The sequence below is a fragment of the Mobula birostris genome, chromosome 5, assembly GCF_030028105.1.
Source record: "Mobula birostris isolate sMobBir1 chromosome 5, sMobBir1.hap1, whole genome shotgun sequence".
Taxonomy (NCBI): Eukaryota; Metazoa; Chordata; class Chondrichthyes; order Myliobatiformes; family Myliobatidae; genus Mobula; species Mobula birostris.
Genome location: NC_092374.1, coordinates 63,796,936 through 63,941,114, shown reverse-complemented (window position 1 = coordinate 63,941,114; position 144,179 = coordinate 63,796,936). Strand labels below are relative to the sequence as shown.

The following is a 144,179-nucleotide window of genomic DNA, read 5'->3' as shown; positions in this document are numbered from 1 at the left end:
ACCACCACGGTGGGCTTCACAGCTGAACAGGTGAGAAGACAGCTGAAACATCTCAACCCAAGCAAGGCTGCAGGACCGGATGGTGTCAGTACCAGGGTGCTCAAAGCCTGTGCCCCTCAGCTATGTGGAGTACTTCACCATGTCTTCAACCTGAGCCTGAGGCCCCGGAGGGTTCCTGTGCTGTGGAAGACGTCCTGTTTCGTCCCTGTGCCGAAGACGCCGTGCCCCAGCGGCCTCAATGACTACAGACTGGTAGCATTGACCTCCCACATCATGAAGACCCTGGAGAGATTTGTTCTGGAGCTGCTCCGGCCTATGGTCAGGCCACACTTAGATCCCCTCCAGTTTGCCTACCAGCCCCGACTAGGAGTTGAGGATGCCATCGTCTACCTGCTGAACCGTGTCTACGCCCACCTGGACAAGCCAGCAAACACTGTGAGGGTCATGTTTTTTGACTTCTCCAGTGCGTTCAACACCATCCGCCCGGCTCTGCTGGGGGAGAAGCTGACAGCGATGCAGGTGGATGCTTTCCTGGTGTCATGGATTCTTGATTACATGACTGGCAGACCACAGTACGTGTGCTTGCAACACTGTGTGTCTGACAGAGTGATCAGCAGCACTGGGGCTCCACAGGGGACTGTCTTGTCTCCCTTTCTCTTCACCATTTACACATCGGACTTCAACTACTGCACAGAGTCTGGTCATCTTCAGAAGTTTTCGGATGACTCTGCCATAGTTGGATGCATCAGCAAGGGTGATGAGGCTGAGTACAGGGCTACTGTAGGAAACTTTGTCACACGGTGTGAGCAGAATTATCTGCAGCTTAATGTGAAAAAGACTAAGGAGCTGGTGGTAGACCTGAGGAGAGCTAAGGTACCGGTGACCCCTGTTTCCATCCGGGGGTCAGTGTGGACATGGTGGAGGATTACAAATACCTGGGGATACAAATTGACAATAAACTGGACTGGTTAAAGAACACTGAGGCTGTCTACAAGAAGGGTCAGAGCCGTCTCTATTTCCTGAGGAGACTGAGGTCCTTTAACATCTGCCGGATGGTGCTGAGGATGTTCTACGAGTCTGTGGTGGCCAGTGTGAGTGCGATCATGTTTGCTGTTATGTGCTGGGGCAGCAGGCTGAGGGTAGCAGACACCAGCAGAATCAACAAATTCATTCGTAAGGCCAGTGATGTTGTGGAGATGGAACTGGACTCTCTCACAGTGGTGTCTGAAAAGAGGATGCTATCCAAGTTGCATGCCATCTTGGACAATGTCTCCCATCCGCTACATAATGTACTGGTTGGGCACAGGAGTACATTCAGCCAGAGACTCATTCCACCGAGATGCAACACAGAGCATCATAGAAAGTCATTCCTGCCTGTGGCCATCAAACTTTACAACTCCTCCCTTGGAGGGTCAGACACCTTGAGCCAATAGGCTGGCCCTGGACTTATTTCCTGGCATAATTTACATATTACTATTTAATTATTTATGGTTTTATTACTATTTAATTATTTATGGTGCAACTGTAACGAAAACCAATTTCCCCCGGGATCAATAAAGTATGACTATGACTATAAAATGAGAATTGGATAAGTATTTGAAAGGAAACACTTCACAAGTAATGGAAAAAGAACAGTGCACAGACTTGATTGAACATTTTTCAGACAAAAGGCACAGAAAGGCCTTCTATTGTGGCTCAGGATACGGTGTTCTGCACAATAATGGAGTTTGTCTCAGTCTGTAATCACCTCGATTGAGATTTTATCAATAATCCTGTTAGTGCTTAGAAACTCGTCCCTAACCATCAGTTGAGAACGGGCCTGGTTGAAATTTCCTTCCTAATCACCAGTTTCCTCATGCTAACATCCTGATCGTGATTGAAACAAGCTAGTGTGTGACTCAGTAGTTTCCTCAATTATAGGTTCTTGTACCACATTAAAGCTGTCCAGTGGTGTGGCATCTGGACCAGACCTCAAGGCAAGTTGTCCCGGTTTGGAATCCAGCCGGCTTTCCATCCATGCTGGATTGAGCGTTGAGCTAGTGACTCAGCTTTGTAAAAAAACAGTCAAGGTTGTCGCCCGATGTGCCTCAATGCTTGGAGAGGAACTTACTTACTGTACCCCACTACGAGCTTCAGCTATTCCATAAAACACCAAGCTCCCAAACTTACTGAAGTAGAACCTCAGCCCGAAATGTCAACTGTTTGTTCATTTCCATAGGTGCTGCAGGAACTGCTGACTTCCTCCAGGACTTTGTGTGAGTTGCTTAAGATCCCAAACTCGATGCTTTAGCTTCGTCACCTCCCCCATCAGATTTCTGAATGGTCTGTAAACCCATGAACACAACCTCGTTATTCCTCTTTTACACAATGTACCTATTTGTATTACTTACATGAATTTTTAATGCCTTGTGCTGTACTGTCTCCACAAAACAATGAATTACACAACATACTTCCATGATAATAAACCTGATTCAGATTCTTAGTCATTCAAACAAAAATCATATGTGTATGTTAACGTGTAATGATGGCTGTAAACCAGTCTGCCATTTTATCAGCTGCATTTCTTTAACTACAATATTCACAATTCTGAAAAAAAGTATCTCACTGCCTTGGGATACTTTGAGTCTTCGCTGCTACCATCATAAAGGAGGTACAGTACAGGAACCTGATTCAGGAACAGCATCTTCCCCTCTGCCATCCGATTTCTGAGTGGACATTTAACCTATGATCACTGCTTTTTTAATTTTAATTTTTGCACTACTTATTTAACTATTTAACATACATATATATTGTAATTTGTCTATTTTATATATTCAGTTTTTTCTCTATAGTTACATATTGCAATGCACTGCTGCCGCAAACACAACATATGTCGGATGATATTAAACCTGATTCTGATTCACAAATAGTGCTGTATAAAAGTAGAAAAATCGCTCATTAATAAACAATTCCACAAATAAACTTCCAATTTAGGATTTATGTATTGAGTATTACCCATTCTGTGCTGAGAAGAGCTCGTCCTCCAATACTTCTACATACCTAATTCCCTCACTGCTTCCCAATCAGATTATTGTTTTGTAAGTATGTTGATTTTACTATCTGACAGAGAGTGTGAATCATTACTGTTTCTCTCTGTTTGCTCCGCTTACATTAAAAGTGGTTTGTTGTTCAGATCTGAAGTTGGAAGTGTAGTTTCAGTGGAAGTATATGCAAGTCAGCAGTTCAAGGGGAATACATTAACTTGCTCTGGTTAATTATGTTCATAGCGCCAATCATTTTCTGCAATCAAATTGTGTTTACAGTCAGTAGAGATAGCATTTGGCAAAGACTGTTGGTGTTTCTGGAAAAGAGAATCACTTGGGGAACTCCCACGTCAACCACAGAAATTTGACTTGTCAGCTTTGACAATAAACGTTCAAATTCTGATGCATTTTTTCCTTGCACAATGTACTTTGTGGTGCTTAAATCAGCAGGGAACCATTTCCATTGTTCAAACGCTGTTTCAAGATGTGATTGTCCGTGCATAAGTTCAAATTACGCCCCAGATGTTTGAACATAATAACCTACACCAATGTTGCTGTGCAGTGAAGATGGAGGTGCCACCTTCCAGGGTGAGATATTAAATGGAGGCCCTGACAGTCTAGCAGGATGATGTAAAAGATTCCATGGTAATATTCAGAAATGAGCATATGGTGGTCTCTCAGAATTGTAATCAATATTTACACTACAAACTAAAACAGATTATTTAGTCAGCTTTATCAACTGAGTCATAGGGAATACTATGAAAGGGATTTCAAAAAAGTTCCACGATCGGAAGCACACCCAAAAGAAATCAGTGAGGTGTCTGAAGCTCACATAACTGGATTTCAATTAAAATAAATTCAAAATATATATATTTATTATCAAAGTATGTATACAGAACACATCTCCAAGACAACTCCTCCTGCAGGCAGCCATGAAACAAAGAAACACCATGGAACCCGTTCAAGAAAACATCAAACACCCAACACACAAAAAGAAAAGAACGAATTGCACAAAAGGCAAAAACTGAGCAAACAACACATAGATTATCAAACATCAAAGCAGGAGACCAGTTGCGTTCTGTTTTGTTCAGCTCAGCACTGTGCTGCCAGCTCCCTGTAGGCTGCAGGTTCAGTCTTCGCCAAAGTGACTCAGTCCACATCGATCGCCCTAGAAACATAGGAACATAGAAAACCTACAGCACGATGCAGGCCCTTTGGCCCACAAAGCTGTGTCGAACATGTACTTACTTAGAAATTACCTAAGGGTACCCATAGCCCTCTATTTTTCTAAACTCCGTGTACCTATCCAGGAGTCTCTTAAAAGACCCTATCGTTCCCACCTCTACCACCGCCGCCAGCAGCCCATTCCATGCACTCACCATTCTCTGTGTAAAGAACTTACCCCTGACATCTCCTCTGTACCTGCTTCCAAGCACCTTAAAACTATGCCCTCCCGTGCTAGCCATTTCAGTCTCTGACTATTCACACGATCAATGCCTCTCATCATCTTACACACCTCTATCAGGTCATCTCTCATCCTCAATCGCTCCAAGAAGAAAAGGCCAAGTTCACTAATCCTAGTCCTGTAAGGCATGCTCCCCAGTCCAGGCAAGCTCCTTGTAAATCTCCTCTGCACCCTTTCTACAGTTTCCACATCCTTCCTGTAGTGAGGTGACCAGAACTGAGCACAGTACTCCAAGTGGGGTCTGACCAGGGTCCTATATAGCTGCAACAGTACCTCTCGGCTTTTGAACTCAATCCCACGGTTGATGACGGCCATTGCACCTCTTAACTGCACAGTCAACCTGTGCAGCAGCTTTGAGTGTCCGATGAACATGGACCCCAGGATCCCTCTGATCTTCCACACTGCCAAGGCTTTTGCCATCGTACTTCACCTACCAAAATGAACCGCCTTACACTTATCTGGGTGAACTCCATCTGCCACTTCTCAGCCCAGTTTTACATCCTACCGATGTCCTGGTGTAATCCACAGCCCTCCACACTATCCACATACCCCCAACCTTTGTGTCATCAGCAAATTTACTAACCCATCCCTCCACTTCTTCATGAAGGTCATTTATAAAAATCACGAGACAAGGGGTCCCAGAACAGATCCCTGAGGCACACCACTGGTGACCGACCTCCATGCAGAATATGACCCGTCTACAACCACACTTTGTCTTCTGTGGGCAAGCCAGTTCTGGATCCACAAAGCAAAGTCTCGTTGGATCCCATGCCTTCTTACTTTCTCAATAAGACTTGCATGGGGTACCTTGTCAAGTGTCTTGCTGAAATCCATATACACTATATCTACCACTCTAACTTCGTCAATGTGTTTAATCACAGCCTCAAAAAATTCAATCAGGCTCGTAGGGCATGATCTGCCTTTGACAAAGCCATGCTGACTATTCCTAATCATATTATGGCTCTCCAAATGTTCATAAATCCTGCCTCTCCGGATGTTCTCCATCTACTTAGCAACCACTGAAGCAAGACTCACTGGCCTATAATTTTCTGGGCTATCTCAAGAGAACAACATCCGCAACCCTCCAATCCTCCAGAGCCTCTCCCGTCCCCATTGATGATGCAATGTTTATCGCCAGTGGCTCAGAAATCTCCTCCCTCCCCACCCACTGTAGCCTGGGGTATATCTCGTCTGGTCCTGGAGACTAATCCAACTTGATGCTTTCCAAAACTCCAGCATAGGTACGTTCCTAACTTCCACCTACAGAGACTCCGTAGACAACCCCTCCATGACTTTCTCCCTTTCTGCAGCCATGACACTATCTCTGATCAGCAATGCCACATGCCACCTCTTTTGCCTCCCTCCCTATCCTTTCTGAAACATCTAACACCTGGCAGTCTAAGTAGCCATTCCTGCCCCTGACCCATTCAAGTCTCTGTAATGGCCACAACATCATAGCTTCAAGTACTGATCCACATCCTAAGCTCATCCGCTTTGTTCATGATACTCCTTCATTAAAATAGACACATCTCAAACCATCAGTCTGAGCGTATCCCTTCTCTATCACCTGCCTATCCTCCCTCTCACACTGTCTACAAGCTTTCTCTATTTGTGAGCCAACCGCCTCTTCCTCCGTCTCTTCAGTTTGGTTCCCCCCGCGCAGTGGTTCTAGTTTAATCTCTCCCCAATCGCCTTAGCAAACCCCCCTGCCAAGATATTGGTCCCTCTTGGATTCAAGTACAACCTATCCTTTTTGTACAAGTCACTCCTGCCCAAAAGAGGTCGTAATGATCCAGAAATCTGAATCCCTGCCCCTCCTGCTCCAATCCTTCAGCCACACATTTATCCTCCATCTCACTCTATTCCTATATTCACTGTCACGTGGCACAGACAATAATCCTGAGATTACTACCTTTGAGGTCTTGCTTCTCTACTTCCTTCCTAAGTCCTTGTAGTCTGTTTTCAGGACCTCCTTCCTTTTCCTACCTATGTCGTTGGTACCAATATGTACCATGACCTCTGGCTGTTCACCTTCCCATTTTAGGATATTATGGATGCGATCAGAAACATCCTAGACCTTTGCACCTGGATGCAAACTACCATCAGAGTTTCTTTCCTGCATCCACAGAATCACCTGTCTGACCCCCTAACTATAGAGTCCCCTATCACTACTGCCTTCCTCTTCCTTTCCCTACCTTCTGAGCCACAGGGCCAGACTCTGTGTCAGAGGCGCAACCACCGCTGCTTCCCCCAGGTAGGCTGTTTCCCCCCACCTCCCCAACAGTACTCAAGCAGCAGTACTTATTGTTAAGGGGGACAGCCACAGGGGTACCCTCTAGCATCTGACTCTTGCCCTTCCTTCTCCTGACTGTTACCCACTTATCTGTCTCTCAAGGCCTCAGTGTGACTACCTGCCTATAGTTTCTTTCTAACACCTCCTCACTCTCCCTGACCAGATGAAGGTCATTGATCTGCATCTCCAGTTCCCTAACGCGGTCCCTAATGAGCTGCAGCTTGATGCACCTGGCGCAGATGTGGCCGTCTGGGAGGCTGGGAGTCTCCCAAACATCGCACATCTGACATCCAGTACAGAACACCAGCCTCACAGCCATACTTCCTATTCCTATTCTTCACAAGTAACTTACCTCACCTCAACCCAGTTGTGTTGAAGCCCTGTTGAACCTCAGCCCTCCTACTCTGACTCCCTCTACTCTCTCACCCGCCCTGATCAAACTGCTCAGAAAAAGCAAAGAGTAACCAGTATCTAGTGTTACGTACCCTGTAAATGGGTTGCCAAACCAGCAGAAATGGATCACTCAGTTGGAGTCTGGATTACTAGAACTAAGAAAGTTTTATTAAAGAAACGAGCAACACAGTACTCTAATCAAAAGGATAATGAGTGCAACAGTTCAGCAATGATAAACATACATGTACACAGAATTTAGATAACAGGATCAATCAAGTTCTATCATTGTCTAGGGGTAAATGACCAGTTTCAAAGTGTCGCAAAGTTCAGTTCAGTTCAGTTCGCAGTAATCGCTGCCGTGGCGATGGACAGTGTGGGGAAGGAGAGAGAGAGCAAAACGAATGAATATTCAACACAGCTTCCACACAGACCTTCGCAGTCAGCTTTCGGACGAGTCTTTTGCGATGTCATCTGAGGTCACCCACCGTGACCCCTCCGTTTCCAGATACGATCGTTTCCCTGTGGTGAACCTGGCACCCAGGCAAGGGTGGACACACACCAGGTTCCCGCCGATCGTGCCTTTCCACCCTGTACGTTTATGGCCCGGTACTTCCCACCGACTTGTGAGAGACGCACCGCTTCCAGGGTCTTGTTACCTCGGGTGTCATGTGTGTGCTGCCTTAGCGAACCTGTCCCTTTTTATCCCCCTGCTGGGGTATCGCCTGTCCATCACTTCAAACAGTTCAGGATTCAAAGGGGGAGCCGCTCTTGACAGCTCTCCTTCCTTTATTAACATCTCTAAATGCTGCTCCATTGTTTTCCTTATCTCTCTCTCTCCTGAAGACAGGTGGCAGACCAACTGCTGACCCCACTGGTGCCAGCCCAGGCCAGCTACATCTTAATCTATGTGTATTCTTGTCACACTTCCCCGCTTTAAGGATTTTTACCGGGGGGTAAAAATTACAAACATGAATACATTAGTTGATACACACACAAATATACATCTTTATCAACTATTTGGCTAACACAGCGAGTTTGAAGTTGTCAACACTTGACAGGCAGTCAGCCATCACATTTTCTGTTCCTTTTATATGTGTTATTAATAATCCCTTAGACCAGGCTCCAACTTAGCAAACTTCATAGCGGCCAAAAACTCTGATGAATTGCGATCAATGTAACCTCTCATTTGGTTTTGTCCCGGATCACAATAACAAGGGTCGTCCCATTCCGACTTAGTTTTCTCTCGCAAGGGCTTAGTAGGAGGGGGAGGGGTAGTAACCGCAGAGTTATTGCAAAACTTCCTACAGTACCCTACCATCTCCAAGAGCCTTCTGAGGGCCCTCTTGTCTGTCGGGGTTGGGATGTCAGAGATAGCCGCACTTTAGCTTGCATCGCTGCCAGCTGCCCCTGTGTCACCACAATTCCCAGGCAAGTGACCTTCGTGTGGCCGAACTTATTTTTTTCAAGGTTCACTATCAAGCTGGCTTCAGACAGCCGTATTACATTGCCAATACACACCTCTGTGTTCGCCAGCCCTTTTGTCACTGAATTACTCATTCTATAGGGTTGTTGCTCACTAGGCTGACCTAGCGTGACAAACACCACCCAACGTCCCAGTTCTTGGCATCGCCTCGGGACAATCAAACACATGTGTGCGAGTCGTTTAATTACTTCTCCTAAAGAGTCACTTTGTTCGGGGATTAAGGGAGAGACCTTATCAGCAGAGCTGGCCGAAACAATAGCCTTCTCCCATCTGGTCGATACCATACTCATCTTTTCAAAATGGTTTTTTTCTCTTATCAGGGGGACCCTAGCTTCATTGATTTCCGCGCTACCACCGACTAGGTTTGTTAGCATATCAAAAGCCTGTGACCGTCTTAGTTCGCGTCAGCCATAATCAATAACATCCTCCCTCCTGGACAGCCGGTAAACCTCTTTCATGATTCCACCAAATGTTTCCTCCAGCACCGCAAAATGTCCACCGGGGGGTAGCTTGTGGGCCAGGTTAAAAATCTCATCCCCATAACTCTTTTGCACCACCCCCCATTCCTCATCTGCGGGTACTGTACTTGGTTTCCCTTTCTTCCTTAGCACTTCCTCTCCCTCACAATAGCCTACTAGTTCCCTTGCTAATTCTGTGTCAGAGAGAGCTGTCCCTGCCAAAACCATCAACCCCTCGTCTCGCTCTTGTGCCTGTATAAAGTTCTTTCTGGCTAATGCTAAGTCTGCTTCAGCCCCCTCACCTCCTCTTGTTCCACCACGCTCCTCCTTTTCACTTTCTACCCCCTCCTCGTACAAGGCTGGCAGAAACGTCTCAGCTAGCTGTATCTCAGCCTTTGCAGCCTTCCTCGACATCCGTCGAGTTATTGCGCAAACGGGGTAAACCTGCGAGTCCATGGGCAGGGCCTCAATGCTGGCAGGCTGACTTGTCAATCTCACGGCTGGGAACACGATTCCCCCGGCGAGGTCATTACTGAGCAAGACTTCCACGCCTTTCATCGGTAATTCAGACCTCACCCCAATCGTGACTAGTCCAGAGACCAGGTTACTTTGTAAGTGTATCTGGTGCAAAGGCACGGCTTCCGTCCCTTTTCCAATGCCTTTGATCATGCTGACCTCCCCAGTCTCGGTCTCTGAACTAAAGTCTAAAACACTCCTCAAGATCAGTGACTGACAAGCTCCCATGTCTCTCCAGATCCGTACTGGAACTGGGTTTAACCCCTCCTTCACTGACACCAATCCGGCCGAGATAAACCTCTCGCGCCCTTCCTGAACCTTATCCGACCTCCCCTCTCCTGGAGGTTGGTTTGCCAGCTCAATACAGCCAGTCGGAACCCCCGTTTTTCTTTTCCCGTATCCTTCTTTGGGGCAAAGCACCTGGACTCAAAGTGTCCGACTTTCCCACAATTATAACAGACGACCCCAGGAGACTTCCTACCAGACTGCTCCCGGTCTACCTTATCCTTCTCACTAGTCCCCGGCTTACTTACTGACTTTTCTGGCGGACTCTCCCCGCCGTCCTGACGTCCCTTCTGGTAGCCTTTACTCGGGGCAAACTTCATTTTATGCGTCAACGCATACTCATCCGCTAACTTAGCAGATGCAGTTAACGTGGCTGCCTCTTTCTCATCTAGGTAGGGTCTCATACCCTCAGGGACACAACCTTTAAACTGCTCAATCAGGATCAGCTGTAGCAGTCTATCATAATCCCCCTCTACCCCCTTCGAGGCGCACCAATGCTCACAATATGTCTGCATCTCACGGGCAAACTCTAAATACGTGCAGTCCCACTGCTTCCTCGCATTCCGGAACCTCTGCCGGTATGCCTCCGGGACCAACTCATAAATCCTGAGGATGGCCTCTTTCACCACCTCATACCTCTGGGCATCTTCCGCGGACAAAGCTGAGTAAGCTTCTTGGGCTTTCCCTTTCAGTACACGCTGAAGCAAAACAGCCCACTTATCCCTCGGCCAGTCCTGACTTACAGCCACTTTTTCAAAATGGAGAAAGTACTGATCCACGTCGGTATCGTCAAATGGGGGAACCAGCCTAACCTCCTGGGTCGCTCGGAACCCTCCACCTTGGTTCGGCACGGGCCCCTGCTCTGCCCTTATCTTTAACTTCTCCAGCTCGAATTCCCTTTCCCTCTGTTTCTCCTCTTGCTCCAGCTGTCTCTCTTTCTCTCTCTCTTGCCTTTCTAACTCTCTCTCCTTCTCTTCTCGCTCCAACTGCCATACCCGGAACTCGTGCTCGAGTCTCAGTTTTTCAAGCTGCACCTGTACCGCGTCTCTGGCAGGTTTTTCAATAAACACCACCTCCAGCTTGCCTTGGGGAAACACACCTTTAGATACATAGTGCTCTACGATAGCTCTGTGTATCTCCTCTCTCCTCATTGTCGACTTCCCCTTAGCAAGATTCAACCGTTTGGCCACAGCTACCAATTCCGATTTCCTGGCATCCTTTAATGCCTCCAAGGTCGGCGCCTTTATAATTTCCTCAGCCTCCATTTCTGCTGTTTGTCTTTTCTTTCTTTCGGGAATTTTGACCCAATCAATTTACTCCGTCCCAAATTTAGCGTTCAAAATCCCGGACGAGCCCCCACTTATGTTACATACCCCGTAACTGGGTTGCCAAACCAGCAGAAACGGATCACTCAGTTGGAGTCTGGATTACTAGAACTAAGAAAGTTTTATTAAAGAAACAAGCAACACAGTACTCTAATCAAAAGGATAATGAATGCAACAGTTCAGCAATAATAAACATACATGTACACAGAATTTAGATAACAGGATCAATCAAGCTCTATCGTTGTCTAGGCGTAAATGACCAGTTTCAAAGTGACGCAAAGTTCAGTTCAATTTAGTTCAGTTCAGTTCGCAGTAATCGCTGCCGTGGCGATGGACAGTGGGAGCAAGGAGAGAGAGAGCAAAACAAATGAATATTCAACACAGCTTCCACACAAACCTTCGCCCCCCTGCTGGGGTATCGCCTGTCCGTCACTTCAAACAGTTCAGGGTTCAAAGGTGGAGCCGCTCTTGACAGCTCTCCTTCCTTCATTAACATCTCCAAATGCTGCTCCATTGTTTTCCTTATCTCTCTCTCTCCTGAAGACAGGTGGCAGACCAACTGCTGATTCCACTGGTGCCAGCACAGGACAGCTACATCTTAATCTATGTGTATTCTTGTCACACTAGGAACACATGTAATATGAACCTCAAAGTCACCCAAAATGAGTCCACAGCATTGCCTATCAATCTCCCATCTTCAATATTCAGACTGATTTTACAATATATTTTCACCCTCGTGTTGTAAAATTTATTGCAGCTGGGAAATTATCCCATAAAAAATAAAACTGAGGGTGACACAGTGGTACCAGTGAAACTAGTAAAAATTACTTCATTGCTCCACTGACCTGAGTTCAATCCGGAAGTCCTGTGCTGCCATTATGAACTTTGTTTGTTTTCCCTGTGGCCACTTGGGTTTCCTCCAGGTATGTACTTCGGTTTCCTCTCACACCCCAGAGGTGTTCACTTCACCAGGTTAGTTTGCCACAGCAAAATGCACCTAGCATCTATTGAGATAGGTAGAATCTGGAGGGAATTGCTAGGAATACGGGCAGAATAAAAAGCGTTCAACCTGGCTTTGGTTGATAGTGGACTTGATTTTAATAGGCTGAAGGATTTGTTCCTATGACTCGATGTCAAGATTGAGTGGATGTGGAGAGGATGTTTCCCATAGTGGGGGAGTCTAAGATCAGAGGGCACAGCCTCAGAATAGAGGGGCATCCCTTTAGAACAGAGATGAGGAAGAATTTCTTTAACCAGAGGGTGATGATTCTGTGGAATATTTCGCCACAGACAGCTGTGAAGGTCAAGTCACTAGATATATTTAAAGCGGAAGTTGATAGGTACTTGATTAGTAAGGGTATCAAAGGTTATAGTGAGAAGACAGGAGAATGGGGTTGAGAGGGCTAATAAATCAGCTATGATGGAACGGCAGAGCTGACTCAATGGGCTGAATGGCCTAATTCTGCTTCTATGTCCTATGGTCTTGAGGTCTTATGGACTCTCTTGCTAGTGAGTTATCTAGCAGCAAATCTTAAATGTAAGAGATTCTGCAAATGCTGGAAATCGAGAACAACACACAAAAAGTGCTGCAGAAACTCAGCAGGTCAGACAGCATCTATAGAAATGATTAAACAGTTGATGTTTCAGGCCAAGACCTTATGAAAGGTCTCAGCCAAAAACGTCATCTGTTTATTCATTTTCATATGTGTAGGTGCTACCTGACCAGCTGAGTTCCTCCAGCATTTTGTGTGTACTATCTGAGAGCAATATACCTATTAGTGATTTGTAATCTGTTAGCTCTTGTGAAGGAACAGATGTTGAGTAAGAAAATGCGTCACATTCTCCCTGTTGGTTCATTATACTAAGCCAGAACCAGAATAACTTAATGTCAATTAGACTTTATCGTATGGTCTGTCAAATTCCATTTCCCCCCTTTGATCTTAATCTTACAAAAGCCAAGATCTTTTTATTTCTTTTATCTCAGTCCGCATTCACCTTTCAAGTGAGTTGCGGTGGCTTTTCAGGTCCAAGGCAATACTGAGAAGAGCAGCCCGTTATTCCTGGAACCCTGAATCCTAGAAATACTTTAGTTAATAGTTAACATTTCTAAGCACATTAGACCACAGTTATAGAGCCATAGAACACGACAGCATAGAAAAAGACCTTTCAGTCCATCTAGTATGTGCTGAACCATTATTCAGACTAGTCCCATCAACCTACACCTGGACCATAACCTGCGATACCACTCTCGTCTATGGACCTATCCAAATTTCTCTTAAATGTTGAAATTGACCCTATATCTACCACTTGTGCTGGTACCTCAATCCACACTCTCACCACTGTCTGAGTGAAGAAGTTTCCCCTTATGTTCCCCTTAAACATTTCACCTTTCACCCTTAACCCATGACCACGAGTTGTACTGTTACCAAACCTCAGTGGAGAAAGTCTGCTGACGTTTGTCCTATCCATACCCCTCATAATTGTGTTTATCTCTAGCAAATCTCCCCTCAATCTTCTACATTCCAGGAAATAAAGTTCTAACCTATTCAGTCTTTCCTTATAACTCAAGTCTTCCAGTGCTGCCAACATCCTTGTAAATTTTCTTCACACTCTTTCAACCTTATTTATATCTTTTCTGAAGGTAGGTGATCACAACTGCACACAAAATTCCAAATTAGGCCTCACCAACATCTTATTGAATTTCTACATAACATCCCAACTCCTGTATTCCATACATTGATTTATGAAGGCAAATGTACCAAAAGCTTTCTTTACAACCCTGTCTACCTGTGATTCAAGGAATTATGGATCTGTATACCAAGATGCCTTTGTTCTACTACACTCATCAGTGACCTACCACTCACCATGTAAGACCATCCCTGGTTGGTCTTCCCAATGTGCACACTCCACACTTGTCTGCATTAAATTCTGCATAATGCAGAAGTAAGTGTCTGCATTAATCAATGAACAACAAACTGTGGAAATGCAAATATAATTATATTATTTATTGTTATTTATATTTGCATTTGTGCAGTTTATCAAGCAGTAGTAAATCAAGGCAACTGGATTTGCTGCGTTGTCTCAAAGGTGGATGGATAGGTGGTGGATAGTTTTCCCGTTGTGAGTTGTTTAAAGGTATAGCAATCACATGAGGGCCATTAAGAGTCATAGAGGTAATGAGAGGGTCATAAACACAAAATATTCTGCAGATGCTGGGGTCAAAGCTTTCAAAACATTTCTGAAACGCCGGTTCGCTGCCGCTGTTACTGGGCGATCGAGAATCTTCCGGAGGGAAGGCCCCAAAATCCCCCGCTTTGCCTGCTCCTGGCGACCAAGACTGAGGTCGAATTGTCTGGAGAGAGATGGTGCTCGGTATTTGGTGTCGGAGGGCTGATCAGAGGCTCGAAGCTTTCGGACGACTCAGAGTCAGACTGTGGTTGGGCATGGCAGGGAGAGTTTTCTTCCTTCTCCCATCTGCGTGAGATGTGGGACATTCGAGAGACTTTGAACTTTTTTACTGTGCCATGGCCTGTTCTTCATCAAGTTATGGTATTGTTGCACTGTTGTAACTATACGTTATAATTATGTGGTTTTGTTAGTTTTTTCAGTCTTGGTCTGCCTGTGTTTTGTGATATCACACCGGAGGAATATTGTATCATTTCTTAATGCCTGCATTACTAAATGACATTAAAAGAGGATTGCGTGTCCTCATAATCTAATCTAAAAGCAACACTCACAACATGCTGGAGGAAGTCAGCAGGTCGGGCAGCATCCATGGAAACGATCAGTCAATATTTCGGACCGGAATGAGAGGGTCATTAGTCTCTTTGCATGAACGGGGGTGTGAACTGTTGTGCAGACGCTAGGGCAAAGATGTTAGGTGTCTTAGAAAAAGGTCATTGTTAAACCTTAGTGTTTGCAATGGAGACTGTTGAACAATACTGTAAAGCAGTTTTATGAAAACATCTGATAAGTATAGGATTAATTTTGTGGAACTTTCTGAGGAACAATGGGAAGAATGATCTTTCTCTGTGCTGACTGAAGCTCTATGAACAAAATACAAGACACGGGATTGAAAGAAGAATCTTTCTTTAATACGTATCAGCCAGCTGAATACCATTCATTGCTTTGGAGAAGCGTGTGAGTATTAATTCACTCAGATGGAGAAGGATTATTCATTTACAACTATTTTTGCTCTCCAGTTTTGATCATATCATGGTTTGTTTCATGTCCTGCCAACAAATTCTGCTTTCTAGCTTTTGCATTGTATTGATTTGTAGCAAGATAATGTAATTAAATTTATCAAGGAAATTTTTGAAGTTTGGTACTTAAATACAATGGAAAAATATTTTAGTTTGGATATCTGCCACTCCCAATACTTAGGCATATTTTTAGAGCAAATCACTTATCAAGATGGGAATGGCATAAGACATCTTTTGTTTGCAAAAAGTTTAAATGAAATGAAAGTCACCTGTTTTGACAATGGCCTCACATACAATGGTGGTTTAATGAGATCATATCCTACATCATGGGGTTCAATACAGAATGTGGGCAGATTCACATTCGATTTTCGCTGAAGTAGAACGACGGGTAAAACCAAAATGTTGAAGCTTTGTACCACAATGAGTATTTATTTTTGTCTTTCTGTCTATGTGTCCTACTTTCACTGAGAATGAAAGCCACATTTTTTCCCTTGAGAATGGCATTGGCCAGAGATTGTGAATTAACACTGCTAATTTAGCACTGGTAGTAAAATCATTTGCAATAATGTTTGTTATGGTTCAGTGGTAGCATTCTCCTTTCTGAGGCTGCAGGTGCCAGGTGCCCAGACATGTAATCCAGCCTGACGCTCCCAGTGGAAGCCCTGAGGGAAAAAGTACGATCAAAGGCATCAAAGGAGACTTTAAGGACACAAGAGATTCTGCAGGTGCTGAGGATCCTGAGCAACACACACAAAATGCAAGCAGCATCTGTGGAGGGGAATAAACAGTCAATGTTTGGGCTGAGACCCTTCATCAGGACTTTAAACTGGCCTCACGTAGATATTTGGTTTTGAAAAGCAATGTAGTTCTCTCTGGGCAACATTATTTGACGTACAAATCTTGAGCAAAAAATCAGCTGCTGGAGGAACTCAGCAGTCAGGCAGCATCTATGGTGAGGGGAGGAATAAGCAGTCAATGCTTCAGGCTGAGACCCTTCAAAAGTACTGAATTAATTGTAACAGCTTTGAGTAATCTGTGGCTATGAAAACTGCTATATAAAAACACAGGACTTTCCATCTTAAGAGTAGAATAATACCCATTGGTTTCACATAATGCACTTCCTGCTATGTGTCTGGGCTCCACTGAAAATGTTACTTCATGGAAATTTTAAATTTCAATGTGGTTTCATGTTCTATATTCTGTGTTTTTCGCTCTATTTTGGTGTTATTTGTGTGATTTGTTCCTTGCGTAATGGGGGCTTAATGTTATTCTTTGAACAGATTCCAAGGTTTTCTTTGTTTCATGGCTGTCTAGAGGAAGACGACTGTCAAGCTTGTATACTGCATATATACATTGATAATAAATGTACTTTGAACCTTTAATATTGTGTGAGTTTGCCTCTGTATAATTTTCAAATGCTCAATTATTGTCCACTTATCCGTGCTCCCTGTTTATTATCCTTCACTACCACTGATGTTAAAAAGCACCCTCAGAATTGTCCTTGATCACAGAAGGGCCAGGATAGAAGGAGAGGGATATTGTGTGCTAATATCTAGGTTCACCCACTCCCGAGTACAGTACCTAGTTCTGTTCAGTGTACTACACCTCAGGAAGGGTGGACTCATCTTGGAAAGTTTGCAACACAGGAAGATTCAGTGAACAAATTGTATTGTTTACATTTTTTAAAAACTTGTAGATCCTGGAAATCTATCACAAAATAGTGGAAACACTCACCAGGTCAGGACGCATCAGTGGGAATAGAAGCAAAGCTAGTGTTTCAAGTCTCAGATCATTGTTTGACCAGTTGTGTAAACTGATTAAAAAATTTGATAACAGGGAAATTATTTCTGCGGGCAGGTGGATGAAGGTGAGGGCGTAGAAACAGGTGTCATTACCTTCTTACCACAGTCGTACATCCAGGGTGATGTCGGGTCACAGAAAGGCCAAAGGAGATGAGGAACTCACTGTCCCAAACAGATTTTAGGTGGTTAAGCTGAGGGTCAGATATGGATCAGAGCAATTGGAAAGCTGCATAGACTAGAGGGGCAAGGTGCAGCTCCAAGCTTCCAAAATTTAGGAATGTAAGTCTACAAAATGTTTTGAGTTTGTAAGTCACAGGAGCTGGTGATCCATATCCAAAATCAGCAGCTTGGTCAAGTGTGCTTTGCGAATGTTGAATGAGTGAGTCCTAACTGAAAAATCAGGAGAGAATTTTAAGATTAAAAATCTTAAAGATCAGCTTTACTCGTCGCATGTCTATTGAGGCATCAGAATGTACACTGAAACGCATTGTTTTGTGTTGATGACCAACACAGTCCGAGGATTGTGCTGGGACAGCCCGCAAGTGTTATCATGTGGAATATAGCTTACCCACAACTTATTAACCCTAACCTGTACATCTTTGGAACGTGGGAAGAAACTGGAGCACCCGGAGGAAATCCACAAGATCACGGGGAGAATGTACAAACTCCTAAAAGACGATGCCGGGAATTCAAACCCCTATCTAAGACCACTGGCACTGTAAACCAATTGCAGTGAGTGCTATGCTGCCGTGCCACGCTAAAGAGTGATTTTACCACCTGTGAATGTCTCTCTGGAAATCTATGCGGAAAGTTGCTGGATCACCTGTTGAAAGGGGAAGCTGGAGGATGGAAAGTGAGTACAACTATGTTGAATGGTGTTTTGGCAGGGAGGGGAAGGGGGAGGGACAGTAATGCAGAAAGAGAGGTGGACAGAGGTGAAGGGCCTTCCCACTATGGCATGAGGTGGGGAAATGTAAATCTACTGAAAAGTGAGCGACTGAGAATGGTCTGGAAACTATTGGCAGCTGGAGCTAAGCTCACGTCCAGGTTAACCAGGAACTTCATGTATGATATAACAAATGTGACCGGCCAGGTGGCCTATTCCTGCTCCATTTCCTTATGTTCTTATGTTTCTCCCTCCATTAGTGAGCATCAGACTTCCACCAGTCGTCTCAGGGTGCAAACATTTTTTTCTTATCTCTCCTCTCCCTCTTCCATGCCTTTTTTAAATAATCCTTCCACTTCCTCCAAACTAAAGGTGTAGCTATAGGCACCCGTATGGTCCTAGCTATGCCTGCCTTTTTGTTGGCTTTGTGGAACAACCTATGTTCCAAACCTGTTCTGGTATCTGTCGCCCACTTTTCTTTCGCTACATCGAGCAGGCCAGGCAGCATCTCTAGGAAGAGGTACAGTTGACGTTTCGGGCCGAGACCCTTCGTCAGGACTAACTGAAAGAAGAGATAGTAAGAGATTTGAAAGTAGGATGGGGAGGGGGAGATCCAAAATGATAGGAGAAGACAGGAGGGGGAGGGATGGAGCCAAGAGCTCGACAGTTGATTGGCAAAAGGGATACAAGGCTGGAGAAAGGAGAGGATCATGGGACGGGAGGCCTAAGGAGAAAGAAAGGGGGAGGGGAGCATTAGAGGAAGATATAGTGAGAGGGACAGAGAGAGAAAAAAAAAGAGAAAGAAAGGGGAATTCATAAATAAATAAGGGATGGGGTAAGAAGGGGAGGAGGGGCATTAACAGAAGTTAGGGGAATCAATGTTCATGCCATCAGGTTGGAGGCTACCCAAACAGAATATAAGGTGTTGTTCCTCCAACCTGAGTGTGGCTTCATCTTGACAGTAGAGGAGACCGTGGATAGACATGTCAGAATGGGAATGGGATGTGGAATTAAAATGTGTGGCCCCTTGGAGATCCTGCTTTCTCTGGCGGACAGAGCGTAGGTGTTCAGCGAAACGGTCTCCCAGTCTGCGTCGGGTCTCACCAATATATAGAAGGCCACATCAGGAGCACCGGACGCAGTACATCACCCCAGCCGACTCACAGGTGAAGTGTCGCCTCACCTGGAAGGACTGTCTGGAGCCCTGAATGGTGGTAACGGAGGAAGTGTAAGGGCATGTGTAGCACTTGTTCCGCTTACAAGGATAAGTGCCAGGAGGGAGATCGGTGGGAAAGGATGTGGGGGACGAATGGACAAGAGAGTCACGTAGGGACTCCCACCCCCGCCAATGACCCCTTCTCCCGTCTTCAATCCTCCTCCTCTTCATGGACGCCCCACTCTGGTCTTCTGCCTGCTCTGGATCTCTTTATTGCTAACTGCTGACCGGATGTCAACCGTCTCGACTTCACCGCACCTTGTTCCCATTCCAACCTCACTCTTTCCGAACGCTCTGCTCTCCACTCCCTCTGCTCCAATCCTAACCTTACTATAAAACTCGCCGATAAGGGGGGTTGCTGTCGTAGTCTGGCATACTGACCTCTACCTTGCCGAGGCACAGCGACAACTCGCTGATACCTCCTCTTATTTACCCCTCGATCATGACCCCACTAAGGAGCACCAGGCCATTGCCTCTCACACTATCACCAACCTTATCAGTTCTGGGGATCTCCCATCCACTGCCACTAACCTTATAATTCCCACACCCCGCAGTTCCCGTTTCTACCTTCTACCCAAGATCAACAAACCTGCCTGTCCAGGTAGACCCATTGTTTCAGCTTGCTCCTGCCCGAGTGTTTGCTGCAGTGTTCAGTGAACCTCCTTAACCTAAGGAACTAAAGGGCAGCTAGTCAGTGACTTTGACAACATGTGGGAATCAGGCTGATATTGACCAGCAAAATCTTGACCCCCTCATGAAAACTTTACTGGGTATTATGCTGCTACAGTGTTAAAATAAGTGCTTGAACTTGGTAGGTTGAGCAGCAAAACTTATTTAGCGCATTGAAAACATCTCTCACTTTGAGTATTAGAAGACACGCACGACCTGCATGGGTTTGGTCAAGTAAAGTCATTGAGTTTGTTATCATGTGCTCAGTTATGGTGAGATACAAGTACAATTAAAATCTTTCTTGCAGCAGCATCAGTTACATGTAGGCACAGACTATACCCAGGTTTTATTCAGTTCTTCGGCAGCAGTTCTGTGAGACCTTCTCTTACTTCTACCCTTCTATGATTTCTGCTGCTCTTCAACCACACTCTCACTCAGACTCCACTCGCCTTCTCCGCCTTTCAGTCCAGATGGAGGGTCCCGACCCAAAGCAAGGATTGTTCATCTCCCTCTATAGAAGATGCCCCACTCGCTGAGTTTCTCCAGCATCTTCAGTCAAGTTAGAAAATGATCTTAAAAAGAATATTTGAAAATTGTATCACCCCAACTGAAGTAGAAATCCCTGGCCCATGACTGCTCAAAATTGTGCAGCATCGGGAAAGTACTTGAGAAATTTGTTACTATAATAGGAGCATGTAGAAGCCAAGTGAAAATGGTAGCAGGAGCAACCCACCTGACCTCCACCTATCAAGAACATCTTGCCCCACCTATGGCTCAAATTGTAGACCTTGCATGAAAGGGATTTTGGAGTCCTTGTGCAGGATTCCCTAAAGGTTAACTTGTAGGTTGAGATAGTGGTAAAGAACGCAAATTTCCATTTCAAGAGAACTAGAATATAAAAGCAAGGATATTATACCAAGGCTTTATAAGGCATTGGTCAGACCACACTTGTATTGTGAGCAGTTTGGGCCCCTTACCCAAGAAAGGGTGCACTGGCACTGGAGAGGATCCAGTGGAGGTTCGGGAGAATAATCCCGAGAATGACAGAATTAATGTATGAGGAGCATTTGATGGCACTGGGTCCGAACTCACTAGAGGTTAGAAAAATGAGTTGGAGCTCATTGAAACCAATCAAATAATGATAGGCCTCGAGAGAGTGGAGGAGAGGATGTTTCCTACCGTGGGGGAGTCTAGGACCAGAGGGCACAGCCTCAGAATTGAGGGATGTCCACTTAGAACAGAGATGAGGAGGAATTTCTTTAGCCAGAGCATGGTGAATCTGTGGAATTTATTGCCACCAGTGGCTGTGGAAGCCAAGACATTTGGTGTATCTAAACAGAAGTTAATAGGTTCTTCATTAGTAAGGGTTTAAAGGTTACGGGGGGGGGGGGAAGGGAGGAGAATGGGATTGAGAGGGATAATAAACCAGCCATGATGGAATAGCAGAACAGACACAATGGGCCAAACGGCTCCTATTTTTTTTTGGTCATATGATCACCTCTGAGCTCAGAGAAGTGGAGTGCTGGCAAGTTATTGTCTACAGGAACTGCGCTCAAAGAAAAGAATTTCCAGGATTGCCTTGGGGTCTCTTAGTAGTGCAAGCACTCGAGTTAAATATAATATTCCCCTAATGGGTTGTCGATTGGCGGGTCCTCAGGTTGCTGTAGAGGCCAATTCAGGATCCACATCAGTGTGGCCAGAGTAAATGGTGGCAGTGGTTAGTGGTTGTTCAGTCTCTCCTTTCACAGCAGCCGCTTGATCTCTCTGGCACAGCGGGGGATGACCTCATGTAGCACAGCTCCTTCTTGAACAGATTTCCTCCAGATGTATCTATTAGGTTCAAAATCTTCCCAGGTTTTAGATGTAATGTTGAATTCCTTCGGACTGCTTTTCATGTTATCTTTGAAGTGTTTTGTTTTTTTGCCCACCAAGGGCTCACTGACCTCCCTTTAACTAGGAGCAAAGGATTTGTTTGGAGAAACGTGCGTTAGGCATCTGGATGGCATGACCTATAAATCGGAATTGGTGTTCATGTTGTTACAAGGATCTACCCCTTAGTAATAATGCTCAGAGAGGCACAGAGAGAATCTGTGATTACTGACAAGTACCTTTAGAGTCTCAATGGAAGAACACAGGAACTTACACAACTGAATACCTGTGTGCACACCAGTAAGTTTTCTTGACCCTCAATGAACAGTCAAAAAATAAGAAAGGTAATACCCGGGAAAGGAGTCTATGTGTGCCATGTTACCCTAATCTAATCTCCACGTGTGTGTGGGGTCCTCCACGTCCGCCATGGTTGGACTCTGGAGAGTTGTCACTACTTTGCATTCGAAGCTTCTGCTTTTATATTCATTCCTTACCAGTTCAAGCGCTGTATTTCTGTATTATCAGCTATGGGTCGTCTGACTGACCTATAACACCTTCTTACTGGCTCTGGTCCAAGCCTGCATCCATTTATTGCCCTACTTCCACACATGACAACTGGTAAATTATGGCTCTTTGTTCTAAATCAGTTACAAAACTATTAAGCACTTGAATCACTCAGGGCAGATGCAGACCCCAGCATTCACAATCCTGCATGTTATATCACAAATAACTTCTTATTTGAAAATTATCTCTAGTCCAGCAGATTACCTAGAGCATCATTGTGTCTACTTTAAAACAGTGGTTCAGCCGAGCAAAACCAGTTCACAAAATGGAGGATGCAGATCAATTTCACAAAATGGCAGCCTCCATTCCTTTGACCTCATGGCAAGGAGAAAGACAAACAAGAGAAAATCTGCAGAAACTGGAAATCCAAGAGAGAATAAAGACAATTGGCTTGTCTACTTCCACTGTCCCTGATTCATTTGAATTCACTGATTTGTAGACTGCAGTTCTTTCTGGCCAACATCTCCCTCCCCTTGATCCAAAGATATTTATCTTAGAATCATTATCCTCCCCTCATCAGTTGACTACTCATAGGATTACCTTGCATGCCAGCAAGTGTGCTACACATACATTATATAAGGATAAAGGTAACATTTACTTACTGAATTCATACGAGGTTTATACATCTTCCCTGTTTCATAAAAGCATCATCCTCTAATTTTTGTCAAAATCATTATCCTCTACCTTTTGTGTGATTTCAGCCTTCCACCTTCTGAGTTAATACCCACTAAACAATACAATTATCAGTGTACATAAAATTAATATTACAGCGGCATGCAATATTATCCTCACCCATGAATGTTTTTGAATATTCAATCCCCAATTCCAAAACTTACTCCAAAAGCTTGAGTTATGCAATATTTCATTATTCTTACCAGCGTGTGTTTTAATTGCTTTTGGATGTTTAGTCCATTGATGGATTATCTCCTTTGCCTCCTCCACAACACGTCTCCAGTCTGAAATACAACAAAATACGTTATTAATAATACTTTTTTCTGAAAAGATGATGGTAAACAATCACTGCAAGCAATGAAAAGACAAGCCAAGGTGAAGCTGACCCAAGGATCCAGGCATGTTCGAGGTGAAGTGGTCGGAGCGAGGTCAAGACATTTTTGAGGTGGAGTTGAGGCTCGTGAAGCAGAGAAAAGTTGGAGCAGAAGAGTTCTGGAGCCTGTCTACCTAAACTGAGAGTGAGATTGGATTGATCCAGGTCAATTTCGAAAGGTCAAGTACAGGCTGTAAAGGAGCAGCAAGGTCAGACCCAGAGAGTATCGACGTGATAGGGCACGGGTCTTAGAGTGAGGAATGATCCAATGTTTCAATGATTTAAACGCCGGGCCAGATGGATTGAAATGGCCAGGCGTTGGGACCAGAGGTGAGGTTCAGGCCAGTTCTGCTTGCTACTCCACAACATTTGCTCCGCTTTTCGCTGCACTGAGGCTGGGGCAGTGGGCCAGCTTCGGGCTTCGTGTCTTCAGGGTCCATGGCATTTTTGCTTCACTGTGTGATGAACTGAGGCTGAGGCTATGGGCCTGCTCCGGCTCCTCTGGGCTTCGTGTCTGTGGACTCACTTTCATACTGAATGCTGTTTGCTTGCTTTTATTGTTTACACGGTTTGTTGTTTTTCTCTCTCCACGTTGGGTGTTTGTTGGATTTTTTGTTATTGGTTTTTTTGGGGGTTTCTTATTTTGTGGCTGCCTGTAAGGAGACAAATCTCAGCATTGTATATAGTACACCCACTTTGATAATAAATTACCTTGAACTTTGCAGTCCAGTCAGGAATCGATACAACTTGGTAACAACATAGTCCTACAAGTATCATCCATATCAGTTCATTGGGTTATGATGTTCTGTTTTGTTACCATACCTACTGCTAGCTGAAACAAGGTTCATCCTTCAATAGTCAAGTCTAAAGTCATGTTCCCAATTGCAATATTATTACTTTCCAAAAGACGCAGTTTCTATCCCTTGGCATAACTCATGGCTGCTATTGCTATATAATATGTTTGTCACACACCAATTCATATTGCAAACAACTCATTATTTACAGGACAGTGAACAATTCTCATAAATACTGAAACCACAACTCAGCAGTTTGTCTTGTCGTCTCTTCTGGGAAAGCCCAGTGGTCTTCCCTTTGATGACATCTTCATAATTCTATCTCTTTTCCCGTACCATTCACAACAGCATATGTTAGTGGGTTACATAAGGCCATTCAAGTCTTCATGATATTTGTCCACATTGTGAACTCTTTTCAAAGGGTAGGTTAGATTATTTCCATGTTGGGGAAGATGGAATACTGCACCAACATAAAACCTTCCTTTACCATAATCACAGGTACCCCGTACTCTGTTTGTTATTGTAAGAGTTCTAATGTGATACAAGGGCAACTTTTCCCAAACCCATTCTTTTAGTTGCTCATCTGATACCCTTTTCAAATCTTTTGTTATTATTATCCAAAATTAACAAGAGAACATTGAAGTAGGCAACACTTACAATGTCTCAAGAAAAAAAAAACATTGTTTTAAAGATTGAAAAAATTTTGGTGACAAAAAAAAAAGAGGGAAAAAAACCCTACTAAAGCAAAAAAAGTGAGGAAAAAAACCCATTAGGTATTCAACCCCAGAGCCATGCATCATACAAAAAGCTTCTAAAGATAAACATCAAACTGCCAGCAAGAAAAAAAATGTACCAAAAATTTACAATTAGATTGTGGAGGAAATCTACCAATTAACTCAAATGATAGTAATGAATAAATGAACCCCATCTTTTCTCAAAATGAAACATAGGTTCAAAAGTTCGACTTCTAATTTTCTCCAAACTAAAACATAGCATCACTTGAGAGAACCATTGTGACAAAATGGGAGCCGACGTATCCTTCCACTTCAACAAAATGGCCCTCCTACCTATCAATGTAACAAATGCAATAACATGTTGGTCAGACAAAGAGATACTGCAGATATTTTGAGGAATTATTTCAAAAAGCACAGTTAATTTGTTAGTTTGTAAATTAATTTTAAGTGCTTTAGAAACTGTAGAAAAAACTGACTTCCAGAACTGTTCTAGTACAGAACAGGACCAAAACATGTGTATCAGTGTAGCTGTCTCAGTTTTACATCTATCGCAATAACTATCAACATTAGGAAACATTTTAGACAATCTCTCCTTCGTCAAATAGTAACAATGTACAATTTTAAATTGAATCAGTAAATGACTAGCACAGATCGAAGAAGAGTTAACCAACTTCAGAATCCACATCCAGTCCTCCGTCATAAAAGTCAAAGTTCTGCAATAACGACTGAGACATGCGCCATGGTGGGCGGGCAAGAATGACATTATCAAATTCGAAAGACAAACTCAGAGGCGCATGATCAGATATAGCAATAGCGTCATATTCACAATTCTTAACACTAGGCAAGAAACGAGGATCGATTATAATAATCGATCCTCGAATATTTTTTATGAACATGTGAAAAAAAAGAATATTCTTTGTCATCAGGGTGTAAATAGCTCCACAGTTCAATCGATCAAAAAGATCCTCGGAAATGTGGACACCAAGGAATTTGAAGGTTGATACACGCTCCACTACAGCTCCTTTGATGTAGATGGGGACGTGAGTGTTGTTCCTAGCATGCCTGAAGCCCACAATGATCTCCTTGGTCTTCTGAGTATTAAGGGCCAGGTTGTTGTCGGCACACCATGCGGCCAGGTGCTGGACCTCGTCCCTGTAGGCCGTCTCATCATCTCTTCTGATCAGGCCAACCACCGTTGTGTCAAAGTGAGGCCTATTTGGTCAATAATCAGATTCCTTGTATCTTGAAGTAGCTTCAGAAATTTAAGTGCATCCAGAGTTACCTGGGAAGCACTCCAACCAACTTAATTAGTCTGTATCTGGTTCCGATAATTTTCTCCACTAGTATCCTGTAACTTCTGCTGAAGGGACTATACCTAGTTTCGTAATTCTGCTATATCTAAGGTATTGACTGTGGCAACCCCGATCCATAACCTGCACCTGCTAATTCCAATTGTCCTCCCACCCTTCTATTTGTGAGCGGTTTAAACTCATTCCTGGTTAGTTGCCTGCCAAGAAGATGAGTAAATAACTGTCTTGTAGACAAGTACTATTATTTCAGTTAGATTTTTAAAAATTACCTGCACATGCTGGTATCTTGGGACAGTGTTGTGTTGTGCTGGGTCTCACTACATTTAGACTCCGGTGTAGTTTAAGTTACTTGGGTTGTGGAATGGTGAAATCCTAATAGTTTTTGAAAACCCTGAAAGGGTGTGGGTCCTGACAGAAACTCTTACCCGTGTCCCTTGGAGCTCTTTCCATTATACTCTTCCCTTGTACGAGATCCTCCAGCGGACAGTTTATAATGATGGAAGCAACCTTCGAGAAACTTTCTGACACTATCCTACCTATTTCAGGTTCTGACAAATCTAATCTTAGCAACTCCACCAACCCTTTCATGTCTCTTCTGCTCATGAGTTTATGGAGGGATGTAACCTGGTGATGATGCCACCATATTTCTTATTATCATCGGTACAAAAGGCAACACATTGCCCTGTTGTCCCATGCTGTTGCACCATTTTAGTGATCGATTCACCCTTTCCACAGTTACACTAGACTGTGGTCTATAGGGTATCTGAAATCTCTGCCTGATCCCTAAAAGTGCCATGGCATCCTGCATAATTTGGCTGTAAAATGCGTGCCTTGATCCGATTCTACACTCTGAGGTAATCCCCAGCAAGTGAATACCCTTTCAAATAAGATTTTTGCAGTGGTTTGGGCTGTGCTTGTCCTAGTTAGGAAAGCTTCCATCCACTTGGTGGAAATATCTACCACTACAAGAATATATTTGTACCCTCCTGGGGTGTGTGGCAAGGGTCCAACATAATCTATTTGGAAATTAGTCCAAGGCCCTTCCACCAGTCTGGTATGTTGGAGAGCTCCTTTCTTTACACTTCTATCAAGGTTATATTGTGCACATACCAAGCAATTCTTGGCTTAGATCTCCAAGTCATCCTTCATCCTAGGCCACCAACACACCTTCTTTATATTTTCCAGGGTGCTAGTGGCTCCCTGGTGTCCCCATGGACCATGGCACTAGTGGATCATCTGATTTCTTCTTCCCTCAGAGACCACAAACTTCCCTTCATACATGACTACATCTTTAACATGTATACCCTTGCGCTCTTTGTACTTTTCTGACCCTGCTCCTTCAATTAATTTTTTTTTAAAATCTCCTTATCTTTCTTCTGTTCCTCAGTTAAATCCATAACCTTAACCTGTTGTCCCTTCTGCCTTCCCATCTCCCCAATCTGTGGCTGCCATTCCGGCCCACAGAAAGCACCTTGCTTTGCTAACTCATTGGCCTTCTTATTCTCCTCAAGGGACAATTTTGAGTGGACTTTCAAATTTATGACTCAATATCCTTTCCTCTTTGCTTCATCAAATATATAAAGCAACAGAGCAGCAGATGGGAGGGAGTAATACACACACAGTGCTGGAGGAACTCAGCAGGCCAGGCAGCATCTATGGAAAAGAGTAAACAGTTGACATTTCGCGCTGAGTCCCTTCAGTCCTGATGAAGGGTCCCAGCCCAAAATGTCGACAGTTTACTCTTTTCCACAGATGGACCCTGGCCTACTGAGTTCCTCCATCACTGTGTGTGTATTGCTTTGAATTCTAATATCTGCAGATTTTCTCTTGTTTGTGAGCTGGTGTGAGGGGCTTTCCGTCATCTGAAACAAATCCTTTTGCAGAGAGGATTTCCTACAGAGACAAATGTTGTGAAAAGCTGTTACAAATGTACATACTATCAGAGTGTATGACTGACCTGGGTGGAAAACAGTCTGGGTGGCTAACCACATACTGTATGTCACGGCTGCTAATTCTGCCGCCTGTGCACTCATGCAGCTGGGTAACTTTAAAGCCATAGGGTACCTTTCCTGGCCATGTTCAGCCTCTAAATATATGTCGCACCTAGTTCTCCTCTCACCCATCTGCCTTGAAGAGGAGCCACCTAAAAAAAAAAAATAGGGTTTTTCCTTTGTTACAAACAAGAGAAAATCTGCACATGTTGGAAATCCAAGCAACCCCCACATAACATTGAAGGAACTCAGCAGGCCAGGCAGCATCTATGGAAAAGAGTACAGTTGATGTCTCAGGCTGAGACCCTTCAGCAGGACTGGAGAAAAAAGACAAGGAGACAGAGTTAGAAGAGAGAGAAGGAAGAAACACAAGGTGATAGGTGAAACCAGGAGGAGGAGGGGTGAAGTAGAGAGCTGGGAAGCTGATTGGTGAAAGAGATACAAGGGGGAGTCTGATAGAGGACAGAAGGCCATGTAAGAAAGAAAAAGGAGGGGAGGAGGACCAGAGGGAAGTGATGGGCAGGCAATGGGATATGGTGAGAGAAGGAAAAAGGGACAGGGAATAGAGGGGGGGGGGGCCGCGTATTACCAGAAGTTTGAGAAATCAACGTTCATGCCATCAGGTTGGAGGCTATCCAAATGGAATATAAGGTGTTGCTCCTCCAGCCTGAGTGTTGCCTCATTGTGACAGTGGAGGAGGCCATGGATGGACGTGTCGAAATGAGAATGGAAAATGGAATTTAAATTGGTGGCCACTGGGAGATGACGCTTTTTCTGGCAGACAGAGCACAGGTGCTTGGTGAACCTACTCCCAATCTGCATCAGGTCTCACTGATATACAAGAAGCTACACAGTGAGAACCGGACACAGTATATCACCCCGACAGACTCACAGGTGAAGTGTTGTCTCACCTGGAAGGACTGCTTGGGGCACTGAATGCTAGTGAGGGAGAAGGTGTAGGGGCAGGTGTAGCACTTGTTCTGCTTGCAAAGATAATTGCCAGGAGGAAGATCAGTAGGGAGGAATGAATGGACAAGGAGATCACATAGAGAACGATCTTTGTGAAAAGCTGAAAGTGGTGGGGGAGGAGTAGTGGAAGAGAAGATGTGTTTGGAGGTGGGATCCCGTTGGAAATAATGAGACTTACAAAGAATTATGTGCTGGTGGGGTGGTAGGTGAGGACAAGAGGGACGCTATCCCTGGTGTGGTGGTGGGAGTATGGGGTGAGGACAGGCACGCACAAAATGGAAGAGATGCAGATGAGGGCAACATTGATGGTGGAGGAAGGGAAGCCCCTTTCTTTGAAGAAGGAGGACACCTCATTCATTCTAGAATGAAAAGCCTCACCCTCAGAGCAGATGCGGCAGAGATGGAGGAATTGAGAGAAAAGGGATTGCATTTTTTCAAGTGACAGGGTGGGAAAAGGTATAGTCCAGATAGTTGTGAGAGTCAGTGGGTTTGTAATAGACATCAGTGGATAAGCTGTCTCCAGAGATGGAGACAAAGAGATCAAGAAAAGGGAGGGAGGTGTTGAAAATGGACCAGGTAAATCACTCCCTACATAGTCTTCTTCTTTCGATTGTTCTTTCTTTCCTCTCCTTTCTATAAGTGTATACCTCAGATAAATATTATGTGGAGATTTGTGACAAATATGATTATATGATATATATGTACAGTATCTGAAATACATCTCATGGAAATGTTTGTTTGATGATGAAATTCAATAAAAAATAAATTACAAAAAAAAGAAAATGGACCAGGTAAATTTGAGGGTAGGGTGGAAGCTAGGGGAAAAGTTGATGAAGTTGGCATGGGTGCAGGAAGCAGCACCAATGCAGTCTTCAATGTAGCATAGGAATCCGTTCCTTTCTTTGTCTCTTTGTTCTCGGGTATTGCTTTCTGATCTTCCACCTCCCCCTTATTATTTTTGATGCAAGTGGTCCCTTGGGATGATTTGCTGTCATATCCTGATAGCCATGTGGCCCTCCAGTACAATAAAGATTATCTGCAAGGAAGGTAGAAAGTTTAATATCCTTTACAGCTGCATCTCAAACCTGCAGTGCCAAGGCTGACTGACCAAAACAACAGTACATTCAGCAATAGCTGGATAAATGTGTACTTTAAGATAGCAATGCTGAAATGTTGTTTGGACCAGTCCAGTATTTAAGTAGATCTTCCATTTTCAATTTACATGACAAAATACTGATTGCTTCAAAACTATTTTCCAAGGAATATCAGAGTCAAAATCACTATGTCAAAAGTCTTGAGGAACATCTTTTATGTTCTGTAAAAGAAAGCAGTCCTGTTTGTAAAAGCAACTTTTGGGATTGCTCCACAAATATTGCAATTTTCTGAAAATGTTCTTTTTAGGTTCCAAATCAATGCGCATTTCTCCTGAATGCTTTCTGAATTTCTCTCTGAAGTGTGGCCATCTCATATCAGAGTTCCAGCTCCTTAACCTAGATTCCACATGGCCAGAGTGAAATCAGGGTCTCTCTAAAATCAATCCCTTGAAAAACAAAACAAAAACACAAACAAGACTGATCCAATTCTTGTTGCATGGATGTGGTGGTGGTACAAACCCAAGTGCTGAACACAGGCACGGAGGCCGAGTCGGGAGGCATTATGGTCGTAGCAAGCGTGGAATTGGTGTCCAGAGAGAGTCTTTAGCCAAAGTCTTGGTTTTAGTAGAGAATTCAGGAATAATGCTAGAATCAGAACTGATAGTCCTAAGAACCATGGAACAAGGCTACTCATACAAGAGTCAACCAACAAACTGGCAACTCCTTGTTGTGGTCACAGGGTCTTTATCCTGCAGTTTCTGATGGGAAGCAGGTGTGTGTAGATAGTGGAACCTGGGAATGATTGGAATTTAAATGAGGTGATTGAGGCCAAATTCCTGAGGTAAATAGCATGGTGGGGGATTGCCAGAAGGGACCATGACAGTACCCCACCCCCCAACAGGACCCTCCAGGCGATCCTCCAGGCCTGTCTGGATGGTCCCGATGAAAGTCCTGGATGAGGGAAGGGTCTAGGATGAAGGAGTGGGGGACCCAGGAATGCTCTTCTGGACCGTACCCTTCCCAGTCCACCAGGTATTGGAGACCCCTGCCTCGACGGCACACATCTAGTAGTCAGACGGTGTATGCCGGATGGTTGTCAATGATACGGGCAGGTGGGGGAGTCTTGGCAGGGGGACACAAGGGGCTGACGGAAACTGGCTTTAACTGAGACACATGAAAGGTTGGGTGGATGCGTATGGATCTAGGCAGCTTTACACGGACCGCTGTGGGATTGATAACCCTTTCAATCTTGAATGGTCCCAGGAAGCGAGGGGCGAGTTTCCTATATTCGATCTTGACCAGGATGTCCTTGGAGGAAAGCCACACCATCTGCCCAGGTTGGTACTCCAGCGCCGGGATGCGGTGTCGGTCAGCTGTCTTCTTATTTCGATTTGTTGATCTGAGTAGGGCCGTGCGCATCTCCTCCCAAATCTTACGGCACCGATCAATATGGTCCTGAACCGATGGTACTGCAATCTCTCCTCTTGCGCCAGGAACAGTGGGGGTTGGTACCCAAGGCAGCACTCAAACGGAGACCTTCCAATGGCAGAGCTCACCAGAGAGTTGTGGGCGTACTCAACCCATGGGAGGTGGTCGCTCCAGGTCGATGGGTTGTTTGCCATTACACAACATAGCGTCGCCTCCAGGTCTTGGTTGACCCGTTCATCTGGATGTGGAAGCCAGATGACGGGCTGACCGATGCGCCTAAGGCTTGACAGAAGGCGTTCCACACCTGTGAGACGAACTGGGGACCTCGATTGGAGACGGTGTCCTCAGGGATTCCGTGGAGGCGGAGATGTGGTGGACGAGAAGGTCTGCAGTTTCTTGAGAGGAAGGGAGTTTAGGGAGGGCCACAAAGTGCACCGCCTTGGAGAATCGGTCTACCATGGTGAGGACAGTGGTGTTTCCACGGGAAGGGGGTAGACCGGTGACGAAGTCTAAGGGGATGTGTGACCAGGGGCGACCAGGGACAGGTAGAGGACGAAGTAGTCCCGCAGGTGGCTGATGAGAGACCTTCTCCCGGGCACAAAGGGAACAAGCAGAGACATAAGAACGGGTGTCTGCCTCCATGGACGGCCACCAAAAGTGCTTCTTCAGGAGAGTCAGGGTCCGATCACTCCTGGGTTGGCAGGCAAACCAGGATGTGTACCCCCATTGGAGAACCTGGGACCTGACGGAGACAGGCACGTACAGGCGATCGCCGGGTCCATTGCCCAGGTCGGGGTCATCCCGCTGGGCTTCCTTTACTTTAGCCTCGATCTGCCAAGTGAGGGTGGCAACCATGCAGGATGGTGGGAGGATGGTCTCTGGACCGGAGGTGTCATCCTTGGAGTCGCATTGGCGGGAAAGCACATTCAGCTTCCCGTTCTTGGATCCTGGACAGTACATGAGGGTGAACTTGAACCGTCCAAAAAACAATGCCCAAGGGGCCTGGTGGGAGTTCAATCTCTTGGCAGTCTGAATATACCCCAGGTTCTTATGATTGGTCCATACCACAAACGGGTGTTCTGCCCCCTCCAACCAGTGCCTCCATTCTTCCAGCGCTAGTTTGACCGCCAGCAGATCCCAATTCCCCACGTCGTAATTCCGCTTGGCGGGGGACAGTTGATGAGAGTAGAAGGCACAGGGGTGAATTTTTTCATCCTAACTTGACCGTTGGGACAGGACTGCTCCTATCCCGGAGTCAGAGGCGTCTACCTCAATGATGAATTGGCGTGATGGGTCCGGATGGACCAGGATGGGAATGGTGGTGAAATGCCTCTTCAGGTCGGTGAAAGCAGAGTCCGCTTCGGAGTCCCAGCAGAATGGTGTGGTAGGCGAGGTAAGCCGGGTAAGGGGGGGCCGCCACTCGACTGTAGTGTCTGATAAATCTACGATAGAAGTTTGCAAACCCCAGGAATCGTTGAAGTTGTTTGTGTGTCATGGGTCTAGGCCATTCTTCCACTGCCCGGATCTTCTCGGGGTCTGCTTTTACCTGCCCGCTTTCAATGATATAGCCTAGGAAGCTGATCAAAGGAACGTGGAACTCGCATTTCTCCGCCTTTGCAAATAATTGGTTTTCCCATAGTCACTGGAGGACTTGACGGACATGGTGTACGCGTTCTTGGGGCTCCTAGAAAATATCAGGATATCATCAAGGTAAACAAATACGAACCGATTGATAAAGTCCCTCAGCATGTCATTGATCAGGGTTTGGAAAACGGCGGGAGCATTGGTGAAGCCAAATGGCATGACCAAATATTCAAGGTGACCCAGAGGTGTATTGAAAGCCGTCTTCCATTCATCCCCCTCCCTTATCCTGACTAAATGGTAGGCGTTGTGAAGGTCCAGCTTTGAGAAGATGGTGGCTCCATGCAGTGGTTCAAATGCCGAACTGATGAGTGGCAGAGGGTACTTATTCTTAACTGTTATATTATTTAAGCCTCGGTAGTCGATACAAGGGCGAAGCGTCCCGTCCTTCTTTTCTACGAAGAAGAAACCGGCACCTACCGGGGAGGATGAAGGCCTGATAATGCCCGCCGTGAGGGACTCGCTAATGTACTTCTCCATGGCCTCTCTCTCTGGTCGGGATAGGTTAAAAAGGCAACTGGTGGGTAGCGGGGTCCCGGGGAGAAGATCGATGGCACAATCATATGGGCGGTGCGGGAGCAGGGACAGGGCCCGTTGTTTACTGAACACCTGTCCCAGGTCATGGTACTCTGTGGGGATGTGGGACAAATCGAGGGGTTCCAAAAAAGGTGGGGTCGCAGTAGTTTCTCTGGGAGATGGGGCTGGCCGCAGACAGTAGGCATGGCAAAACGGGCTCCATTCGGCTATCCTCCTGGTAGACCAGTCTATACGGGGATTGTGTTGGGTCAGCCACGGGTACCCTAGAACTACCAGGGCTTGAGGTGAATGGATGAGACTGAATCTTACCTCCTCCCGATGGTTGCCGGATAGGATCAAGATCAGGGGCGAAGTATGGTGGGTCACCCCAGCCAGCAACTTTCTGTCGAGGGCTCGGGCCTCCAGGGGGGTGGTTAGCGGCCTGAGTGGCTATCTCTTCGTCCAGCAGATTGCCCTCAGCACTGGAATCCACCAAAGCGGATAGGGACAGGGACTGTTGTTGGTCATTCACGGTTGCCGGGATCTGCATCTGAGTCAGGGGTGCTGAAGGCAGTATCATTTAGTTCACCCGGACTTCCTTTCTCACTGGCGAGCCCTCCCTTTTGGGCCACTGAGGGCAGGTATCCCGGAAATGGCCTGGCCACAATAGCAGCAATCCCCAGCTCTCTACCTCCGAATTCGTTTGGCCGGGGCAGAAGCCACACTAGGAGCAACTGGGGAGGGAGTGCTGGCTGAGACCGGTAAGGTGGACTGTGGGCTTTCCCGAGAAGTGGGGCGACTGGTTCTCTCTGTCTCTGCCGCTCCTGAAATCGATAATCTAATTGAATGGCTAGCGATATCAATGAGTTCAGACCGTCTGTGTCGTCCCTTGTGGCCAACATCCTTTATCTTGTCAGAGAGGCCTTGTTGAAACACTTCCTGTAGGGCCGCGTCATTCCACACCGAGTCTGCGGCTAAGGTCCGGAACTCAATGGAATACTTGGGCACACTTCGCGAAGCTTGAAGAAGGGTAAGCAACCGTTTCGTGGCATCCTTACCACGAATGGACTGTTTGAATACTTTCCTCATTTTAGCGACAAAGGAGGAGTAGGAGGAACAAATCTCTGGTTGGTTATCCCATATCGCGGTTGCCCAAGCCAAGGCATCCCCTTGTAGCAGCCCCATGATGCACACGATCTTTGATTTATCGGAAGTGTAGGTACGTGTCTGCAGCTCAGAGACTAGGGAGCGTTGTAATCAGAAGCCCCAGAACCGACTTAGGTCCCCGGCGTAGGGTTCAGGCTTGGCTACATACGGCTCTCAAGGGGGTGGTGTTGCTGATCCCGGGGGTGAGGCCATCCTGAGCGGTGCGGTTTGGGTAGTCGGGGTTCTTGGAGGGGACAGAGGAACAGAAGCGGAGAACCGGTCCGCTTGTTCACTGACCTTCTGCACATTCATGGATAGTGTCCGAAGGTTTTCCATGATCTCCTGAAGTAGTTGGTCGTGGGCGCCTAATAGAGAACCCTGGCTGGCCAGGGCCTGTTGTACGGGATCCGTGTCCACTGGGTTCATTGTGGCCAGTTCGTTCTGTTGCAAGGACGTGGCGGTGGTACGAACCCAAGTGCTGAACACAGGCGCGGAGGCCGAGTCGGGAGGCATTATGGGCGTAGCGAGCGTGGAATTGGTGTCCAGAGAGTCTTTAGCCAAAGTCTTGGTTTTAGTAGAGAATTCAGGAACTGATAGTCCTAAGAACCATGGAACAAGGCTACTCATACAAGAGTCAACCAACAAACTGGCAACTCCTTGTTGTAGACAATAGACAATAGGTGCAGGAGTAGGCCATTTGGCCCTTCGAGCCAGCACCACCATTCACTGTGATCATAGCTGATCATCCACTGTCAGTATCCAGTTCCTACCTTATCCCCATAATCTTTGATTCCACTATCTTTAAGAGCTCTATCCATCTCTTTCTTGAAAGCATCCAGAGATTTGGCCTCCACAGCCTTCTGGGGCAGAGCATTCCATATATCCACCACTCTCTGGGTGAAAAAGTTTTTCATCAACTTCATTCTAAATGGCCTACCCCTAATTCTTAAACTGTGGCCTTTGGTTCTGGACTCACCTATCAGCAGGAACATGCTTCCTGCCTCCAGTGTGTCCAATCCCTTAATAATCTTATATGTTTCAATAAGGTCCCCTCTCAGCCTTCTAAATTCCAGTGTATACAAGCCCAGTCGCTCCAATCTTTCGACATATGACAGTCCCGCCATCCCGGGAATTAACCTACGCTGCACTCCCTCAATAGCAAGAATGTCCTTCTTCAAATTTGGAGACCAAAACTGCACATAGTACTCCAGGTGTGGTCTCACCAGGGCCCTGTACAGCTGCAGAAGGACCTCTTTGCTCTTATATTCAATTCCCATTGTTATGAAGGCCAGCATGCCATTAGCTTTCTTCACTGCCTGCTGTACTTGCATGCTTGCTTTCGGTAACTAATGTACAAGAACACCTAGATCTTGTGCTTCCCCTTTTCCTAACTTGACTCCATTTAGATAATAATCTGCCTTCCTGTTCTAACCACCAAAGTGGATAACCTCACATTTATCCACATTAAACTGTATCTGCCCTCTCACTCAGCCTGTCCAAGTCACCCTGCATTTCACACTGCCACCCAGCTTTGTGTCATCAGCAAATTTGCTAACATTACTTTTAATTCCCTCATCTAAATCATTAATATATATTGTGGTCACGGTCTTTATCCTGCAGATTCTGATGGGAAGCAGGTGTGTGTAGTTAGTGGCACCTGGGAATGATTGGAATTTAAATGAGGTGATTGAGGCCCAATTCCTGAGGTAAATGGCATGGTGGGAGATTGCCAGAAGGGACCATGTCAATTCTTGTATTGTTCTTCCTTCAGAACCCTGGTAAGTAACTGCAAAATGTATAATCAACAGTTAATTCTCACCGTGAGAAGCTTTCACACTTTTTTCAAAGAACCAAGGTGGGATAAACACTGTTGCATGCAGCTTCCTGACACATTAACACATTGATATAAACTCTTAAAGGCACAGTATCTTGAAAAAAAGAGCAAATTCTCTTCAGTTTTACAACTGAAGCACAGGATTAATTCAAACTTCATCCTTTGCACTCTCTCTCTCTCACTCAGACAGACATGCACACGCATGGTCGCTCTCAAGTGAACTCACATGTGGCCACACTTCACCCAGATAAATCATGTAAACCATTCACAGTTTAAACCTTTCCAGAAAATCCCTTGTTCGTAAGGGTTAAACTGTTACCAAAATATTCAGGTACAATCAGACAAAATTGAGGAAATGTGTTACTCTAAGACTTTAAAACAAAGAAACTTTGGAAGTTATTCATCATGCAGAGGGAAACATTTAGTGTGTTTAAAGCATAACATCTCCATATTAACCAAAAATTTCAACATATTCTGACCCTTCTATAACTAATCGCTGATCTATGTTGGTATTCAGATTTGAACTATTTGCTGTACGGTTCGGGGTGTAATGACACATTACCACAGCTGAAACTGCAGATTTGAGCTCTGTACTAGCATGTTTGATGATAACAGCTTCCCTGGTTGGGTGAGGTTATATTCCAGCACTGCGTTACCTCTCTTCTACAAGCTCTCTGCTGGTTTCTGTCCTGAACTGCATTTCATTACATGATACCCTTCTTAAAGGGAAGACACCTTAGCTGAAGTATTCCTAAAGTTAAAATGTAACCCCAGCACTTCCTTCTCCCGTGCTCTAATCATTTTCTTATGCACCCATGCCTCAGTATGTGTGGGTCACTGGCATCAAACAATTCCAACATCTTTCTAGATTTGTCAGTGCTACGAGACACTAATGTTCTTAAGTATCTATTTATTGGCTCTGGTTCTAAATGATCTTGATCTATTGTTAATCCATACACCCCTTGGAACACCATCCATAGATGGGATGCAAATGTAGTTGGGTGCTCTCCTTTCCTCTGGTGACATTTACGCAACTCGTCTGTTGGGCCCCCGTTGTTATTACCCATTAACAGTCAGTATTATATTCTTTAACTCCTCATTTGTTCCCCCAGCATGGTGCTGTGCATCCAGCAAAGTGGAGTGCACGTTCAGATTCAGGCTCCTTTCCTCGGCATCATCTAGACAGTCTATTACTCTCTGGTAACTAATTGCTCGGAACAGCTCCCTAAAATCATCCCCGGGTATATATGTCCCGATATCCTTAGCAATATCCTTCAGCTGCTGTATCCCAAATGGTGTAGTGTATGATATATTCTGGTTTTGATTTCCTGCCCTGGTTCCTCCCTCTCTGATAGCAATGGGAGCAGGGTGGGAGGCAATCAACGGTAACACAGGTTCTTTTTGATTGTATGTCAGTTGGAAGCCTGGGGGCTGTGGCGGGGAGGTGGAAGGTTCCTTGTCATAACTGTATCTGGTCACCTTATTTGCTAAATCATTCCAATCCAAGTCTCCGTATTCATCCTCCTCCCTTCTTTCGGATCCCAAAGCACATATTATTCCTCTCTGTGCAGCAAGTTGGTGCTTCAGCTTTCGAACACTTTGTATCTTCAGTGTTGCTTTTCTTTACATGTGCTGATTTCTGTGTCACATTCATAGCCAGCTTTAAATCACTACACTGTTTCCTCAATCGCTCCACTTTATTCTTAGCTACTTGGGCTGCTTCCTCCCATTTACACTTCTGTTTGAACAGCTTTTCACACTGTAAATGAAACTGGTACATTTATGTCAAATCCATACTTTTCTGCGCCTGTATATCAATAAGTTTCTCTTTAAGGATTTCTACCTCCTTTTGGAGCCTTTTGCTTTTCTCTTCTAATATACCTCACGTGGCACCTGCTTTGTGCTGACTTTATAAATCCTCAATTAGATAGTCAACTGCTACTGGCTTCTATAATCGTTTAAATTCCTTGTCCTACAATTTCCCCTGAGCAATCTTAAAAACAGCTTTGCCACTAGTTTTCCCTGGACTTGCAGACTTCCATGACTTCTTCATCCTGGGTTACTAACTGCTAATTATCCAGCCCCAGGTCTCTCTGCACCTCACCCATGTGGTCCGACTCCAGTCTCCTGCTGACTCAATGGAGAGATTTTTCTTCGAGCCCACCCAGGGATGCCATTTCTGTTATGAGGATTTACCCCTTAGTAATAATGACCAGAGAGGCACAGAGGGAATCTGTGATTACCAACAAGTACCTTTATTGCCTCAACAGAAGAGCATATGTATTTACACAACTGCACACCTATGTGCACACCTACTTTCAGATTTCAGACCACCCCCCCGATACCAAAAAACACATATGCTCAAGTCCCTTTATTTAACCTGTCTTACAGCACACCAACCCTATGCACATCCTCCCGTATACTTTAAATCATCTCTAGATTACTTATAATACCTAATACAATGTAAATGCTATGTAAATAATTGTTATACTGTATTGTTTAGGGAATAATGACAAGAAGCAATTTTATTTCCAACAAAAACATTCAATAAAACATAAAAATATACAGCTTCAAATGAACCAAATCAAACACACGGTAAATGACTTACTGGAGTAAATGTAGAATGTCACTGTTACTATAAAACTTCAGTAACTTGTCTTTCTGTTTATTTAAATCATATACAGTGGTAGTTCCAACACTATTTTCTTCAGTAAAATGCCTCATAGACACACCACGATCAAGCTTCTGCAATAACTCCACTTTCTGCATTATTGATAGAGAAGATTCCTTCTCTTTTTCTCATTGTACCAATAGGGGTATCTGCAGCTCTTTTTGACATTTTCACAGTGAAATTAAACACAAAGTCAACAGTGAACCAAGATATCAGCGAACAGCAAATGCACGTGTAACCAGTACCAGCGCTGAGCCACAACTGACGTCTGGCAGCCTCTGCCAGTGCTGCCACGTCACACCTGAGTGACGTCAGCTGTTGGCAAGAAAAACTTCGGTTTTCAGAGCTTTTTGGATTTCAGAATTTTGGATAAAGGAATGTGCACCTGTACTTAGTTTTGAAAAAAATATAAAAGATGTGTAATTAGGAATAGCAGAATATCTGCTGAACTTGTTTGAATTTTTGAGTTCTAAAGCCTGAAATATACCAGATGAAGGCAGCTTCTTGAGCTAGTATGAATGAAACTTCATTGTACGAGGCAGAGGACACAGGGTTCAGGGTGTGAGTGATGTGGAGAATTAAAGTAGCAGGTAGCTGGAAATTCAGTGTATTGCCTTCGGTTAGTCTCTCTCATATTGAGGGCATTGAACTATGAGCAGTGCATCGATTGGAAGTTGGATAAGTAATTCAATACTTTGCCCAAGAGGATCATCTGGAGCCCGGGACTGTGATTATCAGGGAAGATGAGAAACAAGATAATGAACAGGAAACAGCACCAATAAAGTCATCACAGTAGAAGGAAAGGACATGGAGGAGGACTTGTGCTGGACTGCAACAAAGAATGTTATGCATTTCCTCCAGAAACAATGCAGACATCTCTAGGACTCATGGGCCTCCAGGACCAAACCAAAATCTTTCATCTGGAGGAAGTGAGAGGAGTTAAAAGAAAAGGCATTGACATGAAAGGCCAAGGTAGTCAGCAACTCCCATAAACGTTTCTTTTTCTGTAAACTTTCCAACTGAATCATCTCAATACTGTATTATTATAGGCTGATGGATTCCCTTTTAACCTTAATAACAACTACACCTGCCAATCCCCCCTCTCTACAGGCCAGACTCGATCATGAATGTAGTCCTGCACTGCCATAGATGTGGCGGCTGGCTGTGGTGAAGATGGGACATTTTAGACCAGGAAACTGGAAATAGCTAAAGCGATGATGTGGGAAGAGTCATAGACAAAAAAGGAAAAGCAAAAAACTTTATCAAGTGGAAACCTGTAATCATTCAGAATTCCCTTTGGTAATGTTGTGGTTTCTTGTTTCTCACAAACGATAAGGAGACGCAGAAAACTTGTCAAGACGTTTTAAACTTTAATTTGCAAATCAAAACTGAGACAATCAGGAAGCTAGTAGCTGACTGCCCGTCGAGGCTTGTATACAGCATTTTTTATAGCAATTTTCCTATCTTAGCTACATTATCATATCCATCCGGCCCATGATTACATATCATCAATATATCCGCTCTCGACTTTCCACTATTGTTTTACTCCCCAACTACATTTTAGACCAGGTGTCCTCTCATCCCTAACCACAGTTATTTCTTAATTAGTCTTGTGTTGACATACTGCCACATGTTTCATCACCTTACTCACCACTGTTATCTTTCTACTTGGTTTCATTCCAGATCTCTTCATGAATTAGTAGTGAACAGGTCAAAAGTCATGGCTACATAGTGAATACCCTCTATTCAGCTAGCAGTGGTTACATAGTAAATATAGAAAATACAATGTGTGCATTTGAGTAAATACTGTAATACATAGAAAATACAATGCATACATTTGCATTTTCCAATAGTAAGTAACTTGAAATTTACTTTTCTATAAAACTGAGTCACGGTATCCCTCACAACAGGAAGTAAATAAAGATCAGTAATGATAATGTGCCGCCTTTTGCCATCTATGCTTCCATTAGGTTTATCTTTGCTTTCTTTATTACTCCCTTTATATTTACCAGCAGGCTTGCTTGCCACATTGTCTGACTGGCAACTGAAAGCCAATCCTGACAAGCAACTAAAGTTCCCTGACTTCATCAGATCATCATCATTGAAGGCTGACATGGTCATTTGTCAGAAACCTCGAAGCAGGAGATCATGGTAGAACTGTCAGTTCTTTGGGAAGACCAGATTGAGGAGGTGTTTGAGCGAAAGGAAGTCAAATACCAAGAGCTGGTGTAGCAGTGCCAGACACAGGGGTGGAGGGGACTTTGCAAGGCGATATAGGTGGGGGTAGAGATTCTGCTGGCTGCTCGCTCTGCAGAACCTACTCTGTCAGCATTATGGGGGCTGCAAAGAAAAGAGCCATTAAGACCTTCAGAGGCTACCAAGTGAGGCTCCAGATGGCTATGGATCAAGAGGTGTGACCGTGGACCAGTGCTGCTGGGACACAAGCTGGGATCACCCCTGGCTGGGTCACCTGGGCAAGACTGCCTGATGTTGAAAGACCCGAAACACCCGATGACTCCAGGTTACATCACTGATGATGTGTCCCAGCACATCTTTGGATGTATCTCAGCATCACTTCTCTCTGCATCTTTATAGTAGTGAAAGCTCACATGAATATTATCATTATTAATTGCAGAATGGTGATAGTATGAAAACAGACTCTTTAACCCATCAAATCCATGCCAGCCTTGTTGCCAATCTACTCTAATCCCATTTGGCTGAACTAGAACTACATCCTTTCAGGGCTTGCCTAGTTAAGTACCTGTCTGCCCAAAAGCCACCTAAATGTAATAATTGAATGTGATTCCAACATCTCTTTTGACAGAATATTCTAGACATCTATCATTCTTAGAGTAAAACCCTTAGATGTCCTTTAAAACTTCCTTTCCCCTGTTATTTTTATACCCCTAAAATGGGAAAAGGATGTTACCTATCTACATTATTTGTGCCTCTCAGAATTCTATAATTCAATCAGGTCATCCCTCAGACTCCTTCAGGAAAAAACAAGCTTAGTCTATTGAATTTCTTTCCATAACTGAAGTCCTCCAATCCAGGTAATATCCTGGTGAATCTCCTCTGCACTCTCTCCAATACACTCCTCTCATGTGGAAATTGGAACTATACCATACTCCACGTGTGAAGTATCGTTCTATTTCTTCTTTCACTATCCTGTCAATCCTTCTTGTTACTTTCAGCAAGTTGTAGTCTTGGACCCCTAAGTCTCAGGGTACTGTAAAACCTGGAATTCAGCTGATGTTCCATGAGCAAAACATGCTTTGAGGACATACACAATCATTACACCAGCTTCGGGATCACTGTGTGGTTCAGCCCAATGCATCACGAGTAAAGCCCTCCCAACCATTGAGTACATCTATATGAAATGCTTTCATAGGGAAGCAGCATCCATCATCAGAGATCCCCATTACCAAGGTCATGCTCGCTTCTCACTGCTGCCTTCAGGACTCACACCACCAGGTTCAAGGACAGTTACTACTTCTCGACCATCAGGCTCTCAAATAAAAGGGGATAAGTACATTCATCTTCACTTGCTCATCATTGAAATGTCCCCACAACCAATAATCACACTCCCATGTTATCTCATGTTCTCATTATTTATTGCTATTTATTTATATTTGCCTTTGCACAATTTGTTGTCTTCTGCACTCTGGTTGGTCTTTCATTGATCCTGTTATAGTTATTACACCACAGATTTGCTGAGTATGCTCACAAGAGAATGGATCTCAGGGGTGTATATGGTGACATATATGTACTTCAATAATAAAAGTTACTTTGAACTTTAAAGTAGACTTGTGAGAATCGTTAAGTTGCTGCCAATTTCACACAGTGATGTTGCTAACTACTGGTGTAGTTTTTGGCATTAGTATTATAAAATCTTAATGTGTACAGCACCACTCATCACTTTCTTTGGTACACTCATGGGTTTCTTTGCACTGAAAAAAAATTACAATTTACTGTGAAAGCCTCATCTTAAACATTATCCTTTAAATCTGCACTCCTGTACCAATGTTTTCATTGTACTGGCTTTAAAATGTATTGAAATCGTGCCAGTCATATTTGCCCTGACCATTCATTGATCCTGGAAAAGCTTGTGCAAGATAAAGGACATTTGAAGTTGGTGCTTATGTCAAGAGAATTGGGAGCACATTGACCCTTTATCTGAAATCTTAATTATATAGAGTAATAGAGCTGAACAGCATGGAAACAGTCTATACAGTCTAGCACATCTATGCCAACCAGTCAGCACCCATCCATGTTCATCCTACCACCCAGAACTTGTCCCAATCCTTTCAACTGCTCATCTACAGATTTCATGGATGTTGTTAGGAATCCTGCTTCCACCACTCTTTTGGCCATGCATTCCAAGTATTTAGCACACTATGAGTGAAAATGACCCTTTTGAACCTTCTGAATCCATCTTCTGAATCTCTTTCTGCTTCCTCTAAACTGGCCTCCACAGCAGCAAGTGGCAATAAATTCCACAAATTCACCACCCTTTGCCTAAAGAAATTTCTCCACATCTCTGTTTTGAAAGGGTGCCCCTCTATCTGGAGGCTGTGCCCTCTTGTCCTAGACTCCCCCACCATGGGAAACATCCTTTCCCATCTACTCTGTCTAGGCCTTTCAACATTCAAAAGGTTTCAATGAGGCTTCCCCCCCCCCCCCCCCACCCCAATCCTTCTGAATTCTAGCAAGTAGAGACCCAGAGCCATCAAACATTCCTTGTATGATAACCTTTTCATTCCTGGAATCATCCTTGTGAACCTCCTCTGGACCCTCTCCAATGCCAGCATATCTCTTCTAAGATGAGGGGCCCAGAAACTGTTCACAATACTCAAAGTGAGGCCACGCCAGTGCGTTATAAAGCCTCAGCATCACATCCTTGCTCTTGTATTCCAGACCTCTTAAAATGAATGATAACATGCATTTGCCTTCCTCACCACCGACTCAACCTGCCAGTTAACCTTCAGGGTCATTCTGCACAAGGACTCCCAAGTCCCTTTGCATCTCAGATTCCTGGATTTTCTCCCTGTTTAGAAAATATTCTGCACATTTATTTCTACTACCAAAGTACATGACCATGCATTCTCCAACATTGTATTTCATTTTTCACTTTCTTGCCCATTCTTCTAATCTGTCTTTCTGCATCCTACCTGCTTCCTCAACACTACCTGCCCCTCCACCACTCTTCGTATCATCTGCAAACTTGGCAAAAGAATGATCTACATCATCTAAAACATTTATATACAGGATAAAAAGAAGTGGTCCCAACACCGACCCCTGCGGAACACCACTAATCACTGGCAGTCAACCAGAAAAGAATCCTTTTATTCCCACTTGCTGCCTCCTACCAATCAGCCAATGCTCTAACCATGTTAGGAACTTTCCTGTAATACCATGGGCTCTTAATTTGGTAAGCAGCCTCATGTGTGGCACCTTGTCAAAGGCCTTCTGAAAGTCCAAATATACAATATCCACTGCATCCCCTTTATCTATACTACTTGTAATCTCCTCAAAGAATTCCAACAGGTCCCAGTACTGATCCTCATCGCTGGCACCCAATCACTAATAACATCGCCTGCTCTTTCTTATTGTCAACCAATTATGGGCCTAACATTTTTGACCAACCTCCCATGCGGTACCCCGTCAAAGGCCTTACTGAAGGTCATGTAAATCATATCTACTGCCCTGCCCTCATCAGTACACTTGGTTACCTCTTCAAAAAACAATTCAGTCAGATTGGTCAGACAGGATCAGGCTTTGACAAAGTCATGTTAGCTGTCTCTGATTAGGCCCCATCATTTCAACTGATCATTAGTCCTGTCCATCAGCATTTTAGACCATAAGACATAGGAGCAGAATTAGGCCATCTGGCCCATCGAGCCTGCTTCGCCATTCAATCATGGCTGATCCTTTTGTTTTTTTTTCTCCTCCTCAACCCCAGTTCCCGGCCTTCTCCCCATAACCTTTGATGCCATGTCCAATCAAGAACCTATCAATCTCTGCCTTAAATACACCCAACGACCTGGCCTCCACAGCAGCATGTGGCAACAAATTCCACAAATTCACCACCCTTTGCCTAAAGGAATTTCTCCACATCTCTGTTTTGAAAGGGCAACCCTCTATCCTGAGGCTGTGCCCTCTTGTCCTAGACTCTCCCACCATGGGAAACATCCTTTCCATGTCTACTGTTTAGGCCTTTCAACATTCAAAAGGTTTCAATGAGAACCCCCCTGATCCTTCTGAATTCCAGCGAGTACAGGCCCAGAGCCATCAAATGTTCCTCGTATGATAACGGTTTCATTCCTGGAATCATCCTTGTGAACCTCCTCTGTACCCTCTCCAATGCCAGCACATCTCTTCTAAGATGAGGGGCCTAAAACTGTTCACAATACTCAGGGTGAGGCCTCACCATTGCATTATAAAGCTTCAACATCACATCTTTGCTCTTGTATTCCAGACCTCTTGAAATAAGGTGTTGAATATTGCATTTGCCTTCGTCACTACCGACTCAACCTGCATGTTAACCTTCAGGGTGTTTTGCACAAGATGCAAGTCCCTCTGCATCTCAGATTCCTGGATTTTCTCCTCATTTAGAAAATAGTCCACACATTTATTTCTGCTACCAAAGTGCATGACCATGCATTTTCTCCAACATCTTCCCAACTACTGATGTTAGGTTTACAAGACTATAGTTACTAGGCTTTTCGCTGGTTCACTTTTTGAAAAGGGGGCCTCATTTACTGCCCTCCTGTGAGCAGGAGCCTTAGTTGTAGTCAGTGAGGTTTATAAAAAAACTGAGAAAATCTGCAGATGCAGGAAATCCAAGAAACACACACAAAATGCTGGAGGAACTCAGAAGAGCAGGCAACATCCATGAGGGTGTTGGTCCAAAATGTTGACTATACTCTTTGCTGCCTAGTCTTCTGAGTTCCTCCAGCATTTTGTGCGTGTTGCTTTTTTAAAAACTCTGTTGTCACACATACACAAGGCAAAAAAATGAATTCTGATGTTTAAAAGAACAGTCAATTTTTCAAGAAAGCTTTTCTTAATTACAGGGGAAGCAGTCAGGAAATTGAATATATGTGGTGCAGAATTAGGTCTGATATATGCGTAAGTATTCTCTGAAGGCGAACAAAATCGTGGATGTGATAAGCCATGCTTGTGGCTGTTTGAACTATTTCAGGATAACAACAGGGCAAGCTCCATGTAGACATAGGCAACCATTTGGAATCTATTTTGCAGATTGTAATTTAGTCCTAATAACAAACTTCTAATAATAGCTGAAAACCACTCCTTTGAACTTTCTGAGTTGCTTTTCTGTAAAACTAGTGATTTTTTTTGTGTTTACGGAAATATAAAATATAGAACTTTAAAACTGAGTCTCTTAAGTTCTGCTTTTTTTTAAAAGTTAAAATACTGCATCTGCTTCCTTGTAAAGCAGTGTATTCCTGATCAAAGAGTGGAAGTGGTTATCTGCAACTGAATGTGTAGTGGAAAAAAATTCACCCTTGGCCTTCAAAAAAGGATGGGAACTATTGAAGGGAAAATACCACTGGCAAAAGAGCCAGTGAGTGGAAACAACTCACTAGGAAGAAGAAGAATCCTAGTTCAAAGTTCAAAGTAAATTTATCCTCGAAGTATGTATAGTTATGTCACAATATACTACCCTGAGATTCATTTTCTTGCAGGCATTCAGAGTAGAACAGATAAATACATTAGAATCGATGAAAAGCTACTTGTAAACAAAGACTGACAAACAGCCAATGTGCAAAAGACAAATGTTTAAATACTTTAAAAATAAATAAGTGAATAAATAATACTGAGAACATGAGTTGTAGAGTGCTTGAAAATGAGTCCAGAGGTTATGGAATCAGTTCAGTGTTGAGGTGAGTGAAGTCGTCCATGCTGGCTCAAGGACCTGATGGTTCCTGAACCTGGTATCATGGGACCCACAGCTCCTGTACCTCCTGTCCGATGGTGGCAGTGAGAGAGAAATTGGACTGAATGGTGATGTCATGAGCCCTACAGGCTTCTGTGCCGAGGTGAAGAACATTGGGCGTCTAGATTTCTCAAGCACCTGCATTTACTAATTGTCTTAATGAGAGCCATTAAGCCTGGATGCTATCTGTTTAATCTTGTCACATTAATTGTGACTGGCACGGGTTTTCTGCTTCCTATGATTATTTAATGTGGACTCCCATTTAACACACATCGCCGAGTCCTTCTGTTGAGAATGATTTATCTTGCGGTGCTGCTGAGTCTTACCATTGATGCTCTGTTGGAGTTCCTATGTATCACCTCTTGTTTCAGTCTCTACGTGGGAGTTTACCATTCCTCCGCACCTGGGCTCGGTCATTGCCAGCGATCATCGTAACAGGCGAAGGTCCTGGATGATGGCTGCTGTTTTCCTGTGGTAGTGCTTCTCACAAAATGTGCTCAGTGGTGAGGAGGGCTTTGCCTGCAATAGACTAGGCCATTTCAACCACTTCTGTTGGCTTTTCCATTCTTGGGCACTTCGTTACCAGGCCATAAGGCCACCAGTCAGGATCCTCTCCACTGTGCATGTATAGAAGCTAGTCAAAGTTTTAGATGGCATGCTGAATTTGCCCAAACTTCTCAGAAAGTAACGGTGCTGCTGTGAAGATGCCGATGTGCTGGTTCTAGGACAGGTCCTCTGATGTGGAGATGCCAAGGAACTTAAAGTTACTGCTCCTCTCCACCTCCAGTTCCCTAATGTGCATGGCTCATAGATCTTTGGTTTCTTCCTCCTGTAGTCACAAATCAGCACTCTAGTTTTGCTGATGTTGAGTGAGAGGTTGTTGTTGTGGCACCACTCAGCCAGATTTTCAATCTCCCTCCAATATGCTGATTCGTCACCATCATTGATTTGGCCAAAATCTGCGGTGGTGTCAGCAAACTTAAATATGGCATTAGAGCTGTGCTTAGCTTCACAGTCATAAGTGTAAAGTGAGTAGAGCAGGGGGCTAAGCACACAGTCTTGTGGTGCACCTGTGCTGAAGGTGACTGTGGAGGAGATGGTGTTGCCAGTCTGAAATGACTGGGGTCTGCAACTGAGGAAATCAAAGACCTAATTGCACAAGGAGGTATCAAGGCCAAGGTCTTAGAGCGTAATGATTCGTTTAGAAGGGTTGATGGTGTTCAATCCTGATGAATGCATCCTCACTGTCCAGATGTTCCAGAGCTGAGTGAAGAGCCAATGAAATGCAATCTACTTTTCACTTGTTATGACGGTAGACAAATTCAAGTGGTTCCAAGTCATTCCTCAGGAGCTAATTTACTTCATATCCAATCTCCCAGAGCACTTCATTACAGTGGATGTCAGTGCTAATGGATGATAGTCATTGAGGAAGATTAGCATGTTCTTCTTGGGCACAGTATAATTGAAGCCTGCTTGAAGCAGGTGAGTACCATAGACTGCCAAAGTGAGAGCTCAGTAAACACTACAGCCAGTTGATCAGCCTAATTGATTTGAGTCACAAGAGTCCACAGAAAATTATGGAAAAAAAAGACTTGCTACTTAGAAAACTTCGCAATGAGTATCCATGTCATGACAAAAAGTAACTTAGAGAGGCCCTGAATGAATATGATTGTTCCTATCAGGAGGCCTTAGGAGCTTTGTAGGTGTTTGATAATCAAGATTCAGATGAAGTGCCATGTGTGCCAGTACATGAAAACATTAATGGAAAAGATGCCATCACAAATCTTTAAACACAGACAACAGAGATGTCAGCTCAGTTGAAACAAACTGGAACAAGAAAAGAATGGAATAACAAAAGTAAAAACCATGTTAAAGGAGAAAAAGGTAGCAGAATAATTCAGAGGGAAATTAGTGATTCTGAAGGTGTGGAATCCATTGCTTCTGGTGGTGAGAGCTCCCTTGATGAAGACTACAGTGGTGGAGTGAAGAGGCTGAAAATGAATATAGGGCTAAAATTGTCAACTTCCTGCAGGATGCCTCAGTGGATGAACTTAATCTTATTCATCAGTGTTCTTTGGAAAAAAAACTCAAAAGCTTATTGATCTCCAGCTACTTAGCAGTTGGGAGGCGTTGCTTAGAAGGTCTGACATGCCTTATGGTTTGTCCAAAGATCTGATATGGAACAGCAAAACAATAATCAACGAGCAGGAAGTGGCTCATCTACTTCTGACCAGGTATACAGTAATTTCCTGAAGATTAGAAAAGCAAGAGACAGAACTAACAGATGAGGAAAGTCATAGAACAATTGAACAGTCAGCAGCCAGATATCCTCAACGAAAGTATGGAGCTTTATACTTATCAATTAATTGGATTAAATTGTTTGACTTTGCTGAGTAGACACAGGGTGATTGGAATATTAGCAGATGAAATGAGCTTGAGGAAAAATGCAGGTCATATTATTCCTTGCTTACCTTTACCAAGGAGATAAAGGACCACATCCTATCATTGTACTGGCCACTACCCTAGATAAATGGATCCAAGAGTTTAAGCTGTCGTGCCCTGATCTATAGGTTCTTCTATTATTATTAGAAGACCAGAGAATTCTCCGATCTGATATCTTCCACAAACTTGTGAACTCCAGTGTAATAGTAAATATGTATAACTGTACAACAGGTAACACAAATTCTTGAATCTCTATTATGCAGCTTTAGATTATGAACACATGCTGAAGAGTTCAATTCATGACCAGCATCTCATCACACTTAATGCTAAATATTGCATGCTACTGACTGGGATGCCACTTCTTCGCAATCTTCTCAAATTGGTATAAATAGAATGGAGAGTTAGAACCTTTTTCCCAGGGAGACAATGGCTAATATCAGTGGACATCCATAACAGCATAAGATTACAGAAGCAGCACTAGCCAAACTGTTCCAGTACAGCTACAACATCGGCATCTACCTGGCAATGCAGAAAATTGCCCAGGTATGTCCTTTACACAAGAAACAGGACGTCCAACCCAGCCAATGACTGCCCTATCAGCCTACTCTCAATCACTAGCAAAGTAATGGAAGGGGTCATCAACAGCGTTATCACGCAGCATCTACTCGGCAATAACCTGCTCACGGATGCCCAGTTTGGGTTCCGTCAAGGCCTCTCAGCTCCTGACCTCATCACCTCCTTGGTCCAAACATGGAACAAAGAGCTAAATAGCAGAGGTGAGCTGAGAGTGATAGCCCTCGACATGAAGACAGCATTTGACCAAGTATGCCTTCAGGGTGGCCTAGCTAAAATGGAGTCAATGGGAATTAGGGGGGAAACCGTCCATTGGTTGGAATCATACCTGACACAAAGGAAGATGGTTGTGGTGGTTGGAGGTCAATCATCTCATCCTCAGGATATCACTGCAGGAGTTCCTCAGGGAAGTATCCTAGGATGAACCATCTCTAGCTGCTTCATTACCTTCCTTCCGTCATAAGGTGGGAAATGGGGATGTTCGCAGATGACTGCACAATGTTCTGCACCATCCATGACTTCTCAGATAGTAAAGCAATTCATACCCAAATGTAGCAGGACCTGGGCAATATCCAGGCTTGGGCTGGCAAGTGGCAAACAACATTCAAGCCAGACATTGACCATTTCCAAAAAGAGGGGTCCTAACCATCATCCCTTGACATTCAGAGGCATCACTGTCACTGAATCCCCTATTATCAACATCCTGAGGCTTACCATTGACAGGAAACTGAACTGGTCTAGCCATATAAACACCATGGCTACCACAGTAGGTCAAATGCTAGGAATCCTGTGGCGTGTATCTCACCTCCTCCTTTCCCAAAGCCTGTCCACCATCTACAAGGCTCAGGTCAGGAGTGTAAAGGAATATTCGACACTCACCTGGATGAGTGTAACTCCATCAATACTTAAGGAGCTTGGCACTTCCCGGTACAAGGCAGCCCACTTGATTGGTACCCCTTCCACAAACATCCAATCCCTCCACCATCGACGAACTGTTGCAGCAGTGTACACTACCTACAAGATGACCTGCAACAACACTCCAAAGTTCCTAAGGTAGCAGCTTCCAGACCCACAACCACCACCATGTAGAAGGATAACACCACCACTTGTAAGTCCCCCTCCAAATCACTTCCCATGCTGATTTAGAAATATATCACCATTCCTTCATTGTCGCTGGATCAAAATCATGGAATTCCCTCCCTGACAGCACTGTGGGTGTACCTACACTGCAGGGTCTGCATCGATTCAAGAAGGCAGCTCATCACCACCTTCTCAAGGGGAACTAGGGATGGGCAATAAATGCTGACTTAACTGGTGATGCCCACATACTGTAAATGAATATATAGGCCATTTGGCCCATCGAGTCTGTTCTGCCATTTCATCATAGCTGATCCAAATTTCCTCTCAGCCCCAGTCTCCTGCCTTCTCCCTGTATCCTTTCATGTCCCGACCAATCAAGAATCTATCAACCACTGCCATATATATATATACAGAAAGACTTGGCTTTCACAACTGCCTGTGGCAAAGAATTCCACAGATTCACCACTCTCCAGCTAAAGACATTCCTTCTCATCTCTGTTCTAAAAGGACACACCTCTATTCTGAGAATGTGTCCTTTGGTCTTAGACTCTCCCACCATAGGAAACATCCTCTCCACATCCACTCTATCAAGGACTTACACCATGCAATATGTTTCAATGAGGTGACCCCTCATTCTTCTGAATTCTAGTGAATACAGGCCCAGAGCTATCAAACATTCTTCATATGACAAGCCGTTCAAGCCTGGAATCATTTTTGTGAACCTCTTTGAACCCTCTCCCATTTCAGCACATCCTTTCAAAAATAAGGGACCTAAACCTGGTCACAATACTCCAAGTGAGGCCTCACCAGCACTTTATAAAGTCTCAATATTACACCTTTGCTTTTATGCTCTAGCCCTCTCAAAATGAATGATAACATCACATTTGCCTTCCTCACCACAGACCCAACCACCAAATTAACCCCTGGCAAATACTGCACAAGGACTCCCTAGTCCCTTTGTGCTTCGAATTTTTGTATCCTGTCTCCATTTAGAAAATAGTCAACCCTTTCATTTCTTCTACCAAAGTACATGACCGTACATGTCCCGACACTGTATTCCATCTTCCCTCCATTATGAAAAATAAAGGAAAGTTCAAGAGAGGTATCAGAGGTTTTTTTTTACACAGAAAGTGGTGGGTCTCCAGATTGCAGGTGGTAGTAGAGGCTGATACAATAGGGTCATTTTAGATGGGTACATACGTGTAAAAAAAAATGAAGGTCACAGGCTGTGTTGGAGGGAAGGGTTAAATTGATCATAGAGTGGGTTTATATAGGTCAGGACAATATCATGGGCCAAAGGTCCTATACAATTCTATGTAATAATCTCATCAATGCACCTTCTGTACAATAACAATTCTAGGTATGACTTCTCTAAGAGCACAATACATCCTGTATCTCCATTGCCATATTCTTAGGCACATCTATTTTCTCTCTCACTTTGATACTCTGTAGGAATCATTTTATCTCTCTTTAGGACCCACCTTTTATCTGACAGTTCATCATGGACAAGACCTTAAAATAGCTGCTAAATGTTTTTGCTGTCCTTAGGCTGTAAAAAATACTTCCCACATTCTTGTGCCAGCTCTCGTTTAAGCAAAAACATCACTTCAGTCTATTGTTACAGTATTCATTCAGTTTAACTGTAGTTCTTTGAAGTATCCATTTAATTAACAAACTGAGCAAAACAATTAATCTTCTAGACAAGCAAAAGCCCAAAGAGATCAGCAAATATCTATCCACCCCAGTCTAAGAGCACGCCCACACTAGACCGGATAAATCCGTAACTGAAGCTTTTTCTCTTCGTTTTGACCCTCAGTCCACATTGAAAAGGAGCTTTTCTAAAACGGTCTCCAGAGTGTTTAAATCTGAAAACGCCGGTTGGGCGTTGTAGTGTGTACGTGTGTGTCCGTATGTGTAGCTGTTGTAGTGGCTGTGAGGCTGGTACTGTGGCGGTGAAAAGTACTTGGAGGGAGCCATCATATTCCTCATCATTGCAAATCCCTCTACAACAGAGTTAGTCAGTTTTTCAATGTTCGTCGTCAGCCGGGTCATACTGTCCATGAACTCCCTGTCGGTTGCCTCCATACGCTCCAGTATTTGTTCTTTTAGTTTTAAGTCATCCTGCGCAAGAGCTAATAGCTGTCCGTCGTTTGGCAATTTCCTTTTAAGTTTTTCTAGTCTGTAACTGGACAAACGCGCACCAAGAATACCGTTTCCTCTTCGCTTGTCTTCTGTAGATGTGTCCTGCGCATGCTCAGTAGGAGGAGATTCGCCCAAATACCCGTTTTAATGTAGTGGAGGTATTTTCAAGAACGCCTGGTGTGGACTCCTATCGTTTTTACGCGAAACCGGCATTTTTAAAATTATCCGGTCTAGTGTGGATGTAGCCTAAGATGGAACAAATACTAATTTAAAAAGTCAGGGGGAAGATGGTGTGTTTTTTTTAAATTCAGCAACTCTTGAACACACCAACAAGGAGATGAAAGTAGATGTAATGGTAATGTTAGGATTAATATATAAAAAAGCAAATATTCTTGCAGGGCAGTGGAGTTAGAAGTAGTGGGGGGGGGTGCAGGAAGTGGATATGGATGAGAAGACATTGCATGTGTCAGAGGAGAAATGCTGGAAATCAGAACCAGGTTGAATATCACTGGGATATGTCATGAAGTTTGTTGTTATGCAGCAGCTGAATATTATGATATATAATAATAACAAATGTACAGTAAATATATATATAATATTAAACTAAATAAATAGTGCATAAAGAGGAAATTAAGCAGTGAGCTAGTGTTCATGGATTCAATGTCCATTCAGAAATTGGATGACAGAGGGGGAGAAGCTGTTCCCGAATCATTGAGTGTGTGCCTTCAGGCTCCTGTACCTCCTCCCTGATGGTAGCAATGAGAAGAGGGCATGTCCTGGGTGATAGGGGTCCTTAATGATGGATGCTGATTTTTTGAGGCATCGCTCCTTGAAAATGTCTTTGCTCCTGGGGGGCTGGTGCCATTGAAGGAACCAACTGAGTTTACAACTTTCTGCAGCTTCTTTTGATCCCGTCCCATTCCAGACAATGATGCAGCCAGTTAGATGGCCCTCCAAGGTACATCTGTAGAAATTTGCAATTGTCCTCGGTAATATACTGAATCTCCTCAAACCCTTAAGAGGACCAGTGTGTGTGCTCTTGTCTTACCCTTTCTGAACTTTTAGATGCAAGATTGTTGCTGTGACACCACTCAACCAGCTGATCAATCTCACACCCGTACACCTTCTCATCACCATCTGAAATTCTACCAACAATGGTTGTATCATCAGCAAATTTATAGATTTGAGCTGTGCCTAGCCACACAGTCATGAGTGTAGAGAGAGTAGATCAATAGACTAAGCACACATCCTCGAGGTGCCCCATTGTTGATGATCATTGAGGTGAGGTGTATTTCCTATCTGCACAGACTGTGGTCTTCCACACTGAGGAAGTCAAGGATCTAGTTGCAGGGGGAGGTACAGAGGCCCAGGTTTTGGAGCTTTTTGATCAGAACCGTAGGACAGATTATGTGAAACACTGAGCTGTGGTCAATAAACAGCAACTGACATAAGTACTAATATTAACACAGCAGGCCAGGCAGCATCTATGGAAAAGAGTCAACAACCAACGTTTCAGGCCGAGATCCTTCATTAGGAATGGAGAAGTAAAAGCGGAGGAGTCAGAGTAAGAAGGTGAAGGGAGGGGAGGGAGAAAAACAAGGTGATAGGTGAAACCAGGAGTGGAGGGAGGATGAAGTAATGGGCTAGGAAGTTAATTAGTGAATAAGATACAAGGCTAGACAAGGGAGAATCTAACAGGAGAGGACAGAAGGCCATGGAAGAAAGAAAAGGAGGAGGAGCACCAGAGGGAGGTGATGCACAGGCAAGGAGATAAGGTGAGAGGGAGAAATGGGAATGGTGACAGGGAAAGACGGAGGTGCATTACTGGAAGTTTGAGAAGTCAATGTTCATGCCATCAGGTTGGAGGCTACCCAGACGGAGTATAAGGTGTTGCTCCTCCAACCTGAGTTTGGTCTCATTGCGATAGTAGAAGAGGCTCTAGACTGACATGTTGGAGTGCGAATAGGAAGTAGAGTTAAAATGGATGACTACTGGGAGATCTCTCTCTTTCTGGTGGACGGAGCATATGTGCTCGGTGAAGCAGTCCCCCAATCTGTGTCAGGTCTCCCCGATACACAGGAGGCCACAGTGTAAGCAGCAGATACAGTAGAACCCACCTGGATAAGTGTCACCTCACCTGGAAAGATTGTTTGGGGCCCTGAATGGTCGTGAGGGAGAAGGTGTAGGGGCAGGTGTAGCACTTGTCCTGCTTGCAAGGATACGTGGCAGGAGGGAGATCAGTGGGGAGGGATGAATGGACAAGGGGTTCGCATAGGGAGTGATCCCTGGGGGAAGTGGAAAGTGAGGGGAAGAGAAAGATGTGCTTGGTGGTAGGATCCCATTGGAGGTGGCAGAAGTTACAGAGAATTTGTACTTATCCTTGCAAGTGGAACAAGTGCTACACCTGTCCCTACACCTCCTCCCTCACTACGAATCAGGGCTCCAAACAGTCCTTCCAGGTGAGGCAACACTTCTCCTGTGAGTCTGTTGGGGACATCTACTGTATTCGGTGCTCCTGGTTTGGCCTCCTGTATATCGGTGAGACACAGCATAGACTGGGGGACCACTTCGTTGAGCAGCTACGCTCCATCGCCAAAAAAAGTGGGATCTCTCAGTGGCCACCCATTTTAACTCTACTTTGACATCTCAGTCCAGGGCCTCCTCTACTATCGCGATAAGGCCACACTCAGGTTGGAGGAGCAACACCTTAGATTCCATCTTGATAGCCCCCAGCTTGATGGCATGAACATTGATTCCTCAAACTTCCAGTAATGCCCTCCCCACCTCCCCGTCACCTTTCCCCATTGCCATTTCCCTCTCTCATCTTATCTCCTTTCTTGCCCATTATCTCCCTCTGGTGCTCCTCCCCTTATTCTTTCTTCGATGGCCTTCTATCCTTTCCTATCAGATTCCCCCTTCTCCAGCCCTGTATTTCTTTCAGCAATCAACTTCCCAGTTCTTTACTTCATCCTCCCCCACTCCTGGTTTCATCTATCACTTTGTGCTTCTCCTTCCCCTCCCCCCACTTTCTTACTCTGACTCCTCAGCTTTTGTCTCCAGTCCTGATGAAGGGTCTTGACCCAAAATGTTGACTGTACTCTTTTCAATAGATGCTTCTTGGCCTGCTGAGTTCCTCCAGCATTTTGTGTGTTGCTTGGATTTCCAGCATCTGCAGATTTTCTCTTGTTTGTGATTACCTGTACTGTATTACTATTGTCCAGGTGATCCAAGGCCACCTGAAGAGCTACAGAGATCACCTTCACTGGCGACCTATTGTGGTGATAGGCAAATTGCAGTGGGTCCATGTCCTTACTTAGCAGGAGTTGATTCTAGCCGTACCCAACCTCTCGCAGTAGATGTGAGTGCTGCTGGATCATAGTCATTAACACAGCTCACCTAGCACTTCTAGGGCATTGGTATGATTATTGCCCTTTTGAAACAGGTGGGAACTTCCAGTTGTAGCAATGAGAGACTGAAAATGTTCTTGAACACACCTGCCATTTGGTTGGCACAGCCAAACAAATAATTGAACAGCTGATTATGAAACCTAAAATTAACGTGTTTGGCGGAATGCTTGCTTTACTTACATGGCGATCGAGTTCTGTGACTCAATCGTTTGCACAGTAACAATATCTGTCAAAGGAAAGTTTGCATGACAATTTATGCAAAAGCTTCCTCTTTGCCTTTTAATGACGACATCCGCCTATGATATAAAGTTTCACCGGCCTACCCTCTGACTTGCTGAAACTACGTCCACAGAAACCTCATGAGCAAGAGTATCTATGCAAACAAACAGAAAACACGCAAGCAAGTTTATTTGTATAGAACTCTTCAAACACAAGGCGGTTCAAAGTGCTTTACATGAAACAAGATATAAAAATCAAACATCAAATTTCAGACAATATATACAAGAATAAGTAGAAGTTACAGTGCAGGAGATTCTAATTAAAAGCAACAGCAAAAAGAAAAGTTTTAATTCTCGACTTAAAAGAGCTTATAGTTGTGGCAGACTTCAGATCCTCGAAGGTTTATTCCAGATATGCGGAGCATGGTAACTAAAAGTAACTTCACCACGTTTAGTTTTGACCCTGGAATGGTAAGCCTGCCCACTCCAGGTGACCAGAAGAGCTTGGAAAGGTTCATAATGCAGCAAGAGTTTGGAGATGTATTTTGACCCTGTACCATTCAGTGCTTTATAAACCAGCTGTAATATTTTAAAGTCAATCTGCTCCTGGACAGGAAGCCAGGGTTCTGAGAACTGGAGTGATGTGCTCTACTTTCTTGGTCTTAGTGAGGACTCTAGCAGCAGTGCTCTGAATGAGCTGCAGCTGTCCAAGGGATTTTCACCAAGACCTGTGAAAACACTATTACAGTAGTCAAGCCTACTAAAAATAAATGCATGGGCGAGTTTTTTAGATCTTGCTGCGACATAAGCCCTTTAACTCTCACTAAATTCTTAAGGTAAGCTGACTTTGTAATTGTCTTAATGTGGCTGTTAAAATTTAAGTCAGAGCCCATCTCAACATCAAGGCTTCTGGCTTGGTTGTGGTCTGTAACGACAGGGATTCTAAGTGAGCACCGGCTTTTGATCGTTCTTTTTTGGCACCAGAACAATTATTTCAGTTTTCTCTTTGTTTAAATAAAGGAAAATTTGGCACATCCAATCAATGATTTGTTCAGTACAGTTTTTTTAGTGGTAGTATGGGACCACAGTCACTTGATGATGCATATAAATCTGAGTGTCATCCACATAATTAAGGTAAGATATTTTGTTACTTTCCATGATTTGAACTAGAGGGAGTGTATACATTAAACTGAAGAGGTCCTATTATAGAACCTTGAGTCTTTCCGTTTGTCATTTTTGTTCAGTCAGATACACAGCCACCAATTGATACAAAATAGTCCCCATCCTGTAAATACAATTTAAACCATTTTAGGACTATACTGGAAAGTCCCACCCAGTATACTGGAAACTTTGGCCAGAACAGTCTCAGTGCTACGGTGTTGTCGAAATCCAGACTGGAAAACATCCATACAGTTGCTTAGGGCCAAAAAGCTATGAAGTTGCTGATAAACAATCTTTTCAATGATTGTACTGAAACATAACTAGGTTTGATATATGCCCGTAGTTATTAATTACTGAGGCATCTAGGTTATTCTTTTTTTTAAAAGAGGCTTAATAACTGTGGTTTTCAGGGCTTTTGGGAAGCAGCCTGATAGAAAGGAAGTGTTGAATGTTTGCAGAATATCTGGCGCCATGCAACTAAAGACATTTTTTGTATAAAGATTGTAGGTAAAATGTCAAGGGAACAGGATGAGGATTTCAAATGTAAAACAATTTCTCCTGGAGTTTTATAGTTAACAGGTTTGAATTGTGACATCTTAGTTCTAAGAGAGTGAAAGGATGGCACTGACTTCTGTCCTGATGCAGAGACCCTGACTGCATGTCTAATCTTCTGAATTTTGTCAGCAAAAAAGAATGCAAGGTCATGACGTGACTTTGTAGAGAGAAGTTCAGGTGCTACTGATACAAGAGGATGTCACACGTCCTATCAACTGTAACAAATAAGGCACTTGTAGTATTGCTGTTTGTGTTTATAATATCAGAGATGTCAGGCGTAAGTTTTTTACGCAGAGAGTGGTGAGTGCGTGGAATGGGCTGCCAGCAACGGTGATGGAGGCGGATATGATAGGGTCTTTTTAGAGACTCCTGGACAGGTATATGGAGCTCAGAAAAATAGAGGGCTATGGGTAACCCTAGGTAATTTCTAAGGTAAGGACACATTCGGCACAGCTTTGTATGCCGAAGTGCCTGTATTGTACCGTAGGTTTTCTATGTTCTATGCTCTCAGTACTGCCTTGCATGTCTCAACTCTAAATGATAGATGCGAAGGGTTTCTTTACAAATGCCGTAATGGGCCTGGAGTTTTATTTTCCGCCACCTGCGTTCAGCTTTTCAACGCTCTCTTTTTCAGAGTTTAACCAGCGGGGTGTTTCTCCATGGTGCTTTTTCTTTCCCAGAAACTACTTTTACTTTTGTGGGGGCAATTGCATCGATGACATCTGTAATTTTAGAGTTGAGATGATCTACAAGATCATTCACAGAGGCCGGAGAGAGGGCAGGTGTGGAAGAAAAGGCCTGCATGAATAATACTTGGTGTTTTCAGTGATAAACCAGTTTGTGGTTACCTTTGTTTGAGTGCTAGTGGATAGACACATAGGAGTGATCAGAAAGAGCAACATCCAGGGTGTGGCCCTTGGTGTGTGTGGGCACTGTCATTACTCAGTCAGTCCTAGGATGCAGGACAGTTCATTGGCACTATAGTGCTTGAGGTTATCAACACGAATATAAAAACTCAACAATGAGTCAGACTCAATGCAAACAATAGGCAATAGTTCAGTGAAGTCACTGAAAAAGATTGCACAATATTTTGGTGACCTGTATATAGTTAAAAATAAAGCACGACAGGAGGATTTCACTGAAGAGCAAGATCTTCAAAAGATGCAAAAGTTCCAGACGATATCAGCCTACACTGCTAAGAATTATTAAACAAAACGGCTATTCCTCCCCCTCGTTTCACTTATAAAACTGAAGTTAGGAGGAGCTGATTCGATAAAACTGCTGCACTGTTGTTTTGGCTGCGCCTGATAGGCAAGGCATTAATTAAAAGTGATTTGCCAACCAAAGACCCAATATTTAGTTAGGCTAGGTTTAATGCATTAAAAACATCTTCTGGATTTGACTTTGGCTGGCATGGGGCAGTTATCAAGGTTTGTACATTTACAGTGTGCGCCGAAGGCACTTCGTTGATGCTATTTCTTATTAAAACAGGAATGTTGGAGGTCACGGGAAAAATAGCGGATCCCGCTCCGCTACCAGAGGCGGTAAGGAATCCCGCTCCGCTACCAGAGGCGGTAAGGAATCCCGCTCCGCTACCAGAGGCGGTAAGGAATCCCGCTCCGCTACCAGAGGCGGTAAGGAATCCCGCTCCGCTACCAGAGGCGGTAAGGAATCCCGCTCCGCTACCAGAGGCGGTAAGGATCCCGCTCCGCTATCAGAGCAGTAAGGAACCCGCTCGGATCCCGCTCCGCTGTCAGAGCTTAGTCACGCAATATGTTAGCAGATAACATTTGAGAACCCAGTTGGGTTGGGCGGAGACCATCTTTTTTAAAGAATGCCGTGCGTTCCCAGAATAAATTAAAATTATCAATAAAACCGAAATTCTGTACTCTACATTGAGCCCTTCAATTGAAAAGCCTATTAAAGCGCCCTGAACCTCGACCTAAGAATGGAATGGGGTCAGAGATTTAAAAAAAAATGCCTTTACCACTGACTTTTAGGAATTCAAGAATACGGCAAAAAATCTAGTTTTAACAGCTCAGGTTTCTGCCGCACAGTGTCATTAGCGCCAACGTGAACAGCTCTTTTAACATGAGAATATTCAACGAGTCAGGTAGGTCAGGCATTACTAAGGAGACATTCGCACCGGGGCGGCAAATAGCCACAGACAACTTTGATTTGACATCTCTGATAATGGAGTCACCGATTATCGGCGTTATTGGGACAGGGGTGAAGACCAAGGTGTCGACGATGGAGCGATGCGGAGGTGCCTGTTGCCTGTCACCGGTCCGGAGTGGTGGGTAGTGCCTGCTGGAGAACGCCGCGCCTCACTTGGCTGCGGCCCGGGTGCAAAGGGACATGAGGAATGGGAGCGGCGGGCTTGATAACAGTGCAGAATCCTGTCGAAGATTACTTCTGAAGTATTCCGACTCCAGTGCAACAAGACTGCCAGTCGCCAGTAGTATGCTGCAGCTAGACTGTAGGTGAGGCTCTTTCGGTATTTGAGCTTGGTTGCCCATTTAGTTGTATTCTTTTGGATGGCTTGCACTGGCAAACTGTTCCTACCCCCTTTAAAGAGCAGCCATAAATTGTATTCAGAACATCAAGTTTTACTTCAGGGTCGGAATATCAAAGCTCAGCGTCATCTGCTTTATCTGGTGCAGCCTCCTGAACATTGCTGAGACTCAATGTAGATTGGAGGACCGTTTTGTCGAGCACCTTTCCTCTGTCCGCTACCTTAGACGGTTTTTTTTTCCTGGTGGCCACCTATTTTTATTCCTCTTCCCATTCCCATTCCGACATGTCAGTTCATGTCTTCCTCTACAGCTACAGTTTGAAGGAGCAACACCTCATAATTCAAACTGAGTAGCCTCCAAACTGACAGCATGAACATAGAAATCTTTAAATTTAGGTAATTTATTTCCACCCCAGCCCCCCCAACCTCTCCTTTCCATTCTTCAGTCTGGCTCCTTCTCACCCCTTCTCTTCATCAGTCCAACACCTTCCTCTGGTTCCCTTTCTCCCATGGTCCACTCTCCTCTCCTATCAGAATCTTTCTTCTTCAGCCCTCTACCTTTTCCACCCATCACCTCCCAGCTTCTCACTTCATTCCCCCCTTCCACCTACCTTCTCCCCTCACCTAGTTTCACTTATCTCCTGCCAGCTTGTACTCCTTCCCCTCCCCCCAACATTCTGACTTCTTCCTCCTTCCTTTCACGCCCTGGTGTAGGGCCTCAGCCCAAAACGTCATCAGTTCATTCCCCTCCACAGATGCTCCCTGACCTACTGTGTTCCTCCAGCATTTTCTGTTTGGATTTCTAGCACCTGGAGAATCTCGTGTTTAAGAAACATTTTAGCTGGGTGTCTTGATTGTTGTCAGTCATCAATGAAGCACTGAGCTTCTCTACCATCACATCCCCATCCTTGAAAAAGAAAACTGAACGGCAAAAGAGACTCAAGGGTCAAGATCTTTGATGATTCCAATATTCTTAATAATGTAGTTTAGGAGAGTGATGTGTCATCATATCTCAGAGAGCAACAAAGGACTTACCTGGACCTGACTTTACTCATCCCTCTGCCTATTTAAACATCACGTGGAGATGACTCGGATACAATTTGCCTACACTGAATATGCACCATTTACTCCAATCACTGAAATGTAAGGGCTGATTCCTCTAGCCTGTCTAAATCTTCAGATTTAGTGGATATACTGTTGTATGCAGCTATGATGTTCAGCACTGCCCACTTTAAAGGAATTTATGTAGAACTCATTCCTTTTGTTCTGTGGCTTGGGTTGAGGAAGTCTGCAGAACTTCCCACTTCCATCCACACTGTAGCTGCCACAGTTTCTTCAAAGCACCAGTCAGCTTGATGACATTTGAAAGATTCTCAAAATATCAGTGTAATAGGACTACAGCAAAGGTGGTCCTCAGAGTTTTTCTTACCTCTGCTTCAGCTATCACCACTGAGTAAATCATTGTATCTTTCAACAAGGGAGTGGAAGAGCAGGAATTCAATATGGACCCACTATTGCACTCGTGAGCTGTAGTAATAATCTAGTGATCACATGACCTGTTTTATCTTGTGCAGAAAGCAATATATTAGATAATATGTGTGGGCATGTGGCCAAGTGGTTAAGGCACTCGACTAGCGATCTGAAGGTCGTGAGTTCGAGCCCCAGCCGAGGCAGCGTGTTGTGTCCTTGAGCAAGGCACTTAACCACACATTGCTCTGCGGCGACACCGGTGTCAAGCTGTATGGGTCCTAATGCCCTCCCTTGGACAACATCAGTGGCATGGAGAGGGGAGACTTGCAGCATGGGCAACTGCCGGTCTTCCATACAACCTTGCCAAGGCCTGCGCCCTGGAGAATGAAGACTTTCCAGGCGCAGATCCATGGTCTTGCAAGGCTTACGGATGCCTTTAATTTAAATGTTCCTGCTCAACAATTAGGGAATGAAAGTCCAACATTCTGCTTGTCTTGGTGCATCTAACATAATAATGCAGTCAATTCTTACCGCAGGTTACGTTTATTGTCTGGAAAAGTACATAAAGCATATAAAGCAAGTATATAGATTCTATTTTCACTGACAATGTATTCCTCAAATCAGGACTCTTACATTATCAGAAGATACCTTTAGATTTGTTTGCTTGCCATCCATTTTTAGGATGAACAGGAACCTCCTCCAGATAATGGAAAGGCCAAAGTCATTGGCCTTGGACTCTGCTACAAATTTCATTCCTTGGCAAATGCCTGAAACTGAAAAAGTTGCTTTGCAACTTTGAAGTTATGTATTAGGCACCAAATTAAATTTCCACATCATCAATAAGGATGCCTACTTTCTCCTCCATTAATCAGATTAGATTCAGATTTATATATCACATATACATTGAAACATATAGTGAAATGTGTTATTTGCATTAGCAACCAACACACTCAAGGATGTGCTGGGGGTAGCCTTCAATTGTTGCCATACAATCCAGTGCTGACATAGCACGCCCACCATGCTTGGCAAAATAAACAGAACACAACAAAACAGACCATACCAAGTGACAGAACAAGAACAGCAAAGCAAGCTCCATTCCTCCCTCCCATGTGCACACATAGTCCTCTAACCTTTCATCTTCCCCAGTGGACCTGCATAGATTTGCACACTTGGGACTCCGGCCAATGGGCCTCACCTTCTGGACTTCGTACGACCTTCGGGCTTCTTTCTGGTCCTCCAATCAACCTTTAGGCTTCAATCTTCAGTATCTACCCAAGACTTACTGATGACAATGAATGAGAATCCGAACTCTGGAATCATCGCTGACCGCACCCTGAATTCCCATCTTGCCAATTCACATACCTAGAGGATCAACAGTTCTCGTGCCTCCTGCTCACATGGAATTCCGATCCCAAAACGTGATGAGAACTTGTTGACCTGAGGAAGCAAACGGTGTCACAGTGCGGTCCGTTGACTCCTCATTTCAGTTAATTTCCTTTTCCCCGTGTTCTACAGATCTCCTTGATTAGGGCACCTGATTTTCATCTGAACCAGCAGCATAAAAACGTCTGCTTACATCTACTCAGTGCTGGACCGTCACACCGCAGCCCGTGCGGCAATGCACATTCCGGGGCCGCCGAGAATGGACTCCTCAGCCCGTGCGGCAATGCATGTTCCAGGCCACCAAGAGTGGTGGATTCTAAGTGGCTTCGATGCCTGGGGTTGCTTCGGGAATTCTGTCTCTTCGTGTTCAGCTAAGTGATTGTCAGCCGTTTGCCGCTTCATGTGCTACCCCATGTCAAGATATGAATTGTCTGTCATTGTTGGGTTTTGTCATCTCGTGTCCAGCTGAGGATTGCAGGCCATTTTCTGCTACTCTGAGCCAAGATACAAATTGACTGTCGTTGCTTGGTTTTGTCGTCTCGTGTCCAGCTGAGTTTTCAGGCCGTTTGCCATTGCTCCGAGCCAAGATATGAATTGTCTGTCTTTATTTGGTTTTGTCGTCCCGTGTCCAAGTCCGAGTCCAGACTCTGAGTCCAAGTCAAGTCCAAGTCCAGGTTCCGCATCCGAGTCTGAGTCCAAGTCCAGGTTCCAAGTCCAAGTCCAGGTTTAGGTTCCGCGTCCGAGTCCAAGTCCAGGTTCCGTGTCTGAGTCCAGGCTCCGTGGCCAAGTCCAAGTCCAAGTTCAAGTTCATCCAGTTTGTTGTTCAATGCTTACGTCCATTTAAGTATCTAATCTTTGCTCTCTGGCCTTCCTGGTAACTATTAATAAAATGCTCTTCTGTTAATGTTACCTCCATGTCTGTGTCCTGCACTTGGGTCCGCCCCCTACGCTATTGTAACAACCAGTCCTTTTCCTCTCTGATCTGCCACTCAGACATCTGACCACGTCTACATCATTGGCCTTTGAATGCAGAGACTCTGGACTATCCTCTAATTCCCCTACATCCCTGTCCCTAAACCAAAACCAGACAACTAACTGTCATAGTCCGGTCCGTGAAGTCCGTATTCCAGTTCATGGTCCGGTCCATCGACCCTTGCTCCAGGTTTTCTTATCTACACTGTTTCTGTCCTTGTTGAGCTAATTGAGGCAGCTGATGCTAGTTGGGGCTGGCTGCATAAATACCTCCAGAGAGGAGGGTGTGGCTGCTTGTCCCCACTCCTTGTATCCTTTCCTCTGCCTTCTGTTTCCTCTTCTGAAGCCCTGCCTTGTCTTGCTGGAAACCCTCACCTCATCTTGCCTGCAGTCTTGTCCTGGAGCCACCCTGTACCTAGCTCCTTTCCTGTCCCTTGCCTCTGCCCAGGTAAGTCAGGTGTCTTACCATCACCTGGGGTTGGTTCTGTCCCTTGCCTCCGCCCAGGTAAACCAGGCTGTCTTGCCGTTACCTGAGGTTGGTTCTGTCCCTTCCTGTCCCTTGCCTCCACCCAGGTAAGCCAGGCCGTCTTGCCATTACCTGGGGTTGGTTCTGCCCCTTCCTGTCCCTTGCCTCTGTCGGGTGGTGATCCGTGCCCTGCCCAGGTGAACCACGCCCTGCCCCGGAGGAGCCAAGTCTCCTGCCTCCAGTCTCAAGTCTCAAGTCTCAAGTCTCAAGTCCCTCCTGCCTGCCAAGCCTCGTCCTTGCCTGGTTCTGGGGTCTGAGCCAGAGGCAAGACCCAGGTACTGGGTCCTTATCCAGTCTCTGGCTCAGAGTCCAAGCCCAGGCTCCTAGCTCTTTTGTCCAGTCCTTTTCCAGGTTCCTGGTTTTCCTGTCCATGTCCTTGCCCTCACCCTGTATCCTAGTCCTGTCCCTAGTACTTCAGTGTCTGTGTCTTGTGCTTGGGTCTGTTCCCAGCCACTGCCCTGTGACACTAACACCCCTCTCAGTCCCCAAAATCTTCCCTGAAACCCTTAAAAACCTAAAAAATACAATTAAGTTGAGTTGCAATCTTGATGAAGACCATAGCTCAGCTATGACCACAAATTACCCATCTCCAGTAGTATCTCAGTTTATGGTATGGTTGGGACTCTTTTCCATGTCATTGTTTTCCTTGTCTGACTCTTTACAAGCTGAAGTATCCTAATATGTACCCAGTTCCTGTTATTTACTGCACTTGCTGATCTATCCAATTCCAGGTTAAGTAGCAACTTGATTTTAAAATTCTCAATTTTCTTTTGTTTCTTCCTTATTAAACATCATACTCATGGGAAGAGTTTCTGAAGCCAGAGAAGCAAGCCCTAATGTACTGTATTAAGGCTTCCTGGTAGAAGACCAATGCAGGTCTAAGTATCTTTTTAAATTTACACTGAAATGTTTTCACCCACACTCCAAAATTTACTAACTTCGGTCAAGCAGGTGCCTAACGTGAAACCAGATCTCATCTCACATGGATGGTGGATTGGAACAGTTGGGAACAGCAAGAATGAGAGCACCTCCTATCATTTGGGAGGCTTGGAGAAAGGATACAAAGTTCTTAGAATGGTTGTAGAAGGGATTTGCTAAATTGATTTCAGGGATGAAGAAGTCATCCCAGGCAGGAGCTGTTCTCTTTGGAACAGAAGACTTTGCAATGGTGTCTAATTAGATTTGTGGTAACTGAGTAAATTCATGATAATTTAAATACTGAAGCAGACAGAGGAATTGTTTCCATTGGAGTGATAAAAACTAAGAGATGTAGAATGAGGGAATTGCTTCAGCAATTTTTTTCTGTACCCTCTCTACAGTACCCATATATTTCCTGAGGTGTGGCTCCCAGAACTGGATACGGTATTCAAGTTCTTGACTTCTTTGTTGTTGCTCGTACATTGTCACTTACCGGCAAAGGAATTTAAAATTAAGGAAAATCTTTTTACATAGCAAATGCTTAGGGACTTGACACACTGCCAGAGTAATAGAAGAGGTAGATACAGAAGGTAGATAAATAAGTGTTCAAAGGAAAGATTTTGCAGGACTATAACTGAAAGAGCGCAGATTGGGAGTAGTTGATCTTCCATAGAAGCCATCACAGATTTGGCAGACTGAATGGCCTCTTCCTGTGTTGTAACTATTCTGTCCTTAACATGTTATATGCTTTATCCACCTGTTCTTTCTGCAATAATCATGCAAGTTATTTCCTTTCCAAGACTGCTTATCTACTTGTTTGTAAGGCTTCAATTCAATCTCGCCAATTCTTCCATTTAAGCGACTCTGAAACTTCAAATCCCTGCAACTCTCCAAACAATCCTCTGGCTGAATTAATTGCCTTGGTGTATTTATTCCAATTGTGCCAATTTGTTTTTTTTTTCAGGACAACTAAAAATAAGCTTTTATCTTGAGGGCTAGGGCAGTACAGTATTGGGAATCTTTCATGTTTAATGTTTAAAAGATGTATTAAGAAACTGACCAACTAGAGTTGCAAATGTTTTATAATTATTTTAGGTTACTTTCTGTAACTGACAATCAGGTCATGAACCTTTCTATCCAAACTTTATCTTCAGTCATAGTTTGCATCATCAGTTTGATTAATCAATACACCAGCTTGTAACTGTTATGACATCACTGAATACTTTAAGACGTCATGTTCCATTAACCGTTTGGGGTGTATTTGTATTTGAAGTTGGAACTTCAATTTTAATTTGTGCAATTTCCTGACTGAATCTCAAGTGATACTTTTAACCCAGAATATACAATATAAAGATAATAGCAGATAAGTAATTACTTTGAGCTTTTTACTAATTGAAATGCAGGATATTAAGTGGACAAAACTTGATCAAATTGGAGGGAAATATTTTAAATATAAATTGCTGATTAAATATATAAATAATGCACACCAGAAGAGGGCATAGATTTAAGGGAAAAGGCAAAAGATCAGTGGAAGAATCTCTTTATTTGGAGTGGTTGAACTTGGAATGCCCAACTAAATGGGTGGTGGTGGTGGTAAATCACCACATTTAAGTAAAACTTAGATGAGTTCACATATAAATGGGAAATAGAGTTGTGAATTTCTACTGCATCTTTATTGTTAATCTGTAGTAAATAAATACTTTTAGAAACATAGAAAATAGATGCAGGAGTAGGCCATTTGGCCCTTTGAACCTGCACCGCCATTCAGTATGATCATGGCTGATCATCCAACTCAGAACCCTATACCTGCCTTCTCTCCATACCCCCGCTCCCTTTAGCCATCAGGGCCATATCTAACTCCCTCTTAAATATAGCTAATAAACTGGCCTCAACTGTTTCCTGTGGCAGAGAATTCCACAGATTCACCACTCTCTGTGTGAAGAAGTTTTTCCTCATCTCGGTCCTAAAAGGCTTCCCCTTTATCCTCAAACTGTGACCTCTCGTTCTGGACTTCCCCAACATCGGGAACAATCCTCTTGCATCTAGCCTGTCCAATCCCTTTAGAATTTTATACGTTTCAATCAGATCCCCCCTCAATCCTCTAAATTCCAGAGAGTATAAGCCTAGTCAATCCAGTCTTTCATCATATGAAAGTCCTGCCATCCCAGGAATCAATCTGGTGAACCTCCTTTGTACCCCCTCCATGGCAAGAATGTCTTTCCTCAGATTAGGGGACCAAAACTGCACACAATACTCTAGCAACAGGAATTCTGCAGATGCTGGGAATTCAAGCAACACACATAAAAGTTGCTGGTGAACGCAGCAGGCCAGGCAGCATCTCTAGGAAGAGGTGCAGTTGACGTTTCAGGCTGAGACCCTTCGTCAGGACTAACTGAAGGAAGAGTGAGTAAGGGATTTGAAAGTTGGAGGGGGAGATCCAAAATGATAGGAGAAGACAAGAGGGGGAGGGATGGAGCCAAGAGCTGGACAGGTGATAGGCAAAAGGGATACGAGAGGATCATAGGACAGGAGGTACGGGAAGAAAGACAAGTGGGGGGGGACCCAGAGGGTGGGCAAGGGGTATATTCAATACTCTAGGTGTGATCTCACCAAGGCCTTGTACAACTGCAGTAGTACCTCCCTACTCCTGTACTCGAATCCTCTTGCTATGAATGCCAGCATACCATTCGCCTTTTTCACTGTCTGCTGTACCTGCATGCCCACTTTCAATGACTGGTGTATAATGACACCCAGGTCTTGTTGCACCTCCCCTTTTCCTAATCAGCCACCATTCAGATAATAATCTGTTTTCCTGTTCTTGCCACCAAAGTGGATAACCGCACTTTTATCCACATTAAATTGCATCGGCCATGAATTTGCCCACTCACCTAACCTATCCAAGTCACCCTGCATCCTCTTAGCATCCTCCTCACAGCTAACACTGCTGCCCAGCTTTGTGTCATCTGCAAACTTGGAGATGCTGCATTTAATTCCCTCGTCTAAGTCATTAATATATATTGTAAACAACTGGGGTCCCAGCACTGAGCCTTGCGGTACCCCACTAGTCACTGCCTGCCATTCTGAAAAGGTCCTGTTTATTCCCACTCTTTGCTTCCTGTCTGCCAACCAGTTCTCTATCCACATCAATACCTTACCCCCAATACCATGTGCTTTAAGTTTGCATACTAATCTCCTGTGTGGGACCTTGTCAAAAGCCTTTTGAAAATCCAAATAGACCACATCCACTGGTTCTCCCCTATCCACTCTACTAGTTACATCCTCAAAAAATTCTATGAGATGTAGCGTGGATGAAATCAGCGGAGAGACAGAGTCACTGGTAGATACAAAGCAGCTTCTTTATTCGACACAACAAGGTACAGCAGGTATCTACGTACCGAGATGCTTTCCGCAGAAAGGTCTGCTAGCTAAATGTGGGCTCGATATTTATATACTAAACACAAAGGCAATTGCTACTTAAAAAGTTACAGACAATGCATAGACAATGCTTCCTATTGAAGCTACATACAAAATCTCACACCATCCTTTCCTCCCGATGCCAACATGTCTGGGTTGGTATCTACAGCCTTTAGGAATGTAAGTTAAGTCTACGATACATTTATTTGGCATTTCTCGTGCTAACATAGAAGATAATTAATACAATTAATACTAATAATGTCTAGGTGTGCTAATACTGCCTTTGAAACTACATTATCAGGTCATACTACCAGAAGTATCTGATATTCACACCTTTTAGGAAGTCCATTGTGGTGGACTCAATCCACAGTCCTTTGTCAAACAGTTAAAATAGAAGTCTGGTGGCCAAAGTCATTTAACTGTTAACAAATCATCCACCCAAGAAGAAATCCACCCTAACATGAGATTCGTCAGGCATGATTTTCCTTTCACAAATCCATGCTGACTTTGTCCGATGATTTCACAGCTTTCCAAATGTGCTGTTATCACATCTTTGGTAACTGACTAGCATTTTCCCCACCACTGATGTCAGGCTTACACTTTTGATGTGCAGTCCTATAGAAATATATGTATGAATTGATGGCTAGATAGATTGGGCAATCAGGGTAAACATTTGTTATCATACAAGGGAAACAAATTTAAGGAGTCTTGGGGTGTGGGTCCAAAGAGTAATATATACACACAGGCATATCACTTCAATCATCTAGAATCTTTTTGCCTTTGGACTAAGTCTTCACTGTCAAAGCCTGTAGATGGTTTGCAACAGCTATCCCACACTCTCAGACCCAGACATCAACTCCTCAAATAGAAACAAGTAATGTTCAATTGAGGATATATTTAAGAGAGATGATGCAGTAGTAACAGTAACAGAAACCCAAGGTCAAATCACACCATAGCATCTGTGGAATTTAAAATGTTTTAAAATTCCAAATTGTTCAATTGAAATCTAGCCTCTATATTGAATTTAAAACACCCCTCACATCTTTCAGTCAAAGTCTATTTTCCTATTTTCCTGACATAGCTTAAATGTGGTCAACTCTTACCTGCTTGCTGAAGTAGCCTGCATTACAGCCATTTAGTTAAATGAATGTCTGAATATCACCCCCCCCCCCCCGGGGTGGTGAAAGTTTCTAAGGGGGAAAATAAGATAAAGGGGTTGGTCTGGGGACACTTGGTTGCAAGGGGGGGGCAGTAGAGGGACTTAAATTAAGAAATGAAAAAAGGTTCAGGGGTTCAGTTATTATCAAAGTACATACCCATATACAACTCTGAGATTCATCTTCTCTGGATAGCCATGAAACAAAGACAAAGCATAAAAGTTGTTCGATCAATCAATCAACCCCATCCCCTGCACAAAAAAGTGCAACATCTGGATCATCAACCACCAAGCCCCCTCCCCTCACAACAAAATGGAAAGGAACAGGCAAAAAACACAATATAAAAAACATGAGTCTGAGAGAAGTCCACAGCCCTTTAAAAGATTACTTATTATAAGCAAACAACAAACAACCTGTCCCATGATCCTCTCATATCCCTTTTGCCAATCACCTGTCCAGCTCTTGGCTCTATCCCTCCCCCTCCTGTCTTCTCCTATCATTTTGGATCTCCCCCTCCCCCTCCAACTTTCAAATCCCTTACTCACTCTTCCTTCAGTTAGTCCTGACGAAGGGTCTCGGCCTGAAATGTCGACTGCACCTCTTCCTAGAGATGCTGCCTGGCCTGCTGCGTTCACCAGCAACTTTTATGTGTGTTACTTATTATAAGCATTTGATCCTCAGTGCCTACACAGGATTGGAAGAAGCTGCAGGAAAGAGCCAGTTTCATCACGGACACTACCCTCCCTAGCATCTAGGACATCTTTAAGAAGTGAGGCCTCAAAAAGGCAGCATCTATCATTGAGGACCCTCATCACCCAAGGCATGCCCTCTTCTCATTGCAACCATCAAGGAGGTGGTATAGGAGCCTGAAGACACACACTCAGCATTTCAGAAACAGCTTCTTCAACTCTGCCATCAGATTTCTGAATGGACAATGAACACTACCTCAGTACTGTATTGTTTTTCATCTCTTTTTGGACCACATATTTAATGTTTCATATATATTGTAATGTATAGTTTTTATTTTGCAATGTATGCTGCTGCAAGACAACAAATTTCACAACGTATACCAGTGATATTAAATTTGATTCTGGTTTTAATTGATTGCAGTGATAACATAATTACCTCACCTCTTGCAAACCCACTATTCTCTTAGACATTGCTCGAAGCGGGTTATAGTTGTTGAAAAGCAGTGTGACACTTCTGTATTTGGTGTATCATGAGAAATCTGGACTGACAAAATTGTGTTATTTCCAGGCCCGGCCCATGCATTATAGTTGTTCACTACTGTAATAGCGTCAGCTAGTACAAATCCCATACTCTAAGTGCTCAGTGACACAATTTCTGTGAATTAAGGTATGTCATTCAATGGGGTAAATTTCAGAATTTGACCCTTCGAATGGTCTTGACCATATTTCTCCAGCTTATGGTCCAACTCAGATATCAATGCTCCACTTTATTTACCTTCAGGCAGAGTCAGGCTTTATCTGAGCTATAATGATCATGGCCTTGTGGTTACACTTCAACAATAGGTGATTGACTGTGGTCATTAATCCATAATGAAAATGGCAGAAGCAGATCGGTAAGTGTAGACAGTAGAATGTGCAGTATCTGAAATAGGGATTTATACCAGCATCAAGCAACCAACAGCAGCCAATTTATCTGTTGTATTTAATTTTTTTCAAATAAGGCAATGAAGTTGTCCAGGTTCCTTAAACATTTAAAGAGAATACACTCTGATAAAGCAAAGAAGAACCTGGCTTATTTTCAGTCCTTCCATGAAAACTTTCAGAAATGTAAAATATTTCTGAATATTTTGACAGCACATCACAACAAAACATTGATGGTCTGAGTGCTTCATACAACATTTCATTGCTTAATCTAGAAAATCCCATTCAATTGGAGGATAACTGATTCTGCCAGCAATAAGGGAGGATCTGAGTATGGTTTTGCATAAGTCACCAGACCAAATAATTAAAGCGATTCCACTCAGCCACATCTCTGTTAAGACAAATAGATGAAATGTCTGAGAATGTGGAAGAGACATTGTGCCATGTCGTCTTAAGACAACAGAATTTGTTCTGCAGTTGGATGAGTCAAGTTCACCAGGCAATGAATCTTTGCTTCTTCATAAAAGATGAAAGCGTAGGTCAAGAGTTGTTATTTGCAAGGGGACTAGAAAAAGATACAAAGGTGGAGTCAATATTTCTGGTTGTTGAGCAATTTTTCAAAGAGGACATTCTGCTCACCAACATTTTTACTTCTGCAACAGATGGGGCACCAGCAATGACAGGACATCACAGCAGTGTTACTACTTTCTTAAACAAAGCTGTACATATTTACCATTCACTGTGTAATTCAACGGCAACATATTGTCACAAAAAACCTAAGTAATCATCTGCACACATTATTAAACACTGTTATGATAGCTGTGAATAAAATCAGGTCCCATACACTCAGTTCTGAGCTACAGCTTTGTATTAAGAATGCTTAACAGTTTGAATGCTTGCCTTTGCACACAAATGTCAAATGGCTCTCAAAAGGAAACTGCCTGAGATGCTTTTATGAAACTGTGATAAAATTCTTTGAAGACTCAAATGCTTTATTCAGTAATCAACTCAAGAATATTAGGCATGACATTGCAAATACTGTAATTCTGACAAATAGGCAAAGTTTAATAGTCAATCTCCAATTGAAAGGAAATGATGCAAATCTTCTTGAAGACTAAACAGTTGTCTCCACATTTCTGTCCAAATTAACCCTATTTAAGTTTAACATTGGCTATTGCAACTTTTTCCAGTTTCTTAGCCTCTGAGTTGGATGAGAAAGAAAGAATACCAGATGAGGACAAGTATACTATGTCCACCTGGGTGAGCTGCATGAAGATATGTCAGAGAAATTTCAGGATGTTCTCTTGATCCAAATTCCAGATTGGGTAATAAATCTATTCTGAAGACTTGTAATGAGGAATTAACAGGAACGATGGAGGAAGAATTGATCACAATACCAAATGACTGAGCTGAAGCAGTGGTTCAAAAAAAATCATATCAGGGATTTTGGTTGCAGAAAGAAATCTCTGAACATTATCTTGCACTGTGGAAAATGGTCAAGATGTTCTTTATTGCCTTTTCAACATACTTAACGGAACGCGGTTTCAGTGTAGTTATGCAACATCTTTTAAAGCAACAAAACTGACTGCAAATTACTGAGGGGTGGGGGGGGGTGGAATCTGAGACTCGTGAATGATATTCAGCCTGATGTTGAGAAGCTGGTATCACTGCACCAAGCCTATCCATCTCATTGAAAGGTGAAAAAGCAATGAAGTACTGGACTACTAATGTACACTAAAATTTTTACTGTAATTAGAAATATTTTATTTACACCTTGACATATATTTCATCAATTTTTGCAATTATTTGTCACTTTGAATTTTCAGTTCCTTTCCCCCCCCCCACTGTGCATTGTAAATCAAAATTCTTTATCGCTTTTATGTAATTGCCATGGGGGGTGGGGGAGAGAGAAAAATGTGGTATTGGAGCCAAAGGGGCAATAACCCAATAAAGTTTGGGAATCACTGAGTTAAATGGATAATTGAAATCTATTGCTGAGAATTTTTTTTGCATTTTTTCTTAAAATTAAGTTGTACATTTCTACAACACCTGTAATGTTTCTCTCAGAGCATCCTAAAGGAACAGGCAATGAATGCTGGCTTTTAGTAACAGCCACATCCTGAAAAGTTGCATATACTTGTTGTTCTTTAGTTATTTCCCCAGTTGATTCATCTTGATCCATCTGTACATGTTTTGGGATAAAAGCCTCAGTGCCGTGACCAATATTTATTCTCCACCAACTTCAAAACAAAATCTGGTCGTTATCAGGGTGCTATTTGTGAGACTTTGGCACCATAACTACAAGAACAGCAGATCAGGCAGCACCTCTGGAAAGAGAAACAGTTAGCTTTTTAGATCAGAGACCCATTAGATCCAGGAAAGACAAAACAAGTTTTTCAGTAGCAGAGATTGAAAAAGGGAAATCTCTGATAGGTGAGGCTAAAGTGAGTTAATGCAGCATTTAGAAGACAATCCATTTTGTCTGTGTTGTGTGTTGCTAAAAGAAGAGCTATAGGACATACCGAGCACATCAGATTATACCTACAGAGAGAGAAAACCACCCAAAATTAAACATGGATGACAGCAGAGTGGCTAGTTCTGATACAGACAGAAAATGTTTGCTACTCCCGGAGAATTAAGAGGCTGCAATATGCATAGATGGAAGTGGTTTTGTTCCTCAAAGTTGTGTAAGGACATGTTATATAAGTGCAAGAGACCACGGAGTGTTAAGGTCAAAGTAGGAGTGGGATGGAGAAGTAAACTAACAGGAACTTAGGTTTACCCAAAAAGATGAGTTCTCCACAAAGTGAGCACCCAATCTGTACTTGATTTCTCCAAAGCACAAGAGCCTGCCACTCTGTTCTTCTTCCCACTTCCACTGTTTATATATTCCTTATGCTAAGAATGTGTTTAAATATTTAGCAAGAATCCCTAGATTTTACTCATTTGAATTTTAGAGATGTCACCCCAACAAAAAGGCACAAATATTGTCACCATTTGATTTTTTTTAATAACAGTTAAAACAAACACTATACATTATAATCTCATACCACTTCATAAAGTAGTGACAATTCATACAAAAACTATTCACATTACAACTACATTCAAATCCATTTTATTCAGTAAAAAGTTGAATGTACAATTCATATCTCAGAATATATAGTCTTCGGAAGCAATTTTTTTTCACTGTTTAAGCGCTTAATGGCAGAGTCTGGAACACAATACAAAGCTGACAATTAAATAAAGCACATTTATTTTGTGTCTGCTTATATACATGGCAATGTCAGTGTCACACAATAGCATCTTAGATTTAAACCAACAGGGACAAAGCTGATACATTCTACATGACTATAGTCACCACATAATATTCCAGGGGTCATACAAAGCTCATATAATAACACCCAATAAGCCCATAGAGGCACAATTACTGGGACCCTTTTAGCACAGGATTGTGTCAACAACTCATGATATACTAGTGTAAATTTACAAAGTTGAAATAAACCACAGTTGGTGTTGACATCTCTCCTCATATGCTTTGTTCTTGCAATGGCTTAAAAATGTACAAACAGCTCAATAAAAAAAAATGAAAATCATAAGATTGTGCATCAGAGACATTTCAGTTTTAGTTAAGCCAGTTTCAGAGGTGCCATGCAGTGCTTTTTAGTTGCAGAAGTGTTTCAATTTCTACCACTTCCATTGTAATTTGTTTTGAAATTCACAGCTGAAATGTCATGGAAAAAACTAGCATTAGGGTTGCAAGTAAAATTCTCGTTTCAGCACTGACCAGGCTAACAAAAATTAAGCTCCGAGAAAAAATTCCACACAATAAACAGTCAACAGTAAAGCTCAAATGACTTTAAATCATAGAACTGGTGGATCACAACTAGACAGTTTAGATAACAGAACATCCTCAGGATTTCCCTGATTCATGCCAATGGATGGGTGGGATGGGATCATATATACAAAACGTCATACTTGAGATGTGCAATGATATAGTGAGTGACCCTTCAAACCATTAAAATGACATCATAAGGGTAATGGTCAGAATAAAAATGAGGCAAGGGAGGCATCAGTGGTAACAATACAAGGTAAAATTTGTCTGGCCCCAGTGGAACCAGATTGTCCAAGCTTAAAGTGCACCATTCACTATAATGCTGCTTGAAAAAAAATCATTATTGCTCACACAATGAGTTTAACCGTCCAGCAGTGAATTATGAGTAAACCAACTATTAAAAAAAAATTCTAGATTCTAGGTATTGCTCTGAATGCAAACAATTTGAAGTTGTATTTATGACATACACATTGTCATTTCTAAATGTCTAACCCACCCATCTCTCCTCCAAGGTTCAGAGCATAAATATTCCTCAGACTCACCCCTATTTATCCAAGTATACATCAGCATTTTCAACCCCCACCACTCCACATATGCCCAACCTAATTAAGCTTCTAAACAAATCTAGTTCACCATTACAATTGGTTATAACAACGAGCTCAACAGATTTGATACTCTTGAATACAAATAACATGTAGTCTTGGGAAGAAATTCGACAGCATGTACCAGTATGTTTTTACGAAAGAATCATTAATATGCCACAAATCCTAAATGAGTCTTCATTAATGTAGTCTAGATTGAGATGACAATAATGAAAACATTAGTAGATCCGGTTTGACAACTTATGAATTAGGTGCTGCAGTCTTAATTATAACCCTTACAAGCCCTCCCACCTATTAAACATTATTCGGTAATGTAAAAAGGACACCTTAATATTTACAAATTATTGAATTTCACAATGTTATTTCAAGGGTGAAGTTGTAAATTGAAGATATCCAATCCCATTTTGTCTTGAAATATATCATTCACTTACTGGAGAAATATTATGCAACTCAGTTGCTTTGATTTTTTGAAAAAGGCTACTTAGCTGCTGAATAGGCGAAAACTAAAAGCTAATGCACATGCAGTGATTACCACTAAAGTTGTTCCTGAAGATTGCAGATAAAATTATCAAACTTATGCCCAATTTTGGTCTTTGCTATACAAGGCCAAAAAAATGCCTGTTTGTCACTCACCCCAATGGAATTTTATTTTTCTATAATCTTTCATTAGATAGCTATGCAGTTTATATCAAAGGAGCATTTAACCACAGGGATTTTTTTATTCCTACATGAAGCTTTGCTTGAAGACCAATAACATTTGGAGAAAGAGTACTGCATGCATTTTTTTGGTTAAAAAAGTTTAATCATGTTTGAAAAATTTTCTAACTCATTATTTTGCACGGACAATAGACAAACATGCATTTTTGGCCTTAAAGTTCTTGCATTTGTTTGTTTTACTTTCAGCTGCAAGTACCAAGCAAATAAATTAACATAGAATACTAGGACACATGTAAAAACTAGTGAAGGTGGAACTATTTAAAAGTCTTTGTACAATCATAATACTTTTCTTCATTTATACAGTTCGGACGTGGTGTTCATACATCGATAATCTCTTCAGCTGTGCCACCACAGCGCAGTTTATAACGACCTGTCCGCCAGCTTATGGTGGGGTCCCAGAGGGCAGACAGAAATATATATATTGTCATGGATTCTCTAATAAACCAGGCAACTGCATAATCAAGTTTTGAGAAACACAAAGGTCCGCCCTAGTTTGTAGATGGGGATGGAGAAGAAGCAGATTGTTAATACTAATTTGCACTCTTGCATTTAAAATATTACAAATATCACAAACAATGTTAAATAAATTGCTAATGCCCAATTTGAAAAAAATTCACATAATTCCTCAATTTTAAATATCTAAAGTACTGACCAGATTTCACCAACTGAAATGTCAAGGAACTGCATTTTAAACTTTACACATCCCAGTTTCCAGGCAAAAATCACAGATTTCATTGCTGTAAGAATTTAATGTGCATTACTTGACTGGCCTATTTCCTTCGTGCAAAGCACTTTTATTAGGTTTGAAGTATTCAAATACTTATTTAATAATTAGTTACATGGAGTTATTAAAAGCAGCTGAACAGAAGCAAGAGATTCTATTCTACAAATGTTGCAAATCCTGAGCAACATTCACAAAATGCTGAAGGAACTCAGCAGGTCAAGCCTGGTTCGAAATGTTCACTGTTCATTTCCCTTCATAGATGCTGCCTGATCTGCTGCATTTCTCCAGCATTTTGCATGTGCTATTAAAGCAGCTCATGCCTTAATCTTGTATTTGTTGAGTACACCTGAAGCGAGAAGGATGGAAGAGAGAAAGTGGGGGTATGGAAATAGTGCTTTGCATTTTCTCTGAATGTCCCAAAACCACTACAGCCAAAGAGGGGCTTACAGAGACTACACATTGTTACACTATAATGTTTTTTTTTAATCTAACTAGTTTAATGCTTATAAATCTGATATGATTTAAGAACATCACAATTCAAACCGAATTACAGAGCTTCATTGCTAAATGCATCAAGTAAAATCCTAAGATCATTATAGTTGAATTGATCTTCAAACCAAAAGATGTACCTTCCCCCAATCACCTCCAGCAACAAAAATTCCATTGTCAAAAGGCTGAATAGTCACCAGTGTTCCAAAATCAATCAGCACGATGACTGCTAGTATTTTGTAAATACATTTATGACCCCCCACCCCATCCAGCTTTGGTGTACGTTAAATATTCACAAAAAAATGTAGGGGGACATTTCTTTGTATTCCATGGTATTCTTCCTAATACTGCATCCTTGTATAGATAGACCAGTTTGCCTCTCCAAGCTCAACCAAGTGGATCTTCTGGATATGTCATTATGAACTGTGAATAATTAGCTACTTGAATCTGCAGGCACTACAGGAGCTTTACCCCAGATGTTTTCCCCAACATCCATTAGTCCAAGGGCACCAAAATCATATCTTTGAATTGGACAGTTAGATTTGCCACCTGATGTCTAACCAAGCATTTGCTATTTTGCAAAACGTTTGCAGAAAATCTGCACTAATACTGAAAACTATGTTAGTATGGTGGGTGGGGTCATTGGTAAGAAACAATACACAAGAAGGGCTCTGGTCTCCAGTCTGCTAGTGATGAAAGAATCAAAAAGAACTGAGCTTCTTGAGATTACTTTTTCTGCATTTCCAAAGTAACACTGGCAAAGGCATGCAAACTGGTCACCTTACAAAAGAGAGACACCAGCTTTCCATTATAAATTAAAAAATAGACTTGCCTCGCAATTAATTTGTTATGATCATACATACCTGAATTCCTCTGAGCTGGATGTAATCAGATATGAACCATGCCAAGCAGTGACACATAAAAAATACCATGATGTCCCATTTGAAAACATGGTGAGCTGCCCATCCAATTATCAAACTTGCAACAAAGCACTCAGAGATCGGTTCGCAAATAATTGTAGCAGGCAGCATGTTAATACGCAACTTTGACCACCTTGTAGATGGGAGAAGAACAGCAAAATTTTAGAATACTTCCAACATTGGGAAGACAAACCATGGTAGGTCTTACACAGTCTGCAGTAGCGCACTGAGAAGTGTGGGAGAACAAAGGAATCTTGGAATACAGGTCCATAATTATTGGAAGTGGTGTTATAGGGAGATAGGGTCATAAAGAAAGCTTTTGACATATTGGCCTTCATAGATCAAAGTAATGACTACAGGAGATGGGATGTTATACTGAAGTTGTATAAGACATTGGTAAGGCCTAATTTGGAGTATTGCGTGCAGTTTTGGTCACCTACGTACAGGAATGATGTACATAAGATTGAAAAATTCAGAGAAAATTTATAAGGACATTGCTGGGACTGGAGGACCTGCGCTATAAGGAAAGATTGGATAGGTTAGAATTTATTCCTGAACATTGAAGATTGAGGGGAGATCTGATAGAGGTATAAAATATGAGGGGTATAGATAGGGTAAAAGCAAGCAGGCTTTTTCCAGAGGTTGCGTAAGACTACAACTAATGTTTTGGCTAAAGACGAAAGGTAAAATGTTTTAAAGGGAACACAAGGAGGAACTTCTTCACTCAGGGCAGTGAGAGCGTGGAATGAGCTGCCAACGCAAGTGGTGGAAGCAAATTCGATTTCAACATTTACGAAAAGTTTGGATAGGTATGTGGATCGGAGGGGTATGGAACTCAATGGTCCAGGTGCACGCTGATGGGGCTACGCAGTTTAAATGGTTCAGCATGGGCTAGATGGGTCAAAAGGCCTGCTTCTGTGCCATAGTTTTCTATGATTCTGTATTCCCTCTAGGTAGTCAGTGACTAACAATGCTCTCTCAGGCCACACGCACCTACATTTGTGACAGTCAGTCTCTACACAGGAATTCCCAATTGTTCTCTCTTTCAGCAACTCATAACCTGTGTGAATGCAACTGTTTTTCTCTCTCTTCACAGATATTGGCAGGCCTGCTGAATATTTTCAGCATATATCTAAATATTTTTTATGCTCACCAAACTTCTTGAAAGGAATGGACTTGTAGGATTGAATAACTGTTATAAGACCATACGACAAAGGAGCAGAAGTAGGCCATTCGGCCCATCGAGTCTGCTCCGCCATTTTATCATGAGCTGATCCATTCTCCTATTTAGTCCCACTCCCCCCACCTTCTCACCATAACCTTCGATGCCCTGGCTACTCAGATACCTATCAATCTCTGCCTTAAATACACCCAATGACTTGGGCTCCACTGCTGCCCATGGCAACAAATTCCATAGATTCACCACCCTCTGACTAAAAAAATTTCTTCGCATTTCTGTTCTGAAAGGGCGCCCTTCAATCCTGAAGTCATGCCCTCTCGTACTAGACTCCCCCATCATGGGAAACAACTTTGCCACATCCACTCTGTCTATGCCTTTTAACATTCGAAATGTTTCTATGAGGTCTCCCCTCATTCTTCTAAACTCCAAGGAATACAGTCCAAGAGTGGACAAACGTTCCTCATATGTTAACCCTCTCATTCCCGGAATCGTTCTAGTGAATCTTCTCTGTACCGTCTCCAACGTCAGCACATCCTTTCTTAAATAAGGAGACCAAAACTGCCCACAGTACTCCAACTGAGGTCTCACCAGCGCCTTATAGAGCCTCAACACCACATCCCTGCTCCTATACTCTATTCCTCTAGAAATGAATGCCAACATTGCATTCGCCTTCTTCACTACTGACTCAACCTGGAGGTGAACTTTAAGGGTATGCTGTACGAGGACTCCCAAGTCCCGTTGCATCTCAGAACTTTGAATTCTTTCCCCATTTAAATAATAGTCTGCCCGTTTATTTTTTCTGCCAAAGTGCATAACCATACACTTTCCAACATTGTACTTCATTTGCCACTTCTCTGCCCATTCTTCCAATCTATCCAAGTCTCTCTGCAGACTCTCCCATTTCCTCAGCACTACCGGCCCCTCCACCTATCTTCGTATCGTCAGCAAACTTAGCCACAAAGCCATCTATTCCATAATCCAAATCGTTGATGTACAATGTAAAAAGAAGCGGCCCCAACACTGATCCCTGTGGAACACCACTGGTAACCGGCAGCCAACCAGAATAGGATCCCTTTATTCCCACTCTCTGTTTCCTGCCAATCAGCCAATGCTCTATCTACGTATGTAACTTTCCCGTAATTCCATGGGCTCTTATCTTGTTAAGCAGCCTCATGTGTGGCACCTTGTCAAAGGCCTTCTGAAAATCCAAATATACAACATCCACTGCAACTCCCTTGTCTAGCCTACTGGTAATTTCCTCAAAAAATTGTAATAGGTTTGTCAGGCTAAGTCTGGCTAAGTCTCTGAAAATAAGCCTACTGAAGGCTTAAATAGCTAATAGCAACCTTGATCACAATGACCCCCTCCTTCAGTCTCCAGAATATAGTTTCTCCTATCCTTGACTCAGTTATTCTTACATCTATGCCTTTGTTAACTCCAGATTCATTCAGCTGAAATTTTACCTCTCCATTCCAATATTTTAAGTTCACATTATACACAAGATCCTCCTGGTGCCACACTGATCCCATTCTCACTACATAACTAAACACTTCGCCCTTAATTGGGTGACTAACATTTGAAACACATCATTCAGATCCAGTAGTCTCTGCCCAAAATGGCGAGTGTTTATTCCACTCCATAGATGCCACCTGACTGGTTAAGTTCCTCCAGAATTTTTTGTGTTCCTCAAGCTTTCCAGTATCTGCAGAATCTCTAGTATTTATGATTCATGTATTCTGTACTTTTCTCCTTTTCTTTAAAAACAAAATGCACAAAATCAGTCCTCAGCGAATTTCTGCTCATTTCTGTCTATGCCTTTCAAAAGTTCCTGTATCAAGTGTACACTTATCTGGAAATCTACTTAAATCACTCCAATCAAGTTCCATCTTGCAAGAACCCCAGACAGACAAATTACATCTCCAACATGCACCCTTAAGCTCATTAGAATTCCTCTTAAAGGTACCAAGTACCTTTACCTACAAGTAGCCGCCTGATGAGATGATCGGCAACTGCAAGGTCAACCAAGAACACTTTGATTGCTGCCTTTCTCAATGTCTTCGCCACATCTTATCATCAAACTGCATTTCTGATCTTCAGATTTGGAGGAGCTGTAATTACCTTGGTTAAATACTATGAACATTGACGCAATTGGCTTTCTACTTAGTCCAGTGATCAGACTGAGAAATGTTATCCATTTCTGCCTTGGAATATTTTCTGCTGTAACCCTCATCTGGTTTATTTCAGTGTTTCCTGGCCAGCCTTCAATCTTCCTTCATTGTAAACTAGCTTACATTAAACTGTCGTCTGCTGGCAAATGCTCACCCCCATGCCTGCTGCATACTGGAGTCTAGTACCTCCATACTTCCAAAATGAAGTTATCATCTTCCTGTTCAAACCCTTTCTCAGTTTGCTTACATTAATTACTTCTTCCAGCTTTATAATTTTCTGTTTCATCTCCTCCTCCTATACATCCCCAGTCCCTGATTTTACCACTGGTGGCCATGCCTTTGAGTTCCTTAGCACAATTTTTACCTCAAGAACTGTAACACTTACTTTGACCAAAATGCTAGCTACTGCGTAATGTTTCCTCGAGCTCTTAAATTTTGTGCAATTATACTTTTGCTGAGTAATAAGGACATTTTAGTATGCTTATGGAGCTATACGCAGGGAGACTACTTTAAAAAGGTCAGAGTGGTGCAGAATGAAAAGGTCTAAATTTTTTGATGGGTGTTCCAATGTTATTGAAACTTACCTGATCATTCTTGACTGGAAGAGAGAAATAGAATAGCTGCCAGAATTCTGCATTGCTACTTGACTTGCCATAGCAAATTTCCACCCCCTAAAAATAAAATCAATATAAATCAAGTCGAAACCACATCCACATTATATATCACAAAGTACTTCTGAACATAATACTGGATCCTGCTCAGCTGTTGCCTTTATAGCAGATGCAGCAATTAAAACACATTCTATGTCAAAGAGATGACCCATTAGCTTCTGCAAACATTTCCAAAGCCAACAAACATACAGAAAAGAAAGGGTACAATCTCTTCTCAGATTTCAAATGATTTCTACATTGTTCATCTAAATAAACCACAACCTGAATAAACCTGAATTTGTAATATGCTCTAATAGATAATGGCTTTGATTTACCAGATAGATAATGGTTTTGATTTACTGAATTATTTCTATGGATACAATGATTTTGAGGAAGAGTAGACCTGCACTTCCTGCTACTTAGTAAATTAAGGAGCAGGCTGATTTTGAAATATATTGACAGTGCGGCTGGAAGCATTTACTTCTGAAGGGAAAGTCCAAGACAAAGACAAACCCTTCCATTTAGAACTAGGTCACTCAGAGAGACATTAAGCCAGGAGAAGTGTGGAACTCTTTCTGTAAGAACAGAATACAAAGTGTAACCCTTTCCCTTCAAAGCTAAACACATAAACTCAATTAATAATTTTAATCTGAGATGGAAAGAACTCTGCTGGAGATACCAAGTAATATGCACTCAAATTAGGTGGATAACAGGGATATGTATAGCCAATTTTCCAGGTTTTCCTGAAATTCACTTACTTTCTGAAATGAAGGCTAAACATTACCTCAAAACCAAAACAAGAAACTAATACTATACTATGGCAAATCCAAACAATGACTAGAAGTACATTAAGACAACAAGAGATCGTTCTCTCCTTCTGAATAAGAACTCAGCCTTAGTTGAAATTAGATGTATCAGTTGGAGAAATGCAATATTCCAATAGTTGATTTCTCAGTGCCAATGGTGCCAACAAATTCAGCACAGAATATCCTCAAGGAATTACAGAACTAGTTTACCTCAAGACTGGTTTACGCACTTAAAAGAATTTTCTACTTACGGATTTCCAAATACTAACCTGTCTGCTATTGCCTTGGACATAAAATAATCCTCAGCAATATACTGAGCAAAAGCAACAAGTCCTCCAGCTTGATCCAATACATCTTTTCTCATTAAACAAGACATTCCTGTTACACATTTGAAGCCAGTTACATTCGCTGATAGATATGTTCTTGGGTGTGATGTGCCAAAATACACCTAGAACACATTGAGATCATAGAAAGTCATAAATATTTCACTACATATTCACAATACAGAATTGGGTTACACTTTAAGCATGTTAATAAAGAAACAAAATATCCTACAGATGCCAAGTTGCCAGAAAGAACCAGTTAAATAATCACATGATGTCAGCCAATACCCCAGAGAATATTTGCATTAACTCAAGCTTATCATACAGGGATGCAAATGACACTGGGTTCCTTCAACTTGTAAATAAAGTAGGTAATGAGATCATTGTAGGAAATCAATACCAGCTGCAAGGTAACAATCCAAAAGGAATGTCAGCCTGTTCCTTACTGTACTACTGCTGCAAGGCCCTCCACTGGTCGGGGTCTACAATGCATCCTATCTGTTCTCAAGCCAGTATGATACAGAGAGCAGGCTGTTGCCCATGCAGCAGGACTCCCCTCTCCATGCAGCTGATGAATCCAAAGGAATGGCAGAGGCTGATACAGTTTGGCACCAGCAGTATCGCAGGAGTTGCCAGTCTGTGTTGAACTCAATGTACAACTGCTTTAGGGAATCCAGCTCCAGACTTTTCCCTCGGAATTACTCCCCAAACCTTCCTCATAAGTGGATATAGCTGCAAGGCAGTGAAGTCAATATCCCATTTTCATTCTATTCAAATTTAAACAGGTAAAACAGAAGGTAAATTACTTTGCCAAGAACATCTCAATAATTTAGATTCACAAAATACATTCAATATTGTATTAAATAGAATAGATTAGAATTTCCAATTAGGATTTCTCACTGACAATTTGCAACCAGCTAATTTAATAATCCTACCAAGGTATGCTTATAAAAGATAGTGCTCCTTTTTAAGAACTCTACATCATACCTTGTAACACAAATTGACCATTTTCATTAAGGTTCATGTTATTACTGATTTAAACTGAAAACTTCAGAAAAAAAAACGACAGACTTGGATTTATTCACATGTAAAAGGTCATTACATTTACCACAATGAGTAAAAAATATGCGTTTAGGAGTCAGCTAGATTACCTAGTAAAACTACTAGATATTTGATTCTATGGACTAGCTCAAAACATGACAAATTTTTAAAGAGAATATTAAAAAAAACTCAACAGACCTTAATTAATCCGAAGACAGAGATTGGAGAATCTAGAGAAAGACTTAGGTTTAGGGCACTTACTGGTTGAGGAGAGGGCATGTGGTGAAAGGGAAATAAAAGGGAACCTGATGTTATTGAATGAATCAACCAATATTAGTCACAAGAAACTTTATATACTCCTGGCACATATTTGGAAGGAAGGGAAAGAGAATGCTCTAAGAACAACTAGCAGTGGAAAAATACAATGATCTTTGCACACCAGAATAATTCTAGGCAGTGACTGAATTTTGGCAGAAGACAACAAAATTAATTAGCGTTAAACATGAGTAGCACAGGTAGAAATGGACAGATGCTGTAAACAGACTACAGATTCTAAGACAGGGTTCACTGAAGCACATTTGATCCCTACCAAGGAGAAACTAGTGGCAATTGTTTTGCACAAGTTTTGCTGAGGATAAAGGTATCACAGAAAATAGGTTAGGAATAATTAAGCCAATTTACAACTGCAGAAGCATTATGGCAAATAATAGGGATTACCATGCTGAGCATTTAAAACTTGGTGGTGCAGCAGAAAACAGTTTCAGTTCATTATAGTAGTAATTTTGAAAGGTGAAGTACAAGGGTATCTTCTATAAAATGCCTTTGACTTGCTCAGCTGAATTACTTAAAGCTCTGCATGTTAAGCAGCTATTAATGAGCAAGGAATCTTTACCAATATATTCAAAACACTTAAGAAAGCAGTGTATATTTTCAATAATTACTTCTTTACTTCTAAATTAACTGGGTACACAGTACTGCAGCATCCAGTAACTTTGATCTTACCTGTTCTAGAGTAGCAGCAAAACCCTGTCGATCCGCAACATATGGTAATCCATGGACGAGGCCCACTTTCTCAGTCATCATATTGGTCATGTCTGTCAGTGTATCTGGCTTCACTAAAGATAAAGGAGTCAAGTGAAACAAAAGAAAATATGCAGATGCTGGAAATCCAAGCAACACACACAAAATACTGGAGGAACTCGGAAGGCCAGGCAGCATCTATAGAAGAGAATACAGTCAACGTTTCAGGCTGAAACCCTTCATCAGGTCTGGAGAGAAAAAAAAGATGACTTCTCTTTTTTTCCCTCCAGTCCTGATGAAGGGTGTCGGCCCAAAATGTCACTGTACTCTTTTCTATAGAAGGAGTCAAGTGAAGCCAGCTTAAAAGGTGATCACATTTACTGAAGAACTTCCTGCCATATGGTTTATCTCTTGCACTTCTTTCAAACAATATTTAACATATATTGTTGGCCTGGGCTATTAACTCCATTTTTCTTATTGTTTTAGATTTCTAGCATGAACAAACTGTCTTATATTCAAGTCCTTTATCAGTTCTTTCCTCTTCATAGATGCTATCTGACCTGCACTGACCTTTATTTCAGATTTCTAGCCAATGATACATTCTATTCTCAGCTCCAGCAGATAATTTTCACTTCCGTTATCTCAATATCAGATAGGCACAATTAAAAGGCATTTAGTATCCTCTTCAAATTAATACCAATCTGTCATACCATCTTTTCTCCATTTTACAAATATCGCCTTTGTTTTCTCCATACTTCTCCCTTCACTGTTTTCAACATTGATTTATTGTCACAGATGTCACTTGATCTTATTTCAAATTTGCAACAACTACATTTTGATATTAAATTTACAATTTTCAATACAGGCTACCACATCTATAAGTGAATATTTAAAAAACAACATGAAAACAGAAAACACTGAGGAAAAACATCAGGACATGCAACAAATCATAACACAAGAGATTCTGTAGATACTGGAAATCCAGAGCAACACACAAAATGCTCCAGGAATTCAGGTCAGGCAGCATCTATGAAAACATTTAACACTTCAGGTCACGCTGTACCTGTTTTCTTTCCACAGATGCTGACTGAGCTGAATCAGAATCAGGTTTATTATCACCAGCATGTGGTGTGAAATTTGTTAACTCAGCAGCAGTTTTCTAGCAGTTTGTTTTATTTCAGATTTCTTTTGCATCTGCAATTTTTCTTTAAATATTTTTTTAAATGCTTTCATAGAATAGTAAACTGCAACAAATTCAGAAAATCTCAAAAAGAATTGTTACCTCGAATTCCACTGTCGCAGATCCAAACGAGTTCATATTTGGCTGCCTCATAACCTGGCATCAAGTTATTTATTTTGGGATTAATGCCAACCTTTTTGCCACCTGAAAATGACAGGAATTTTCTGTTGTTAATTACCTTATGAGCAATTTATCAAAAGATTTTAATTTTTTTTAAACAAGGAAAAGGTAAGTTAAGCTGTCTTAATTAAGGATCTGAGAATATCTTAAAATGGATTACAATTTCACATTTCATTTTAATCACATTACAACCATTTGTAGATTAGTTGGAAAATAAAGTGACATTTTAATGGGTCAAGATTAAGCACCACTCTAATCCACACCTGAGAAATGCAAATATTTCCCCATAGCACTTCAGTTAAGAGATGCAAATGAATTAGATTTTACAGGACAGAAAGAAATATCAATGGTCCAAATGAACCTACTTCCACATTTACATAATCCCGTCCCGTCAGAAAAAAACTATTCAGTTTCAATGCACTTATGCCATTTGCCTTAATCATTTCACGTACTGGGGAATTCTATGTTCCCTGAAGAACCACCCCCCCACCCCCCAAGCATCCACTGAGCCCATCGCCACTCTTCCTTAATGGATATAATAATAAGAATTCTAAACTTGGTCTCCTACAACAAATTATTAAATCAGGATGTATGGAGTTACATTACAAAACCACCAATTGTGATCATGTATTGAGGTCTGCATCAGAAAGTTGCCCTAAAACAGCCAAAATCTTGTCAATGATTGAAATTACAATGAAATGCAGATCCCAAGTTTTCATCCTGTCATTAACATTAGCCAGCTGAGCATGAACCACTGATATAACATGGAACACTCAATGCAAAGACCTGGCCTTTGGCCCACAATGTCTATGCCAATCATGATGCTGGCATAAATTGCACATGACCCATATTCTATTTCCCACATGTTCATGTGCTTGTCTAAATACCTCTTAAATGTTAACTATTGTATTTGACCACCCCACCACTGGAGGAGAAGCGACAATTTACATGGCAGCAACCCTCTCCTCTATTACTCATCTCATTCCTCCTACAATACTAATGAGATTGAGAACATTGACATGCACAAGGAACACATTTTGTAACCACTGAACCACACAAAGCAATGTGCAGTGTCACTTAATATGTACAATACCTGTAGAGTCGTCTGCATTTAACTGGGGTTGGGCTGATTTCTTTTACAGTTTATTCATATAGCTTGACCTTATATAATATTTGGAGAGCAAAAATTAGTCATTTGGCCTAATAGGGCCTAACAGATGTTTGCACTCCACTCAGAATTACTCCAAATTCAATTTATCCAAGCTCACATCTTATATTTTACTTCCCTTAAGTAGCGTTTGCCGTCAAACTACCATTTTATTCAGTAATTTGTGAGAGCAAATATGCATGACTAATTACAATGAAGGAGGAAAAGAACTGCTATCTGATTTTTAACTTCACACAGTACAGAAACAGGAAGCAGTGAGTTAGACTGTTAAGCATCTTCTGCCATTCTGGGATTATGACTGATAAACTGAATCCCACGTACTCATCCCGTGATGTTCTTTGAATAGGTCTTAAAATTTTCAACGAAGCATTGAAAACCGACTTAAAGAGGAATTGCCAAATTTCCACCATAAGCATATCAAAAGAGCTTCTTGATTACATTTCAACTATTTTAAACTCAAAGTAATTCAAAACAAATTCACACATGTTCCTATAATGTATAAAAAAAAGACACACACACCATTCTGGCAAATGTATGCCATACTAAAGCCAATATAATTTACACATGACGCAATCCTCCAAATAAATTCAGTACTCTAGCTAGAACTTCACTTAAGACTTTCTGTAAAGTTACTCCTTGCATTCCAATTTCCTTTGATGTAAATTGATACTTCAATAGATTTTTAATTACTCTCTCCTTGTGCATTAAATTTCAGCAGACATGGACTACCAAATCCAATTATATATAATACTCTAGCAACTTTTATTTTCATTTCATGCATCCAAAGACTAACTTAGTCACATTGAACATCATCTACAAACTCACTTCCTCTATGAACTTTTGTAACTTCCTGTTATCAATGGCAACATTTACTGAAATACCCAATTTATCCATCATTTAGAAACCAAAGTATACCATCATCTGTTCCTTTATCTAAGTTAATACAGTGCCTATAAAAAGCATTCATCCCCTTTGGATGTTTTCATGTTTTATTGTGTAACAACATTGAATCACAGTTGATTTAATTTGGCTTTTTTTGATACTGATCAACAGAAAAAAAAACCTTTCGTGTAAAAGTGAAAGCAGATCTCTACAAAGTGATCTAATTACTAACATAAAACAGAAAATAATTGATTGCATAAGTGTTCACCCCTTTTAATAAGACACTCCAAATCATCACTGGTACAGCCAACTGGTTTCAAAAGTCACATAATTAGTTAAATAAATATCTATTTTTGGAAACCTGTGTGCAGTCAAGGTACTTCAACTGATCGTAGTAAAAATACACCTGTATCTGGAAGGTCCAACCGCTGAAGAGTCAGTATCCTGGCAAAAACTACACCATGAAGGCAAAAGAACATTCCAAGCAATTCCACAAAGAGGTTATAGAAAAGCACAAGTCAGGAGATGGATACAAGAAATTTTCCAAGTCACTGAATATCCCTTGGAGTACAGTTGTCAATCATCAAGAAATAGAAAGAATATGGCACAGCTGTAAATCTGCCCAGAGCAGACTGTCCTCAAAAACAGAATGACTGTGCAATAAGGGGACTAGTGAGAGAGGCCACAAAGAGACCCATGACAACTCTGGATGAGTTATAAGCTTCAGTGGCTGAGAGGGGAGAGACTGTGCATACAGAACAGACCTCAACCCAATTGAGAATTTGTGGCTGGACTTAAAAAGGGCTGTTTCACTCACAATCCCCATGCAATCTGACAGAGCTTGAGCAGTTTTGTAAAGAAGAATGGGGAAAAATTGCAGTGTCCAGATGTGCAAAACTGATGAAGACCTATCCACTTGGGCTGTTATTGCTGCCAAAGGTTTATCTACTAAATACGGACTTGAAAGGGGGTGAATACTTATGTAATCAATTATCTTATGTTTTATATTTGTAATTCATTTAGATCACTTCGTAGAGATCTGTTTTCACTTTGACACGAGTCTTTTTCCATTGATCAGTGTCAAAAAAGCCAAATTAAATCCAGTGATTCAATGTTGCAAAGCAACAAAACATAAAAACTTCCAGCGGGGGGAGGTGAATACTTTTTATATGCACTGTATCTTCTTCATGTGCCTTGCGTGTTACATGCTTGGGCAATCATGGCTTTCCACATTGAACGATCCCATGCAGCGTCAATGATACCTCGAACACTTAGATCTGTTAGTTCTTTCACAGTGTCCATACATTTTCTTCTTTGCCTTCCTCTTCCACATTTCCCAGGCATACGGCCTTGTAATGTAAGGCATTCTATTTCTCCCTTTCTGATGACATGGCCCAGGAATTTAAGTTTCCTCTCATTTAATGTTCTCATTAAAGATCTTTTTGTATGGGCACGTTGGAGTACTGTCTCATTAGTTACCCTATCTTTATATGATATTTTCAGCATTCTTCTAAGAAACCACATTTCTGTTGCTTCTAAGTTTCTTTGGAGTTCCGGTGTTATAGTCCATGTTTCGGAAGCATACAGCAACTGCACTGTATATTAAGGTGAAATTACATGAATTCCATGGGGAAAACTGACTAATACAGCTTACCCAATTTGTGAATTCCTAGCTCCCAAACAACTCTGTTACTGATTACAAGGTTACTTCCAACTTCACTTCTTAATTTTCTGTGGATTCTTACCTATCCTTTAAGTCACTTCACCCATTGACAACTTGCAACCTTTCACAAACATTAAACAACTGGGTTAATCAGACCTATTCATAAACCAGTATTGTATTGCTAATCAACTCAGCCTCTGTCCCTGGAGATAGTTTTATTAGAATATCCCTCTCAAATAATAGAAAATGACAGATCAAGAGTTAGCTAGTTTCTTCTCTTTTTTCTAAAAAGATGGAGTGATCATTGCAGTTTTCCAAGTCAAAGGGAAGTCAAATTTGGAAAGATTTTAGAAAACAGGAAGCCAACCAGCACAGGGGAATTAAATGCAGCAGCTGGGAAAAAAAAGATAGGAAAACACTTGTTCACCAGCATTCTGGATTTACAAAAATGGAAATTTAAGTTTCTGTCCCTAAATTCATTGTTTTACCTCTCAATACCAGCAATGAGCAAAGTATTACCCAAAGTCACCTAGAGAGAATGATACAGAGATAAAACAGGCTTAAAATTAGCAAGATTTCAGTGTGACACCCTTGTATGCTGTCACATTAAGGGAACTTAGAAGCTTACAAATGAAGACAATTTGCAAATCTTTTTGTCTAAGTGGAAAAGTGCATGAAGACATGTTTTTCCATGCTGTGTTTGTATAACTTACCTATATTTATATAGTTTGGATAACTTTGAGGTACAATTATGCAAATAAGGTACAAAGTCATGCTCTCTTCTCGCCGCTGCCACCAGGAGTTGTTACAGGAGCCTCAGGAATCATTACCAGGTTTAAGAACAGTTATTAACCCTCGACCATCAAGCTGTTGAACTGGTGGGGATAACTTCATTCAACTTCACTTAACTGTTCCCACAATCTATGGACTCACTTTCAAGAACTCTTCAACTTATGTTCTTGATATTTATTGCTTATTTATTATTATCACTATATTTTTTTCTGTTTTGTATTTGCACAATTTGCTGTCTTTTGCACATTGTGTGTTTGTCTACTCTGGTGCAGTCTTTCATTGATTTTATAATAGTGCTTGGATTTACTGAGTATGCCCACAAGAAAATGAATCTCAGGTTTATGGTGATATATACAGTATTTACTTTGATAACAAATTTACTTTGAACTTTAAAGTCCCCTTTCTCTCAAGTTAGTATTATAACACAATGTAATGTTCCTGCTATCTCATTTGTAAACTGTTTCAGCCACAGACAGCACTTTCAGGGCAGTAACAAAGTAACAATGAAAGAAGCTACTGATAATCTCAGGACGCACATGAATTACATAAAGCAAACAACTTCCTAACACAAAGACTGTATTAAAAGAATTCAGAATCCAGTTTAATATCAACATTATATGTTGTGAAATGTGTTAATTTTGTGGCAGCAGTACAATGTAATACATGATAAATGTTGACAAAACTGAATTACAGTAATATGTATAATAAGTAGTTAAGTTAAAATAATTAATGCAAAAACAGAAATAAAAAAAAGTAGTGAGAAAGTGCTCATGGATTCAATGTCCATTTAGAAATTGGATGGCAAAGGGGAAGAAGCTGTTCCTGAATCGCTGAGCAAGTGCCTTCAGGCTCCTGAACCACCTTCCCGATAGTAACAATGAGAAGAGGGCATGTCCTGGGTGGTGGGGGCCTTTAATGATGGATGTTGCCTTCCCAAGACACCACTCCTTGAAAATGTCTTGGATCCTACAGAGGCTAGTTCCCACGATAAAGCGACTAATTTTACAAGCGTCTGTAACTCCCTTCAATCCTACCACCCCCCCCCCCACTATACCAGACAGTGATGCAGCCTGACAGGATGCTCTCTACATCTGTAGAAGTTTGAGTGGTTTACGTGACAAACCAAATCTCCTCAAACTCCTAATGAAATACAGCCACATCAATACGTTGTGACCCATTAAGTCTTCAGAGATACCAACACCCAAGAACTTGAAATTGCTCACTCTCTCCACTTCCAACTGGTGCCTTTTCCCTCGTCTTACCCCTTTCTGAAGTCCACAATCAGCTCTTTGGCCTTACTAATATTGAGTGCAAAGTTGTTGCTACAACACCACTCAACTAGCTGGTATAACTTGCTCCTTTGCGCCCTCTCGTCTCCATGTGAGATTCAACAATGGTTGGATCATCAGCAAACTTATACATGGTTCAAAGATTTATTCATTATCAAAGTATACAACTCTGAAATTCTTCTCCAGATAACCACCAAACCAAGAAAGAGAAGGACGAGAGGCAGGCTGCATGATCATCAGCCCCCAAATAACCCCTCTGCCGCACAAAAAAAAACAAAAACAGAACAGGCACATCAACCCAAATCCCCCTCCTCCACACAAAAAACAATAAAGATCAGGCAAAAAACAAAGAATATCAAAAAACTGTAAGATTGTGGGAGAGGAAAAACAGTCCATAGTCAAGTCCCTATCCAAAATGCAGAAAACTTGGATAATATTCTCCAGGCACAGCAGCAACCTCTCTCCTCTCCGACAGCAGTGCGATCCTCTTGTGAACAAAATGCAGTCTCTTCTCTCTGGTAGCAGAACGATCCCACCAGCAAACAAAAGGCAGGCAGCCAGCCAGTGCTCACCTTCTGCACTCGCCTGGACGTTTCAATCTCCTTCGTTGCTTTAATCGGCAAAATATGGAAGCTTTAACTGGTGAAATGGACTTGAACATTGGCTCACACCCCAGCCCACAGCCTTCTCACCATGAGATCACGCATGCTGCCTCTGTCTCCTGGATTCCTCTTGGAGACTCCAGAGCACTGAAAATGAATCTCCAAACTACAAATGACAGGCTCCAACAGTTCCAGAATCACAATCAAGATGAAAAACAAACATAAAAGACATAAAAGAAGTGAAATATATGGTTTCATGGTCTACCCAGAAAGGTGTCGACCATGTCATTTGAGCTATGCCTAGCTACATAGTTATAGGTGTAGAGAGCGAGGGGGGGGGGCATCTTCTTACAGGATACAGGAGAACAGGGTCCTGCATAAGATTATGCCTATGACTGCTTAGTCAATTACAAATCAAGTAAACCTGCAATTTCGAGGACAGTGAGAAAATGGTCGGAGGAGGCTTATGAGGCGCTCCAGGGTTGTTTTGAGGTGACAGACTGGCAGGCACTCTGTGAGCCACATGGAGAGGATACTGATGGGCACACAGAGAGCATCACTGATTACATCAACTTCTGTGTGGACTGCAATGTTCCGACAAGAACTGTCCTTTGTTATTCAAATAACAAGCCATGGGTGACAAAGGACATTAAGGACATCCTGAACGCTAAAAAGAGGGCGTTTAGAGATGGAAATAGGGAGGAGCTGAGGGCAATACAGAGGGACCTGAAAGCCAGGATCAGGGAGGAAGCTTGAGTGGAAACTCCAGCAGAACAACATGAGAGAGGTCTGGAGGGGGATGAGGACCATCACTGGGTTCCAGCAAACTAGCAACAGAGGAGCTGAAGGCAGTGTGGACAGGGCCAATGAACTTAACCTGTTCTTAGTCATAGTCATACCTTGATCCCAGGGGGAAATTGGTTTTCGTTCACTTCAGAACCTCTTCAAAAGTTATTACCATCTTGATGGCATTGAAATTGAACCATGGATCCACAATCCTTTTCTTTCTGATATAAACTGTATTGAAGATGTTGATCTATCTAAAGATGAACTCATTGATCTTAGGACAAACAACTCACTACAGGAAGGATGTGGAAACCATAGGAAGGGTGCAGAGGAGATTTAAAAGGATGTTGCTTGGATTGGGGAGCATGCCCTATGAGAATAGGTTGAGCGAACTTGGCATTTTCTCCTTGGAGCGGCAGAGCAGGAGAGGTGACCTGATAGAAGTGTACAAGATGATGATAGGCACAGATCGTAGTCAGAGGCTTTTTCCAGGGCCGAAATGGCTAACACAACAGGACACAGTTTTAAGATGCGTGGAAGTAAGTACAGAGGGGAAGTCAGGGGTGTTTTTTTAAAAACGCAGAGAGTAGTGAGTGCATGGAATGGGCTGCCGGCGACAGTGGTGGAGGCGGATACGATAGGGTCTTTTAAGAGACTCCTGGATAGGTGCATGGAGCTTAGGAAAATAGAGGGCTATGAGAACCCTAGGTAATTTCTAAATTAAGTACATGTTCAGCACAGCATTGTGGGCTGAAGGGTCTGTATTGTGCTGTAGGTTTTCTATGTTCCTATGTATAACGGGGGTGCATGGGAGGGGTAGCACCTCTAGATGGGGGGTGGGGGACTTGTTGCACCCCTTAGAGTGGCTCGTCATCTATTGGTCCCAACACCCAGCTCTCACCTGTGGCTCCTCGTAGCTGTTTGCATGTGACAGTGGCCACACCCCAGGCAACGGCTTCAAAAGACCGGGTAAACCAGGTGAGGGTAGCCAATGGGTCTCAAACCCTCGGTGAAATAGGAATTTGCTCATCCCAACATGCGAAGGCTGCTTCGGTGGATCAGGTGGAGGAAACCCTGGGGGTTCAACGGCTGAGAAGGTGTTGCAGTAGCGCATTGTGGAGTGCATAGGGAGCGGCAGAGCACTTCAGACGCGGCCATCCAATGCAGCCAAGGAAGCTGCCAGACGTAACGATTCTTCGTGCCACTGAATCCTGACTTCTGAGGCCAAGAGAGTGGGACCGTCTCTGTGCAAGGCTTTTCCACTTTAATATCTTTCACGCACTGGTTACATTGTGCAAACCTCACAATGTAGTCTTCCTCAGACCCCGAGAGACAACCATGTATAACTTACTACAATTGGAGTTTTAATCAAAAAGTCCTGGAGAATTCTGGTGTTCCTTGAAAGAAGCCTAACCTCACCTTGTAAAACAAGCTATGGAAGCTTTATTTCCATTTGCAACAACAATCTTTGTGAATCAGGATTTTCAACACTTGTAACCACTAAAACAAAAAACACATTCAAAATTTCTATTACTGTGAATAGCTAAGCGAGTAAAAGATGACCTGATTTCCAAAAGGCATAAAGTTAAAGATGACACATTTCTTTAATATTTTAAGATTACTTCTTTATTTCCATCTTTTACAGTTTCAAAATAACAAAAAAGGAAAAGGGCCAAAGCAAAAGTTTGGGAACTCTGCATGGTCAGTACTTAGTAACACCCCCTTTGGCAAGTATTACAGCTTGTAAACGCTTTCTGCAGCCAGCTAAGACTCTTTCAATTCTTGTTTGGGGGATTTCTACCCATTCTTCTTTGTAAAAGGCTTCTAGTTCTGTGAGATTCTTGGGCTGCCTTGCATGCATTGCTCTTTTGAGGTCTATCCACAGATTTTCGATGATGTTTAGGTCAGGGGGCTGTGAGAGCCATGGCAAAACTTAGCTTGCGCCTCTTGAGGTAGTCCATTGTGGATTTTGAGGTATGTTTAGGGTCATTATCCTATTGTAGAAGTCATCCTCCTTTCATCTTCAGCTTTTTTTTTTACAGACAGTGTAATGTTTGCTTCCAGAATTTGCTGGTATTTAATTGAATTAATTCTTCCCTCTACCAGTGAAATGTTCCCTGTGCCACTGGCTGCAACACAAGCCCAAAGCATGACTGATCCACCCCTGTGCTTAACAGTTGGAAAGGTGTTCTTTTCATGAAATTCTGCACCCTTTTTTCTCCAAACATACCTTTGTGGCCAAAAAGTTCTATTTTAACTTCATCAGTCCACAGGACTTGTTTCCAAAATGCATCAGGCTTGTTTAGATGTTCCTTTGCAAACTTCTGACGCTGAATTTTGTGGTGAGGACACAGGAAAGGTTTTCTTCTGATGATTCTTCCATGAAGGTCATATTTGTGCAGGTGTCGCTGCACAGTAAAACAGCGCACCACTACTCCAGAGACTGTTAAATCTTTCTGAAGGTCTTTTGCAGTCAAACGGGGGTTTTGATTTGCCTTTCTAGCAATCCTACGAGCAGTCCTCTCGGAAAGTTTTCTTGGTCTTCCAGACCTCAACTTGACCTCCACCGTTCCTGTTAACTGCCATTTCTTCATTACATTACGAACTGAGGAAAAGGCTACCTGAAAACACTTTGCTATCTTCTTATAGCCTTCTCCTGCTTTGTGGGCACCATTCATTTTAATTTTCAGAGTGCTAGGCAGCTGCTTAGAGGAGCCCATGGTTGCTGATTGTTGAGACAAGGTTTGAGGAGTCAGGGTATTTATAAAGTTTTGAAATTTGCATCACCTGGCCTTTCCTAATGATGATTGTGAACAAGCCATAACCTTAACAAGCTAATTAAGGTCTGAGACCTTGGTAAAAGTTATCTGAGAGCTCAAATCTCTTGGGGTGCCCAAACTTTTGCATGGTGCTCCTTTCCTTCCCCCTCCCCACTCTAAAATTGTACAAAACAAAAATAATATACTAATCTTGCTTAAAATGTTGAAAAAAATGTTTCATCTTTAACTTTCTGACTTTTGGAGATCAGTTCATCTTCTACTCACTTAACTATTCACAGTAACAGAAATTCTGACCAGGGTGCCCAAACTTTTGCATGCCACTGTATAGTTTTGTTATTTAATGTGTAATCAAGAGCACATATCTTACTATCACAAATTTGTTTTATTTTAATATTTTTGATAACTGTATTTCAATAGAATGTTTCTTTTGTAAACCTATGTATTTTATTCTATATATAAGTACATTATTCTGAGAGGGGGTCCATAGGCTTTACCGGGCTGCCAAAGGAGTACATGACATAAAAAAAAAAGGTAATGTATCCCTACTTTAGAGTAATAGGGCCTGAAACTTACTACCTGATGGGATGGTGTAGGCAGTCCATGTGATCACACAAGTATATGACACTTTGTCATAAGCTAACAGACTACAAAATAGGATTAAGCATGAGCCAGTGCTTCTTTCTGTGTCATAAATTTATTACTATAATCAGGAAATCAGAATTAATAATGTATTATGCTAGTACAAGAACCATTACATTTGAGTAAATGATTAAATCTTATAATAAGGACCATACTGACTTTAAGGCTACCCAACAGAACACAAGATGCAATGCAAAAAAAACTTCCAATCCATAATGCTAAGAAGTTTTGAAGAAATAGTGCTAAACATAACCTATTTATATTCAGCTACATAGATGGCCTTTTCCATCAGTGCCAGGAATAGCTTTATATTAAATCTACTTACCGATAAACAATTTGGCATCTACATTTGGATATTTGCCCAGCAGCTTTTTACACACATCAATTGCAGGATCTTCATGGTCTTGTATGCAAAGGAGTATTTCAAACTGGTATGGGAATGGTTCACAAAGAGAGTAGAGGTTAAAATCATGCCATTTGATCCAGGCAACGCATGCCCCAGCCTTAACAGAAACTCACAGATATTTAATGACATCAATTCAAGTACACAATCTAGGTTCACTCATTTCCTTTTCAGCTCCTCCTAGAGCATTCCTTACACTTAAGATTGAGTTCATCTCATCTGAAGGAAGGAAAAATTCTAGACGATGAATCCAGATTACTCTCATGACTTTTAGAAACTAGATTAATATTGGTAGATCCTGAACAAATTTAACGCTAGTTACATCAAAGTTTTTCACAGATTTAGCTAGTCATTAGGTGGAAGGTTTTACACAGGGGTTTGGTCACGACAGGTGAAAAAGACTAACAGTGCAAGATGATCACAAACAATTTGTATTTAGAATATTTGAATTATCTTAGAACTGTACTATGAAGTAAAAGTCTTGCCAGACTTTACAATGTGATAGTCAGCATGAAAAGGCCAATACTTAGCTTGCATTTTAAAAACAGTGACAAACTTTTGATTGGAAAGTAGGTGAAGGATTACTGTGCAAAAAACAGAATTCAGATTATGGTCAGACTAGGTATTATCTTATTAAATAGCAGAGCAGACTATAAAAGCTGAATAGCCTTCTCCTGCTCGTAATTCACAATAGGGATCAAATCAATGTAAAGATTTACATGGCAAGGAATTAAGACCATACTTCATTTAGACTGCAACAAAAAACTCAAATTCCATACCTACAATTATCAAACGTTTAAATAATTGCCAGCATCATCTGCTATAGACATTTAATTTACTGAAGACCAAATTGACATATCCAAAACAGAATGAGCTCATGGCTTTTACTCATAATCCAGCTTCAATTTATCTGTCCAGAGTTTTAATTAAAACACTTGGTATAAGCATTTAGAAGATAGGTAAGAAAATCAAATTGGACATCAAACCACTTAGTAGATATTGCAATAGATAATTAAAATCTATCAAAGAGATAGCCAGACACCTGGAGAAGGGGGTTAAAGAGACAATATCCAGAATTTAACTTAAGATACAAAACAGAGAAAAAAAATTACACTCCAAACCTCCCTTCCCCCAAGACACTAACAACCCCCTTCCCCGCTCCGAACCCAGCTCTCATCCATGCCAGGTTTTCACTATCCTCTCTGACCTTCTGTCCTCAGTAAGGGCCTCACCTTTATCACCTTGCACCCACACCTCAGTGAGTTCCATGCCCGCTACCTCCTGCTCCGAGCCTAGTTCTTTGGCAAGTACTCTCCATCCCATACCAATGACCTCTTCTCCCCTTCCTCTTCCTGGACACCCCACCCTGATCTCCTGCCTGCTCTGGACCTTTTCATTGCCAACTGCCAATGGGACATTAACCATCCAAACTAGCACTCCTCTCTCCTATTCCAAACTCACTCCTTCCGAACGCTCAGTTCTCCACTCCCTCTGCACCAATCCTAACCTCACCAAACCTACAGATAAGAGAGGTGCTGTAGTAGTCTGGCGTACTGACCTTTACCTTGCTGAAGCCCAATGCTAACTCTCAAACACATCCTCTTACTTCCCCCTCAAACAGGACTCTACTAAGGAACACCAGACCATTGTCTCCCACACCATCACCAAACTTATTGACTCTGGGGATCTCCCCCCCCCCCACCACCAACCATGTAGTTCCTGCATCCCATACCTCCCATACCACAAACCAGCTTGTCAGGTAGACCCATTGTTTCAGCTTGTTCCTGCCCCAATGAACTCCTATCGGCATACCTCGACTATCTTAAACCCCCTAGTTCAGTCCCTTCCTACCTACATCCATGACACTTCACAGGTCTGCGTCTTTTCAATGATTTCAGGTTCCCTGGCCCCCATCTTCTTATCTTTACTATGGATGTCCAGTCCCTATACACCTCCATCCCCCACCAGGAAGGCCTCAAAGCTCTGTTTTCTTCTGGACACCAAACCCAACCAGCTCCCCTCCACCACCACTCTCCTTCACCTAGTGAAACTTGTCCTCACTCTAAATAAATTCTCCCTTGGCTCCTCCCAGTTCCTTCAAACAAAAGGGGTAGCCACAGGTACTTGCATGTGTCTCAGCTATGCCTGCCTGTTTGTCGGCTAGGTGGAAAGGTCTATGTTCCAAACCTACACCATTGACCATCCTGTACTCTTCCTAAGCTACATCGACGATTGCATTGGTACTGCTTCCTGCATCCATGATGAACTCGTCGACTTCATCCATTTTGCCTCCAACATCAATTTCTCAAATTTCAGGTAATGACCCCACCGCCCCCTCCGGCCTTCACCATTTCCCATCTCCTTTTCCCTCTCACACCTCATCGCCTTGCCTGCCCATCGCCTCCCCCTGGTGCTCCTTCCCCCTTTTCCTTCTTCCATGGCCTTCTGTCTCTTTCACCAATCAACTTCCCAGCTCTTTACTTCATCCTTCCCCCTCCAGGTTTCACTCATCACCTTGTGTTTCTCTCCCCCCTCCCCCCACCTTTAATTCCACTCCTCAGCATTTTTCTCCAGTCCTGCCGGAGGAGTTCGGCCCAAAACATCCACTGTACTCTTTTCCTAGATGCTGCCTGGCTTGCTGAGTTCCTCCAGCACTTTGTGTGTGTTGCTCTTGTTTGTGACCAACTAGTTAGTAACTTTATAAGATTCAGAATCAGTTTCAAGCACAGAAATTAATTGGAGCCATCAGATACCTTGTCAAGTAATCACTCTCCCTGTAACAGTGTTTTCGGCATTTTTGATACAAGAGAAAATACAATTCCACTGTCACATAACATTAAGAACTTGTACGAGGACTTCCGGTAGAGCTCATGGAGTGAAGTCGTGTTCTTGACTCGCTCCATCACCTCTGAGTTTTTTTTCCTATGATCAGCTATATTTAACTAACCATTAAGGCATCGACTTTTACAATAATCTGAAACAAATTGGGCTTTTTGATATTTGGATGCTTTTAAGGTCTGCTATGTCTAAGAACGGAAAAAATGGGAAAGACGGCAAACCTCCGGTTAGACCGAAAGGTACCGATCTCCCTCCAACTGAACCACCGTTGACTCTGAAAGCTATATCGGATCTAATTCAAAGGGAAATTTCAACCTCTATAACGGAGCTGACTCGTGCGGAAATTTCAATTAATTTCCAGAAAATTGCCGATTCAATCGATAAAATGCAAACATCTATCACGGAAATTGCCGATTCAATCGATAAAATGCAAACATCTATCATGGAACATCAGTCGGCTATATTTAATCTTCAAAAATCCACACAACAAAATGAACAAGATGGAGAAAATTGAAGAAACAATTACTATAATGAAGAAAAAACTTGACTTTCTGACTTTTAAAAACTCTGACTTAGAATCCAGAATGCGACGGCAGAATATTCGAATTATTGGTGTTCGTGAAGCTGCTGAATCTGACAACTCTATGAAGTTTTTTTCTCAACTTTTAAAAGATGCATTTCCTACCATATTTCCTGACCAACCACCATTATTGGATCGGGCTCACAGAATTCCATCATATTCGTCTAAGTCAGATAAACCTCAGCATGTCATTTTACGTTTTCATTACTTTCAAGACAAGGAGAAACTGCTTCGATTTGTTCGATCTAAAGGTTACATTGATTTTTTGGATCTTCAGTTCCGATTCATGGAGGACTTCAGTAAACAGATTCGGGATCAACGGGTTTGTTACAGATCTGTGACATCGGAACTCTACAAGATGGATTTAAAACCAGCGCTGCTTTACCCAGCACGTTTAAGGATCTGCACGCCTGACGGAGCTTTCCGTTTTTTTGAATCTCCATCGGATGCCCAGAGTTATCTGGATCAATTTTCACCTTCAACATCTTAATTGTAATTTTTAACTATCTCTGTTTGATCGGAGGTTGTGAATCTGTCGGGTTTAATTTTTGCTTGCTTTATATGGGCAGAAAAGTTTATTTTTGATTAATTAATATGGTTGCCAAACTTTCTTTCTAACTGCGTCATTTCTTTCTTTTCCCTGGGGATTATGGGTGGTTATTCCCTTAGCATCATTTCGCGTATTTCCTTTGAGGCCTTAAATTTCGTAGTCTTTAAATGTACTTTTTTTTTGTAGGTTTTCCTAACTAGTTTATATTAATAATTTTGTTTCTTTTTTTTTGGTTAATCATAGGGTCTGTGGTCTGTTACGGTTTTCTTTATAATTTCTAGCTTTTTCTCTGTTTTACATTGTGTTTGTCTTAATTAATCTACCTTTTTTTATTCTTCTACTGTTTTATAACTAGCTGATCTTTTTTATATTTACACTTTTTTTAGTGAGCGTCTATCGGAAGTCATGGGGGTAGTTTTAGTGCTTGCTTCTTTCTGGCGGGTCTGCTTTAGATTTAGCCCTGGGGTCATGGGGTGGGGGGTGGTGGGAGGGGCTTCACGTTTTAGTTTTTTTCTTCTTGGGCTACTTACATTACTGAAGTATTGGTTGCGTTCTCCTTCCCGTTATCTCTGGTTTGCTCTGTTTCCTTTCCGGGTTCGTGGGTCGAACCTATCGTCAATCCTTTTTTTTGCGGGTTGACTTTAGGGTTTATGGAGTCTATTATTAATTTTGTCTCCTGGAATACTAATGGTCTTAATCATCCTATTAAAAGGAAAAAAGTTTTTAAAGTATTCCGGAGACTTAAGGCACATGTTCTATTTTCACAAGAGACCCATGTGCGGAGGGGGGACAGACTACGTTTTTTTTAATTCTGGAAGGAACAACAGTTTCATTCGAACTCTAACGCTAAGATTCAAGGCATCTCTATTTTTATAGACTCCTCAGTTACTTTTGTACAACATATTATCTCTGATCCGAATGGTAGATTTCAACTGGTTAGTGGTCTACTATTTAATAAAAAGGTAGTTTTGGTCAATGTTTATGCATCCAATATGGACTGTCCGGAATTTTATAAATCATTATTTAATCGGTTCCCGAATTTGAATGAGTTTTCATTGACCTGGGGTGGAGATCTTAATACTTGCTTATCTCCAGTTTTGGACCGTTCGGCTCCCCTACGGACTTTACCCAATAAATCTGCAACTTTGATTAACTCATTCCTCTCTGATTCTGGGTCGACGGACATCTGGCGTTTTTTGCATCCTCAGGAAAAAGATTTTTCTTTTTTTTCACATGTTCACCATTCCTATTCAAGAATTGATTATTTCTTTATTGACTCTCGGCTTATCTCTTCAGTGATTCAATGTGATTATGACTCTATAACCATTTCGGATTATGCTCCACTTAAGCTTTCTATTAAAATTCAGGTCAATGCACAAAATAATAGACAATGGCGCTTTAATTCGTTGCTGCTTCAGGACTCGGATTTTGTTAACTTTATGAATGAACAGATTGATTTTTTTTACAATCAACTACACAGAGGATATTTCGGTGAACATTCTTTGGGATACTTTTAAAGCTTATATTCGTGGTCAGATTATCTCGTATTCTGCTGCTTTGAGGAAGAAGCTGAAGCAGGAGGAGCTGGTTATTGTGGACAAGATTAAGGAAATTGATCAGAAATATGTTACAGCTCCCTCTGAGGAGTTGTATAAACAAAGAACTGAACTTCAAATGGAACATAGTTTATTACTTTCGTCTTCGATTGTAAACCAATTAAAGAAAAGAAGAAGTGAATTTTATGTACGCAGTGACAAAGTTGGCAAATTGTTGGCTAACCAATTGAAGTCTAATTATACTAAATCTCAAATTAATCAGATTTATAATCAAAATGATCGATTGATATTTGATCATGCGGAGATTAATCAAACTTTCTTTGATTTTTATTCTTCCTTATATCAATCTGAGTCTTTACGAGACTCTAAATATATGAATGACTTTTTAGATAACCTAGATTTCCCTGAGATTTCACAGGATATGTCTTCTATGCTAGACACTCCCATTACCACTGATGAGATTAAGAATGTTATTTCCTCTATGAACCTGGGGAAAGCCCTGATGGGTTTACCGTGGAATTTTATAGGTTTTTTGCACCTTCATTAATCCCTTGGTTCGGTAGGGTTTTGGAGGCTTCATTAAAACTTGGTAAACTTCCCGAATCCTTCTATAGAGCGTCAATCTCTCTAATATTAAAGAAGGATAAAGATCCTGCTCAATGTGCATCTTATAGACCAATATCTTTATTAAATGTTGATTCTAAAATTTTTTCTAAATTATTAGCAAACAAATTAGAAAAAGTTCTCCCTTTTATTATTTCGGAAGACCAAACGGGTTTTATTAAAGGTCGTTACTCTTTCTATAACATTCGCACGCTGTTAAATATTGTTTATACCCCCTCACAAAATGTTCCTGAGTGTGTTATCTCTTTAGGTGCTGAAAAAGCTTTTGATAGAGTAGAATGGCCTTACTTATTTAAGGTGCTTGGAATGTTTAATTTTAGCTCGAAATTTATATCCTGGATCAAACTGTTATATCATTCTCCTATGGCCTCGGTCCGTACTAATTCTTTAAGCTCACCTTTTTTCCCCTCTTTTTTGAGGTACTCAACAAGGTTGTCCTCTTAGTCCTTTATTATTTGATATTGCATTAGAACCTCTTGCAATTGCCATTCGAGAATCTCCAAATATTATTGGGATAACTCGGGGCTTAAAGTCCCATAAAATATCACTCTATGCTGATGACTTACTTTTATATATTTCTAATCCTCAAAAATCTATCCCTGCTGCTTTAAATTTATTAGCACAATTTAGTCTTTTTTCAGGTTATAAATTAAATCTTAGTAAGAGTGAACTTTTTCCGATTAATAAACAACTTCCCTTGTATCATAACTTTGTTTAAATTGATTAATAATTATTTCTCATATCTTGGGATTAAAATTACTTATAAACACAAAGATTTATTTAAGACTAATTTTTTACCCTTAATTGATCATATTACTCAACTTTCATCTAAATGGTTTCCATTATATTTAACTTTGACTGGTCGTATTAATGCAGTTAAGATGTTTATTCTGCCAAAATTTTTATATATATTTCAGGCATTACCGATTTTTGTTCCAAAATCTTTTTTTGATAAAGTTGACTCTAAAATTTCTTCATTTATTTGGCAAAATAAAAACCCGAGACTGGGTAAAATACATTTACAGAAAGCTAAGAGAGATGGAGGTTTAGCATTACCTAACTTTAGATTCTATTATTGGGCAATTAATATTCGACATATGAAATTTTGGTTACTTGACCAAGATACACTATCCATCCCTAAATGGGTAGTATTGGAATTACAATCTGCTCAGAGCTATGCACTTGGCTCTATTTTAGGTTCCCCTTTTCCTTTCGATTTGAAACGCCTCAAATTGGTCTCTAACCCGATAGTTAAATATACCTTACGTATTTGGTTTCAATTCAGAAAATTTTTCGATCTTAACCAATTTGGGCTAGCGATCCCTATTTTAGGTAACATTTTTTCCTCCCTCTTTCACGGATCGTGCGTTTCAAATTTGGAAGACTAAGGATATTTCACGGTTTTTGGATTTATTTTTAGATGGTTCCCTTATGTCTTTTGAACAATTATCTAATAAATATAATTTACCAAGAATACATTTTTTTTGATATCTTCAAGTTAGAAATTTCCTAAGTACTATACTTTCTTCCTTTCCAATGCTCCCTCCTACATATATTTTAGATACTATAATTAACCTTAATTCATGTCAGAAAGGTGCAACGGCTATTATTTATAATATTATTATGAAACTTAGGAAAGCTCCATTTGATAAGATTAGGTCAGATTGGGAACAAGAATTGGGTTCTATTATTTCCGTGGATGACTGGGGGCAGATTTTACAATTAATCAATACTTCCTCTATCTGTGCTAAACATTCCCTAATTCAATTTAAAGTTGTTCATAGAGCACATATGTCCAAAGATAAATTAGCTCGTTTTTATTCTCATATTAATCCTTTTTGTGATAGATGTCCGGGGCAGATAGTTTCCTTAACTCATATGTTTTGGTCTTGTCCTACTCTGGAAACTTTTTGGAGAGACATTTTTAATATTATCTCAAAGGTATTGAATATAGATATCTCTCCTCATCCTATTACTGCTATCTTTGGACTACCTAAAATTTCTAGTAATCTTTCTCCTTCAGCCTGTAGAATGATTGCATTTCTTACTTTAATGGCGAAAAGATGTATCTTACGACATTGGAAAGAGCCTAATGCTCCTTTTCTTGGTTTTCCCAGATGATATTATGCTTAAATTTGGAGAAAATTAGAAGTAATCTTTATGATTCCTCACTTAAATTTGAACAGACCTGGAGATCTTTTATTCAATATTTTCATTTCATGTAATTTTTTTTTCTCTTTTGTTTCATATTTATATTCCCTTCTTGCTTTTTTTTTTAACTGTTTTTAATGGAGGTCGGGTTTGAGGACGTGATTTTAAGTTCTTTAACTCTACCTGTTTCCAAGTTAGCCCATTGCTTTGCTTTGCTTTTAGTTTAGTTGCACGGTGGGTTTTTTTTTCCTTTTCTCTATTGAGATACACATATATATATATAAAAAATTAGTATACTATTATTTTACCTTATTATTTTATGTTTAAATTGCACTGTATCAATTTTTTTCTGTATTAATATCTCCTGTAATTTCTAACAGTGTATTAGTGCTTATATGGTTTACCTTTTGTATACTTATTCAATAAAAAGATTTAAAAAGTAAGAAAGAAGAACTTGTAGGAAACCTAACTCAGAAGTATTTTTACTCCAACAACTTTTATGTAATTTAGGAACTGATCCTAGCACTTTCTAGATGAAATGTAGTTTATTAATTGAGAATTTTGGATTTTCTAATATAACATTAACACAAAATTAATCAAAGCATAGCACCTTCAGCCTCATGCTCCAAAATGTATAAACATATCTTTTTACTTAATTTAAATCCTCTTGAAAAAGTTTTTTTTTAAATCACAAGTTCTGAAACAAAGTATTTAAACTTGAAAGTCAAAAATTTCGTCCTCTTTATAATAATGTGCTTGATTGATAAAGTTGAAGGGAACGGGGGATTCTCAGATCACTGTAAACAATGAATTAAGTATTGACTATGTCTGTGACTGCAGTGTGTTTGAATAATGTCTCACAGCTCCCTTCTTTGGAGCAAGATGATTAAAGTTCACTTAGATCCACATAAGATGTCTCTGGGCTTTTCATACCTTTTGATTTTGGCAAAAGCAGTACCTGATGGAAATTAGACAGAACATTCCTTTCTTAATTAAAGCACAAATTTGACGGATGTTCTTATCTTTGTCATTAAGTAGTGGCTCCAGCAAACCAGGTAGGACATTCCTTTCTTTAATTAAGGTGGCTGGAGTATCTAACAAATTGATTGTACTTTTGTATCAATAGTCCACTGACTTGGCCAGAATAGTTATCAAACTGATTGTTCTCTGTATCAATAGTCCATTGACTTGACTGGAATGGTTATCAAACTGATTGTTCTTTTGTATCGGTGGCCTTATAACTTCTGACAATTCTGACATCAGGCAGTGAACTTGTAGAACCGCCGGGGAGATGAGAAAGGGTCTCACCCTGATGTAGGGTCCAAGTTCACTTGCCGGCTGAGCTTGAAGAAATAAAAGGGTGAAAAGATAAGTAACGATCTTTTTGTGCTGTCGTTATTTGATCCAGCAAAGTTACGTTTACAGATTAACACAGAAAATTACAGTTAAAATCTGGATAAAGTCTGTGTATAGATAGGGAACTGACAGAGAATTGAAACCAACAGGAGTATTTTCATTGTGTCAGGGGAGGAGGGGAAAATGGTTAGGGTGAAGAAAACATGCACTTATTCAACTCAGAAACCGAATACAAAGTGGTCAACGTTGTTGGTGATGTCATGCTAGGAAGCCCTATAGAACTGGAGAAGACAAATGAAACTTATGAAATTCACTCTGTCCAATGAACAGAATGTCATGATGAAATACACAATCTTTCAATAGTGTCAAAAAACAAACAATTGAGTATTCATTATCGCTATTTTTTCCCCTGTAACAAACAGCTTCATGAAATGTCATACATACTTTAGGATAATCAAGTTCAAAAAAGGTTTCCAGGTTGCTTATGAGATTTGGGTCCACTCCTTTCAAGGGTTTAAGCAAGGACACACCAGGAAGCTTGCTGTAAGGCTGTTTGTCCGTTGTCTTCTTATTTAGATGAAGACGGCTGAGGAGATGCAAAATTATAATTGTTAGTATTTGTTATTAGTTGCACCTTAAACAGGCACAGAACTGATCATGAACACAGCACAATTGTGTAACTGAATAAACAGTTCACTAGATGCTGCTGGTCCACTTGACAGGTAAATGCCAAATTGTTTGATATACACTTAAATTACAATATCAAATAGTAATTAAGATTAGAGGAATGTATTAACATTCCCTTATACAGGGAATACCAGGCATTCTGAGTAATTGGTGAAAGTGCATTTACAATACTTTTATTTAAACTCTACAGAATATTTAATTTCCACTATATATTACAAGGGAAAAAGAATGGCAGTTTGTAAGCAGTAATTAAAAGTGTACCCTTCAAGAAAACTAAAGAAGGCTGAACGGAATAGGAAAATTACAATATGTAAAATAGTCACACTTGCATAATACTGTATAAAATTCCAGACAGAAAAATAATTTATAGGTTTGCATATCAAAAAGGCTTAAAATCATGATTTGCTTTTGTTATCCTGTCAAAACTAAAAGGAAAGTCACGTTATTGCTTTTTACTTTACTGGATTTATGCAATGCTGTATTGTAGAATTCATCACAAAGAATTTTAGTAGACATACGTTGTTGATCCCGGGGGAAATTGGTTTTCGTTACAGTTGCACCATAAATAATAGTAATAGAACCATAAATAGTTAAATAGTAATATGTAAATTATGCCAATAAATTATGAAATAAGTCCAGGACCAGCCTATTGGCTCAGGGTGTCTGACCCTCCAAGGGAGGAGTTGTAAAATTTGATGGCCACAAGCAGGAATGACTTCCTATGACGCTCTGTGTTGCATCTTGGTGGAATGAGTCTCTGGCTGAATGTACTCCTGTGCCCACCCAGTACATTATGTAGTGGATGGGAGACATTGACCTAGATGGCATGCAACTTAGACAGCATCCTCCTTTCAGACACCACCATGAGAGTGTCCAGTTCCATCCCCACAACATCACTGGCCTTATGAATGAGTTTGTTGATTCTGTTGGTGTCTGCTACCCTCAGCCTGCTGCCCCAGCACACAACAGCAAACATGATAGCACCGGCCACCACAGACTCGTAGAACATCCTCAGCCTCGTCTGGCAGGTGTTAAAGGACCTCAGTCTCCTCAGGAAATAGAGACGGCTCTGACCCTTCTTGTAGACAGCCTCAGTGTTCTTTGACCAGTCCAGTTTATTGTCAATTCATATCCCCAGGTACTTCTAATCCTCCACCATGTCCACACTGATCCTCTGGATGGAAACAGGGGTCACCGGTACCTTAGCTCTCCTCAGGTCTACCACCAGCTCCTTAGTCTTTTTCACATTGAGCCACAGATATTTCTGCTCACAGCATGTGACAAAGTTTCCTACCGTAGCCCAGTATTCAACCTCATCTCCCTTGCTGATGCATCCAACTATGGCAGAGTCATCCGAAAACTTCTGAAGATGACAAGACTCTGTGCAGTAGTTGAAGTCCGAGGTGTAAATGGTGAAGAGAAAGGGAGACAAGACAGTCCCCTGTGGAGCCCCAGTGCTGCTGATCAATTTGTCAGACACAAGCAGCTTCTCCCCCAGCAGGGCAGGGCGGATGGTGTTGAACGCACTGGAGAAGTCAAAAAACATGACCCTCACAGTGCTCGCTGGCTTGTCCAGGTGGGCGTAGACACGGTTCAGCAGGTAGACGATAGCATCCTCAACTCCTAGTCGGGGCTGGTAGGCGAACTGGAGGGGATCTAAGTGACATTCTTACCCCAGTTTCAGATTAGCATGCTTTTAGCAGTTGAGAAAGTGTCTGTTTATTGCATCTCTTTCCCCATTTGATACTGCTTATAGCTGCACTCTTTTCTGATTTATTTGAAGAGTTACAGCACTGACAGCATTTTAATTAGTCTTTTTGGGTGAAAAAGAAAGTATATTTTCCAGAGTATGCAATACATCAGTAAAGATAAAATGAAAACACTGCATATATGCTGGTATAACACTAAAGCTACTGAAACAGCATGACTGTAGTTGCATGTTGTTTTTATGTTGTTAAACCAGATAAATCTACTGCTGTGTGGTAACTGGTGGAATACACCTAAAAAACTAGTTGCAAGCATCAAACTTCTAGAAATACACAGGCTTGTTTGGTATTTTACCAAAACTTTTATGTTCCCTGGATCCATAAGGGCTAATACATGGTTGGCTTTTTTCCACAAATGCCAAATTTTATGTAAAATTCATAATGTCAACAGATCAGATGAAATGCTTTAGTGGAAATCTATTGGAGATACTTTTGTTTTTACACAAGAAAAACTGCTTAGCTTTGCAAAATGATCACACCAAATAAATGTGACATTTACAATTGATACCAACTGCATATGCAGCAGTACATTTTAAATGCTGTATTATTTCAAATTTGCCACTGAATGGAAAACCTGCCAATTAACCACATAGTATGTTTGGCAATGTGGCATTAAGACACAATTATCTGAAATTTCACAAGTTAAGCAATAACTCAGCTGCTGCCATTAAAAACTTGGCTTTTAAACATTTAGAACTGACAGCACTGAATAACATTTACTCGAAGCTTCACAAAATGTCATCTTTTGTTGAGGTAAGCCTCCAAAAGGTGAAAGTCAAATATAAAGTCAATAACAATGCAAAGAGTAAGAGGATAAAGGTGTGGTCAACTGCATTAATGATTGCAAATAGTCTGAAGGATGAAGAGAAATATCTCACTTGTAACTTTGTTAAGAGATACTGTGATGGAGTAAAATTTTGACAGATTTTCAAACTTTCCAGGAATGTTACGATTTGGGATAAGCCAGGCTGCCCACATTAAGAGGAAAATTAGGTACAATTGTTTGCATGGGCAGAAAAGTCAATTTTTTAAAAAAGTATGCTGATTGCAGATAATGAAGAGGAAGGACAGTACCAGATAACATGAAGAGGAAGGAGAATGGGTGGTTAACAGTTTAGAACAAATGGAGTCAAGGGAGAAGGAACAGGGTCTCAGACTAGATAATCTTGAAGGGAACAGGAGTGAAATTAGAAAAATAAACAGAAATAAACAGTTTTAGTGTTGCACACACAAAATGCTGGAGGAATCAACAGGTCAGGCAGCATCTATGGAAATGAATAAACAGTCGACGTTTTAGGCTGGAGTAAGAGCCACGAGAGAGATTAGTGTCCAGGCGGTTTGGGGGGGGGGGGGGGAGGAGATGACTAGGAAAGAGGATCATGGAAAGAGTGATCCCTGTGGAAAATGGGGGGGGGGGGAGGGGAGGGGGTCAAAATGTGTTTGGTAGGGTCCTGTTGAAGATGGTGGAAATTGCAGAGATTGATGTGCATAATGTGGAGGCTCAGGGGTGGTAGGTGAGGAACTCTATCCCTGTTAAGATGATGGGATGAGCACAGATGTCCAGGAAATGGAGCAGATGCGGGTGACAGCAGCGGGGGGGAGACCATTCTTTGAAATACAGCTCTGATGTCCCAGAAAGGAAAGCCTCAAGCCTCATTCCGGGAACAGATGTGGTGGAGAAGATGGAATTGAGAAAAGGGAATTGCATTTTTACAGGAGACAAGGTGGAAAGAGGTATAATCATTGGAATTGATAACTTTTTAAAAGCTATTGATAGACAGAGAGAGAGACAGAAAGGGGAGAGAGGTGACAGAAATGGACCAAGTGAATTTAAGGACAGGGTGGTAGCTGAAGAAAAGTTGATGAAATTGAGCTCAACATGGGTGCATGAAGCAGCACTAATGCAGTTATCAATGTAGAGCAGAAAGAGTTGGGGAGCATTACCAGGGAAGGGTAGGAACATGAACTGTTCCACTTAGCCAAAGAAAAGGCAAGCACAGCTAGGGCCCGCAGCTACACCTTAAGTATGGGTAGAGTGGGAGGAAACCCAATGGGGATAAGTTGGAGTCAATTGTATGTGGACATGAATTCAGTAGGGTAGGAGACCCAACCAGTTCCTCTTAACCACCACTCTCCTCAGTCTGGCTGAACTGGTCCTCACTCTCAATAATTTCTCCCTCGGCTTCTCCCACTTACTTCAAACAAAATGCATCCGTGGGCTCTGGCATGGGTCCCAGTTATGCCTGCCTTTTTGTTGGCTACATGGAACAAGCCTAAATTGTTATCATTCCCAATTTTTCCTACACTACATCAATGACTGTATTAATGCTGCTTCCTGCACCCATGTCGAGCACATCAACTTCATTAACTTTTCCTCCAATTTCCACCTTGCCCTCAAATTTACCTGGTCCATTTCCGACACCTCCCTCCCCCTTCTTGATCCCTCTGTATCTCTGGAGACAGCTAATCTACTGATGTCTTTTATAAACCCACTGACTCTCACAGCTACCTCGTCTATATCTCTTTCCACCCTGTTATTTGTAAAAATGCCATCACCTTCTCTCAATTCCTCCGTCTCTGCTGCATCTGTTCTCAGGATGAGGCTTTTCATTCCAGGACCAAGGAGATGTCCTCCGCTTCAAAGAAAGGGGCTTCCCTTCCTCCACCAAAAATGTTGCCCTCTACCACATCTCTTCCATTTAATGCACCTCTGCCCTCACACCAACCGCCCGAAACCCTATTAGGGATAAGGTTCCTCTTGTCCTTACCCATACCCCACCAGACTCCGCGTCCAGCACATAATTCTCTGTAACTTCTTCCATCTCCAACAGGATCCCACCACCAAGTACAACTTTCTTTCACGCCAACTTTCTGCAAGGATTGGTCCCCACGTGACTCCCTTCTCCATTCGCCCCTCCCTACCAATTTCCCTCCTGGCACTTATCCTTGCAAGAGGAACAAGTGCTACACCTGCCCCTATGTGTCTGTTGGTGCTCCTGCTGTGGCCTCCTGCATATTGGTGAGACCAGAGGTAGATTGGGAGATTGCTGAGCACCTATGCTCCATCCACCAGAAAAAGCAGGATCTCCTAGTGCCCACCCATTTTAATTCCATTTCCCATTCTTACCATGTCAGTCAATGGTCTCTTCTACTGCCGCAATGAAACCACACTCAGGTAGGAGGAGCACCACCTTATATTCCAACTGAGTAGCCTCCAACCTGATGGCATGAACATCAATTTCTTGAACTTCAGGTAATTTCTCCTCCACCCCCAACCATTCCCCATTCCCATCTCTCACTATATCTTCTTACCTGCCCATCTCCTTCAGGTGCTCTTCCCCCTTCCCTTCCTTCCATGGCCTTCTGTCTTCTCCTATCAGATTTCCCCTTCTCCAGCTCAGTCCACTTCCCAGCCACTGTACACCTACTACCTTGTATTCCTTCTTCCCCTCCCGCCAAACCTTCTGACTCTGACTTCACACCTTTTTTTTTCCCAGTTCTGATGTGTGGTTTCAGCCTGAAACGTCAAACTGTTTACTCTTTTCCATTGATGCTGCCTGGCCTGCTGAGTTTGTTCAGCATTTTGTGTTGCTTGGATTTCCAGCATCTGCAGATTTTCTCTTGTATGCAAAGCGTTTTTTAAATGCCTGTTTAAAAAACTTTGATCAAATATAGACATTGGCAATAAGAAAAAACTAAATTACTTTGAGTTATATTGTCTAATTGTACTTTATTCTAGCTCTCGATATGCAACAGCCACAGACCTGGCAATCTTCTATAACAGACTGGGAATTCAAGCCACTGACATTTAACACCATTGAGTGAGATGTAATCAACAAGAGATAGCTGGTTCGAAGAGTAAAATGGGATGCGCCTTCCTTTGGATGAGAAAGTCATGAAGTAAACCAATGTTCATGGGATAAACCTTACTCTGAAAAATTAGTTAGTCTGGAAATCAGGGACTCCCCATGGAATAAACAAACATGTCTCGACCGTCAAACTCATCCATTGAAATTAAAAATCTGATTTGGTGAAGGACACAATTAACCTTGTTCTCATATTAACAAAATTCTCTATAAAGCTACAAAATTCATTCATATTCAGACACCATGACTACAACTGTCTAAACTTAATTGTTTTAATTTATTTATTACAAACAAAACAAAAAAAAACAGCACATCCACAAAAACCAACCATAACAAAATCAAATTAAATATTGAGCAGCATAAGGGAGAAAAATTATAAAGGCAAAAGTAAACATACACAGCAGAGGTGCACCGCTCCAAAAAATCCCAGTCCTCACCCTGTGAGGAAGTCCAATATAGGGCCCCATATCCTTTCACAGATGTCCCCTCTGTCCTCATTACACAGTCTCAGTCCCTCCAAATGTAAAGTATTTGCCAATTCTCTCAGCCACAGATCGTACGTAGGCACAGAGTCCATTTTCCACATTTGCAGGATTAACTTCTTAGCAATCACCATTCCAAATAATACAGTCATTTTTTCATACATACTGGCTGAAGTTAGGGAGCTTGTTGCTCCAAGGATGACTATGAGCAGGTCTGGTTCCCACCGCTTCCCAAAATCCTCAGAGAAACAGTGAAAAATACTTTTCCAGTATGCATAAAGCTTACAACATGACCAGAATGAATGTGACAAGTTACTGTTCACAGATTTACATCTATTACAAACTGGTGAAACATCAGGGCAGAAAATGTGCAACTTTTCTTTGGAATAATGGAGTCTATGTATTGTTTTAAACTGTTTAAGGCTGTGTCTGACTAAACACTCATCCCAGACCTCCTCTGTCAGTTCTATACCCAATTCATCCACCCATGCTTGTTTAAAACCTGCAGTATTCACCCGACCTCCATTACGTAGGATCTGATAAAAATAGGATACTGCACTACAAGTAACAGGATCAAAAATGACGCTGTCCTTTTATATATCTCCAGCCCACAAACATCAATACCCGCCCTTCTGACTTTCATTAATAATTCTGGTAGTTTCTCAGGTTTCTATATTAATTGGGATAAGAGTGAACTAATGCCAGTCACTGCAGTGGTTAATACAGCGCATTTACAGTTCATTCCCTTTAAAATAACTTTATGATAATTTTTCCTATCTTGGTGTGACTTTTACAAAAAACCCAGATGACCTTTTGTAAGTGAATTGGCGAAACAAAGTTGAGCAGGTTAAATGCAGTATTGACTTTTGGAAAACCTTTCCAATTTCTTTGGTGGGGAGGGTTAACACAATCAAGATGATTGTACTGCCACGATTTCTTCATCTTTTCCAGTCAATTCCATGTTTTATTCTGTCATATTTTAAGCAATTGGATTCAATTATTATACCCTTCATTTGGAATTATGAAGCCATTAGAATTACTCAAAAACACTTGTCAAAGCCCAAGGAAGCAGGTGGTTTTGCCCTACTGAACGTTAAAATGTATTACTGGGCTGCCCACCTATCCATTTTTGCATGGTGGAAAAAAGTCCACCCTCTACCCCAGACTCGTGCCCAGCATGGTTACTCAGAGCGAATGCTTTGTAAGATGACTTCCTTAACAGCTCTCCTTAATAGCCCACTGCAGTTAATAAGTTACATTTTAGTAACAGCTTTGTGATTGGCAGCACTATCAGAACTTGGAAGCAGATTCAACTACACATTAAGGCCCCAAAAACTTATATTGACACTCTGATTTGTGACAATCATTCCTTTTTGCCTGGCCTGAATGATACTGCTTTTTTCTACCTGGAAACAGAGAGGCACCTGTAGTGTAGGTGACCTATATATTAATGGAAACTTTGCCTCATTTGCGCAGTTACAAGCAGTTTACAATATCCCTGCATCTAGTTTTTTTAGATATTTACAAATTTGAGATTATATTAGGAAATATATGCCTAACTTCCAAGTTTTAGACCAACATGAGTCCCTGAACGCAATAAACTTAATTGTTGAACAAAGTCCCAACATTAAACACCTTTGGTTTCAGCCAGTGCTAGCATAAAGCTGGAAAAATTATTACCCAAACCTGATACTGAGTCAGCAGAAATTACAGTGGCACAAGGAAAATGAACCATTAGATGCCACTGATATATCCTCATGCATTGAATTCATTCAGACTGGGCCAAAAGCAATGGACTCCAAGAACTTCAATACTGTTGAAAACGTAGCTGTATAAATGGAAACTAAATGCACATGAACCTATAGTTCTCAGACTTTTGATGGCAACAGCAGCTAGTTTATTTGCTCCAACATAGCTGTCTGAAGTCACGGATGTGAACCATTTCTTGAAGGGTTTCTCCTTTAGATTCGCACAAATACCAGCACGCTTTCCTCTCGTTTGCTTCCTTGCACACTGCTTCTGACGGCATCTCCCCTCTGTGGCTGTAGCAGATGACAACATGGTGCACAATTAGCTCATGCTGTAGAACTAATCTGCTGTTCAAAAACTCACTAGTCAGGGAGTCTTGCAGTACTTTACATTTTTAATATCCAGTACTGTCTTATGATCATAAGAAATACATAAAGGATAAACATTTACTCCATGAGTTGGAGTCGGAGTGGCCGCAGCATTTGGACATGCTGCCATCTTGAATCTGGACCATCATATTAACATCAATAAATATTGAGATCTATGACTGGCCACATAGAGAAGTGCCCTGAGGGTGTCATCATTATTAAACACATCTACGTGAGGGCAAATCAGAGCCATGCACACTGCCGAGGGACTGGGACGCAGCTTTCTGATCGGGGGTAAGACAGCTCTCAGGTCAGCAAGAGCTGCAATTTCCCACACCATCAAGGCGGCAAAACACGATGGATGATCCACAGAGAATATCCAGCCATTTCTGTGACAACAGAGACACAAAGTGCTGTTGCAGGACATTCAGACCATAACAAACAAGTTCACTCTGTATGCCAACAACAGAAACACTTTACTTCCTGATAGGTTGAGTGTCCTTTTCGCTCGGTTTGATGCACAGAACGATCTGCTGGCAAGGAAGGCCCCACCTTTCTCCCCCAAGGAGCAGGCACTCTGTCTTCAGCAGCTGATGCCAGGAAGACCCTGCAGGACCTGATAATATACAGTGGTGCTAGGAAGTTTGTGAACCCCGTAGAATTTCCTCTATTCTCTAAATATGACCTGAAATATAATCAGCTCTTCACGCAAGTCCTAAAACTGGATAAACAGAATCCAATTAAATAAATAACACAAGAAACATACTTGTTCATTTACTTATTGAGAAAATGATCCAATATTACACGTTATGTATCCAGCAGGCGGCGCAGCACAGCAGCAGTGGCCTTTCGGATCTGGTGCTACTTTAATTCAATTTTAAGGCACAATTAGGGTTTAGGGCAATGGATAACAGAGTGACTATCGACCATCGCCAGATACTGCTACAATACAGAGATCGCCCAAAAACAAACCTCCATGAAGATCATCTGCTGGTTAAATTGCGCGACCTCGGCTTGCTGAGGGAATCGGGCCTGCAGTCCTCAGAGTCGCCTGATGCCGGCGGCCAGAGGTGGGGACGTCATAAGCGATGTGCAAGGAAGTGGAAGTGAGGCGAGCAGGCAGGCGTCCGTGCCAGGAAAAAAGCAAGCCCTAGCTAGCCGGCTGTCCCGTCCTTTTTGCTCTCCAATGGACATTGAATTGGACTACATCCGACTCCAACGAAATACTCGGCGGGAGTACAGAAACGGACAGAATCCATTCAGCTGTTTATTTATGTAACAGTTTTCCCCCCAAGCCATCGGACTACCAACCTACTGCCCTCCGCTGTGCCTATTGTCTTGTTTATTACAATGCCTGCACTGTTCTGTGTACTTTATGCAGTCCTGGGTAAGTCTGTAGTCTAGTGTAGTTTTTGTGTTGTTTTTACATAGTTCAGTGTAGTTTTTGTATTGTTCCATGTAGCACCATGGTCCTGAAAAACGTTCTCTCGTTTTTACTGTGTACTGTACCAGCAGTTATGGTCGAAATGACAATAAAAAGTGACTTCACTTATTTGTTGGGAAAACTATGTAAACCTTTGCTTTTGGTAACAGGTGTGACCCCCTTGTACAGCAATAACTTCAACCAAATGTTTCTAGTAACTGTTGATCAGCCCTGCCCATCGGCTTGGAGGAATTTTAGGCCATTCCTCCTTACTAAACTGCTTCAACTCTGGGATATTGGTGGGCTTCCTTGCATGAACTGCTTGCTTCAGGTCCTTTCACAACACTTTTATAGGTTTAAGGTCTATTAAGCTTCTATTAAGTTTCAGGTGACAGACTACTAACCTGACGTTCTCCTGTAAAATGTCTCTGTACAATTTTGAATTTTTTGTTCCCTCAACGATTGCAAGCTGTCCAGGCCCTGAGGCAGCAATGCAGGCCCAAACCATGATGCTCCTTCCACCTTCCTTCACAGTTGAGATGAGGTTTTGGTGTTGGTGTGCAGTGCTCTTTTTCTTCCAAGCATAGCAATGTGCAAAGCTGCCAAAGCATTTAACTTTTGTCTCATCCGTCCACAGAACATTATCTCAGAAGTGTTGTAGAACATCCAGGTGGTCTTTTGCAAACTTGAGATGTGCAGCAATGTTGATTTTTTTGGAGAGCAGTGGCTTCCTCCGTGGTGTCCTTCCATGAACACTATTCTTGTTCAGTGTTTTTCTTATAATGGATACATGAACAGAGACTTTAGCAAGTTCTAGAGATTTCTACAGGTCTTTTGGTGTTCCCCTTGGGTTCTTTTTCACCTCCTTCAGCATTACACATTGTGCTCTTGGTGTGATCTTTGCAAGATGCCCACTCCTAGGAAGAGTAGCAACAATACTGAGTTTCCTCCATTTATAGACAATTTCTCTTAGGCTACGTCCACACAAGACCAGATAAATCCATAACCGAAGCCTTTTCTCTTCGTTTTGACCCTCCATCCACACCGAAACGGCATTTTCCTCCCCCGAAAATGGAGCTTTTCTAAAACACTCTCCAGCGTGTTTAAATCTGAAAACGCCGGTTGGGCATTGTAGTGTGCACGGGGTAACCGGAGATTTTAAAAAACCTGTCATCCCTTTCATCAGTGAAGAGACTATGGCTGTAAGAAATGTTTCCAGGGTGACTCCTCTGTGGGGCCACCTGGGGGTCTGTGTGTCCGTATGCGTAGCTATTGTAGTGGCTGTGAGGCTGGTATTGTGTCAGTTTTTCAATGTTCGTCATCAGCCGGGTCATACTCTCCGTGAACACCCTGTCGGTTGCCTCCATACGCTCCAGTATTTGTTTTTTTTAGTTTTAAGCCCTCCTGCGCGAGAGTCCACAGCTGTCCGTCGTTCGGCAATTTCCTTTTAAATTTTTCTAGTCTGTAACTGCACAAACGCGCACCAAGTATACCATTTCCTCTTCGCTTGTTTTCTGTAGATGTGTCCTGCGCATGCTCAGTAGGAGGCGATTCACCCAAATACCCATTTTAATGTGGACGGAGGTATTTTCAAAAATGCCTGGTGTGGACGCTTATCATTTTTACACAAAACCAGCGGATAATTTTCAAAATTATCTGGTCTAGTGTGGACGTAGCCTTACTGTGGACTGATGTACACTCAGGTCTTTAGGAATGCTTTTGTAGCCTTTTCCAGCTTCATGCATCTCTAGAATTCTTCCTCCAAGGTCCTCTGAAAGTTGTTTCAATCAAGGCATGGTGCACATAAGCAAATCTTTCTTGAAAAGAGTAGGCTCTGTCAGTAACCTGACTACCTTTTTCATAGGGCAAGGCACCTCTACAACCCACACCTCCAATCTCATCTCATTGACTGGAACCCCTGACTTCAAATAGCTTTTAAGAAGGCATTGCCCCAGATGTTCATACTGTTTCCAACAAATACATGTAATATTGGATCACTTTTCACAATAAATATATGAACAAGTATCATGTTTTTTGTGTTGTTTATTCAATTGGGTTCTCTTTATCTAGTTTAGGACGTGTGAAGATCTGATCACATTTTAGGTCATATTTATGCAGAAAGAGAGAGAATTCTACAGGGTTCACCACTGTACCTGGTCTTGTGCTGAGGGAATGTACAGCCTAGTTAACTGAGGTTCTAACAGACATCTTCAACATCTCTCTGGAACAGTCCACTGTCCCCTCAGACCTTAAGGTGGCCACTCTCACCTCAGTGCCAAGAGGACAGCGGTAACCTGCCTCAATGATTACTGCCCAGTGGCACTGACCTCAACCTCAACAACAATGAAGTGCTCTCAGCGGCTGGTTACCGATCACATTAAATCCCATATTTCTACTACACTGGATTCTTAATTTCATGAATCAGTCCACTGATGCACTCCACTCTGTACTGTCCTACCTGGAAAATGGTACTCATATGCCAGGACGCTGCTTATTGACTTCAGCTCGACATTCAATATGATCATACTCTGTAGCTGGTGGGTAAGCTATCCTCGCTGGGTCTCAACACTTCTCCCTGTAACTGGATCCCAGACATCTTGACAGAAAGGCCACAGTTAGACTCTGTTGGCAGAAACATCTCTAGATTCATCATACTGAGCACCAATGCTCCCCTAGACTGCATACTCAGCCCGCTGCAGATGCACAACTACATTGCTAGATCCAGTTCAAAGTGAATTATCAAATTCGCTGAAGACAACAGTTGTTGGCCTGATCAACGATGACAAGATGACATAATGAGAGGAGGTAGAGCAGCTGTAGAATGGTGTGAGCACAACCTGAAGCTCAACGTGGACAAGATCAAAGTAGTGATTGTGGACTTTAGCAAGGTGCAGGCTGACCATCCCTCACTGCTCCTCACAACTCCTCCCTAGACAGAATTAGAAATACAGGTTCCTGGGAGTGCACTTAATGGACGATCTCACCATTACCCTTTGCTCGAGAAAATACAGCAGTGTATCCACTTCCTGAGGTGAATGAGGAGAGTAAGACTCCCCCACACCTAACCAGTTTTTACAGGAGCACTGTCGAGAGGGTCCTGACCAGCTGCACCACCGTCTGGTATGGATTTGCAAGGCATCTGACCTCAAGTTCCTACCAAGGATTGCGAGGACTACCGAGAGGATCGTCAGGATTTCTCTTCCACCTATTAGATATATTTATCAGGTGCAACTACATGTGCAAGGCCCTTAGTATCGTCAGTCATCCCTCCCATCAGACCAACATTGTTTTTGATCCCCTACCATCAGGCTGGAGATACCGTAGCATTAGGACAGAAACTGTTAGCATTAAAAACAGCTTCCTGCAGGCCATAAGGCCACTGAAATCCTTGCAATCATCCAGGTATCATCATGTATGAAGAGCCAGTAGCGTTATACTATTTACTTTTTAACTTGTATCATATAGGTACCTTATTAATTGTTCATTTATGGTTATATCACTTATGTTAAGTGTGAGTTACAGTCTTCTGCACCTTGGTCCGGAGGAATGTTGTCTAGTTTAGCAGTATAGATGTGTATGGTTGAATGCCAATAAAATTGAACTTCTACTTCTCTACTCCGTTCCCACACCAACATGCCTGTCCACTGCCAGAGTGAGGCCAAGTGCAGACTGGAAAAACAACTCATAGTCCACCTGGGTAGATCATTCAATTCTCTAAAAAAAATCAGATAAACTGCATCCACCCCTCTCTTTTCTTATTCCTCCTAATCTCCTTAGTTCTTCCTACATATCCATCGTCCTCATCAATTCTTCCTGCCCCCTCTACCATCTGCACATAACCACTCTTTCCACTTATTTCCCTATCCACTTCCCACTGTTTCCATTGCTCTCCTCACCTCCCTTCCCTTACTAGAATCCATGCTCCATTTCCTCTGCCCCCGCATTTTATCATTTCTACCTGTCACCTCCCATCTTCAGTCACTATCCTCACCCTGCCCCTCCTCCACCTACCAGTCACCTCCTCACATGGATCCACCTATCGCATGCTAACTCCTGCTCCACCCTTTCCTTCACCTTTTCAAACTAGCTTTCTTCCCTCTTTCAGCCCCCAGGAAGGGCCTCAGCCTGAAATGTCAACTGTCCATTTCCCTCCACAGATGATGCCTGAAACACTCACCCCACCAAACAAATTCTTTCGTCTTGTTCAATGCTCCAGATTCCACTGAATGCAGTCTCATGTCTAAGTTTATTTGCTGGCTGCCTTGGTTTTGAGAGTACACTATTCATTTGCAAAGACAGCTAATTACAAATTTAACAGCTATCAACTGCACACAAACTGGCCCTGACTGACACATCAGCAGGTGCAAAGTATTATCATTAGAGCACATGACAGCGGACATATCAGAAGTAGAGCTTTCATTACCACAATAAACTTGAATGCCTTAGCAGCAATCATGTATACCTAGTGAGATCACAAATCCAATATTTACAAAGACCAAGTGAAACACGTGTCTACAGTTACAACAGAATTGTCCTTTGAGAAAAACAAAAAGCCCAAGAGAATACAGTGTTCTAATTTATTTAGTCCTGACCCTTGTACCTTAGAGATAAAGACATTATTCAATACAATAGCCACAATGCCAAGTTGATCAAACAGAAAACCTGTAGAAGATCCAATAACTATTTGGGGACAAAGCTTAAAAATAAACTGGCAAATAAATAAAGATAAGATTTTAAAAGAGACACATGAGATATATTGATCTGGGAAGCAACATGAAATGGTGCTGGAAGCAAACTTAATTTTCTAGAGAATCTTTTCCACATGGAGGGTGGTGGGTATGTGGGCTGACCTGCCAGAGGACGTGATAAAGGGCAGAATAATTATAATGTTTAAAAGGCATTTAGGCAGGTAAATGGATAGGAAAGGCTGTTCATGACATATGTAAGTGACAATAAACCTGATTTTGATATAGGTCTTTACTGTGGACTGAGAGTGGGAAGGGAGTGGCAGAGAGGGGGGAAATCATGGTTAGGAAAAGAGGAAGGGAGTGAGAAGCACCAGAGAGACATTCTGTAATAATCAATAAACCACTTGATTGGAATCACACTTATCTGGTGTCTCAGGGATGAATGTGTCTGCATCTTCACTACCCTCCTTGCCCTGTCACTCCATCTCTGCCACCAGTCACACACCCCTCCCACGATGCTCCACCCTCACCATTCAACATTATTTGCTCCCTCCTGATTTACAAAATATACCTACACACACACACAATTATAACATTACAAATATATCCAAGGCCTTTGCACAGTAGTGTATAGCTATGCTCTGCAAAAGACAAGAAACTGAAGAGATTGTGGAATAGCGCATCACAGAAACCAGCCTCCTCTCAATGGACCCTGACTATATTTCTCACTGCCTCAGTGAAGCAGCCAGCATGTTCAAATACCCCATCCACCCCAAGCATTTTCTCTTCTTTCCTTTTCCATTGTGCAGAAGATACAAAAGCCTGAAAGCACATACCACCAAGCTCAAGGAAGGCTCCTACCCCACTATCGTTAGGATACTAAATGGTTAATAAACTCTTCTCAGGCTTCCAACCAGGTGAAGATATCAATTATGACCAAAGTTTTGATGACAAACTCTGCCATCTTCTTCAGGGATGATGCCTGGGGGTATGTCTAGTCCAATGTTATTTATGTCTCCATATTCCATCCTTCCTGATTGGTTAGTCCTCATCCAATCAGGTGTTCGATCTCCCACCTATTTATTACAATCAAAATCCAGTTCTTACTTAGACCGAGACCTTCACCTTTGTTAAAATTATTTTCCTCTAGTTCAGGGGTCCCCAACCTTTTCTGCACTGCGGACCTGTTTATTATTGACAATATTCTTGCGGACCAGCCGACCGGGGGGGGAGGGGGGGAGACAGTTGCCAACGGACAAGAGTAGCAGTCGGATATGTTGTGTTTACCCTGAGAAAGACTGCCATGACCATGAAGCCTTGTGCAGGAACCTGTGTGCGCATGCGTGTACGTGCCAATTTTTTTCTACAAATCGTTTTTGGCAATTCTGTTTGGGGGGGGAGGGTGTTAATCACGACTGGAATATAGGTGATAAGTGGCTAAAAGGGTTTATCTAACGAATTTAATATTAAACACACAGCGCATATTTTCCTCACATGAATATAGTGATAAGTCAATTATCAGGGGAGGACAGGGGAGCTTGAAGTAAAGAACTTCCAGTATAAGTGGTAGAGGCAGGTTCAATATTATCATTTAAAGTTAAATTGGATAGGTATATGGACAGGAAAGGAATGGAGGGTTATTGGCTGAGTGCAGGTCGGTGGGACTAGGTGAGAGTAGCGTTCGGCACGGACTAGAAGGGCAGAGATGGCCTGTTTCCGTGCTGTAATTGTTATATGGTTATATAAGTTACTTATAAGTCAGTAGCATCATAACATTTTAAGTAACATTTGGATATTAAAACACACAGCACATATTTTCCCTGTATGAACATATAAAATCATTGCAACACACTAATATCGCTGAATCAGTGGGAGCCCTGGGCTTGTTTCCCTGCAACAAGACGGTGCCATCGAAGGGTGATGGGATTCAGCGATAGTCGAAGGGGGTTCCTTACGTCCAGTTTATTCCGCAATATAGTTTTCGTTGCATTCATTGCAGAGATATGTTGGAAATGGAAGCAACGTTATCAGTGCTTTCATGGCTATCTCAGAATATTTAGCCTTGACTTTGATCCATAATGCCGGCAGAGATGTTATGTCAAACATACTTTTCAGCTCGCCGTCATTTGCAAGCTCGAGGAGTTGATCTCCTTCCCGCACTGACATGGATGACGCGTGGGTAATGACCTCGCATGCGTAATGACCTTACGTGCGTTCAAGCCCAACAGTGGGCGTGACAGGGAATGAGGAAAGGTGCAGCTGACTCATATCGCCAAATCATATTGTTTCCTCACAGCCCGGTAGCACATGCTTTGCGGCCCGGTGGTTGGGGACCACTGCTCTAGTTTTATTTCAATGGCTTCCTTTACCAGGCAGTCCCAATAGCCATTGGTTTGGCACAGTAGTTTTGTGCCAAAGTCAATTCTATGGCCATTGCGAATGCAGTGTTCTGTTACCACTGAGTTTCCAGGTAACCCAAATGGATACACCTCCTGTGCTCCTTGATGCGGGTTTCCACCATACATCCAGTCTGGCCGATAAAAGCTGCCCCACAGGAAATCCTGTGTACGTCAGCCAATCTGAGTCCCAGGTCATCTTTGACCTGCATAAGCTGTGACTGGAGCTTCCTTACGGGTTTGTGGATGGTATTAATCCAGTATTTCTTCAGGATCCTAGTGAGCCTTCCAGGAACCATGGAAATATAGGAAAGACAGGTGGTAGCAATGGGTTTCTCATCTAACAACGTTGGTTATAATTGATACCTGTACCCAGCTGGAAGCCCAAGAGGAGTTTATTTGTCATGTATGCTGCAAAAGCACTCGATCTTTTTTCACTCAATGGTTCTCTAGTACAATAAGATAGACTTGACCTCACAGTCTAACACATTATGATTTGCAACTTATTGTTTATCAGCACTGCACCTTCTTTGTGGCTGTTACAGTTTACTGTTTTATCTGAATGCAATGAATACTGATTTAATCTGTACGCAAGATAAACTTTACAGTGAATCCCAGTACATGTGACAACAATAAACCAATTCCAATCCTAAATACTTAGATTAAAAACTGCAAATGCCATGGAAAAAGGAGGGCAAGAGGGAGTCAGCATGAACACAATGAGCAAAGTGACCTTCTTTGATTCTATTGCAGAATCTGCATGACTTAAACAAGCCTTTAGCTGTCATAGATGTCACTTAACTTCAGCAAAGGTTAATGGGAGTTGAAACAAACATTTTTTTTAGAATTTCCACCCAAGAATCTCTGTACAGTTGCTGTGATTTTTTTTTAAAAAACTTATACAATGCCCTTTTACCTTCCTCACGCTATACTCAAAGATTAGTAACTGCTTATATCAGCATGTGGTACAGAAAATCATTGACATTTTAGAAAGCGCCATTCAGCCTACTGTACCAGTTAATAAAGGGAATTCCAGTGTAATCCCATCTTCCAGCATCTATTGCACAGCCTCAAGGTCATGGATCTTCAAATACATATCCAAGTAATTTTTTTTTAAAATAGGTGATAACTAGGTATGTAACATCGATATGTGTAACTAGAGGTGCCGTGCACAATGCGGATCTGACGGGGACAGCCATGAGAAAGCGCAGAGGAACATCTGGATTAACTTCTGAATTGCCTGCTTCGCTGCCGCTGGTACCGTGCGATCGTGAATCTCCGGAGACGAAAGCTCCAAAATCCTCGGCTTTGCGTATAGCCTGTTGCCAGGGCCGGGGTCGAAATGCTCGGCAGAGATGGTGCTCGGTGTCAAATAGGTGGTCGGAGGCTCTGAGTTTTTCGGACAGAGTTGGAGTCGGACTGTGGTTGGATGCTTCCGGGATGCTGCATCGGCAAGTTGGCAGCGCTGGAGGTTTACTGTCTGCGTGAGATGATGGGACTTTCGAGAGACTCTGAGACTTTTACTGTGCCATGGTCTGTTCTTATCAAATTACGGTATTGCTTTGCACTGTTGTAACTATATGTTATAATTATGTGGTTTTTGGAGTTTTTAGGTCGGTTTGTCATGTGTTTTCGTGATATCATTCTGGAAAAACATTTTTATCATTTCTTAATGCATGCACTACTAAATGACAATAAAAGGGGACTGCGTGTCCTCATAATCATATCATAAAGGCTTCTGCCCATAACAACCTTTCAGCCATGAAATCTCGGCAATTTGGGTGAAAAATTATTTTCCTCGTTTGGCTTCTAATCCTAATAAATGCTTTAAAGCTATACCTCCTGGTTTTTGACCCTGTTAAGTTCAGGAAAAGGTACTTACCTACTCCATCTAGACCCCTGAATTTTGTAACCTCAAATCATATCTTCTTCCATCTGGCATCAGTTAACCATTCCATGCTGAGTGAACCTCTCTTAACTTATGCCTTTTCAAATGAAGGTTTACAACTATCCCTCAGGATTTGTCCACCTATTAAACCAAATGACTCATAATTACTTGGTTTATCCTTTTCTCCCTTTAACGGATGGTACAATATTTGAGTATTTTCAATCCTCTGAGGCCAGGAAGGATCTGAAAATGAAGGCCTCATTTTCCATAGCTTTGTTTTTTAAGCAGCCTGGAAAATATTTCAGTTGGATTTATTCACCTTCCAAGACGTTTTCCCCTTAAGTTTGTACCACTTACCATCTCTCACTTAATCCACATTCTAGTCTTTCTTTCCACTGTACAAAAGGAAGTACAGGCAAGTAAGACAGTTAACCCACAAATTTCATATCTTTATGCAATGTAGCACTTCCATATTGTCTTTTATTTCAGTGTAGTCCTTTTATCTATCATTTACCTGCAAAAAAAATCACTGGGACACTTTAATCCTCAATGCACATTTACTTTTCCCTCTTTTTTTGTGAGCAATCGTAAATAAAGAGACAAGTTTTCTTTTCCCAATTTACAAACTTGGTGATCCAATCCTCTTAACTCCCTATGTGCTCGGGTGGAAGAGCCTTGAAATGCTCAGCTCGTGCAACTGAAGACTCAGGGAATACATTTTTCAGAAAACTTAAACAGGATCGATGGTGAGAAACTGGTTTTCATAGCTGGAGACTCTATAACTAGATTGATCCTACAATAAGGGGTCAACTATTTTACCACAGGTTTCTCAACCAAATTCAATGGGTACCGAGTACATTGAATTAAAATCAACACACTTTTGGACTTTACAAAATCAATGACAACAAATATAGGGCAGAACTGTGGGATTGAAGGATATTACATAATCATATGCAGCAGAGAAAATGGTAGGCATAGTCAATGCCTATTCCTACCACTTTCAGCCAAAGATTGCATACAAATTCTGCTAAAATATAAATATCTTGAAAATATGGTTTCACAAGATCAACTGAAATGTTGTCACAAATATTGCAGGTGACAATGGCAATGAGTGATGTAAACATCATGATAAGTACTTAAGGCCTGCACCTCTAGAAGCAAGACAAGTATATTTTTTAAGAAATAATTGTGCCTGTGCTCAGGGTGCTTCTACCTATCCCCACAGGTCAAAGAAAATTTGAGACTGGGTTCCTAAACATTTATGCCCTGGCAAGTGGAGAAAGTACATCTTAATAAGACAGGAAAGGTGCAAGGCAGAAAATTGACTGCAACTTTAAAAAGATTTGCAGCAAAAAGGACAGAACTTACAATGCAATTAGAATATACTGTATATAATTGCTGTTTCAATGGTCAGTATGCTGCAATTAACAAGAGACTCTTGATTATAATGTACAAAATATGCATTACAAAACTGAATGTCTATTTTCAAACTTTATGCTTAATATGTTTTAGAAATTTACAGTGTGCTATTTCCTCTGTTGCAACAGCAGCGACAAAAGCATCAAATAATATCATGCCTTCAGTGTAGTAAAATCTCCTGAGCTGAGTCACACAAGATAGCTCTTAAAATGAAGTTTGGGGGTGTACTAGAGGCCATAATGCAGGAGCAAACAGCCAAGAATTCTCGAAGAGAGTGGAAAGGTGGATTGAAAAGAATGAAATTTAAAATGAAAATTTGTGCTAAACCAAACCAAAATAGCACAGTGGCAGCAATAAGAACCTATGCTAGAGGTGGAAAAATCGATCCAGAAGGGTACATGAAAGGTTTCTTAATTCTGACAAGCACTTGAGTTAATTTCACTGAACACTTCCAAACAGCTGAATTTGTGAATTTTTAATAATTATAGGTGGCATAATTTTCATCCTTCTATTGTGTGCACAGCAAGAGCGAAAGGGATCTAATAATTCAACCGCTGAAGTTATCTTGAGCCTTCACAATTAAATCATACCTAGACTTTTCATTGTTATCCTCAGATCCCTTGATTCCTTAAATAAAGTTGCCCCGATGGTGGCGTTTGTGTATCGCAAGGCTCAGTGCCTTACCAGATTTCGAAAAAGTGTTAATATATCTGCTTGTTTCCTTCGTGTTCCCTCGATTTGGCTATGCGAAATACTCTTACAGCAAACAGTCACTTTTGGACATTAACTATCGATGCACCAACACAGTTTTGGACTATCCATTCAACTTCGACCAACCACCTCTGGACTTAGTAAGGACACCGCGGACCTGCATTCAACTCGCTCCGACTAGAAGGGCCCAGCACTGAGACCGTAAACAAAGATGTGGGAAGCGTGGAGGCTAAGGCTAAATCCACACCGGCCAGCACTACCTAGCATCTTCCTCGCCAATGTTCAGTCCCTGACGAACTAAGAACTTGGACCCTCACACAAAGAAGGCTTATGGATTGCAACGTCATGTTTTTTACGGAGACGTGGCTAAACAGTGATGTCTCAAAAAACGTGGTGGAACTGGAAGGGCGCATGGTCTTCAGGGCTGACAGAGCTGCAACAGCGACAGGTAAAAGTAGGGGAGGTGGTTTATGTATCTACATGAATCGATCATGGTGTACTAACTCTACCATTGCTGACACTTATTGCTCTGCTGACCTGGAATACCTGATTATTAAGTGCAGACCTTTTTATTAACCACGAGAGTTTACATGCATCACTGCTGTCGCAGTTTATGTCCCACCAGATGCTAATCCTAAAGTAGCCATGAAAGACCTCAGTGCTGCTATTAGCAAGCTGCAGACATTGCATCTAGACGGAGCCTTTATTGTCACTGGGGACTTTAATCATTGTAACCTACATACCGTGCTTCCAAGATTTTACCAAAATGTATCATGCACCACAATGGGAAATAAAACCTTAGATCATGTCTACACAAATGTGGCTGACACTTACAAAGCCACTATCCTCCTCCACCTGGGACAGTCCGACCATCTTTCATTGTTTCTGCTCCTCAAGTATTTCCCGGTCATTAAATGTGTGAAACCCACAATGAAGACAACCTGATGGCATGAACACTGACTTCTCCAACTTCCACTAATGCCCCACCTCCCCCTCATACCCCATCCATTATTTATTTATATACACACATTCTTTCTTTCTCTCTCCTTTTTCTCCCTCTGTCGCTCTGACTATACCCCTTGCCCATCCTCTGGGTTTTTCCCCCCCTCCCCCTTTTCCTTCTCCCTGGGCCTCCTGTCCCATGATCCTCTCATATCCCTTTTGCCAATCAACTGCCCAGCTCTGGGCTCCATCCCTCCCCCTCCTGTCTTCTCCTATCATTTCGGATCTCCCCATCCCCCTCCCACTTTCAAATCTCTTACTATAGCTCTTCTTTCAGTTAGTCCTGACAAAGGGTCTCAGCCCGAAATGTCGACTGTACCTCTTCCAAGAGATGCTGCCTGGCCTGCTGCGTTCACCAGCAACTTTGATGTGTGTTGCATGAAGACTATTAAGATCTGGCTGGAGGGTGCTGACTCTGCTCTTCAGCACCAATTCCAGCACACAGACTGGAGCGTATTTGCTGCCCATGCCACCACAGACTCTCGGATTAACATTGATTTATATACCAACTCCGTCCTTGAGCACATCAACAAGTGTGTAGATAGAATGACATCACAAAAACAAATAAAAGTTTTCCCCAATCAAAACCATGGATGAACAGAGAAGTTCACCTCCTGCTCAAAGCCAGAGATTCAGCCTTCAGTTCTGGAGACCGGGAGACTGACAGCTCAGTCAGGGCCAAGCTGAGCAGGAGAATCTCTCAGGCTAAACACACATACAAACAGAGAATCGAGGAGCATTTTAACTCCTCGGACCCCCGACGCATGTGGCATGACATACAGGTCATTACAGACTTCAAACCTCCTAGTACTGTGCCCCCTTCCAGCTCTGTTTCCCTCCCAATGAGCTCAATTACTTCTACGCTCGCTTTGACCGAGAGAACAAGGAGGTCACCCTCAAAGCTGATCTCCCACCTGGTGAACTGCCTCTCTCTCTTTCCACCTCCGATGTTTGCTCCACCCTGAGCAGGATGAATGTATGGAAGGCAGCTGGTCCGGATGGAATACCTGGCCCTGTGCTCAGAGTCTGTGCAGAGCAGTTGGCCGGGGTCTTCACAGACATTTTTAATCTGTCCCTGGCCCCTGCCCCACAAGCTTCAAGATCGCCACCATCATGCCAGTGCTGAAGCATTCCACTGCCAGTGGCCTGAATGACTTCCGCCCAGTTGCACTCACCTCCATCATTGCAAAGTGCTTTGAGAGACTGGTTCTATCACATCTGAAATCCTGTCTGCCCACTACCCTGGACCCCCATCAATTTGCCTATCACACCAACAGGTCAACAGAGGACGCCATCTCCACAGCACTTCACTCTGCCCTGACTCACCTGGACAGCCCCAACTCTTACATCAGAATGCTGTTCATTGACTTTAGTACTGCATTCAATACTGTGATCCCCAAACTTCGCCAGATTGGTATCAGCGTATCCCTCTGCAATTGAACCTTGGACTTTCTGAATAACAGATCCCAATCAGTTAAGTTAGACAACCTCTCCTCCTCCACTCTCACCCAGAACACTGGCGTGCCTCAAGGCTGTGTGATGAGTCCTCTTTTGTACTCTCTTTTCACCTATGACTGCGTTCCTGTACATGGTTCTAACTCCATAATCAAGTTTGCAGACGACACCACGGTGGTTGGCCTGATCAGAGGGGATGACGAGACGGCCTACAGGGGCGAGGTTCAGCACCTGGCCACGTGGTGTGCCAACAACAACCTGGCCCTTAACACCCAGAAGACCAAGGAGATCATTGTGGACTTCAGGCATGCTAGGAGCTACACTCATGTCCCCATCTACATCAATGGAACTGTAGTAGAGCATGTATGAAGCTTCAAATTCCGTGGAGTCCACATTTCCAAGGATCTCACCTGGTCCCTGAACTCCTCCATCCTGATCAAAAAGGCGCAACAGCACCTTTATTTCCTGCGGAGCATCAAGAAAGCTCACCTCTGTCCCAGGATACTGATGGACTTTTACCACTGTACCATTGAGAGCATACTCACCAACTGCATCTCATTGTGGTATGGCAATTGTCTCATATTGGACCGCAAAGCACTCCAGCGTGCGGTGAAAACTGCCCAGCGGATTATCGGCACCCAATTGCCCACCATTGAGAACATCTACCATAAATGCTGCCTGGGCAGGGCGAAAAGCATTATCAGGGATGCATCTCACCCTAACCATGGACTTTTTACTCTCCTCCCATCTGGTAGGTGCTACAGGAGCCTCCGCTCCCACACCAGCAGGCACAGGAAGAGCTTCTTCCCTGAGGCTGTGACCCTGCTGATCCTCACATCACAGCGCTAAGCAGTATTGCACCCATATTGTACTGTCTCAGTACTTTTTTATTTGTGTGCTGTAGCACTTACTTTTTATTCGCAGCTATTTTGTAAATAACACTATTCTTTGCATTTCCGGTTAGATGCTAACTGCATTTCATCGGCTTTGTATCTGTACTCGGCACAATGACAATAAAGTTGAATCTAATCTAATTATTTTTAATCTCTTTGGTGAGTACAAATATCTTACTCATTGTCTTTACAAGTTACCTCAGGAGATAATTGCCAATGAGTGGTTATTTTACAACTTCAAGATTACAAAGTGCATTTTATATCAATAGTCTTATAATATACAGTCTGCCCCGGTCTACAAATGGGTTCCATTTTTTTAAAAACATATTCACCAGACAATTTTGTCCTTGGGTTGGAAAACACAAATATTTCTCAATATGGCAACCATACCTCCACACAGCAATGTGATTGATGTGCGAAATCAAAAACACGTAGAACTGATGAGAAAGAATATTTACTAAAAATAGGGACAAAAGATACTAGTTGAATTTAATACTATGGGCGCTAATTCAAATGTAAGGGTGCTCATAAATTGGGACTTCCTGATCTGCTGGTTTATTAACACAGACTGATAAGGAATCTTGAGGCATGCACAAAAAAAACTTATGACCTTTTTCAGTAATCAATGAACACCTTTCATTTTAAGGATTAATTTAAATTATTCTGAAAACAAAATGGAATTGAAATAGTTTTTTGTTAAAACGACTGGATTTCCAATCTTTTAAAAAACCTTCTATTGAAAGTATGAAGAGAAGAATGAGGTCACCAGGTTTACAGCATGCATCATATTATTGGCTTTCAATTATATATATTCCCACTTATTCTTAACAAATTAAAGTTGACATTTACTACTCATGATAGTCTTTCCATTGTAGGAAGGTTGATAATAGGTTATTTCCAGACCACACCTGCATTATAAAGCATAATGAACACTAAGCGATTGCTATAATTTAATCACAGTGCAAGTATGCTTCTTGACATTTTATGAACTTGCTCCTCCAGTCGGCCCCTTCTACAAGTCACTGCAGTAAAGCAAAATAAAGCTTCCTAGCTTGCTGTTAAAAAGATTCAAAAATGTCATCAAGGGGTTAAAAATTCTGTGCATAAGAAAGACAAGTAACAGGAAAAGAAAATGACAAATCTAAATAAAGAATCATTCTTTTGCAGGTATGTAGGGTTTTTATATTAGGTTGCTTCAGTAAACATATGGTCATCCACTCTGACAACACTTTTAAATGCTTAAGGCTTAAACTATACATTTTGGCAAATCAAAATGTTATGTTTCAAAAAATATATAGAAGTACATTGTGGTTTAAGAATTATCACTTTACTCAGTATAATTTTTATACTGAAAGAATATTTCAATTTCTAAAATATTAATGCTCCATACGCACCAACTGCATTTATTTTGAATGAGACTAGCATATTTGACATTCACTGTTTTACAGTAACTGCAGGCAGCCAGATATTTTTTGCAACCGTATACTGCACCAGTTGGAGGTGTCAAGCAATGCATGCTCAGCAAAGTGCTTCCCCCACACCCCCAAAAAAAAACTAGAAATTTTCTAGGTAACAAATGTTTGGTTTTACGTTATATTCAAACATACTCAAATGAAACTAAATTCCAAAGCAGTAGAATAACACAATATATCCAAAACACTAGATAGATTTCCTTCCCAGGCAGTGTAAAGTAAAATGCTGAATGTGTCATTTTATAGCATAACAGATTTTCTCATAACCCCACAGCACCAACAGCCTAAAAGCACACCAAAACTCTCGGGAAGTTCATTCTGCAATGTACTGGATTATATTTAGAACTTTTAAAACAACATACACTAATTAACAAAAAATGAACACAAAAGAAACTAGAAAATAAAAACTCACTGCGTGTCAAGGAATTTTGCCATTAATTGATAAATTCCTCCTAAACACTTTAGTTTTTTTTTAATTTTGCAACATATGCTCATGTCTCCTATCACCATGCCATATGGAAGCAAAATAAGTGTACAATCAATTTTTGTTTTTCTGGTATTTATACATTCAGACTTCCCATAAACAAGTAAAAATATCTAAGAATATTAAGCAAATGCAGAAAGTACCCAAAATGTAAATTATATGTCAAGTATTGTAAAAAGAATCCATGAAAATAATATTTTAAATTTATTATTATGCTTAAGGGCAATACAGCTGTAAACAGATAATTAACAACATGCCCTGAAGATCTGGCGCCATGTAATAAATACATTTATTTCTGCTATACCTACATTACTACAATTTAAAGTATAGAATTAGTGTAAAGCAGCTTTTATTTAAAAGGATAAGAAGATAACATATAGTTAAGCAACTTATTTAAAGATTTATACATACTGTGCGATGTACAGAAATTTTTTTTTAACATTTCTCATGCAGCAGACGTTTCCCATTGCCCATGGATATCAGTTAACCTAGTGTTTGGTGATTTGATGTATACACTCAAAAGCCACTTTATTACATACACCTGCTCATACCTAATACAAATATCTAAACTGCCAATTGTGTGGCAACAACTCAAAACATAAAAGCATACAAACATGGTCAACAAGTTCATTTGTTGTTTAGATCAAACATCAGTATGAGGAAGAAATATCTAAATGACTCTGACCATGGAATGAATGTTGGTGCCCAATAGGGTGGTTTAAGCATCTCAGCTGATTTCCTAGGATTTTCACACTTAACAGTCTCTAGAGTTTCGTGCAAAAAAAAACAAAAAGACATCCTGTGGGCAAAAATGCCTTGTTAATGAGAGGGAATAACCAGACTTGTTCAAGTTGACAGGAAGGCAAAGGTAACTCAAAGAACCATCCGTCCCAGCAGTGTGCAGAAGAGCATCTCTGAACACATGTGAAACCCTGAAGTGGATGGGATACAGCAGCGGAAGACCACAATAAATTCTACTACTGTACCTAATAAAGTGGCCTCTGAGTATATATTTGAAAATGTGGATTACAAAAATCACACACATAACAGGAGCCCCTTTTAAAACTTTAGATACATTCTTTATAGGTTAAGAGCACTTGACTTATGGATATCTGTATACACAAGGGAGCTCCTATATCATTAAATTCAAAAGACTGACATATACATGCTTGTTCCTGTAAGCATAACTAGTTTTTTTTTGCTCTCCATTTTAAGTGTTCTTGTTATTGATGCAACTTCATTAAAATACTGTGGTGGTTTCAGTATATTTTCTAACTTCTGAACATCTATTAAAAAAGGAACCTGTATTACCTAGGATGCCCTGTACACCATTGCTTCAGAATACCTTTAAGCCTGCCCTAGGTATCCAAACCTAAATGGTCAATATTCTTACACTTCGCTTCACCAGCAAGAATGTTGCTAGCGAAATGAACGCCTGCACTGATATCCCGATAGAGCTCCCTTAGTCCTCACCTCTATCCACACTAGCTTCTGCATCCAAAATATCAGCCAACACCATTTTTGGCAGCTGCAATGCAATCATACTTCCCATCTTCCACTCCCCTTCCCACCTTTCTGCTTTCCTCAAGCACTGCTCTCTCCACGACTCCCTGATCTGCCCATCCTACTCTATTCTGGCATCTTCACTTATAACCATAAGAAGTGCCACACTTGTTTCTCCTCCTGCCACAAGCTCACCACATCACTCCCTTATTTGGCTCAGCATTCCATTTAAGTCTCTGTCTTTATCTTCCCACTCCCCACTACTTTTGCCTCCACATATGCTGTTTGGTTTACTGAGTTCCTCCAGCAGTTCTTTCAGAAATTTCTTAGCATTCTTCGACCAGTACTTTCAAAACTAATTCAAATGAGATCCAATTAATGTCTTAATGAGGCAAGATTCTGTAGAAAGAATTTCAGCACAAAATATTTTTTAATAAAACAGATGTTATTAAAACTGTCATGATTTCATTCATTTCAAGTCAAAATGCAGGTCATTTTAAAAGGAGAGCTGTGGTATTCTGCAGCATCTTGAAGATTGGTTGTGAATATTGGTTTGACACCAATGTTCAACATAGGCAAATTCAGAGAATATAGAGTAAATTGGTTCTTCAGCTATTCCAGCCCACATTCAAGAAAATGCACCAAAAAAAAGGGAAGCAAGAAAGCATAGTAAGTGAATCTCTTTCTCAATAAGTGAAACCAGAATCTTGCCTAATCAAAAAGAATGCTTCAATTAGTTTTTTGAACACTGCCAATTAAAATTTTCCCAACCACTAGCTGTAAATGTGATGTGCCCTTTCAAGTATCTCAAGTTAAACAGTGACGACAACTTTCAACTAATTAAGAGCCACAAAGAAAAGTTTTAAAGTATGAAATATAATAAACAGAACAGAATAACATTTGATTTTTCATTAGAAGAATAAATGCACTGTGAAAATTTGTGTATCCATAGGACATGGGCATACTAGCAAGTATGAATGACATTTGAGTCTCAATGTCATTTCTATACTGTAGGTCTGCAGTTGCCTGTGTACCAGAGCCAAGTAAGCATAACATATTTCCTACAAAGCATTAAAACAATGTGGTTCATCAACACTATAGCTAATACAAGTATTTTTTTAAAGTTATATTATTTATCTAACTACATCCCTTATATTTCATGATGGAATTCAAATTCTCATCCCTTGCTTCAGGCTTCTGAATTATCAACCCATGACAACTAAACTACTGTACGATTTTAAGACCTCCTCCGGTGTATGATCTCATCCTTAATTTTTTAGCTAAACGACTTGATATTTTAAATAACTACATCAGGTATATAGATCTATGATGAAAGATAAGAAAAAATACTTTTCTACAGCTGAAATTTTAAGAAAAAGCTGGCAGTAGCCATTTAAGGTCCTGGGTCTGCACCATATGACTGATAGTTCAGCTTGGTGAAACCGTTCTGCATTAAATTCACTTTAAATGCTCTTTTCATAACCTGGGCATCAGCTACAACGCCAGCAGTTATTGTTCAGCCCTACTTATCATTTTGAAAGTGGTGGTGAGCTGCCATCATGAGTCACTATATTCCTTCTGAGGTACACCCTTTATTGTCTTTGGTGAGAAGGGTTCAGGATTTAGACCCTGTGGCAATAAAGGATATTCCCAAATTAGAATGTGTGCAACTTGATATAATCCTGTGCACCTACTGTAACTTTCAGAGCTGGAGGTTAAAAGCAGTACAGCAACCAGAGAGTGTGACTGCAGCACACTTTGTAGATGGTACACACATGCACCAACAGTGGAGTTAATGATTGCTTAGGATGGCCAAAGGAGTACAAATCAGGAGTCTGTTTCAAGTAGATGGTTTTAAGGTTTGAGAACTGCTGCACAAATTTTGGAATACATCTACGCCCATATGCTGTCATCTGCTCCCTATTAAAAGTGTCGAGGCCAATGGAAGAAATGTGCCTCTGGGGAAAGGAAACATACTTCCAGCACAACATGTGGATTGTGCCCAGATGATGCAAAACAGAACGATGAAAATCTGCAGTTTTATGCGGCTCTATTTGTTTATTCATATATTAGCAATTTCACATAAAAACTGGTTATCTGAAATTTAATGCCATGTCCTGAAGTCTTAAACTTCCCAAGATTTACATTCACTGAGGGAGAATGTTTCCGACACTAATATTTTAACCTTAAGTCAAAACAATTGTGATGGCATGAAAACAGATCTAGCTAAAATGAACTGGCAAGAATACATAGCAAAATTGTTAAACAATTTAGCATTTGCAGAGCAAGGCATTTAGAAAAATTCAATGTGTCAAAGTCAACACAGTTTTGTGAAAAGAAAATCATGTTTGATCAATTTATTGGAGTTGTTTGAAAAATTAACAGCACGTCAATGATTTGAGGAAAATAAGCACTCCATGTGTAGGAGGGAAAATACTAATATGGCAAGAAGACAGTCGGGCTAGACGGACAGAGGCATATGTTGTCTTATTCTAATTGGTAAGGTGCAATGAAGGTTCAGTAGCGCGGCTTCAATTTTTGAAACCATTGATGTAGTAATCTGGGGGAAGGCAAAAAATGTCAATATAGACAGGAAAGTTGTGAAGACAATATGAGATTACAAAAGAGCATAGATAGCTAATTAACAGGACAAAGTTCTGTCAGATAGAGTATAATGTGGGAAAGCATGAAAATATCCACTTTGACAGGAGAAAGAAAATAAATGGTGAGAAGTTCTGAGATATGGAAGGAACTGGGTGCCCTAGATCAGGATTCATAAGAAGAAATTAAGAAAGCTAATAGAATGTCATTTTTCATTGCCTGAGTATGGAGGAATATAGGTGACTCACAGGAGGGTTTTCAGTTTAAAATGGCATCAAAATCAACATAACACCTTGGGCTAAAAGTAAAAGGCCTGTTCAGTGTAGTACCTGTTCTACGGTTATTCAAAAATTAAAAATCACAGTGACTTTCTGTGGCAAAGTCAATAAAATCCTCATGCACATTGGAAATAACAATATTCTCACATCAACTGTTTCAGAATTTTACCATATATACCAGTATCCTTTTGAAAATTAATCGTCTCTCTCCATTTCTGCCAGATTTTTGCCATTAAAGGAGTTCTAATAACTGTATTGTAGCATTATAATTGGTGAATCTATTTTCAGACTTTCAAAGAGGTGGCTTTGAGTGACTCTACCAGCAAAGTATAGAAGGCAGATGCAGTCTTTTACCGAGCCCTTAGCAGGTTCTCAGGGGAAGGCTGATAGAAATTTAAAGTAACACACATCAAAATTGCAGGTGAACGCAGCAGGCCAGGCAGCATCTATAGGAAGAGGTACAGTCGACGTTTCAGGCCGAGACCCTTCGTCAAGACTGACGTTTCAGGCAGAGACCCTTCGCCTGAAACGACGACTGTACGTCTTCCTAGAGATGCTGCCTGGCATGCTGCGTTCACGAGCAACTTTGATGCGTGTTGCTTGAATTTCCAGTATCTGCAGAATTCCTCGTGTTTGCGAAATTTAAAGTAATCTTTGTGGCATTTCAACTGCAGTTGGTCGTGGTTGAAATCCATTTTGAATATAAGGGGAGCAAATTCCAGAGTTTGGAGATGAAAACATGCAGAATTGCTTAAAGTAATAGTTTTGCAATGCAACTATAACAAAGTTGTTATAGTACAGCCCCTATTGAGAACCAAATACAGAGCCCACCATTCCCTTCCTTTCTTGAGGCATCAATTCCTCACTACTCTACAGCCCCTACCTGCACATTAGTCATCTTTTGGGTATGTTGGCTAGCTGTCAAATCTCACAAAGTTATTAAATTGAACAATATCCAACATGATCCAACACGAGTAGCTATATTGTTGACCAAACAATTTTATCCTAGGGAAAAAAAATTACATCTTGTGGTAATTTTTGGAAACATGACTGCATAAAACTGAAGACACTAAAGATTCCCAAACTATTTAAAGATTGCCTAAGAATGAGAATGTATTATCTACCCTTGTGGATGTGGGGGAGGGGAGTGGTATGGGGACAAAAATAAAATATCACTTCCACTACCAACACTCAGAATCCTGGCCTCATCTTGGAATTACAAACAAAATCTCCTTTTAATACAATTGATTTTCCATAACTTTTGCCAAACACATGAACTCCATGTCAAGACTACATGATATGTTTCCCAATAATAGTGGAGAGAATAATTGGAAAAATAACTACTAAATGATGGAACACACACAAAATGCTGGAGGAACTCAGCAGGCCTGGCAGCATCTATAGAAAAGAGTACAGTCAACATTTTGAACCAAGACCCTTCATCTGGACTGGAGAAAAAAAGATGAGGAGTCAGGCTAAGTAGGTTGGAAGGGGAAGAAGAAACACAAGGTGATGGGTAAAACTAGGAGTGGGAGCTGGGAAGTTGATTGGTGAAAGAGATATAGGGTTGGAGAAGGGGGAATCTGACAGGAGAGGACAGAACGCCATGGGAAAAAGAAACATGGACTCTTCTCCGTAAATGCCATCTGGCCTACTGAGTTCCTCCAGCACTTTGTATGCTGCTTGGATTTTCAACAAATGTAGATTTTCCCTTGCTATATGATGGAGTTGGACTGTCCGAGGGAGAACTGCTTTGTATTATTCCCATCATAATATTACTACCACACGTAAGACATAGTTTATGTTCAGTCAGTTACTTCGGATAATATGATCCATAGTAAAGAGGATTTAAATACAACCAAATTATCTCGGAAAATTATAACAAAAACTTTTAACCGTTCTTTTAACTGGTTGCATATAGAATGGATCTTCTGAAACGTAAAATATTAAAGCCGGTCAGTTACATATTATGCAAAACACGGGCGGAAGTAATGGAAGAATTTTAAGAACCCCCACGGTTCTCTTTAATTCCACGATCTTTCCAAATACTAGTTTATACAATTCAAGGAAAATACCTAGTTCAAACGTAAAAGAATGAATATACTATTTTAAAAAGACCGGTGTAGAAATGTTTTATTTAAAACGACCAACGTGCTCTTGATGAGACCCGGCTTCCTTTAAAAAGCCTACCGATAGAATGGCTTTAGAGAAAGATACGAGTTGATAAATATACAGAACATGTGTCCTTGACACCCTCATCTAAAGGAAGGGGGTTCTCTTCACACAAAAGGGATGGAAACAATAAATTAAAGAGTTAAAGTGGCCCACATTCGCAGTAGGCCCCAAGCAAACTATGTTGGTGTATCATTAATGAGGAGTGAAAAGAGGCCCTCGGCCCATGCAGCCAAATGGGAGTGATGGGAACACCCCCACGCCTCAACAGTCACAGAGAGCAGCCCCCACCCCAGGCCTTGAGGCCCTGCCTTACCCGTAGATGATGGACATGAAGTGCATAAGCCACAGGATAATGAAGAGGATCAGTCCGAAAATGGAGAGGCCCTGAAGAGCCAGGTCCAGCACCGCCATTGTATCCGCTTCTCACTCTCACCCTCTCGCCAAGAATCCCCTGGGACGTGATCCGACGCGCTCCGTGCGCTACCACTCAACTCCAGTCTCTACGCTCCCTCTGACTCGGCTCTCGCTCACCGAGCGTCACACTGCCGCCCCTCCCCCTTCCCCGTGCGATAGCGGCAAACTCCGCCCCCTCCCCCGGACACTGACGTCCGCCCCGCCCCGCCCCGCCCCTCCCCTCCGTCAGGGGAAAACCCACCCCGGAGCCCGGCTTCAGAACTGGCTTCGGCCGGCCATTGTCTTTGCGCGACTGGACCCACACCCAGCCCCAGTCGGACGCCTTCTCCTTGTTACACAGACCCCAACTCTCTTCCTCGACCCAGGATTAAGAGATCCGATTCTATCTCTCAGGACATGAAGATCATACAGAAAATGCTGATTAAAAACCCCTCTCCCACTCAGGGCTCAACACTATCCAGGATATTAGCATTAAGAAGGAAGTGTCCAAGCTCCAACCACTGGCGGGAGCTTGTAATTTACCCACAAGTAAATGAAATAAATGAACCTGTGCGTTATTCAAACGATCTTGAATCAGATGCTTTGCCTGCTAGTCAACATTCCGCGGGGAAAATTGTAACTGCACAGCTTCAAAGTTTAAAGTAAATTTATTATCAAAGTACATATATGAGATTCATTTTGGAGTGGGCATAGTCAGTAGATCTAAGAACCATCATCGAATCAATGATAGACTGCACCCTTCAGGACAAAAGAACAACCAATATGCAAAATACAACAATTTGTGCAAATACAAGAGAAATATTAATAAATAAATAAGCAGTGAATATCGAAAACATGAGATAA

General features: G+C 41.9%; 1 protein-coding gene and 1 pseudogene across 1 annotated transcript; one reads left to right on the top strand and one right to left on the bottom strand.

Moving 5' to 3' along the window:
• The first annotated feature begins 41,955 nt into the window (after positions 1–41,955).
• LOC140198357 (SWI/SNF-related matrix-associated actin-dependent regulator of chromatin subfamily A containing DEAD/H box 1 pseudogene) lies at positions 41,956–50,412 on the top strand (annotated as a pseudogene).
• Positions 50,413–77,750: 27,338 nt separating this feature from the next.
• On the bottom strand, positions 77,751–143,464 carry ugcg (UDP-glucose ceramide glucosyltransferase). Its single transcript, XM_072258164.1, has 9 exons — positions 143,236–143,464; positions 110,061–110,202; positions 99,884–99,986; positions 88,880–88,981; positions 87,580–87,692; positions 85,483–85,661; positions 84,342–84,428; positions 80,353–80,542; positions 77,751–78,764 (listed from the first exon to the last, which is right to left on the bottom strand). The coding sequence occupies exons 1-9, from the start codon at positions 143,331–143,333 to the stop codon at positions 78,594–78,596; spliced, it is 1,185 nt and encodes a 394-aa protein (XP_072114265.1). The 5' UTR covers positions 143,334–143,464; the 3' UTR covers positions 77,751–78,593.
• Positions 143,465–144,179: the final 715 nt, after the last annotated feature.

Excerpts from the sequence above, each read along its gene's own strand:
- ugcg (XM_072258164.1), bottom strand. The coding sequence starts at position 143,333 with ATGGCGGTGCTGGACCTGGCTCTTCAGGGCCTCTCCATTTTCGGACTG. Across the intron at positions 85,662-87,579 it reads TTGCTGCTACTCTAGAACAG|GTGTATTTTGGCACATCACA; the intron begins GTAAGATCAAAG and ends AATGTGTTCTAG. Across the intron at positions 84,429-85,482 it reads TCCAAGGCAATAGCAGACAG|GGGGTGGAAATTTGCTATGG; the intron begins GTTAGTATTTGG and ends TTTTATTTTTAG.